This window comes from Chaetodon trifascialis, chromosome 14 (genome assembly GCF_039877785.1).
Source record: "Chaetodon trifascialis isolate fChaTrf1 chromosome 14, fChaTrf1.hap1, whole genome shotgun sequence".
NCBI classification, from domain to species: domain Eukaryota; kingdom Metazoa; phylum Chordata; class Actinopteri; order Chaetodontiformes; family Chaetodontidae; genus Chaetodon; species Chaetodon trifascialis.
The window spans coordinates 9,224,575-9,366,460 of NC_092069.1; the positions used below are offsets into that span (position 1 = coordinate 9,224,575).

General features: G+C 42.7%; 10 protein-coding genes across 11 annotated transcripts; 8 read left to right on the forward strand and 2 right to left on the reverse strand.

Moving 5' to 3' along the window:
• Positions 1-6,102: 6,102 nt before the first annotated feature.
• Positions 6,103-7,175, reverse strand: LOC139342435 (tropomyosin-like). The gene is made up of 3 exons (XM_070979527.1): positions 6,918-7,175; positions 6,459-6,677; positions 6,103-6,276 (listed from the first exon to the last, which is right to left on the reverse strand). The coding sequence occupies exons 1-3, from the start codon at positions 7,173-7,175 to the stop codon at positions 6,103-6,105; spliced, it is 651 nt and encodes a 216-aa protein (XP_070835628.1).
• Positions 7,176-17,141: 9,966 nt separating this feature from the next.
• LOC139342437 (semaphorin-4E-like) lies at positions 17,142-21,588 on the reverse strand. The gene is made up of 14 exons (XM_070979529.1): positions 21,492-21,588; positions 21,152-21,297; positions 20,572-20,634; positions 20,378-20,473; positions 19,733-19,832; positions 19,452-19,562; positions 19,223-19,371; positions 18,954-19,123; positions 18,656-18,806; positions 18,299-18,521; positions 18,102-18,220; positions 17,807-17,973; positions 17,670-17,719; positions 17,142-17,518 (listed from the first exon to the last, which is right to left on the reverse strand). The coding sequence occupies exons 1-14, from the start codon at positions 21,586-21,588 to the stop codon at positions 17,142-17,144; spliced, it is 2,019 nt and encodes a 672-aa protein (XP_070835630.1).
• Positions 21,589-23,705: 2,117 nt separating this feature from the next.
• Positions 23,706-44,325, forward strand: LOC139342644 (serine palmitoyltransferase 2-like). The gene is made up of 12 exons (XM_070979857.1): positions 23,706-24,059; positions 26,524-26,718; positions 27,898-28,052; positions 29,958-30,106; positions 31,304-31,428; positions 32,451-32,544; positions 33,199-33,304; positions 34,257-34,476; positions 35,330-35,456; positions 37,247-37,382; positions 37,654-37,783; positions 41,134-44,325. The coding sequence occupies exons 1-12, from the start codon at positions 23,904-23,906 to the stop codon at positions 41,251-41,253; spliced, it is 1,713 nt and encodes a 570-aa protein (XP_070835958.1). The 5' UTR covers positions 23,706-23,903; the 3' UTR covers positions 41,254-44,325.
• Positions 44,326-46,455: 2,130 nt separating this feature from the next.
• On the forward strand, positions 46,456-50,888 carry LOC139341939 (alcohol dehydrogenase 1). The gene is made up of 9 exons (XM_070978683.1): positions 46,456-46,539; positions 47,398-47,499; positions 48,092-48,233; positions 48,388-48,475; positions 48,781-49,000; positions 49,195-49,455; positions 49,639-49,771; positions 50,497-50,635; positions 50,751-50,888. Exons 1-9 carry the CDS (start codon positions 46,522-46,524, stop codon positions 50,782-50,784), a joined length of 1,137 nt encoding a protein of 378 aa, XP_070834784.1. The 5' UTR covers positions 46,456-46,521; the 3' UTR covers positions 50,785-50,888.
• On the forward strand, positions 46,479-94,755 carry LOC139341940 (alcohol dehydrogenase 1-like). The gene is made up of 10 exons (XM_070978684.1): positions 46,479-46,539; positions 63,795-63,896; positions 64,025-64,166; positions 64,649-64,736; positions 65,096-65,318; positions 65,562-65,822; positions 66,065-66,197; positions 66,310-66,448; positions 66,557-66,752; positions 94,744-94,755. Exons 1-9 carry the CDS (start codon positions 46,522-46,524, stop codon positions 66,585-66,587), a joined length of 1,137 nt encoding a protein of 378 aa, XP_070834785.1. The 5' UTR covers positions 46,479-46,521; the 3' UTR covers positions 66,588-66,752; positions 94,744-94,755.
• Positions 74,949-80,384, forward strand: LOC139342438 (alcohol dehydrogenase 1-like). Its single transcript, XM_070979530.1, has 8 exons — positions 74,949-75,131; positions 75,277-75,418; positions 78,716-78,797; positions 78,981-79,197; positions 79,395-79,655; positions 79,857-79,989; positions 80,104-80,242; positions 80,351-80,384. Exons 1-8 carry the CDS (start codon positions 74,949-74,951, stop codon positions 80,382-80,384), a joined length of 1,191 nt encoding a protein of 396 aa, XP_070835631.1.
• Positions 84,956-94,553, forward strand: LOC139341943 (alcohol dehydrogenase 1-like). The gene is made up of 9 exons (XM_070978687.1): positions 84,956-84,973; positions 85,784-85,885; positions 86,031-86,172; positions 92,810-92,891; positions 93,075-93,297; positions 93,560-93,820; positions 94,026-94,158; positions 94,273-94,411; positions 94,520-94,553. The coding sequence occupies exons 1-9, from the start codon at positions 84,956-84,958 to the stop codon at positions 94,551-94,553; spliced, it is 1,134 nt and encodes a 377-aa protein (XP_070834788.1).
• Positions 94,756-102,311: 7,556 nt separating the features above from the next.
• On the forward strand, positions 102,312-116,734 carry LOC139341941 (alcohol dehydrogenase 1-like). Of its 2 annotated transcripts, none has more exons than XM_070978686.1 (9): positions 102,312-102,341; positions 110,068-110,169; positions 110,313-110,454; positions 111,937-112,018; positions 112,140-112,365; positions 112,475-112,735; positions 116,218-116,350; positions 116,459-116,597; positions 116,701-116,734. In XM_070978686.1, the coding sequence occupies exons 1-9, from the start codon at positions 102,324-102,326 to the stop codon at positions 116,732-116,734; spliced, it is 1,137 nt and encodes a 378-aa protein (XP_070834787.1). In that variant the 5' UTR covers positions 102,312-102,323. The 2 variants fall into 2 exon arrangements, with proteins under 2 accessions (XP_070834787.1, XP_070834786.1); XM_070978685.1 differs by having other exon boundaries at positions 102,324-102,341; positions 112,146-112,365.
• A 3,989-nt stretch (positions 116,735-120,723) lies between these two features.
• LOC139342129 (alcohol dehydrogenase 1-like) lies at positions 120,724-127,189 on the forward strand. The gene is made up of 9 exons (XM_070979060.1): positions 120,724-120,747; positions 121,865-121,966; positions 122,108-122,249; positions 122,754-122,835; positions 124,225-124,444; positions 124,691-124,951; positions 126,642-126,774; positions 126,883-127,021; positions 127,125-127,189. The coding sequence occupies exons 1-9, from the start codon at positions 120,730-120,732 to the stop codon at positions 127,156-127,158; spliced, it is 1,131 nt and encodes a 376-aa protein (XP_070835161.1). The 5' UTR covers positions 120,724-120,729; the 3' UTR covers positions 127,159-127,189.
• A 5,948-nt stretch (positions 127,190-133,137) lies between these two features.
• LOC139342440 (alcohol dehydrogenase 1-like) lies at positions 133,138-136,327 on the forward strand. Its single transcript, XM_070979532.1, has 7 exons — positions 133,138-133,159; positions 133,416-133,497; positions 133,671-133,890; positions 134,143-134,403; positions 135,820-135,943; positions 136,052-136,190; positions 136,294-136,327. The coding sequence occupies exons 1-7, from the start codon at positions 133,138-133,140 to the stop codon at positions 136,325-136,327; spliced, it is 882 nt and encodes a 293-aa protein (XP_070835633.1).
• The last annotated feature ends 5,559 nt before the right edge of the window (positions 136,328-141,886 follow it).

The following is a 141,886-nucleotide window of genomic DNA, read 5'->3' on the forward strand; positions in this document are numbered from 1 at the left end:
GGGGAAGGACAAGGCGAAGAAGGGAAAAAATGAAATTAAGTAGACACAGATTGTAACAATGGATTCATTACCGTAATAATTAATGAACCACTTTTGAAGTTCAAGAGTGCTCTCATAAACACCTACACTCTGCGGCCAAAAGCATGTGGATAATCCAATTTTTCATCCATGTGTGATTGCTGAACATGTTATTCCAAAACCAGGAACATCAACAGGCTGCTAAAAGAGCCTCTCCAACGTGTTAGAACCTGGCTGCACAGATTTACAGCCATTCAGCCACCAGAGCATCAGTGAGGTCAGCCTCTGGACGATAAGGTGTTCCACTTCATCCACATGGACAGGGCTGAACTTTTCCTGGTTTCCTGGATCGAAAACACTTTTTCAGAAGCTAAAGCTGTATGAGGGATGACGTTATGGCCCATCTTTGTAGGGATCCAATCTTGTTGTTGACCTGGTGCTTGTTATAGATCGTTGCTGTTTTAACTGAACCACAGTGAGAAAAGCAGCTTGACAGCTTGTTTGAATAATGGTGTTTGCGCCCAAGTTGTGCTCAAGTTAGGGCAGATCCCGCAGGGGGAGTTCACTGCATTGTCTGTTCTGATTTTTACCTGAGTGATCTCCTCTCCACTTCCTTTACATGTAAACTGCAAGCTATGAACACAGATCAGCCAACAGTGCATTATTCTGCTTTGTTTGTGTACAACATTTTGGAAACAAAGAAAACTGCATCTGCTGAGTCAAGTGAAGATCAGAGGACAGACACAAAGCAGATGTGAGCATCATTTTCTTCAACAAATGGCTACAGTCAGGGAGAGAAACCAAACCATAATGCCGGCAGCCTTCACACTAAAGTTTCAAAAAGAACAAACAGAACAACAGCTCTGAGCTCTAAAAGCTCTAAAACTCAGTAAGAACACAATGTTTGGCAAAAGCTCCCTGTGACTCACCAGCCGGGAGTACAGAGAAGAGAACTGTATAACCACATTAACGAGTGTATTTGATGATTAAACAGGCTCAGTCATCATCTTAGAGGCTCCCGCTAGCACCAAATAATTCCAGCTGGTTCAGGACCTTGCTTCAGGACCTTGGACAGCTCCTGTGGTGCTGGCAGCAGCAGCAGGATCAAGGCCTCACTGTGAGCTGGAACACATGGTCCTGAGAGGAACCAGTGAAATAAAGCTTTTCATGTTAAAGGACACTGTAGGTTCACTATTAGCATGCCCATACAAGAGATACTAGTCCCCGCAATTGCTCTTCTTCTTCAGGCACTGCAGGAATATACATATTTCTGTCGAAACATACATGCAAATATCCATCCATCCATCCATTTTCTATGCCGCTGTCAATGGGCGGGAGGCAGGGTACACCCTGGACCGGTTGCCAGTCGATCACAGGGCAACATATACAGACATACAAACCATTCACACTCACACTCACACCTAGGGGCAATTTTCACCAATTAACCTAATGAGCAGGTTTTTGGTCTGTGGGAGGAAGCCGGAGCGCCCGGAGAGAACCCACGCATGCACGGGAAGAACACGCAGACTTCACACAGAAAGGCCTGACCCGGGAATCGAACCGGCGACCTCCTTGCTGTGAGGCATGCGCACTACCTGCTGCCGCCAAATATTGAATTCAATTAAATGCACAATTATGCAACTTTATTGTAGAACTCTGCCGCTCACTGTGCCCCCAAACAAGATACAAAATACACTTCATTTCACTCAGTGTGGCTTCAGTTTGGCCTCAGTGCTGTATGTTGGGTTACTTCAGGCTGTCCATGGTCATCTCATTTCAAAATATCCACTCTGTTTATCAGCTGCCTTGAATGAGACACTCATCCGGACACAGACACACAGTTGCCATAGGGAACAGTACAGGTAGACAGTGTTTGATATTCTGCCTGCCTCTCTCCCTCCTCCATTTTCTTCATAATCTCTCCTTCTAGCAATCATATCCCCCCTCCCCCCTCCCTGTCTGCCCTTCTCTCTCCCCCTTTTCTCCCCATTACTGTCACAGCCTCTTTCTTCCCCTGTCTCACATTTCCTGTCCCCCACTTAGCAAAGCGAAGAGCGACAACTCCTCTGCCTTGATATTCCCTCAGGGGCCCCTGCTGAAAAATAAAAACTGGTGTTGCCCTGATGCTGATCCCAGTGTAAGCGAGTTTCCTCTCAAAAATCAAATCTATCAGGTCGTACGGGTTACCAGCTGTGCTCATGATATAAAAAACACACAGTGAAAACAAAGCCTGTTCTGTTAATGTGCAGAAATTCACTTGCTGATACAAAGAACACGTGGCTGTATTCCTATCAAGTGACCCATTTTGATTTCACCTTGTGACTTTGTGATCTTCCCTGCTCTTGGACACACTTTGCAAAATTCCATAATATTTCAAAAGTCAATGACAAGTTGAAGCCCTGTTATTAATACTTAATAACGTGCCATAAAAATCAGCTTTTGCACATATCTATATCTAATTAATGTGCTACCCTGAGGGGTTTTGGAGAGGCCCAGGTGCCTGAGCATGGGTCACACCTGAATAAAACTGGTGTGCTATCAACCATATGCTTACATGAGCATAAAAAGACTGGCCTTGGCCATGCCCGATTAGAATTAGTTTAACATCCATAGTGATCATCTCAGGGGTCCCAGAAGCAAACAGAATCTGCACTTGGGACTTGCCTGACTTTGATTAGTGACCATAATGTTAATCGATGCAGGAGTAACACAGAAGCAACATGCTTGAATAAAACCGATCTCATATCCAAAGAGGGTCATTCTGAAGGGCTTGATTTCATGGAACATGCTTGCATGTCATGCCTGTAGGGAGGGCCATTCTGGGGGTTTTGCTGTGCAGAGGCCACCTATGGGATTTTACAAGGTTATAGTTAATGTATCATCCCTTATATGAGGCCCACAGTGGAGTAAGAGGGAAATAGGCATAGAAAAGGTCTTTATACTGTCTCCATATCCTTATATCTCCTCCCTCTCTTAAGGGGCCAATGGGCTGCTCTCTGGGGTGCTATAGGTGCAGAGATCAGCTTTTTAATATCAGTAAAGTTCAGACTGTTAAAATTGATTTAAGTTATCACTGTAATCTATCATTGATAGCGGGAGGACACCGTGGGCCTGCCCTCATTAGCAAGTAAAGAGGATTATGAGAGACAGGAAAGGAAGGAGAGAGGAGGAGGGCTGGACAGGAGAATGAGGAGGACAGGGTTAGAGAGGAGACAAGAGAGTCACACAACAGATGAACGGAAAGGGGTGAGAGACAGTGCTGTGTGGATTTACTGCAAGGGAGAGTATTGCATTTTTGCATTATTGAAGTATGCTTGATAAAGGTGGTTTGTGTGCTTTTCTGGGCTTTCACGTGCGTTTCTCTGTACTTGGCTTGAAATGACTGAAGTGAAGGGCACTCTGCATGATTCCTGTGGAGGCCCAATTTGACTTGAAATAAATCAATTAGTTTGGTGTGTAAAGCATTTTACACAGTGCAAGCATGCTAACATTCATGAAGTGCAGGAATCTGACTTGCAGCCGAATGATGTTTTTTTGTTTTTGTTTTTTTTTTTTTTACCTTAGATGCAGAACTACATATTTATCAGAAAAAACTGCATTTGAAATGCTGCTAGGGGTGAATACTAAGCAAACCTGTCATAAGTGCAGCAGACGTACTCTGTTTTAGAGACATAGTAAGACACCACAGCAAGTGCTCCTTCTGCAGGAATCAGGAATCAAAAGCACACTGAAGCAAGACAGAAGTGGAGAAATGTCACTGACATGCAGAAATGCAAGGAGTCTTTTTATAAGTTAGCAACCAACATAAATTCATTCACTTTCTCGAGGAAACCCCATGAAAAGTGTAAGCTGCTGGAGTGAACCGCAGTCTGATTCATATGCTGTTCAAATAGGGAACAAAATTAATCAATAAGACAAGGTACAGTCATTCCATTTTCATTTCAGGGGCACCATTAACGCCATCCTCATCAACAAAGGTGCAGTCTGACATAAACCTGGAGAATTATTATGCCATTATTTATTTTTGAGTTTTGCTGTTTGCTGTCTATAATTTTTTTACATACTGAACCAAAGCCCAAAAATTGGCCAATTTCTCAAAACAGTTGCCAGACATTACTGTGGAGTCCTGTATGGGTTTTTTCTTTTTCAGTCATTCCTCTTGCACCCACTGGTCGTCTCCACTGAGTGTTCCTTCTGTCCACATCACCTGATATGAATGCCCAGCTGCTTCCCAGCATCAGTCTGTGTGTTTAGAGAGAGCAGTTCACGTTCAAGCAATGTAAACAATTAAAACGGACGAGATTGTTCTTATTACAGATAAGCACAGATGTCCATAATAAAATGAATGATGGCCCAGATCCATGTAGTCTGTAGCCTCTGTTACGGGACATGGTATCGTGCATGTCGGCCTAATGTCACACTGTCTTGGCTGACTGGGGCACTTGAACAGCACAGACATATTCCTAATGTAATTACACCGGTGCTTTTCCTGCTGCCACAAGTCAAAATGTCTGCTATGAAAAAGGCCTCTAGTCGTGGGCGTCTTGGAAAAAAAGAAAGACAAATCATCCATTCATAACTGAGAGCAGAGTTTCATTACAATAAACTTCTAAACATGTTGTTGGGTGTTTGATATGATTCAGTCACAAGTCCAATAGTCTCAACTGAGATGACCTCTGGTGCAATTATTGAGCAGAATCCTGTCCACACTATAGACTTCTTTGCCATGGTCCCATTACAGCTTGTCTTTGGTTGTTAATGATTAGTTATACATGACTGCCATCTTGTGGCAGTATGTGACATCACCCTTAAAGATGACTGAATACATTCAACTGCGCATATCACCAGTAACTCGAAACAAAGCAGTATTCCTGCTTATTGCTTTACTGTGTTAAATATATTAAATAAAACTGAGGAATGTTATTATTAGATTGTGGTCTACAGGTTGTTGACTGTATTTCCCTCCACCCTCTCATCTGCTTTCACTCCTAACAGATGGCTATACATATCTAATCATCGTTACACTGGGTGCCAGTGAGAAGCCTTTATTCTTTTGTGATAGTCTATGAATACATATAAAGAGAAGCTGCTTCCAACAGGTTCGCTCTTAATATTTCGGTGTAGGTGTCTGCCTTCAAAGTCCTTATTGATTGAATCCTGCTCCCCAGCCTCTGGGCCAACACACCAACATAACAGCCTCTTTAGCACAGCACTGGATCAAACTGGTTAGTGCATACACGGCTGAGGTAAGATGTGATGTGCATGTCCAGCATGTGCCAATTAACTGCGTGGATTTTTGATGTGATTTCTAATGATCAACAATTTGTCTTTCCTTTTCATCTGTTATCACTTACTGTCCCCTCTGTAACTTTGACGTGCAAGCTGATTTTCCACAAAATCCTCCCAAAGGAACGAACACTTATTCCAGTCACATCTCTGCCTTAAACGCAGTGAGAGAGGAAGACAAGGAAATGGAATGGTGAAATGGAAGTTATCACTATATTGACGTGTGATTCCAGTGAGTAATTTCCAATGAGAAACTGGAGTGGCCCGTCTTATTGTGACCATTGTACGGAGCCTGAGCAGCTGTCTGTCCCAGCTGTGTGCATGCACACAAAAATCTGGCCTCGAACGCATCATGATGACACAAGAACGGACAACAGCCGCCAGCGTGTCGTGTTTGTAGAGACTGACAGTGTGTGTGAAGGAAGTTGAATCCTTCAACCAGCTTTGTGCTCTTGTCTCTCTGCTGTAACCACAAATGAAGCCGCTTGGCCTTAAACTCTTAAACCACCTTCATATCTCAATCAAACAAAGCTTTGAACATTACACCAATGTTTTACAATTAAAAATTCATCAACCGACTCACAAACAAACAAACAAACATTATTTCTGCTTATTTTGATTTGATTTTTATTCTTTTTATTTTATTTAATCCAATTTTTGTTACTTTTGTTGTATTTTTTGGTTATAGCCTGATTCAGTTTAGTAATTATTAGTGCAGCTGATTGTGCTGCTGCGGAAAGTGAAGACATTTCAGTCTCAGTCCTTCTGAGCTTCTGGAGCCTGCTGTTTGAAGATTCTCTACCACCACTTCTTCTTCTTCTTGGTGACCTGGCTCTCGAGCTTTTCCACTCGCAACCTCATGGAGCTCTCCATCAACTCCCACTGCTGCTCCTTGTCTTGCATCGTCTGCTTGAGGCCAGTGATGGTCTGAAGGAGGAATTCCTTCTCCTTCTTCCACACCTGTTGCACAGTCTGCAGAGCAGCCATGAGCCTATTATTCTCATGTTTCTGCGCATCCACTTGAGCCAGACAGGAAGTATTCTGCTGCTCTAGACGGTGGCGTTCAGCCTTCAGCAGATTCTTTGTGTTTTCCAGAGCTACTCTGATCTTTGTGGCCTCTTCTTTGATCTTTGATGGGAAGCCTGGCATCTCACCATGCTCTCCGTTGCCTTTTCGGTCTCTTTTTGTAGAGCTTTCTCCATGTTGCTCACTTTCCTCTGGAGCTTGTGAGCTTCAGCACTCTGAAATATCAGGTCTTTCTGCAACTGTTCTACTCTTAAGAGAGCCTCAAGCCGTGCAGCGTCTTTGTCTGAAAGCTGCGCCTTCAGACTCCGAGTGCTCGTCTCAAGTTTGTCTACAGCTGCTGCACAGGACTGCTTTTCAGCAAGGAGCTCCGCCTTCAAGACCTTGATCTGCTTTTCAAGGCTGGCGTTTGCTTCCCTCGTGCGCTTTTCGGCAAGGAGCTCCGCATTCAAGGCCTTGATCTGCTTTTCAAGGCTGGCGTTTGCTTCCCTCGTGCGCTTTTCGGCAAGGAGCTCCGCATTCAAGGCCTTGATCTGCTTTTCAAGGCTGGCGTTTGCTTCCTTTGTGTGCTTTTCAGCAAGGAGCTCCACCTTCGCTGCCTTAAGCTCGTTTTCAAGGCTGTCCTTCACTTCCTTTATGTGCTCCAGTTTGATTGAAATGGCCTTGGTCAGCTGATCGAGATCTTCAGCGTCAAGCTGTCCAATGTCTTTGTCTGAAAGCTGAGCCTTCAGACTTCGAGTGCTCCTCTCAAGTTTGTCTTCAGTAGCTGCATGGGACTGCTTTTCAGCAAGGAGCTCAACCTTCAATGCCTTGATCTCATTTTCAAGGCTGGTGTTGGCTTCCATCATGTTCTTCAGTTTGAATGAAAGGTCTCTGACGTTGCCACTCAGCTAATCGATATTTTCTTGATTTTCCGTTCCGATGCACTCTTTAAAATGTCCGTTTTCACTCGTTAGCATGATCGCGAGTTAGCATCTTTAAGCTAACTGAGTTGGAGTGAGTTGAGTGTATGACTGTTAGCCTTCATACTTCTTTCAGTGTACATGTGTATGCTACATGGTTAAAACCTAAAGCAGCATTCATGAATATTAAGTGATTGACAGTGAGATAAATGTGTTTGTTTGCTGTGAAGTGGTTGTTTAGCCTACTGTATTTACTTTAAAGCAGCACATAGTGGTAATTCCGTCCTTTATTTCTGTGATGTATTTGCAGAAACTGCATTATACCAGCATGCATCGCCGTACAGTTGTACAGTAAACAGCGTAAATTCCACTGATGTCTCGTGTGACTTCTGACCGAAGCCCTGCAGTGGTCAATTAGACTAAAATCAGCATCAGAGGTCATAATCCTCAACAAATGGGATGGTTTGTAAAATGACTGACAGCTATAAATAGAATTTGAAAATAAGCATATTTATGGATTGTGAATATCCAACAGAGTGAGGGAGTGGGGTTGGGACAGGCGTCAGGACGGAAGCTCAATTTGAGTGCAGGTGTGCAGCAGCACTGCCATGTGCTCCCATGGCGACAGGAGGTGCTGTAAACCTGCTGTGTTTGCAGTAAAGCAGGAGGGTATTAAGCAGCCAGAGATATCAATAGGTGGGGTAGGATGTCTGCTGAGGAGACCTCACATTTTCCTTAGATTTGAATGATGTCAGCAGTGATAGCGTACCGTAGATAAAGACAGACTTGATGCCACTTCTCTGCCCGTGTTTTTATCTTTCATCATCATTTGCCTTCAGTTTGGTTCTGATGCAACCAAATGATCTCAGAACAAGTTGATTCAGTCCCACACAGTGAAAGAAGCAAACTTAACACACAGTAAATTGGATTTCCAAACCCTGACCAAAGAGTTCCACTGACATGATATATGACAGAGAATATCATGACTGAGGGGTACATGGTACGAGTTACACGAGCATTTCTCCCTTCTACGTCTCATTCGTGATTTCCACAACCATTCCCACATAAATCAAGTTATGTGATTATGTAGGCCACTGCAAGGAATCACAGAGGGGTGTGTCACTTGACTCTGTTATAGAATAACTGCTGTGGCTTCCACTGAACTTTCCTCAGGGTGAACAATCTGCCGTTTAAGACGGCTCAGAAAAGAGTCAGCACCGTTTAAAGAAACAGATCATGTTGTGAAGTATGCTTATTCCCTTTTCTTGTCAAGAGTTGAATGAGAAAATTCTCTCATGTCTGTGTGGTAGCTCAGCATGCTAACTGATTGCAGCGGAAACCACTGGAATGGCTGTGTCCATGAGTAAGTACCTTCCAACATGTCTAAAGCTGATCAACACATTTTATCTGAAATGTCAAAACAAAAGGGTTGTGCTTGTTACAGGGAGTTGTGTGCAGTACTATTTCTTGGCCTGGCTGACTGTGTCCCTTTTTTCCAGTCTTCCAGTCAGCTAAATGGCTGCTGGATATTGATCTCATCATCTGACTCTCAGGGACAAAGTGAATATGTTTATTCCTCAGAATGTCGAACCATTCCTTTATGGCAGGGTTTCTCAACAGGGGCAGTACCGCCCCCCAGTGGGCATTCAGAGAACGTCGAGGGGCACTAGGAGCAAAGTAGCTGAGAGGGGGGTGTTTTGCTACAAATGGGGGGCGTTTCTGTAACAGTGGCAGTCATTCACCACCAGTATTTTTAATAGTCTTCCATGCTCTGTCTCACAATATCAGGCAGTGTTTACAAATTTACAGCAGGATTAGGCCCGGAACACGCGTGTGCGTACCTGTCGCTTTTTATTTCGCCACCCATGTTAACAGGTTCGAGCTGCCACACTGCCCGTCTTCATCTGTATTAGTAGTATTAGTATATTGTTTGCTTGAAAAATATGCAGTAAGTGTCCCCATAAAGCCCACCTTTCTATTTACAGGGAATTTTCAAGGTAAAGTTGCTGGATCAATCCAGAAAAAAGCAGGGTAGAAGTGAAATATAAATCTCTTATTAGAAGTTTTATTGTCACATTTTATGTCTTCAGTTGGTCATCATGTACAGTTAGTCCAAATCAGACATCTCACTTTTTATAATTGCATGTGTACTTTTCCTCAAAACTTTTGTAAATGTAACTCAGATTAAATCAGCAGATAAACTAAGTTTGTTTTATGTCTAAAATAGTTCATTTCCATTGCAGATCTTCTGCCTTTAAGCCTACCTGTTTAAAGCCCTCATGAAAGATATTAGACATAATATACGTAGACGCCTCATTGACTGACGCTTCCTATTGGAGCTGACGTTCAGCGCGGCCGCCATCTTGGATGGGTCTCCCATGCGTCCCCAGTGCATTCATTTCTACGGAGGAAGGTGTATAGCTATTACCATAATCGTCATATCTCCTCTAATTTTTACCCGATTTTCACACGGTTTGGTTTGTTACAAACGTCAGAGATGTAGTTATGATACAGGACGCTGTCACACATTAAAAACAAATGCTTTCATGCTGAAATACTTTGTCTTTGTTAAAGAGCATAATACAGACATATGGTATGGCATATTAATAAATGTATTAATGAATTAATTTTAGATTTTAATAAAGAAACAGTTTGATTGTTCATTTGATTTCTCTCTCTCTCTCTCTCTCTCTCTCTCTCTCTCTCACACACACACACACGCACACACACACACACACACACACACACACACACACACACACACACACACACACAATCATGGCCCTTCTGCACACACCAATAACACAAGAATTTCTTCATTTTTGTTTTTGTGCGCTTTTATTTAATGTAAAGTTAAGCACGGGCACATGCACGCGTGCGCGCGCACACAACACACGCACAAAAACCAGACATCTCGCATAACCTGTTGACATGCGTATTAAACTTGGAGTAAGTTTTTTACTCAGTTGTGTTGGAATAAAACTTCACCAAAACAAACTGTCGAAACGAGGAAGGTTTTTTTCTTTTTGGCCAACTCATCATGTGTGTCGGCCCACAGTCCACTGCTGCTTTCAAACACACACACACACACACACACACACACACACACACACACACACACACACACACACACACACACACACACACACACACACACCTTCTGGCCTGACGTGTCTAAATTTAAACAACTGTTCACAGCTTTAGGATGACAAAGATTCCATAATAGCCTGGACTGAAACTGCTGATATTTGTGATATACACTGATTTTAACACATACATACATACATACAAAGCTCCCACATATACCTGCTCAGTACATTTCTTTTTTTTTTTTAAAGGCCTGAAAAAGTTAGCTTTAAAAGTCCAGGTCATTCCAGCGTCTTACATTACCCTGTTAAGCTTGTAAGTGGGGTTGGGAAGCTAAATAAAATAAAATAAATAAATAAAATAGGGGCATTGTTGTTGCGCTCTTTACGTTGATTTCAGTTGGCTCTGGTGCTAGCATACATGGAAGACGAAGAATTCTGGTCAATGGAGCTTGAACAACCACTTGATTTCTATCTCAACTACCTGGAGGAACAGGTGAGGGTCCACCTGAAGGACAGCGAGGCAACCCTCATCCAAAGTCCTGAAGAAAACAGAGTCCTGATAGACGTTCGGGAGGACTTGCTGGATACCTTCCTCCATGACCTCCCAGGAAACGGAGTAGGCAACTGGAGACAGGAGAGAGAGCTCATGCAGCGGGAGATCAGCAGCCTGAAAGTCCAGCTTGCTGAGGCCACGGCTCCACGTGGCCACGCTGCACAGCAGAAAATCGAGAAGCTGAGAGGCATCGGAACGGAAAATCAAGAAAATATCGATCGGCTCAGTGGCAAAGTCAGAGACCTTTCATTACAACTGATGCACATGATGGAAGCCAACACCATGCTTGTAAATGAGATCAAGGCATTGAAGGTGCAGCTCCTTGCTGAAAAGCAGTCCCATGCAGCTACTGAAGACAAACTTGAGAGGAGCACTCGAAGTCTGAAGGCTCAGCTTTCAGACAAAGACATTGGACAGCTTGAGGCTGAAGATCTCGATCAGCTGACCAAGGCCATTTCAATCAAACTGGAGCACATGAAGGAAGTGAAGGACAGCCTTGAAAACGAGCTTAAGGCAGCGAAGGTAGAGCTCCTTGCTGAAAAGCACACAAAGGAAGCAAATGCCAGCCTTGAAAAGCAGATCAAGGCCTTGAATGTGGAGCTCCTTGCTGAAAAACACACAAAGGAAGCAAACGCCAACCTTGAAAAGCAGATCAAGGTCTTGAAGGCGGAGCTCCTTGCTGAAAAGCAGTCCTGTGCAGCAGCTGTAGACAAACTTGAGACGAGCACTCGGAGTCTGAAGGCGCAGCTTTCAGACAAAGACGCTGCACGGCTTGAGGCTCTCTTAAGAGTAGAACAGTTGCAGAAAGACCTGATATTTCAGAGTGCTGAAGCTCACAAGCTCCAGAGGAAAGTGAGCAACATGGAGAAAGCTCTACAAAAAGAGACCGAAAAGGCAACGGAGAGCATGGTGAGATGCCAGGCTTCCCATCAAGCACAGCTGGACAAACATAGGATGGAGGCCACAAAGATCAGAGCAGCTCTGGAAAACACAGAGAGTCTGCTGAAGGCTGAACGCCACCGTCTAGAGCAGCAGAATACTTCCTGTCTGGCTCAAGTGGATGCGCAGAAACATGAGAATAATAGGCTCATGGCTGCTCTGCAGACTGTGCAACAGGTGTGGAAGAAGGAGAAGGAATTCCTCCTTCAGACCATCACTGGCCTCAAGCAGACGATGCAAGACAAGGAGCAGCAGTGGGAGTTGATGGAGAGCTCCATGAGGTCGCGAGTGGAAAAGCTCGAGAGCCAGGTCACCAAGAAGAAGAAGAAGTGGTGGTAGAGAATCTTCAAACAGCAGGCTCCAGAAGCTCAGAAGGACTGAGACTGAAATGTCTTCACTTTCCGCAGCAGCACAATCAGCTGCACTAATAATTACTAAACTGAATCAGGCTATAACCAAAAAATACAACAAAAGTAACAAAAATTGGATTAAGTAAAATAAAAAGAATAAAAATCAAATCAAAATAAGCAGAAATAATGTTTGTTTGTTTGTTTGTTTGTTTGTTTGTTTGTTTGTTTGTGAATCGGTTGATGAATTTTTAATTGTAAAACATTGGTGTAATGTTCAAAGCTTTGTTTGATTGAGATATGAAGGTGGTTTAAGAGTTTAAGGCCAAACGGCTTCATTTGTGGTTACAGCAGAGACAAGAGCACAAAGCTGGTTGAAGGATTCAACTTCCTTCACACACACTGTCATCATGATGCGTTCGAGGCGGATGGTTGTGTGCATGCACACGGCTGGGACAGACAGCTGCTCAGGCTGCGTACGATGGTCACAATAAGAGGATTTACCATCTAAGGACCTCATATTTAGACATCAGAATCAGAATCAGAAATCCTTTATTTATCCCCAAGGGGAAATTGTTTTTGTTGCAGTGCTCCTTACAAGAATAGAATTAGAATAAAATTAGAAAAGAAAGAAAAAAGAGAGAACTATATATAGAGAGAGCAAATATAAAAACAAAATATTTATATTGAGAATATATTTATAAACAAAATATACCACAAAATATAGAACAGAATAAAACAATATATATATATATATACTGTACTGAGGAAAAATAAACAGTATATACAAAGGGGTGTGCAAAGTAATACAAACGGATGTTATGAGACATGAGTGACGTCAGTCTCCTCCTGGTAGAAGTTTGGGTGTCGGACACTTTTCTGTGCGGTCTCAGTCATCCTCGAAACTTGCCATGCGCCTCGCCAGTGGCGTTCTTAAAGGTGAGGCGAGGAGCTGCTGTGATTGGTGAAAATTTGACTCGGCTGTGTGAAACCAACTCCACGCCTTCTCCCCTCCCTCTTTCTGAGTTGCACCACTGGGTGGGACTGAGATGAGAAGGGGGAAGAGATGCGCCGGCGGCGCAGTGCACGAAAATACCAAAGTCTGCGCCGCCACGCCCCATCGGCGCAGCAGACCTGACTTTGCGCCTCGCCTGCACCGCGCCAGCAGCGGAGTCGTAAATAGAGCCCAATGCCTTCAGTCACAGCTGACACCAGCATGGAGGAATAAAAAGGGAGCACCAGCAGAGAGTAAGAGATTCATTCCTCAGAGAACTCATTACACCATGACCAAATGCATCCCATGATGCTAATTACTGTATTGTGGAGCGGATCTTAAAGGCTCATAGAAGTGACAGCATGTGGGAAAACCATCACTGTGTTTTTCATGTGAACAATGCACAAAACATGTAGACTCATACTCAACTTAATAATAACTATACGTCCCATAATTCTTAGCTATAAACAGATTACCCAGACCTCACTGTAGCTCTAGTCCCTGAGCATAATCTCATTTCAAACTGAAGACAATATTGCCCTCAGTCCTTGCTGGACATGTACTGTACTTCCCATTTATCATTTACAGTTCAATGCAGTGATTCACAGTCCAGCTAACACAATGTTACAGCATGCTGTCATAGTGAGTATATATGATCATTTTTCACCTTTTTCCATGTGGTTTTAAAGAAATTAAATTGTGTTCACCTCTGTCTTTGTGTGATGGATGAGTTACATGTTTTGCAGTGGCTGGTATTCTTCACCTGTCCAGCAGGTGTGTCTCTCATGCTCCACACACCTGCTGCAGTCTGTCTCATTAGCCCTGCTGGCCTCTTGTTTGCCTTCCCACCTGTTACCGATTGTCCCTAATTATGTTCTTGACCTGTGTTTAATATGTCCTGAAATCCTACATACCTGCAGTGTTTCCCAGACTGTATAATTAAACAGTTAATTAATTGCTTTGTATGCTACATTCGAGACACGGAGGTATTTTGAGGACACATCAGTGTTTGAGGTGAGTAGCATTACAGCATCCACTGAAGGTCACATTAGGTAACGTTAACATTATCTAAAAAACCTTACCTGTCAGTCTCCTCATTTCTGTTGGCTGACATATCCAGCTGGTCAGTAGTCAAACAGATTATTTAAAAGCTTTTGATCAGAAATGAAGTGGAGTAACAGTAGAATTTTAACATTACAGAAGAGACAGCAGAGGCGTCAAGAGACAGACTCAGTTGACTCTCAGAGAGGGGCAGCTGGGCAGGTGGTTTCCATATGGGGACCAAGAGAGACAGCATCCCCTGAGGGAGAGTGAGCAGGTGTGTTTGACAGTCGGTCAGAGTTGTTTCAGTAGTTGTTGGTGTGTAGGGGAAATATTTATTTTGTTTATGTCATTTAAGTGCAGGCAAACACTGGACATCAGGGTAGAATCCTCTACAGCTGCAACTGCCCCACTTTTAACACTGGCTTTGTGTTACTCCCCATTCTAAGTTTAACATTTGCATTTAGCAGTAGAGTGAATCTGAGCCCTTTTCCTGCCTGACGACTCAGATCCTTCAAATATGTGTATATATGTGATTGTATAGAAAATCTAGTGGACAGTGGAGAGGTGTCTGTGAGTCTGTGGTTAGGTCATCATGTCCATGTTTGGAGCAAGTCATTGAGTGACTTGTTTGTCTGATTATTGGTCACTGCCCAATCTGTTAATACACTGCGTAGGTCGAATCTATCGTCATCTTGGTGTTCATTGGCTATTACACTTGCCTCTTCCATTACTTCACCGTCTGAGTCAGGACATGCATCAATGTATCTTTCTTGATCCCTGTCATCATCAACTGCATTGATGTCCTCATGACCCTCATGCCACGTGCAGCATTTAGAAAACAAATACAGACACATGCTGCAAACATACAAAACGAAACCAATGACACAAATGTGCTGCAAATACATGGAATACAGCAAAATGCACAAGTGCAATGCAAATACTCCCAATACAACCAAATGCTGCAAATATTACACAACCAATTACACAAACACATGGCAAATACACAAAAGTACTGAACACAGCTTAGACACACTCTTTGTTGACTCATGATTTTCCTCCATTTATATTAATGTTGTGGATTTTTGACCTCTCCTGCTGCTCTGCTCAGCACATGTGCTGAAAGTGACCACTCACAGATTGAGTTCATTCATATGCAGAAATCTGTTTGTAGAGATTATGGCCTGCTGAGGCAATGAAACAGAGTCATTGTTATCTTCATTGTTGGTTTTATTAGCTCTGCTTTTTTCTACTCTTACAAGTCAAAATGAATCATGAAAAAAGGACCGAGATGCATATGTGACCCATATGGTTAGTACTACAGAAAAGATAAGTCACAACTAAGACTCTAATCCTGAATATTTGTCACTATAATCCAGTGGCGAACTGTGAGCACTACAGCTGGGCCTTCACCTCAGCCCTCACTGCCAAGAAAAGAAATCATCGCGGAAAAAAAGAAACAGTACGATGAATTGAAAGCGTTCAACAACTGCAATCCTTTAATTAACGATGACAAGAATGTAAACAAATAGACCATAACATCAATAATATTCTCCGCAACAAGAAACATTCTTAACAGTACCTTCATAAAACTGGAGGCTACATTAAATAAACATAAGCCAAAATCTGGAAATATAAAATGAGGTAACCCAGAACGTGACACTGCTGACACCGAGGCTTCATCACCATGGACAGCGCTATAAATCACGGCGCACAGCAAGCCATACACACATTGACAAATAAATTCACGAGCATCGTCAAACTATACATTTTCAAATGTACAATATAGAAAAAGTTACACAAAACTGGTAGCTGGAGTTTTTTTTAAAGTTGAATTCATGCGCAATTACGCACGGCGCAATGAATACTTATGTCAAAAGTCACAATTTTCATAGGTTCCACTACACCTCCTTAATTCTCGGAAAGGGACAGAAAGGGGGGAGCCTTGGGGGGGAATAAAAACCCTCTAAAAAACAAAAGTCCAACCACACACTTCTGATAAGTTTGATAAGTTTACATATTGAATTAAAGGCAAAGGAATTAAAGGCGCAAATTGCTGGATTTTTTTTACAGACAACCTCCGCAATAAATACAAATTACTGAATGTCCACTTGGCCTGAATTAATCACTTGAAATAATAATCAAGGTGGCTTGCAACATAGGCCTACCTTACATGAAAACGAAGTCCATTCGTCGGTCTTTCTTTGTGAAGTGGGTGATGGCAGCGCCATAAAGTTTGTCCTTTGACTTGAGCTCCAAAAGAAGCCCTTTTTCTATGGACATCAGTGCCAAAGCTCCCAGGCGATCCTGTCCAGTACTGTTTCTGGCGTGCGTCTTGATGCGCTTCAGAGCCGAGAAAGAGCGCTCCACAGAGGAAAGGCCGCCTTGAAAAATGCGATGCTAACAAGCTAGCCACAACTTCGTTCTCGTCTTCCGCCATTTAATTGTCTCTCACCGCTCTCACCACTCTGCCCGCCTTTCGGACTTCACGAAGGCCTATGATCTTTTGTTTTTGTCCCGCCCACTTAAAATCAAACCGTGATTGGTCAATTTTCCCATCACTCTCCAAACCAAAACACATAGCTTGGCCTTCCCCTGGATTCATGAAGTCCTAACCAATTAATGAGCCAGCTAACCGGGCTTTGATAGAGATGGAAGATTCTGATTGGATAATATGTTTCAGGACAGTAACCCTTTCATTGCTGATGTGAACTTGACAGTAAACTTCACTTTAGAACATAGATTAGAGAAAATGTATTAATGTATTGTATTAAATTAAATTAGATAGATTATATATAATAATTTAATACTTATATTTTTTGGTCCAGATTTTTTTAAGGCCTTCTCTGAAGGCCTAGAAGGCCCTGAAGGTTCCCCCCTGCTATAATCTGGTATAATGTGTTCCTCCAAGTCTGCAGTCTAAATGATCACGCGCCTTAGATATAAATCTCACTTTTTATATTTTGCCTTTAGGTGTGTGATCACGAGGGAGCATATCAGCAAGCCGACAAAAGCAGCCAAGGTGATTACAGCCACCGTCAGGTTCCTGGCAGCAGTGTTAGCATCCTGAACCTGGACGAGGTACTGGACCACAGTCTTCCGGTACACTTTAGTCTTCACTGTTTCCACTGTCTCACAGGTGTAAAGGCCAGAATCAGAGTATGAGGGTCTGATGATGAGGCCCTGGCTGAGTATGATGTGTTGGGGACCAGGAAGGAGGATGCTGTCCCACAAGCGCCAGCTTATTGGGAGGTTTGTCTCAGGGGAACATGGGAGGAACTGAGCTATCCTGATGGTGAGATGGATGATGGCAGGCTTCTCTTTCACTGGGGAAGAAATCAAGCACAAGCACGTTCAGACTGCTCGAATTTCATTTCAGAGTTTCTGTCAGTATATACAAAAATTCAATGTTATGTCAGGAGGCAGGTCATATGAATCATGGTAATGACTACTAGAATATGTGAATGTTTAACTTACACTTGGAGATCGGGCACATCCTGATGTCTCCATCAGTCAAACTCTGAATCCTTCAAGAGGAGAAATACCTCTTTCAGCATGAAGCTCATGCCACACAATTACTCATAAGAAAAACATGGAACTGAACAATGGCTTACATGGACTCAAGAAATGCACCAGCAACAGATGAGCATTGGCCTCTGATCTTGTCCCAGCCACAGTACGGGTCTCTGGCAAGAAGGCAGTCATCACATGATGTGTAGCGGCTGCAGTCCCTGACATTAACTTGAACAACAACGTTATTGGTGCCACTGTACAGCTGGCCCTACAGAAACAGTTTACAACAGAGTTTAGAGCTTGCCATCAAGTAGGACATTAAACTCAAGTGAGGGGATTGGGATATTTGACCATATTGGTTGTGAATTTGGGAAACAGTAGTGACTTTAGTCTTACTGTTTTGGAGGCGAGCTGGAGAAAGCTGACAGGCTGAGGAGCTTGAAACAGCTGCAGCTCCTCGATGATGCGGCCATCCTCGCCATCGAACATCACTGCCTTCTGCAGCCAGCCCGAGTCTGAGGGAGACGTTCATCTGTCAACACACCTCATGCGTGATTTATGTAATTAGTGTCAATGCATATCTGGTCACATACCTGTGCCAATTAGCATAACCTGATGACTTCGTCCATCCAGTGATGTGACTTGGTCGACAACAATTTTGGAAAATCGAGTCCCCGTGCAGACCAGCAGAGGCTTACCAGTCATCGGTGTGACTACCCCCTCCATCAGCGGGTGGTTCTTTACGAACAGCAGATTTTTGTCTGAGAAGTCAAGAGAGGTCATCACACCTTTGGCCCGCAGTTCATCGTTAATGCACTACACAGAACAAGAGCATAGCAGATGACATCTGACGTGAATGACAGCTAACTGTCATCTAAATGCTTCTTTTAATCAATACAATGACTCCTAATAATAATGTGCTCTTTAAATTGTTCTTGCTTGATACTTGCCGAACCAGGGTGAGGAAATGGCTCCTCTCCTGTGTATGTTTCCCAGCTCCGAGTGTCCCTCTCAGTCAAAAACCTCCCGCTGAACACCTTGCTGATGTCTGAAAGCTGATATGCGCAGACAGCAGACTGGCTGCAAGCATCTGAGGAGTCCCTGTGACGGATGATGCAGAATGTTTCTTGTTAACTTCTATTGCTACTCAATCAATAACTTCTTTACCCCTTCTGTTCTCATACTCATCAGCTACAGTACATACATTCCAAAGCAATGAGGCACTTACTGTGGACAGATGCAACTTACAAGTGGGTGGTGAATGTGGCATAGAAGATGCTACGCCTATTTTGGTCTCTCAGAAGGAAAACGTCCTGAATTAGGGATGGTGAGGCAGCATCACCAAGTGGACAGTCCAAACGGGCCTTCAAGAAAGAAGTCCACTTTCTCTGCAGGGTCCTTTTGCCCCCCAAGTCACTCTAACACAGCACACATATTGAGTAACATTAGCTTAGCTTACACTTACTGTGCAGCTAGAGTCTGATAAGCTTATGTATCAGATGATCTTAGAGACAGACCTTACACACACGGGCGATCCTTGACACCTGGATGTTGTCATGACATTCCTCTACAGCATTCTCGGTGAAGAACAGGAAGATGTTGTCGTCCTCGCCGTCCTCACTGTTTCTGCTTGCTTCAACGAGGCTCATGGCAGTGATGGACGGCTCTGAAACCAAGCCATTCAGAAGATAGTTTGATGATTCATGAAACAGTTCACTGCACCTTATGTATCTGAGAGCATCTTACCGTTGAACCAGGAGCGTTTCATTTCAGCCTTGAGAGGGTTCAAGCCGTGTCTCTGAAACACCAGCTCTGTGCCCAGGAAGTTAGAGGAAACGGCCGAGTACAAAGTGTTTCCTGCCAAGTGGGCGGGAAACTGCGTGTCATAATCGTTGTGACAACTACAAACCAGACTTAATGTTTTTTCTAATGTTGAACTTTTTACAGCCAGATATTTAACTGAGGAGAGTAGCCGTGATAAAACAGAAGGAAAGTGCTCAGAAACCTGTGAACGGGTTGGTACCCACCATCCATGAGGGAAGCAAAGCGTTGGTAGGGGTCAAAAGGAACTTTCCCCCTACCCATCTGCTTCTTTCCGTCCAGAGAGGCCTTTCCATTTGTGAAAGTCTGTTGAAGAGACATTCATGTTTATGTCTATCAGTCCCATTTTTGAATATAAATATTTTGGGCCATCATGTCTGTATAAGAAATATGGCACTAGAGCAGCAGATAGTTAGCTTAGCTTAGCACAAAGAGTGCAAACAGAGAGAGCTAGCCCAGCTCTGTCCAAGAATGACAAAATCAGCCCCCCAGCACCTCTAAAGCTCACTCAACAACTTATTTCTCACTTGTTTAATCCGTACAGAAACCAAAGTGTAAAATCTGTTTCCAGCCTTTGTGCTAAGATAAGCTAAGCTAACCACCTGTTGTCTTAAGCTACATATTTACCAGAGGATGTGAGTTAAAAAAAAACAACAAAACATTATTCTGTCCAACAATGTAGCACACACTGTACCTGCTTTCTGCAGCTATTCGTTGAAACTCGTTAACATTTGCATCAAGTGGAAGCTGACTGACACCCCATATTTCACCATGACAGCTTATTTAAACATATACAGCACAGTACACAGCAGGTGTTTTCAGAGATACAGTGTTTCTCTGGAGTTACTTACCATATAATCACAGGCAGGGCTGAAAGCGTTTGTCCCACACACCAGCATTTTACCGTCCTCTGTTGTGTGTAGAGTCCGGATGAAATTATCACATTCCTGTTCAAATGAATGAAACTTGACACTGCAAACTGTGTTGGATGGTACAAACTGCACTAACAGCTGATGAGTCACTAATAATTCACTTCTCACCATACCTGAGTGTCCTTGCCCTTCATTTGACACAGGACTTTGTCTGCTGAGCTGACCGTCCATTTGGCCTTGAAGAAAAGAAAATTAGCAATGATCAAAAAGCTGTTTATAGTGTCAGTGGAAACATAAAGTGGTTATAAAATGGTTCTGACAGATAATAATCTACTAGCTCTTACAGCTATTGATACAAAAAAAACTGCCTGCAATGCTACTTTCAATAACTTCTTTAAACCTTTGTATTTCAACAGGTTGTTTACTGGAATACCTTTCTTTGTTCTGTCTGCAATGCTCTGCTCTTTACTTCTTTCATGCCTTATTCACAAGGCCTTTTGTTCGGCTTGCTCTTGGAAAGTGCTATTTCAGTCAACTTGACTTACTTACATTTGAGGAACCACTCTGGCTCATTTATTCTAATATGCCACTTAAGAAAGCATAGCTTGTTTTTGAGTCATTGCTCTCTCTCAAAGGAACTGATGATGCTTTTTGTTGTGAAAACTCAAGAAAACTCCTGCACATTCAGAGGTGGTGATTTGGCTTCAGAGACAGAGACAGTGTGTTTGGGTACAGCAGCACAGTCAGTCTTACCTCACTGGTCTTTTTGGTGATGTCATCTAAGGCGAGGGTGAGCACTTTCCCTCTGGCGCCGACGACAAGCTGGCCGATGTCATGTCTTATCATCAGAGAACTCAAACCGCCAAAGCCGGACTCTTTGAACTGTTTCAAGTTCATGTCTGAACCATGGAGCAAAGCGCTGGAGGTTACTTTTCAAATTCATTGTTATTCCAATGGTAAAGGCTCTGTGCATTGACTGACAGTGCTGTGCACAATCTGCAGTCAATTTGCAATGTGCAGTAATGATACCATCCCATTTAAGGTGTAATGCTCCCTTCAGAGTGCCATGTGGAATCTACAATGGATGTCTCACCAGGGAAAGAAACAGTCCTGCGGGGTTTGTTGTTTGCTGCAAGGCCTCTGTTCATGATGAGGAGGAAATAAAAGAGCACCACGGGGGGCCTCTTCATGTGCTCTAAGAAAGGAGGGAAACACCAGTTTAGAGCAAATTCAGCTCCCATTTGTAAACCCTGCTGGCAGAAATTGGATCATCATCGTGCATATTGTTCAAGGATTTCTCCTAACGGTGGCTGAGTGTCTGTAGCTTATGGTCTGTCATGTTTTTGTATTTTCTTTCTTACCTGTTGGTGATGTGGTGTCCTGAGAAAAAAACAAGTGGTTTGTTGTAAAGCAGTCAATATTTGTCTTGTTCCCTGTCACTCACGGTAGCGCAGCAGGTTAGTGACAGTCACACCTGTTGTGTTTCAAATACAAGAGAATCTGGATGGAACTATCAAGGATTCCTCTTAGTACATATTTGGCTAATGGGATGGAATAATGACAGCTACACTGAATATAGCGACAGATGATGATGGTACAAGTTTGACAGTCGTTCAGATAATGATCCATTTTCACGTACAGGTAAGTTTGGAACATCGCACAGGAAAATTCAGTGTGCCAGACTGCTTTATTTGTTTTCAGTTTCTCTGAGAGAACAAGGGCAAATTTCTCACTCAGTAACCACAGATTCCATCATTGTGGACTGCAGAGATCATGCAGTGCGTGCAGTCAGTCATAGCTTAACACGCACGTTGTTGAAAACCAAACATGATCATCTATTTCTTTGGTTTTCTCCTCATACGATGATCATAAATGAAAAATACTCTTATAATATAATGTAATATTTCAGTATAAATATTGAAAAATGCTTTATTTGTATCACCTAATGACTGTAGACTTACATAAAACAAAACTGATTAAAACACCTGTAAACTGATCATGACAAAAGTTATTACTTAAGAAACATTTTGTATTACAAAAAGTATGATATTGTACCTATAATAAGCAATAAAACAGACTTGATGTTAGTGCTGAGAGGCTCTAGTATCGACAAACAGTTTTTATATCCAGCACTGATTGTGTTGTGGTGGTGTTAATTACAGAAAATTTTCAACTTGCTGACAAACAACAAATGTTTAATTCCAGGTCATATGTTGGGGATGTAGATAATTAGTTCTAGCATTCCCTTGTGGGTCTATAAATCAACTAAAACCAGCATCATTTAATCGCAGTTTGTCCCTTAGTCTTAGTGACAATATGCAGATGTTAGTGCGACTACAACATGAAACCACTAGAGGGAGCAGCTCAACTGTGCTCCACAAGAGATGACGACTTCTGCTCTGACGGTCAAAGCCATGACAGGGACAATGTTTTGTTTTGTTTTGTTTTGTTTTGTTTTGTTTTGTTTTGTTTTGTTTTGTTTTGTTCTGGTTTTTTTTTTCTTTTCATAAAGGTGTTTTGAACTTCAAGTTAACGTTCAGTACCACAGTTACGCTTATTTGATGTAAGTGTGTCTTGTCAGGCCGTGCACAGAGCTGAGTCTACACACAAAAACTTTCACCATGTGATGCTTTCAGAGCTATCGTTGCATTTTCCACATATAAATTACAATTTCACACAAATGACACCAAACGGCTTTGTTAAAATTCTAAATCTAATTGTAGCAGTAGCTGTATCCAGTGAAGTTTTGTCATCTGGACTTCAATGTCAAACCTTCATTTGACACAAATATTAAGCAAGTGAATATAAGTATCTTCTCATAAGTTTGCATCACCTCTTATATGTTTAATGATTTTAACACTGCATTTTGATTTTAAGCAAATAACAGCTGTGTATGTAAGCCAGAATGACATATTTCTGAGACAGTATGAAAATATAGAATCTACTGGCAAATCTTTATAAGACACATTTATACAGTATGCCCTTAAATATTCAAGGCCTATCTTAGTTCTTATAATTCATACATGTATTTGACTTAATTTAGTGGTACATATGCTAGCTATTTTAATTTTTAATTTAAAAAATAAGTCCGCTTGTAAGGAAAGGCCTGACGCAAATTACCGCCTCTCGGTGTCTTTTTTCCCGCCTTTCAGTGTATTTTTCCGGGTTGTGCCATAAATATTATTTGATGTTTCCCACTCAAGTGAATCAAGTTCATGCCCACCAAGCCCCGCCCCTTCGTACACGTGAACCACGTGGCCCCGCCCCCTCCCGCAGGCTCCGATATTATTTATGGGCGTTGATTTCCGGTATTTAGCGTCTGGATTTTCAGGTTCCACAGTGTGTCGTATGTGTGTGTGTTGAATGTGTGTGTGAGTGTGTGAGAGAGTTTGTGGTGTGGTTGTAACCGTCCCCAGCTCGGATACTGTCACCGCCTTGCACCGCAGGCAGGCACCGTGTTCCTACATGCAAGTTACCGTCGCGGCTCCACAATCGTTGGCCAGCAATGACCGAAAGCCCCACGACCAAGCAAGCCAACGGGGACGTGTGTCAGCGTGTCAAGAACGGACTGAAACCGGAGAAAAACGGCTTGCTGAAGAGCCTCCACCGCTGCCATGAGCGGCAGCCCAAGCACCACTGCCACCCCGAGGAGGGGGAGGAGGTGAGGCCCGGGATGGGACGGGGAGGAGAGGCTGTTGAAGCCCGGGGAAGCATCTAGCTGCTGTGTGGACCCGGAAACACCCGGATGATGCTGTCAGTGCCGTCACTTTCATTAATTCCTGTGTTATTGAGATATAACACTATAACAGCTACGATGTATTTACTGGGTGCTGACAGTTTGTTGTTCTCGAGCTCTGGTTCTCTCGATTTCTGTTGCACAGAGTTAACGCCGGACTCCATTAGAAATATTCAGATTTAAATAGTTTTCGCTCTGTCTCAATGTTACACCCTTCCTCGAAACATGAATCAAAAGCTCTTCCTGAATAACTCCGAGACGTCCTTTAATTCGGCGCAGTCATATTTGCAACAAACAGCATATGAGCTCATTAAAATCTCAACTTTATGAATGGGCTCATACTACGCTCCACCGCCCCCTCAGTCGATTTAGAGGAGAGGAGGTCGTTTAAAACAGCGATGTTACAACTCCTAAAGTTAACATTGCACTAAATTTTCAGTGTTTAGTGAAGAATATGCGTGCCGAATTTAAGAAGGGGTCCAGCTGTAGTCCCAGATTGTGAATTTGATGGGAGGCACAAACTAGGGATAGTATAAATCCTAACAAAACCTAAAAGATTCTGAATTGATGCATATACCATAGCCAGTCAAACAGCTTGGGACAGTTCACGTTTCTCATCTTGAGTGATAGCAATAAGTCTGCATCTTTATCTCATCAGTTGAGTGTGTGTTAATCTTAGAGGAAGTGGAGTGTGTTCTAGTGTATATTTGTTTACTAATCTATTGGACCCTCCTTTAGGTCTCAAATTGAACTATAAAATTCTCAGTGGTAAATGTCTGGTTGTAAAAGTTTGGAAAAATATGACTTTATTGAAGTGGGTAACTCCATTCTAACTAAGAAGCAGTGATGAGTCAGTGATGTGGGAGACACTGAACCAGAGCACCTGTTCAGTTAAAGCTGTCCGTTGAGACTGCATGCATGCTGTGAAGCAGCTTCATCCTCAGCGGCTAATGAAATTTCCACACTTGGGTGCACTCTCTGCAACTTGTCCCAATTAACAAGTCCCCTCTGACTATGTGATTAGATGCTGTCTCTCTCTCTCTCTCTCTCTCTCTCTCTCTCTCTCTCTCTCTCACTCTCACACACACACACATGCATGCATTTCATCTTGTGGATATTTTGAGTATTTTTGAATGAATTTGAGTTGGAAATTTTCACTGCTGATTAAAATGAAAAGGGATTTGTAGGAAAATAACGACAGGGAGCCACCGCTGACAGGTTAGTCTCATCACCGGACATTGTGGTGCCAGACAAACAGCCAGTTTCTCCTACTGATGTCTCAGTAAACTGGGTTGGGTTGGCTGAGAAACTGAGTGCCTGGTGACTGAACCTCAGCTGATTACGGTTCATACAGATGTCAGCGTGGCTGCTTTGTAAGGTATTTGAGAGAGAAAGAGGCATGACCGGTCACATGCGGTGCTAATAGCCATGAGCACAGAGTGGAGCATGATGGGAAGGAAAAATTGCATGGCATCTGGAGTTTCTGTCCATGCACTTATTGCTATAGAGAAAATTATTTGAATGGAATGTCCTTGATAGACGATCATACTTGTGTAAAGTTTATTATTGCATTATAGGTCACCATGCACAGATTTACAACAGCACAACCAGCCCATCCCTTGTTTGGCTTATTTGGCAGTCACGTCCTCCCTCCCTGGGCTGTGTCAATGTTTTCTTTCCTGTATAGTTACCGTGCAGCCGACCCGGAGCTTAATACTGTGTTGGCCTTTGTATCCTCCTCCAGCTTACAATTTGGCTGCACATAAGTCACCTTCAAGTGAGTTAGAAGAACCTCAGCCAAGGATAACAAACGACAAAGTGTGTGTTTTCTCATTAGGACTGAAGGAGAGGGAGTCACAGGAAGTCAGACTGTACATTTGTATGAAGTATTCCAAATGTGAAACCGTGTTCCAGCTCTGGTGTTAGCTGTGGAAAATTTTAGAAAGATAAATTGTAACTTTTTATAGGCTAGACTTGTATACATAAAGAGCATTAACATGTGTTTTTGTCCTGCTGTGTTTGCACTGAGTTCATTGCTCATGTGCTGTACTTCAGTACAGTTTTGAAGTACTTGTGTTTTAGTTGACTATTTCCATTTCATGATACTTTATATTTTTACTGCTCAACATTTTGGAGGCAAATATTGTACTCCACTACATTAACCAACTAACGTATAATGTTGATAATAAAGAGTGCTATTCTAGATTAAGCTACTCCACAGTATATAAAGTAGTAACAGTTAGCCCCACGCAGCAATAGCTTTAATTACCCTCTCTTAATTACCACATTTTATTGGACAATATTCATAGTGTTTTTGTTTTTTATGAGTGATTTCTATTGCGATGATCCATTACAGTACATTTTTTTGTTTTCCCCATTTGTTGCCCAGGTCCACGCGGCGTCACACCATGGCAGCCTGTACAGCCGGCGCTTCATCGAGTCTTTCGAGGAGACGCCCATGCTGGTGGCGGTGCTCACCTACATGGGCTACGGCATCCTCACCATCTTCGGCTACCTCCGCGACTTCCTCCGCCACTGGAAGATCGAGAGGTGCCACATTGCCAGGGAGAGGGAGGAGCAGAAGGTGAGCACACAACACGGCGCGATTTCTCAACGTCACCTGAGTTTGTCCAGTCAGCAACGCGATAAAAGCAGGAGTGAGTAGATGCAAGTCTGGAGCAGCTGTCACTCATATGAACACGTTTGGATTTGTCTGAACAAACCTGACTGTGATCCTGGTGCCGTATTTTTGGCACTCTGCTCTTGGAAACAGTTTCCCTATGGAGATGGCAGTTGAGCAACATGTTGTTATGATTTCCAGCAGCAGGCACATGCATTGTGCAGTCAGCGTGCCTATACCACAGTATAATGACTGGAATGTTGTGATTGTTGCACGGTGACGATGCAGTGAGCAAAGCTGCTGTCAAGGAAAAGGCGGCCAGATGAGTTTCAGGTGTCGAATGGAACTGATTTTCTAGACTGAGCTCTAGCTGCATGTTGCCTGGTGACTGCATGTCGCCTTGTTCGTGTAGAAACAAGAGTGTGTGTTGACGGAATAAGCTGGATCCATTAGTTCCTCTGCTAACCTGATTGAACCACAAGGCCTCCCTCCATCAGAAGCTATAGGCTCTCATATACCAGCCACATTTCAAGCAGTGTTGCTGCAGGAAGTGTGCCTTTGGTAAAGAAAACCTCAGGCCGTGTGATGAAACACTTGGCAGTTCAGCAAGAATTTGGCGTGGCTCATGAGTCAAATGCAGACTCACAGAGGCTAATGTAGCATTTCAGGTATTCTCCCAAAGGTGTCACAAGTCACTGCGTTGTGCTTTTAAGAGTGCATTTTTGTCAACGTGCAACTAGCAGTGGAATTATCAGCACATTGGGAACACGTCCTTGGCCGCTGACATTGTTTTCAACCTGTTGTGTAACATTTGATAGTGAAGCCATTGTTTTTAAGTATTTGGTTTAGTTAAGAAGAGGAAGCTAGTGTGACAGACGTGGGGAAGTCATTAAATCACCGCGAGGATATCCCCTGGATGTTTCCTCCAAGAACCAAGGAAAATGAACGCCCCGAGTCATGTGTTTAAATGTTAAAGATTATAATTCTAGACATTGAATTCCTCCCAGCTAAGCTTTTCCGGAGGTATGAACAGCACGTCGTTCTCTGAAGTAGTTTTCTGTTTTTCTATGAGTGAAATTTCTCCCCTCCCTCCTCCTCCTCCTCCTCCTCATCATCATGTTCTCTTTATTCATCCATGTGCAGGACTTTGTGCCACTGTACCAGGACTTTGAGAACTTTTACACCAGGAACCTCTACATGCGTATAAGAGACAACTGGAACAGGCCCATATGCAGCGTCCCCGGGGCAAAAGTGGACCTGATGGAGCGAGCATCCCATGACTACAACTGGACTTTTGAGTGAGACAGATCTTTCGTTGAAGACAGTTAACACTGTAATCTGTGGCCTGGATGGGAGAATAGCAAAGGGTGCTAATGCCCCCAGTCAAGGATTAGCACTAACTATGCTAACACTCTTATCTCCTCCTTAGCAAATACCAAGAAAAGTCACTAGTCTACAGTGACACTGAGCCTGTTAGCTGGAAGGAGTATAAGTACAAGTATAAGTTACTTTGTAATCTGTTGTGAAGTTTATGAAAGGAGAAACTGGAACGAAGTGAAAGCAACTCTTAAGCTTTGATTGTGCAATATAATGGCGCCTGCAGTCATTATTAGTCATCATTCATCATCTTTTAGAAATCTAGATAAGCAAAAATGAAGCAGGGCTGCCATGAACAATTATTCTCATTTTTGATTATTGTGATGATTATACTAATCCTGGTTAATTGGAGGATTATCTTGATGATAATCCTCCAATTAATCATTTACACAGTTTTGGTCAGCAGTTTGGTTAACAGTTCAGTAATGAAAATATTCATATTCGTAGAAGAAGACAAAGAAAACCAGACAGTATTTACACGTCTGGTCTGGAATCTGTTTATTGATATGTACAAAATGATGTAGAGGATCTCAGCTCAGGGTACCTGCTGATGCTCAGTACCCAATACCAGTGCTCTGTTTCGCAACAAGGAACTCCTGTGGCTCTAAAGTCTGAGGCAAAGTGTGACTGCGTGAATGTAACTGATAGCAGTGGCTCTGAATTTCATTATGACCTTGATGAAGAAACTGTGTTTAATTAGGCAACGTCAATCTGGCATATTAGTGTACCCTCAGATCCCTTATTTTTGTTTCATATAAACAGAATCATTTGTATATAAGTAGTGAAAAATCACATCTTCACGTCTCTTATTTTGTCAAACCAGTAATCCACAGTGATATAAAACATCCAATTATGAGCTGGAACTGGCAAACGTTTGGCATGTTTGTTTAAGCAATGACGTTCAGCACTAAGACCTTTCTAAATATCTTTTTATAATCAGACCATAAGAGTTAGACATAAAGTAACATCTGTGCAACACCCAACATGCACTCTGCTCCACCCTTGTCCTCTTATGCATGCGGGAAAATTTGGTAAACTTGTACAAATGTAATGCAATTCAACACAACACCAAACCCGTGACTTCAAACATGGTTGCAGAGTTTAAACAACACCCTCAGATACATTTTTCACAAAACTGCACACCATGCTTCTCAAATGTTGCTGTTAATGTAGGGCGAGTCTGCTGTGGTACATTAGAATATGTAGAATAGCTATCATTATCCTGTCGATCTTTATATCTGTATTGTATTTTAGGTGAGGCATGACAGCATTGCATGACCTGATATCATGCAAGTTGCAGTAAAGTTAGACACTGTTCAGAAAGACAGCACTTATGTTGTCTACAGTCTAAACAGAAAAAACACTTTTGTGACTGACATGGTAGAGTCATCACATCATGTTTAATTTAAAAGTTGTCGTCCTGCTTCTGTCACATGTAATTTAGAATTGTGATCCAAGCTGCATTCTGAGTTTTGTCAACACTCCAACCCAGCATGTGTGATCTTAACTCCACAGCTGCAGTGGAGGTGTTCAGTGGAGGGGCAGCGAGGGGCAGCGAGGTGTGTGAAGTCAGACATCCCACACTGCGACAAAGAGAGCAGAAAGCAACATCAGAGAACATGGAGAGTGCCAGTGAAGGGGGGGGGGGGGGGGGGGGGCAGCTGCATCAAATGAAAAAAACAGGCCTTCCATGCTGTCCACTTCAATCTCGATTTTAATTAGATGTACCAGTCATTGTTATTAAGTGCACCAATAAGCCTGCAACAACATAAGCTTCCTCTCATTGATTGTTTCCTCTGTCTGATTACCTCCTCTCTACCTTATAGGTACACAGGTCGGGTCGTGCAGGATGTGATTAACTTGGGCTCGTATAATTATCTCGGCTTCGCTGAGAACGTCGGGCCGTGTGCTGAGTCTGCAGCCGAGGTCACCGTCAAGTACGGCGTCGGAGTTGCTAGCACCAGGCAGGAGATTGGTACAAGCACGCGCCAAAACACGCACATGCACCATTACCTCTGCTGTCACTTAAGAGCGTGAATGTGCAGGGATGACTTCAGCACCGCAAACAACGCGTCACAGCTCAGTTTGTGCAGAAGCACAGTGGAAACTAACACAATAACGCAAATCTCACAAAGCTTTGTTCAATGTTTTAGCTTTATTTCTCACACATTGTAGATTTTGGTTCTTAAGGGCTGCACATTTGCACTCTTTTGTTTTGGTCTGAGATGCTGGTGCTCTAGTGTCACTGTAGAAGCAGTGAATGAACATAGACCCTTAGGAGCCTGCAGCTAGTTAGCCTAGCTAGCATAAAATCTGCAGCAATTTAGCATTTTCACACGTTTCTGGACAGATTAAACAAACAAGATACAGCAATTAGTGAGTTGTCCGGGTGCTCCTAGGTGCATTCTGTCCCTCTTGGACAGAGCCAGGCTCTCTGTTTCCCCCTGCATCCAGTATTTATGCTAAGTTAAGCTAACCAGCTACATATTTCGCATACAGACAAGAGAGTGGTATCAATCTCATTTTCTCATTTCACACAAAAAAGTCAGATTAAAACAAAATGGAAAATAAAACGGTCAAAGTAGCCGTATTTTAAAAAGTTGAAGCAAAACACATAAAAGGCAACATCATCCACAGATGACTCTCACGAAGTAGAAAAGTTACAAATGATGTTATCTTGATGTGTGTAAAACTTTGAGTTCAGTTGTAATTCATTCCAGGACTATGGGGAAAATATGAAAGCAGCGTGTCCAACACTCTGCACTTACTTGAAATATCTGTGTCTTAAGTCAGTCTGCAGAGCATGTGTGATAAGATCCAGATCACCCAGGGGGAAGTGAAACTCAACATATGGTTAGCAGATTTCAACTGATAAAGTAGAACTGCTGACACTTCTTCCTTAATCTAAGAAGTTGATGCATGCATATACTGCAGTATGTACACACCACCGAGCACTGAGAGGCAGACTGACTCCGTGAGTTTGTAGCTCATGGAAGTTTGATGATGTGAGAGTTGGATCAATCTTAATTCCCAGCCAGAAAGCGAATAAGCATATTTCTATAATGTCAGACAACAGTGCTGCTTTCATTTTTACAAAGCTCTGTATAAACACGGGTCTTTAAGGTTCTGATTGGTGTGTGTCTATGGTGATCGTCTGTCTGTTTGAACTCAGGTAACCTGGACAGACATGAGGAGATGGAGAAACTGGTGGCTAAGTTCCTGGGCGTGGAGGCAGCCATGGCGTTTGGGATGGGGTTTGCAACCAACTCCATGAACATCCCAGCACTGGCTGGCAAGGTAAGACCAGAGGCAGTACATGTTTCCAGGTAGAACTGTTTACTCTTGCAGCACACTTTTCCCAGCGTGCCATATCTCCGTGCGTTGGCTTGCTATTTTTATCCTGATTAGATTTCCTCCATGTTGTCACAGAACTTTCTTTCCTCTTTTTCACCTCTGTCTGTCTGTCCTCTGTCCCACAGTGACACACTCTGTATTATGTGAATGTTAAGTTCGCTTTAGTCTGTGTGCTCATGTGTATTCGCCTTTTGATGAAATACGTTTCCTACAAGGCACTTCTGTTTTCTCAGCGCAGAATACATTATCTTTGACAAAGCTGTTCCATAACATCACACTATCGCAGGCCACCAGTAGCCCCAAACACACAGAGACACAATACCACCGTCAAGCCTCATGTCAGGAGGGAGCACTTCCTGTTAGCATAGACAACTAGTGGCTCGACTGAGTGAAAAATAACAGAGTCCAGAGCAGTCTGCTTTGTCATGTCACTGCTGACGTTGTTTTTCATTTAGATATTTAAATTATTTTGTTCCTGTGAAATAATCAGTGGTGGAATGCAGAGTTTATTTAGCTTGAGAAGTGGGGAAATGTTCTCAACCCATGAAGGAGTATTTAGTCCTTCAGTTTATCAGAAAAATTCAAATTCAGAATCCCCAAATGTGGAGATACATGGTTTTCACTTGGCAGGAAGGATGTGAAATACTAAAATGTGAGTAGAAAGTGAGATGCAGTGGAGTCAAAATATATAAAGCTTGAAATACTCAAATACAAGTACCTTGAAAGTGTACTGATTTACATGCCACCACCTTAAATGATGCAAAAGTGTAGATTTTCAACTTGGAGTTGCTCAGTGGCTTTCCTCAAACAGCAAACAACGCAATCAATAAAGCAGCATCCTCAGTGTAATTAAACATAGAATGCTACCTGACAGACCTGTATGTGTAACACTGTCTCAGATGGACAAAAACATATCAGATCAACTTCGATATGAATAAACCAGTCATGCATCTGGTGTCCTGCAGGGCTGTCTGATTCTGAGTGATGAACTGAACCACGCCTCTCTGGTCCTGGGAGCCAGGCTCTCCGGGTCCACCATCAGAGTCTTCAAACACAACAGTGAGTCTGTGAATCTGTCCCCTATAAGTACTGTGTGTCCCCCACCTGCATTTGTACTGCACTTGCACCTGCATTTACCTGTTAGTCAGCTCAACACTTTACATGGTTTGCCCTTATCTCCATTCAGTGCTAGCAAGCTGCTAACAGTGGCTCATTCACTATAACAAGTATATTGAGTTTATCTTCAGGCTGTTACAGTAAGTACCTCTTGCTCTTGTAGAACATGGATACATGAATTATAAAGTGTAATCATTTGTGCATGTAATTAGTTGTAAAACTGATGAGCCACCAATAGTTTAATAGCTGTTTAGCTTTAGGCTTAATGCTAACTACTTATGCCTATGCAGGTACTGTAGCCGCTAATTGTAAACAACCAACCTTTTCACATCTAGCCACAAGCTAGCAGCTAACTAGCCAAAATTCCTCATCTTGCCACCTTATAGTCAGTTCACTATCACGTTAAATGGAGCTTGTCTTGATAGCTGCATCCACAAAGAAACCAAAAACCTGAAGTTATTTCCGAAGTAAATGTGGTTTGGTTTATTTTGAACGGGTGACTGGTTCTCATTTTTTGTGCCGGCTGAATTTCTGAGCGTTTGTCCACCACCGCTGTTGATATCACAACTTTGAACACTTCCTTGATTTTCCTGTCAGACATGCAGAGCCTTGAGAAACTGCTGAGAGAAGCCATAGTTCACGGGCAGCCCAGGACTCACAGACCATGGCAGAAGATCCTCATCGTGGTAGAGGGCATTTACAGGTATCTTATCTATCATCTGAAACATTTTAAGTTTTTTTCGATAGTATCTCTTCATTCTTTTGGTTGGTTTCTGAGCTTTGTGTGTCGAGGTTATTGTGCTGTCAAAGTGTTGGCGCAGAACACAACAGAAAGGGTGTTATCAGCACTGAGAGTGAGCCCATTGGCAGGAACATCAATGTTTGCAGAATTTCCAGATAACCGCGCTAAAAGTGTTAGTGTAGCCAAAAGCAGTGGAACAATAGGAGTTGCTCATTTTAAAATCCCCAGGATTTCCTTCCTGGTTTCAACATTAACGCTGCTGAACGTTGTTGCACAAGCAGTCGTTTCATCAGATCTTGTGGTCAATTGATTTTGGCTATAAGATCTATACTGAGCAAAAACACACTTTAGCTATTTTTATTTCAAATCTAACACTGAAATTCAGTGTAATTTCTTACCTTTTTAAGCCAGTCCTCTGTATTAGCTTTAAAATCAGGCAAAGCATGTACATCAGTGGGAGTCTTACACAAACACATGAAAAACAACAAGCTTCCAGAAGCAGCACTTGTCTTCTATTGATGGCTCTTGTGGTTCCATTAGGTTCAGCAGTATCAACACTCGTGGGACTGGATTGCTGGTTGACAGAGTGGATTCAATGCTTGGTTAGCTCTCACCGGTTCAACACTCAGTCACTGGGTGTTGCAAGAAGCTGCACTAACATAGTAATCTACAGCTGATGCAACCAAGAAGATGCAACCAAATCAGGCACCTTTTGGCTGCTCTCAGTTAACATACCTTTTATATGTTTACATCATATTTGAGACAGGTCCCAACTTAGACCTCGACTGGAGAACAGCCACTCCCTTGAGCTCACATATACTGGGCTGTCAGGAGAGAAATGAACATGAATACATCAGGATGTTTGTTTGACACTTGTTATAACACCTTGTACGTTCCCCTTTCCTTCCTGCAGCATGGAGGGCAGTGTAGTGCGCCTGCCAGAGGTGATCGCCCTGAAGAAGCGCTACCGGGCCTACCTTTACCTAGACGAGGCCCACAGCATCGGGGCCCTGGGACCGAAGGGGAGAGGCGTGGTCGATTACTTTGGGCTCGACCCCTGTGATGTGGATGTCATGATGGGCACTTTTACCAAGAGCTTTGGCGCTGCAGGGGGATACATTGCGGGGAAAAGGGTGAGGATGGAGGACTGTAGGGTTATTTTATTGCCATTGTGTTGTGTTTTATAAGGCAGAGCTGTAAAGTCACAGGACATGGAGAGATTCCAGTTCAGCAGTCTGGTCTTTACCAAACAAGGCTGAACAGCAGTCTTCCTAACAATGCTTCAGCTGTAAACAATCTGTGACGATCAGAAGTTACAGTGTCAAGTGACAAAGTCTTAAGTGTGACAAAAAGGACACCTGTCATCTCAGCAATGTGGATTTGCAGCGTTGCAGTGAGTGTATGGTGCATTCCTGACATATTAGGCCTGTCCTGTTCACTGTGATGGTGTCAGTTCGTCAAAACTAAAGGACAGGCTCACAGAAATCTGGACTTCATGAAGACAGTCGCTTTGTTTCCAAGTTTAAAATGGATGAAAATCTTCTTCCACCACCGTTATCGCATTCTCACAGTTTCTCACATTTCTAGAAATGTGCCATCAAGTTACAGGATGTAGCTCACAGGAAAGTGTCAGTGACCTGTGTGCAAAACAATAAGGATGAGTCATAGTCTTAAATGTTTTTTACATCATTTTTTTCATCAGTTTTGCTCAGAGATACAGTAATTTTTTAAGTTTTCTGCATACAAATGCAGTTTGCATTGAATGTCAGAATGAATATGTTGTCGCAATCTATGCAGAACAGTATGTGTAGATATAACAGTAATATTGTGCTTGATTTTGAAAAACAGGCTCATCTTCTCACAGTAAAGTAAGCCATGCCGAGCCATAGTCACAAAGAGTCCCGAGCTCTCCGTGTTAGCAGAGACTGTAGAGTGAAGCTCTTCATGCATATCTGCTTACATCTCCTGTGTATCTGCTGGGTTTAGGAGCTTATTGAGTACCTGCGCTCCCATTCCCACAGTGCAGTCTACGCCACCTCCATGTCTCCTCCTGTGGTGGAGCAAATCATCACTTCTATGAAGTGCATTATGGGAGAGGATGGCACAACGATCGGTGAGTGGTACACTGTGGAGTTTTTCTACATATGTGATGTGAGTCTGGACAGACATAGATGTAAGATGCAATGTGACTGGTTGGTGGAGGCATGAATGTAAACACATTTGTTGGACCTCACGGATACACACGATGCTTAACACTGAACATAAACAGAACAGAAGATCCCTGACTGAGATTCAGATGTAATGAAAGGTTTCCCCGCTGCATTTCACTTAATTCCTATACTGTCTTGTGAGTATGTTTTGTCTTTCAAACGTTATGAAATGGGCCCTGCTACCCTGTGCCTTTTTTTTTTAAACATGAAACAAGTGTTAATTTGTACACTAACTCTAAACTGGGATTCCTAAAGTTGATACAAATCACTTTATGTGTTAGCGTCTTAAAATATTAATTGTGACAAACGCGTCGTGAAGTCCTCATGTCCCTTGGTATCCACAGAAAGAAACTGCAAAACTGTTGTTCTTAGCAGGCCTGTTTTATATAAATAGCATCAAATGCTTCAAAGTAGCCTACCAGCTCAAACAAAATCATCAAGGGTTCGTTTATGACATTAGACGTGTTACTCTTCAGATGGATGAAGCAGCTGACACCATGAGACCCGTGATGAGTAACAATCAGCAGCTACTGTCATAGCAGAACATTTACAATGAAATGAGAGTGTCAACTGTCAGTCGTAGCCTCGCTGCTTTCGGTTTGACTGTTGGGATCTGATCTTAGCTGCTGTAATTGTCATCAGTGGCCACTAGGTGTCAGTGCACACTAATGAAATGTAGGATAGACATCACAGCAGCCTTCTCTGAAACCAGTTACTCCCCACAGAGTTCAAGCTGCACCACTTTGACATGTAGTAAATAGTCTCTCTGCCCTCCAGTGGATGGTTTTTGCATTTAACAAAATTAAACTACTGTGATTTTAATCATGTTGTAAATTTATCCTAAAGAATTACCAAAAATTTGAGCCCAGACTGTGAGCAAACCCTAACCTCAGTCATGCCTCGAAGTTAAATATATGTAATCTGAATAAAACCCTTTTGTCAGAGCTTGTGATGGACAGCACACAGCAGGGGAGGAAAAACTGCTTGAGCAGCTCAATGCAGAGAGTTAATTGGAGTTGATCATGTTCACCTGCTGCCCCAGGTGGCTGTGAAGCACAGCCTAGCATTTGATTGGCAGATCCTTGCATTTGGCTCTGCTATTACAAAGGCTGTCCAGATAAATCTTACTTAGTAAAACCTTTTTGTTGCTGGCATAGCCTCAATTATTTAGAAGGTCAGAAAAACACTTGGACCTCTGTGTCTTTGCAGCAATCTGTCAGGAATAGTTCTTTCTGACTAGTTGTGAACCAAATGTGTGAGCGAACTAACAAAGATCGCAGTCTTGTGTTTGATGCAAAACCAGCATTTCAAAGAAGTCAGTGAATCTCCTGATCTCATGTGGGAGAAAAACATTTCAGAGAAACTGAAAACCCGATCTCCCCATGGTGCCTGCATGCTGTAACAGTCAGATGTTTTCTCACGCTCGCTCATGAATGTGATTGTTTTCAGCCGCTTGTCAGCCTTCCTTTTTCATCTTTTCAAAGCATCATCAAGCTCCAAGTACTTTTTCTTTTTATATATATATATTCACAACCAGAAATATCAAATCTGGCAGAGAGAAAAACAAAGAGAGCAGTCTTTGTTTGACTTTAAAACTGTGTCTGTAGCACGTTCATATCTAAATGAGCTCATAAATAGTGGTCAGCACGTTGTGAATTGGTCAACTTTTCAACATGTTTCTTATCATCCCAAGGCTGTGACCGTGTGCGACAGCTGGCAGAGAACACAGTCTATTTCCGCAAGAGGCTTCGAGAAATGGGCTTCATCATCTACGGCAACGAGGACTCACCTGTTGTACCCATGATGCTCTACATGCCCGCCAAGATAGGGTGAGCCTGAGCTTTGACCAGCTGCTGTTAGACTTTAAGAACTAACTGACAGTTCAAACTTAAGATGCATCTGGAAAAAGATTTTAAGTGTTTGGTTGTTTATACATAGTATATATGTATTCAATCAACTGCCCATATTCATCCAATCAGAGCAGTGAAATCCTTTTATTCTCAACACTGAGGTCAACACTGAGCTGATGTGGCATGTTAAAGCCTGTGTGGAAACCATATGCATCACTGTTGCTGTGTCTCCTCATGTTTGTCCCACCAGAGCGTTTGGCAGGGAGATGCTGAAGAGGAACATCGGGGTGGTGGTCGTGGGATTTCCAGCGACACCCATCATCGAGTCCCGCGCACGCTTCTGCATCTCAGCCGCCCACACAAAGGACATGCTCGACAGGGTAACAAATCGCTTTCACTCCTGAGCGGCTTACTTTCAGACGGAGGAGAAACAAGATTAGTCATGGCATCTTAGTTTGGGAACATTATTAAAATATGGAAACAATGTTCGGACGAAACACTCAAAACATCCTTTTTAAAAACAATTTTTAAGAGACAGTATTAAACAGAGGTGTTCCAAACCCTATCCACAGTAAATTCCCAATCAACAGGGCAATTTGAACCTTTGCCATACAATATTATGAAAGCCTGCTAAATCATGGCCACTAAAAACCCTCTTCTGATTGGTGGGCAGGTGTTTGTTAGTCAGTCTGCAAAACCAGCTTCTCTTTTCTTTATTTTTAGACTGGAAGCGTATTGATGTGTTGACTATCCTCGCATATGGCTCTCTGCTTTGCCCACACAGGAGAAAGGTCTGGCTGAAGCCATAATCGCTCAGTGAAAAACACACTCTGGGTTGTTAGAATTAGTCGGAATTGTCAGTCCTGAGCCTTACTGAACTACACTCACGGGGATTTTAGCTAAATATAGTTCTGGGGAGGTATGACTAATTACAAGACTTGTGCACAAATTAAGTTTTTGTCAAGCTTGTAGCTTGTTAGCTCGATAATTGAGGTGTCCAGGAGGAGGAAAAGGGTGCAAATGCATAAAGGGTGCATGTTCTACCACTGGCAGGCTTGTCTCAGTAGCTTTTACAAGCTGAGGCTTCTCTTCACTCTTTAGAATAAGGGCCCTCCTGTTTCTAAGTTGGACTAATGACCTCCAAGTTGTTTGCAGCTCAGCCAAGAGGTAATGATGGCATTAAAGGGCAGAAGTCTAAGGGGAGGCAAGTGTGTAATTGGAAGCATGCAGGCGGGATCTCTTGTGACCCCAAATGTTTGCTTGTGGAGGTGTCTTTGAGTTGCTTCAGATGCTCAGAATCCCTCCCAGCTGTGCATCTGACATCCCTGTAGCAGACGCCTCTAAAAGACGAGTCTGCCGCTCTCATCAGGAGTATGAGGAAAAGTTCTCTCAAAGTTGCAAACCCGACAGTAAAGTGCTACTCTGCAGGTTCATGTGCGGTGTATTCACGGTGAATTCTCTGTGTTTACAGTTCAGACCTGCACTTTAACCGTCCTCTTCACTCATCGTATTGCTCTGCATAAATCCCGACTGTTCAGCTTTGATTGCTCTTGGCATCACATCAAAAATCCGCCCACTCTTTTCATTGAGGGCTCTTCCTCTGCTTTGCTGAGCTCACTGCAGACCTGCCTGCTCTGCAGCGTCTTAAACATCAGCCTTTCTCTTATTTTAACAGAAATATAGATAATTTCACACAGTGGGTGAACCTTCTCCTATCTAATTGTTGTGTCCTTGTGGCTCAGTTGGCTCAAACGCCTGCTCTGTCTCCAGGAAGCGCTGCTGTGTCAGGGGCTGTTGTTCCTACTCTTCTTCTACTCAAAGTGAAGACAGGGAGTGGGAGTGTCGTAATGCTGTAATGCTTTTATCTGTCCTGATGTTAAAATCTCTTTGTTAGCCTTTGCACTTTGATGTGTCATGTTGATTTGGGTGTCTTTTATCTGCTGGTGAGCTTTCACAGTTTTGCCTTCTTCAAATGCGCCCACGCATGTACACATGAACCGGAATGATTTTACTGTTGTCCTTCTGAAGACATTTCATTTCACTGTGGTCATTAATACCCGAACCCTGAAGCAAATGTTAAATCACACTAATGTGGGCTGACTTCTTGAAGGACAGCTCAGGAAGACTTTATTTGGGACATTCTGCACAGAGAGGTCTAGTAATACCATTCAGGTACATTGTGTGGCAACTAGGGGTGGTCCTAAAACAGTAAAAACAGTAACAGTATGCTCAAGGCAGTGAAGTTCGTTGTATCACCCCTTTCTGTTGCAGCTTTCTTGCACTTCTTACTTATTACCATGGTTTGATGGTTATCTGATCTTTTGTAACCAAACCACTTCCGCACTACTGAAATCGCTTCCCTTTTGGATCAGTGTTTATTTTGCTGTCAGCCATGTTTTTATTGCAGTGCATAATGGTACAGTACAAAGGCAATGGAAAAACAAAAGGAGGGATGATACAGAGTCCCTAGAAGTGCCACAAAAAGATGTAAAGACGCATAAGGTCAAAGCTGCACAAATATTTTTTAGATTTAAGAGTCAAAGGAGTATGTGTAATGAGAAAGCGGTCGCTCATCCAAAGTAACAAACCCACAGAGAGTGATCATGTGACTGTGGTTCCCCTCAGGTCTAAGGAGCCTTTTAGCATTTTAGCTTATTATTTTGGTTTACAGGCCCACAGCTTTACTGTTTTCGTGCACTTCTCTCATTAACATCATTCTGATGCAGCAGGCAGCTGTTTTCAGCAAAGATAAGTGCTGATAAACCAACTGCACACCACCTGCTCTGTACCAAACAGCACGCAGGCACAGTTAGCGACTAGCTGTGAGCATAGCAGAGCATGGAGCTGCTAAAGAGCTTAAACAAGATTTAGTATTTGTGAAGTGGCCAGAAACACAACTCCAAATGAACACTAATGTTGCTCCACCTCTGCCTAAACCTTTTGCTAACACACTTGCTATTGCAACTTTGAAGCTTGTTGCGCCACCCCCTAGTGGCCAAAATATGTATTCATGCAGCTTTAAGTCAAAACTGTTGGAAATATTGTTTCTGGAAATTTATGACACAATGCAAAATTTCCAGTTGCCAGAAACATCAAATTGCATCAAGAAATTTGAAAAACGTAATTAGTCTAAGCATGAGTCATTCCACATTAGTACACACATAAAACAGGTTTTTCTTTCCCCTTGTGTCATATCTGAAAAGCCCATAACGAGGCTACAATGCAACTGCAGTGTCCTCTGTTCAAATCCAGCCAGGGGTCATGTTACCCTCAGTAATATGCAACATTGCACCGAGTCATCCCCAAGTCATATTGTTGTTGTTGATCATTCAACTGCTTGAAATATAGAAAGCTAGAATTACATTACCCCAACCGTGCACTTTAAGACCCAATATCTTCAGTTTGGCTGGAGTTTCAGCCAGAATGAACACTTGCTGCTGTTTAGATGACACATCTGTCTGAAGTCATCGCCGTTTGTGCCCTAACAAGATGTCCCAGTGGTGACCTCACCTCACACCCGAGTAATAGGAATGAAAAATTGGAAAGATTGGGTCTATCTGTAGCATTAAAGTTAGTGCTGTTTTCTGTTTCAGCCCAAGTTTGTGATTTAACCTTAAAAGATGGATGTGTTTTTCCATAAAAAGTCTTGCTTTGTGCAGCTTTAAATTTCCTGGAGCCCCATATTGCCCTTCATGGTGACAGCTTTTTTATTGTATAAATGTCTCCACAGGCGCTGAGTGCCATCAGTGAGGTAGGAGATCTTCTTCAGCTCAAGTATTCCCGACACAGAATACAGCCGTCTTTGGCGCGGCCCTTTGATGATAATGTGTACGAGGACATTGACGACTGATAGACCCCTCCTCTCCTGAAGTGGCGTGAACCTGAATGGCCCCAGAAAATGAGATGCAGACCGGTTCAAGATGGTTCAAAAGTCTTCCACAAGGACTGAGATGTGCATAGGTGCCCCTTTTCACTAGCTTTCACTAGCTTGCCATAATGTAACCCCCCCCCCCCCCCCCCCCCCCCCCCCCGCACAACAAAAGGAAAAACTATCATCTGATTCAACTTTGCCTTACCCAAACATGCAGAACTTGTGGTGAACACACTAAAAAAACAGCATCTCTGCTTTTTTTTCCTGTGCACTTTTATTGCTTTTTGGATATTATTTTGTGTCTTAAGAATATTTTTATTTAGTTTCCTGTGTGTATGTCCGCGTGCTTGTGGTGTTCGTCATGTTAAGCCTTGTGGTTGGTGTATGTGAAGTGGACAAATGTCTCTGAAATTGTGAGCCTTCGTTTTCATAATACGGATCTAAGGTGAACTTTAATTTGGTAAAAAAAATAGATTACTTTTAAGTATCGGTTACAAGAAGATGTCTTGCTTGTCCATCCAGGATCATTCGGATCAGTGAAAGCAGAACGCACTGGATGATCACATTACGTTGTTGTCATTCCACCTTTGGTTCTTCTAGACTAGGCTAAAAACATACAGTAGAACAGCAGAGCTCAGTATGGCACCTCCATCAACAGGGGTGGTGATTGTAGCATGACAAAAAAAAAAGCTGCCAAACATCAGATCATGTTGAACAGCAGATCAGTGCCATGATCAATGTAAGGACAGATAGTTTAACATTTTGGGAGAGCTATGTTAATAGATCAGGACCATTCTCATGACTGAAAGGTAAATAATTCTGGAAAATCCATGAAGTAATTCTTCTTATTGTTGGTAAATATGAAGCTACTGCCAGCAGGTGCTTAGCTTAGCCCAAAGAGAAATACATCCAGTCGTAGCTCCCCGTTCCCAGTCTTTATGCTAAGCTAGGCTAATAACCTGCTTCCTCTAGCTTTCACACAGACATCAGATTGGTTTTGATCTTCTCACCAAAATTTAAAACAAAAACCAAAATGTCAAACTGTTCCTTTAAACGCGGCTCTAGCATTCGGGGCATTAGAAGCCATGAAGAACTGGTGAAAATAAAAAATCAGAAACTACAGCTTGAGGACTTAATTTGGCCAGCCTTCAGTGTAATTGTATGTTTTTTACTTAACCAGCTTGGTGTGCATTTGTTAAGCTTTTGTACCACAGACAACCTCAAAGATCAACAACTCTCAGATCACAAGGCCAAAGTTGTGACTGTCACATTAGTCTTTTTTTATTATTATACAAAGGCCAATATCTGCCTAACATAAAGGCCACTTTATTGGTATCAAAGCTCTAGTTAAAAGCTTCATTCTCAAGGGTCAGTTTAGTCACTTCAGAAAGTGTAAAGACTGAAATTTGAATGCTTCTATCTCTAGGCCAGACAGGAGGACATAAAATCTATGAAGACTAAAAGAGTCTGGATGTGATTCAGTGCTGTTTGTAAAACCCGTCATTTCCACCCTATCTCTTGGGTGCTTATCAGCAAGAAACCTCATTGCTTTGTGTCTGATAATGTTTAAATGCCTTGTACAACAAAGTGCTATCTCTGTGCTCTAACTCAAAAGTCATTATTAACTTTAATCAGCGTGACTGGGGATGGGCTTGTGTGCTCGCTTGCATGTTTTTGGGTATTAATGTGTATGTTCCTGCACTTTCACCTTGCTTTTCCTTCACATACACACCTGTCTATTAATCTCTTGGTTTATCTTTACACTGTGCTGCTGAACTTTGGGACAACAATGCTCCTGAGTGAAGGCAGCTGTGAAAATCCCACATGCATACATTCACACTTGCATGTATGCACACGGATAAGTATTGTATAACCACTCGTTCCTCATACTAATGCATGTACAGTAAGAATTAGTCATTGAAGCTGCTCTGCACCACATCCAGTGGTGCTCAATGGCATACACTGTTCTGCTAGATGTGACTTTTTTGAATGTTGTCATAAAATTCCACTTCATTCCAGAGAAAGTTAACATATCTGTCTGGGCTGTGGGGAGGTTCTTTTTTTTTTTTCATATTAATGTTTGTCTGTTACTGTAAATGGGAGATGTTTGTGTAGTTTAGTTTCCATACTGTAGAAAAGGTCTCAAAACCAGAATCTTGGAGTTACAAATGATTGTCTGTGAGCTAAAAGCTCAGTTACAATGTCACTCATCTAGATACAGAATGTCTTTTTATGTATTTTTAAGTTTGCCAGATGAGAGGCGTAGAATGATGCAAAAGAAAATGTCAAAATATAATTATGTAAAACCCCAAGACCTTATGGCCCGATGTGTAATGATGCTATTCTCAATATAAATGAACAATAACCAGATGCACTGTTGTGACACTTCAAGGAATACTACATTTGGTCTTTGTTAGGCCATCTGTGATAACTACAATATGTCTCCTTTACGATCTTAATCATTAAACCACTCTGGGTTTGAAAAAGAGATACACAAAGGCCGAAAAACCTTCAAGCCTTTGGGGTCTGTGAGCTTTGTTGGTGCGAGATGGAAGACGGTCCCACTATTTTGTACAAAGTTTATATTGTTTCACTGAAAAGGAGCTATTCAGAATATTTTGTTTACTATAGGGTAGCCCAAGAACCATGGTTATCACTATTACTGGCAGCTTTTGTTTAAAGTGCTAGAGTGTGCCATTAATAGAGGCAATCATTTCAGTGGTTCAGTGCAAGTTACCACCCATCAGAGATAATTATTTTCTGATATAGTGCCTTTTGAAGCAAATGATTTTCTAAGAATCCTCACTATATTAAGTGTCATAACTTGGATTGTTCATTTTTACAATCTTATTTGACTTGTTTTACTACTTTGTCTTCAGCGATACTTAAGATTAGCACTGGATGTGTTTTCTGCGTTAACTAATTTCCATGCATTTGTTCATAGAAAATACACTATTTGCAACATATCAGGAAGTTAATACGTATGTTAAGTGTCACCCATGTCAATGGTATCAGTAGGTCATTAAACAATACAAAGCTATTTTGAATTGCCTTCTTTTGTTAAGACTCAACGTTAACACACATCAGCTGATAAACTACCTTTATTATTTATTTATTTTTTGACGTGATGACATTGTTAATATTCATTCGTGGGACAGTTAAAAAAGTATAGGTTCTTTGAGTTTTGGGAATTAATGCAGTTTCTGCAGACTTCACTAAAATGGCACACTGTGCATCATCAGTTAGGTATGTTTAACTTACAAAGACTGTAATGTAATCATCTTTTTCCCACTGGGAACATGGAAAATAGCGAGTGACTACAGCCGCATATCAGAGGGCAACAGATTAACATGCCAGGGCCCCACCCTGAGGAAACAAACTTTAACAAGTCAGACGAGCTATCTTACAGCAATAACCCAGTGCTACTTTCAGGGCTTTGAGTTAGGGAACACTACCACTGGCTAACCACAGCAGTTAGTGATGTTATGAATTATGTTCAAGAATATTATAACCAGATCAAGTTGCTGTAGTGTAGTTAACATTAGCAGCTCTGTCCTGTCTGAATTTGACCCCAGTCAAATCTGTTGGAGATATTAACCAGGCTTTACAAAGCTGTTCATTAGTTCACACCCTGAAATCCAGTCCTTTTAGAAGGTTTCTGTTTAAAATACCAATGATAAATCCATGTCTTACTTGTCCAGGTGTGCGTGTTTTTTTGATTTTACATTTTTTCTAATAGGGCAAAATGAATGCTGGTTCTTTGTCTCCTAGATGGATCACCATCTCCTTATTGTATAGCAGCTTTTACCAAGTATCAAGTAGCTTCTATGATGTTCAGGCTGTGTTATAAAACAATTCATGTGTAAACATCAAAAACTCAGTGGCGTCTAATGGAATTAATGTTAGCTAGTGAGCTGTAGGCGATGCCTGCAACCGCTGACTATTGCCCTACACACAAGAAGGAAAAGCTTGTCAGGCAACAACAACAGTAACTTAGGCAAGCAGGTGAACCATCAGTTTGATTAAGAACATATTATTTAGGAATAGGCATGTATACAAAATATGGACAGAAATTATAGTCTTTAAAGCTCAGGTCCCTCTGCAGGGCCTCAACATTATATATAGGTAATGATGCAAGCACTGTCTCACCTTAAAGTCCTTATATTTAATTTCATATTTTCCGTTCGCAGTGCATCAGATCAGATGTGTTACCCAGCAGAGGCAGTGACACACTGGTTGTGTTTTAGCCATGCAGTAGACCTGTGACTGATTTGTGCATGGCATGTGGTGCATACAGAACGACCAGCAGCTTCAGCACATGCTCACAAGCCATGCACAGCGGCTGTGTTCACTGCTGCTGGTCGACATGAGCACCAGCATATAGCAGATGGCGTTCAGTGAGCGTCAAGCAGTGTGTTTTGAATGTTGAGGGGAAAACTTAGCTTTCCTGTAGCGTTTGAATGCATTTCATCACTGGTCATTACAAATACTCGGAGGGATGAATCTTTATATTTCATACATTGAGGGGGACACAACCCCCTGTCCTCTGTAGCGATCGCATGCTTGCATCACTGGCAGGTTTTTTCAGCTTTAGCAAGATAGCTTATGTTCCTTCAGTTATATAAATATGCTTTCTCTGACTTTTTAATGTTTCTAGCTGACTCATTTTCAAACAGCAGTCCTGTAATAAGGGTCTTAAATACGCACTTGATGGCTCCACAGCATTCTCACCACCTGATGAACCACATGCCATTAGAAGACATGGAAATAAACAAGAACTGCACTTCTATTTGAAGGAGCATCTGCTAGTATTATACACGTACAAAGAAATATCATGCTCTTGTTTCATGCCAACATAGCCATGTGTCAGCATGAAACAACACATAACCATACAGACTTGCTCTTTGTTAAGACACTATTTGCCCTTTAAAGTCACAAGAGGAAAGGCTTTGAGGTTTAGGACTAACCAATGTGTTTGGCAATCCTAAAGCTATGTGTTACCCCAGGTAACACCATCGTTATCACTTGGATTTCTAGGGCTGACATCTGCTTGAGAAAATAGCTACTACACAGTGGAAAGTAATAAAAACACTCCAATGCCCTGCCCACTTGATTGTTTACGTAACTGCTTTTACTTGCAGCAGTATTTAAACCTCAAGTCCAAGTTTTCTCTTCCTGCACTCTTCAGTCCTGCAGATCTTTCTTTTTCAACACACCTCTCTTATTTCTGACTCTCATCCTGCACAAATGACCACAACTGGTAAGGTAGGTACATAATTCCATATAGGGGTACCTTTATGAACAGCTGGGTTGTTTGGACGGGTGCTGATGCCTTCTGTGATGTTTTGATCTAATTCTCTTTGCATGGCTATTTTCCTCAAATCAACATTCAGTTATTATTTTGATTGCAATATAATATAATAAAATCAAAATAAAATAAGTCTCTCTTTGCATGTCCTGTTTTGACTTTGCATGCAGTTTGAAACCATCCAGACAGTTTTGCACAACTGTGGATATTGGCAAAGATGAAGGACTAGTAAGCCAAAAAAGATAAACCGTAGAAGCCCAAAAATTTGCTGTTGTTCCAGAGTGGAATGAAAAAAATCACTAAAGACTTCATTTCAAGTCAATTCATTTATCATGTTTGACAACAAGGGATTTACTCAGTGGTTTACTGTCCTCAGTGGTGCTAAACTTGCCAACCCTACATTAAATTACACTGTTCTAATAAAATGCATGTTTGTCAGATAGTGTGCTGATTTCAACTGTTGCTTTTCACATGGTGTTTGCTTTTCCAGGAGCAGCAGTTTCAGAGAAATGGAAGCCACTGTGCTCCATTGTTAATGTGCAGTGAAATTGTGCAGCCCATTTGTTTAATGTTTGCTATGATCAACATTTGCATGGTGGTATAAAATACAATCAACTCTCAACAAGGCACAGTAAAACACATACCTGAAGTCTTGCCAAGTTACTTTCAATGCAACTGAAATTACACTTGCTACTCTGCTTGCACTGGAAAGTTTTGAGAAACTGCCCAGCACCTTACCTGAACCCATCCTCATATAGTTTCAGTGTAGCGGCACACAATAACGTGACATTTCATGTGGTGTCACTGCCCTCCAGGTCATCAAGTGCAAGGCTGCAGTGGCCTGGGAGCCCAACAAGCCTCTGGTGATTGAGGAGATTGAGGTAGCCCCACCTCAGGCCAACGAGGTCCGCATCAAGGTGAGAGGCATCCACTTTCAAGACTTCCACACACAGAGATGTCTTACTGCACATTTGAGTAACGCCTCAGTGACTGGGTGTAGTTTGTAGTAGTGAGGAGTAGTAACTTGTTACAAAGAGTACTCTGATCTATTTTTGGTTGTAACAAGTAACATAATGGAAGTTTTGCAATTCAAGTAATCAGTTATTTAGTTACATTTTCAAATAAGGATCCATTACTGTTAAAATTGCACCATACTCCATACATATTCACACTGTTTCTGTTTCTGTCCTGAACCTCTTGGGCATAGGTGCTTATAAGTAGAAGTTGTACAGACTCAGCTCCACAACGCTCATGTACCCTCGGTTACTATTTACTTTAATGTCCATCAAATCAGCTATAGGATAAGAGGGCTAGTCCTCCACTGGTGTTCATACCTGACCCAAGTATGATGATAAATATGATTTTTTTTTTGGTCAAAAAAACCCCTAAAACTATATATCTATAAATAAACAGTCAATGTAAATTTGACAATTGCTCAGCTAACTGTCATTTCCAATGCAGCTTTAAAGAGAGCAATATACCCAATGTAAAATTGTGGTTGTTGTGCAGATTGTGGCAACTGGGGTGTGCCACACAGACCTGTATCATCTGTTTGAGGGCATGCATAAAGACGGCTTCCCAGCAGTCCTCGGCCATGAGGGAGCTGGCATCGTAGAGAGTGTCGGGCCTGGAGTCACAGAATTTCAGCCAGGCCAGTTAAAAATTTAATTTGTCTGAGAGCTTGTGTTTCTTTCCCTGTTAGATTTGTGTGTAGACCAAAGCATATTTGTGCCATTCAGCCAATAAATATTTTGTAACTTGGCCTAAAATTCCTTTGATGTGGAAACATTGTTTCTGAATTTCAGGAGACAAGGTGATTCCTCTGTTCATCTCCCAGTGCGGACAATGCCGCTTCTGTAAGAGTCCTAAGACCAACCAGTGTGAAAAAGGATGGTGAGCTCATCTTTTTCTTCTGTCTGTAAATTTCATTCATCCAGGACATGTTCATAAGGTTATAGACCCATTTGAATGTGCTTTCTATGCACTTTGCCTCTGCGTATGTCACAGTGTACACTAAGCATGCCAAGCAACTTGTGGTGGTGTCTGATGATGACACAGAACAGATTGCTTGGATCTTTGTTTTTCCTTTTATGACATACCCTTCATGTGATCAAATATTCATTCCTCCCTCGAATAGGGGGAGCAATGCAAAAGTTAAGTCTTAGTTGTATTTTCATTTTAGTAAATTCTCTGTTCAGGGCTGCTGATAATTATGGTGCGATGGCAACAGGAGAGTCCAGTTTTACCTGTAAGGGCAAGAAGGTGCTGCAGTTTATGGGAACTAGCACCTTCTCTGAGTACACTGTGATGAACCAGATAGCTGTGGCTAAGATTGACCCTGCTGCTCCTCTGGACAAAGTCTGTCTCCTGGGCTGTGGGGTCTGCACAGGGTATGGAGCTGCAGTTAATACTGCTAAGGTGTGTATGTTTGACTTTTGTGAATAGTTCAGTATGTATTGTTGAAGGCTAACACTTGCTTTGATATATTCCTTCTTCCAGCACCGTTGTGTTTAAGGTCAGACATCTGAAGTGAAACATTGTAACTGCCTGTGGCACTACAGTATTTATCCCAACTTTAGGTGTCATACTGACTAAAGTCTCTTGTACTTTAGGTGGAACCAGGCTCCACATGTGCTGTGTTTGGCCTGGGAGCTGTTGGCTTGGCTGCAGTCATGGGCTGCAAGGCTGCAGGAGCCAAGAAGATTATTGCTGTTGATATCAATCCAGACAAGTTTGAGAGGGCCAAGGTGTTTGGTGCGACTGACTTTGTGAACCCCAAGGATCACAATAAACCCATCAGCCAAGTGCTGTCTGAGATGACTGACGGAGGAGTGGACTTCTCCCTGGAATGTGTCGGGAATGTGGGAGTCATGGTAAGGCAGATGAAGAGGTTTGCATATGGATTTCATGGAATTTGACTCAAGGGGGTGCATTATTTTCAAGGTTCTTTCAAAAGTCGAAGTGTTATCTAAACTACTTAAGCACACATTTTCTCAGCTGCTCTCGGGATTTGAAAGCCTGTGGTTGTAAGCACTTTGTGCTCTTCCTCCATCTAGCGCAGTGCCTTGGAGTCTTGTGTGAAAGGCTGGGGTGTCAGCGTGCTAGTTGGCTGGACTGACATGTACGACTTTGCTGCCAGACCCATTCAGCTCATCACTGGACGCACATGGAAGGGCTCTCTGTTTGGAGGTGAGACCCCTGGCAGTCAAATACTGCATGACCATCCCACTAAGTAATAACACGACTTGAACTGTTGCAGGCAAAGGTTATCATTTGCCATTCTTGAATGATTGTCAATCTCAAGAGGGCATCATGCGGATGAATGCAACTTTTCAATAATAATGTGACGCACAATAACCCCCATCCCTTATTTTTGTTAGCTTCTCTCTTTTTGTTAAGATAAACAAGCCAGACAAACTCAGTGTACAGCTGTTAACACAAGCAGACCTGACTGAGCTGGCCCAGCCACACAATTAAGTGCACAACACCGCCAGAAACAAGTAGAGCAACAATGGAAAATGGGTCAATCTCAATCAATCTGTGTTTCAGATAAGGCCAACATCTTTTTTGTATTGACTGGCAAACAGCTGATATGGTTAATTAGCTTTAGTTTTAAATTAGCTATCCATTAACTCTGTGTTGAAAATGCATCACAGTTAAAAAGGGGTTAATCGTTCAGCTCAGGCACAGTAAAGCCTGCATAGGGCACTTCTTCTATGTGTGGCCCAATAAGGAGAGCTGGAGCAGCCAAAAGGCTTTGCCTAAAAGACCTAAAATCATTTTACCCGAACAATCTGTGCTGTGACAATAACTAAAGGGCTGTAGGCTAGACCTCTGCAATCATTCAACAGGTACTATTAAGAAAGGATTCTATTTGCTATTATTTCATTATGTGTGTTTTCTGTGGGACTCAGGATTTAAGAGTAAGGATGGCGTGCCTCAGATGGTCAAAGCTTACCTGAACAAGAAGGTAAAGCTAGATGAGTTCATCACTCACAACATGACCTTGGCCCAGGTCAATGATTCCATTGAACTGATGAAGCACGGAAAATGGTACAGTTACACTCCCATACTTTCTCCACCATTTCTTTCTCCACTGTTTACCAACTAGTGACACAGATAAATTAATAAGTGCAAGTCTTATAATTCTGTTGTTTTTGCTTCACAGCATCCGCACAGTCCTGAGTGTTTCTCCACAATAAAACCACCGTGTTGCTCTCAGTGACGTCAGAATCATTTAAGGACCTGCAGCGATGTTGTTCTGAGTCCCCACACAGTATTCATACACTCAATAAAGAGATTTATCAAAATATGTGCAAACTTTTTGCCTGACCTTGAACAATCAGCACTTTTCAATGAGTTATGGGGAGATTGTAAGAATTACCTGCAGTGTTCACATGAACAGATGGGTGTTCTGGTTTGCCTTTGTTCTTTAGGTCAGATTTACTGCCGCCAGTTTAACAGTAGTAGTTCAATGTTCAAATGTCAGTGTTTACTTAATTTGGCAGGCAGTGGTGCAGTCCAACTGAAATGAAATAGCATTGTCTGCTATAGCATATATATACAACATATATATCTGCTGTGCAAATCACTTGTCCAGAGTTCACCTTTGAGGACAAAATCAGAAACTAATTGTTGGTTTGATGATGGCGCCATCTAGCTCTGCGTTACTTCAACAGAACACAATAGGAGGTATCCATCTACCTACACCATATTTCAATAAAAGCAATCAAGTCTTGCATAAAGCAGTAATGTCACCATTCAGAGCAGGTGGTCACACTGAGCTGGACATCAACCTGCTGCACAAACACACTTTGAGTGCGCAGCATCCTCTTAGTATGACTTGGTCCAACGACGGTGATTGAATGACGTCATCAGTTCGCGACGTAGCCAGCAGCTCTGTGAAGGACGCCAGTGGGAAGTTTTGTATGTAAAAAAAGTAGTTTGAATGAAATAAGTCAAACATAAAGCAATAACAGCGCTCTACCAACGTTACCGGTGCCAGACTCAAAAGACAAAAACTCACCTCCCTGTGGTGGTACTGTGTTTCGACCTGCCTGAGCCTATAGTGGCCTCAGGTATGATGGCGGTGTGCGAGTCCTGCCTCCCCACCCTCTCAAAACTGAGGGAGAGCATCTCCGGTCTGCGGGCCGATCTCAGGGAGAAAGACAAAATCCTCCTGGATTTCTCCACTGTCGCCACGACATATCGCCTACCTGAGGCGATCCAGTGCTGGTGACCAGAACATGGTGGCCACAAATAACACCACCCTGCCGTGGACGGGCTCGATCACCACCGGTACTCCGGCACCAGCACAGGCCAAGTCCCGCTGGCACCGACAGGGAGCCAAGCCTAAAACATCGGCACCTTCCACTTCTTGCCCTCGCCCCGATGAGTTGCACTGCTTCACCGGGGAGGACAGGGTGAAGGGCCCGGTGAGCTCAACCCCACTCAGGCCGGGGGAGCCCTGGTCGGTGGTGAACCGGGGCGCTGGAGCTCGGCCATCTCCTCCTCCACCGCCTCCGGATCTGCCACTGGACAACAGGTTCGACATCCTAAGCCTGCAGGATTTCCCTCCCGTTGGTGCCTGGCCCAGCTCGCCTCCAGGACCTGTCCACCCAACTGGCCGTGGCGATCACCAGCCCAAGACCCGGGATCCGCCAGTCCAACATGGCCACTCCCCTCCAGCTCGGCCTGGAGCACTCGTTTCGCGATGCCAGCAGGCTCCACCTCGCCACCGCCGCACCCCCAGGGAGCCAGTGGTGCAGCGCACCTTCCCCTCGGTGCTGGTGGTGGGGACCTCCATGGTCAGGCACGTGGCAGTCCTCGGCGGCCGGACCTTCTGCCACCCTGGAGCCTGCGTCACGGAGGTTGCATCCGCCGCTCTCCAACTTTGCGGAACACAGCCCAGCCTCCACACTGGTCTTGGAGGCAGGCATCAATGACCTTAGAAATCAGCAGTCGGAGGTCCTAAAAAAGGATTTTGTGTCCCTGATCGACCGCCTGCTGGACACTGGGAAGCGACTAATTATCTCCGGCCCGCTTCCCCCACCACGTTATGGTGACGTCATCACCAGCCGACGAGAGACATCCCGTATGTGGACAATTTTCTAGCGTTTTTTTAACAGGCCTTGCCTTTTTAAACGGGACAACCTACACCCCAACCAGGAGGGTTCACAGCTTTTATCAGTCAACATTGACCTCACTGTCCAGTCCTGCACTTCAGCCACCTCCTGACTAACGGGTATGACTCATACACACAAGCCCTCTGCTCCACACTCGCCCTCACCCTCACCCACTACATGTTTCACCCACACCATGCACACCTTCCCGGCAGTAACCCCTTCTTCTCCACCGAAACCTCAGGACATTCATATCATTACATCAATCACTTCACACAGACATTCAGGACTGTTTTTAGACCCAGCACTGTTTTTACCATTCCTTTAAAACACCATGATGAGTGCATGTTCAGCACAGCTATCAAATTGGCTGTGCTGAATGTGCGCTCTCTTTTAAACAAATTTTTTATCATAAATGACTTAATTTTAGACAAAAACCTAGATGGTATTCTCCTCACAGAGACATGGTCGGCACTGATGCACCTGTTGTTCTCACTGAGGCTTCCCCACCAAAGAACTACAATGTCTGCAAATGCAGTTCCTTTTAACAGTTTTACATCATTTGAGCGCCATGCCTTTGTTTTTAGCAGTCCTCCTATTCTTTGCATAACGGTCTACAGACCACCCCAGTATTCATCCTCTTTTATCAGAGAATTCTCTGAGTTCTTATCAATCATTCACACCACCTACAACAGGATTTTAATAGCTGGTGATTTTAATCTACACATTGACAACAACTCGGACCCAGTATCCAGAGAATTTTTAAACCTCTTAAACTGTATGGATTTTAAACAGCGCGTTGCACAGCCGACCCACAGCAGGGGGCACACCCTGGACCCGATCATAACTTATGGCCTGTCTGTGGGGGTGTCCGTTGTGGATCTGGCTTTGTCCGATCACTCGTGTGTTTTTTAACATCGCCAGTTTTATTCAGCGGGAGGCACCAGTGAGAACAGTGAGGAAACGCTACCTAACTCCTGAAGTGGCTGCAAATTTTATCGAGATTTTACAGAGCACTCCTGCAGAGATTTTACCAGCACCCTGTGATTTTATTGTTGACAATTTTAACAGTAATCTGAAGTCAATGCTGGACTCAGTGGCTCCTCTTTTAACAAAAACAATTAGGAAAAAACCTCCGTGGAGAAATGAAGATATTAAGCATCTGAAAAGAAACTGCAGGAGTGCTGAGAGGAAATGGAGAAAATCAAAACTGAGAGTCCACTATGAAATTTTACGTCATCACCTCAAAACTTACAATAACACCATTAAACAGGCAAGAATTTCTCACTTCAAAAAGCTAATCTCTGACCATAAAAATAATCCCAAATTTCTCTTCTCCACAATTGATCTTTTAATAAACAGTAATTTTAATAGACCTCATAAGACAATAACAAATACCCTGTGTGAAGACTTTGCAGACCACTTCAGGCGCAAAATTGATAACATCAGATCCAGTCTTTTATCTCGACAGGTTTTAACTACCAATACGTCTGGATCACAGGTATTACCTGAGGAAACACTGGAGAGTTTTGCCCTGGTTGACGCAAGGACACTTGGTCGAGTTTTCTCCCAGGTAAACTCCACAACCTGCCTTTTAGACCCAATTCCCACACCATTTTTTAAAACGCTCTATGGGTTCTTTGAGGAACAGCTGCTATACATGGTGAATTGCTCTCTTCAGACGGGTGTCTTCCCTGCCTCCTTTAAAACGGCGATGGTGAAGCCCCTTCTGAAGAAGAGCAATTTAGACCCCGATATTCTTAATAACTACTGACCTGTATCCAACTTACCTTTTTTAAGTAAAATTTTAGAAAAACTGGTTTTTAACCAAGTAAATGATTTTTTAAACAAAAAGAACATTTTAGAAAGGTATCAGTCTGGTTTTAGGATGAACCACAGTACCGAGACAGCCCTATTAAAGATTTTAAATGATATCAGATGCAACTTAGATAAACACAAGCTCACAGTCTTGGTACTACTGGATCTAACTGCCGCCCTCGATACAGTAGACCATCACATTTTATTAAACAGACTGAGGCACCTGGTCGGCCTCTCAGGTACTGCTTTAAACTGGTTCGTCTCATACCTCACTGAACTGACCAACACTTCTTTGTAAGTTGGGATGCATGTTCCTCAGATACCCATGAGATCAAGTGTGGGGTTCCCCAGGGGTCAATTTTAGGTCCAACTCTTTTTAATCTGTACATGCTACCCCTCAGGGACGTCATCAGGAGGCACGGCATCAGCTTCCATAGTTATGCTGATGATACGCAACTGTACATTGCCGTGTCTCCTGATGACACAGGGCCTATTGATGCCCTTTTTAACTGTATTTTAGACATCAAGTCATGGATGGCAGAAAATTTCCTTCAGCTCAATCAGGACAAAACAGAGGTTTTAGTCATTGGTCCTGAAGGCCAGAGAGAGAAACTTTTACCAAAACTACAAGATCTGAAACCAACACATTCTGTAAAAAGTCTGGGCGTGATTTTTGACTCTGAGCTTACTTTTATTCCACACATCAAAAACATAACAAAGATAGGTTTTTACCATCTTAAGAATATAGCCAGAGCCCATCCGTTTCTCTCTCAGGTCAGCACGGAGGTGCTGATGCATGCTTTTATCTCTTGTCGCTTAGATTATTGTAATGCCCTGCTCTCTGGTCTTCCCAAAAAGAGTATCTCAAATTTTCAATTACTACAGAACTCAGCTGCTCGCGTGCTGACGAGGACCAGAGGGCGGGAGCACATTACACCAGTTTTAAAATCGCTGCATTGGCTCCCCGTGCGTTTCAGGATAGATTTTAAGGTTCTTTTATTAGTTTTCAAATGTCTTAATGGTCTCGGGCCTTCTTATTTATCTGACCTACTTTTACCATATCCTCCACACCATGTCCTCCACACTGAGAGATGTGTCTGATCTGTTGCAGGGGGCGCTGTCCTCGGGCCCTCTTGGCCTGGCTGGTTGGGGGACTCCCTACCTTGGTGTGGGGTCCACCGGTCTGTCGTGCTCGGGTGGGCCCGGGTGTGGGTGCCCCTTGTGCTCACAGTCCCTGATGTCTCTCAGTGTGGACGACCCCAAAGATGGCATTTTCCTCATTCATTAGTGCCCTGCCATGTCTCGTTACCCCTGCTATCGTCTGCAGTAAGAATGTGTGTGTGTGTGTGTGTGTGTGTGTGTGTGTGTGTGTGTGTGTGTGTGTGTGTGTGTGTATGTATGTGTGTATGTGCACGTGTATGTGCACGTGTGTGCACGCGTGTGTGTGTGTATGCATGTGTAGTTGAGGGTGGGTGTTTGTACATACGGAGGGTGGGAGGGATGGGTTTTTATTGTTGCTTTATTTTGATTTATATTGTTTTTAAATCCTGTGAAGCACTTTGTGTTGCATTTTAATATGCATGAAAAGTGCTATATAAATAAAGTTTGATTTGATTTGATTTGAGTGTCAACTAAGTTTATAAGCTATATTATGTAATGACTTTGATCTGTGGTCAGTGTGTTTGCCCATTTGGCATATTTACAGCCCTATGCTACCATAAATCAATTCCTAAATCACATGTTGTGAAATATTTCCACCACCATTTTGGAAGGATTTCTTGTATTTCTTCCTGAACAAAATATTTATACAAGTAATGGAGCCTGCACCTGCATTTCCCCCACTCACTCTCACAAATAGTAGCATCAGTCCTTAAATGGATTAATCATGTTACAGTGCTTGGTTTCATACAGTGGCCACAATATTCTGTGACATTGACAATGAGAATCCTAAAACAAGCATTCATCATCTAAAGAAAAAACTATAGCTATCATCACTAAAAAAAGAAAATGGCCCTCAACTTACAGTGTCCAGCTCTCACTTTCTCAACTTGAGTTCAGCTTTGTAACAAATCAATGAGTTGACTAAATGTCAAATCAATCATGCTGGTCAGAAAGTATTATATAGCAATAGTAAGATCACTAAGATTAATTTTTATTAGTAAAATTAGATTCCCCGGCATGGATTGTATTAGGCTTAGAATTATTCAACAAGCTTCCTTTTCATAGCTTGAAGACAGTTACATGATGGGCTTGCTATGTGTTGGGCCCAGTGGCCACCCCATACACTTTATAGAGGGATGGTCCACCTGGCTTGCTTGGGGGGCGCCAGTGGTAGGCTAGTAGTTGTATCAGAATGGCCATGGCCTCTTGGCCGCCTCTTTCAGTGTCAGTGTAACACCTGTCAGCCTCGTTTCTGATCTGTATGTCAAAGCTGGTAAAAGCAAAACTGTACCTCATGAGTGCCTTGAACTTAGACGAGTCAAGTTTCCATCTAAATGTAGTGCAAATTTTAACTGATGTCCAAACAATCAGAACAAGCAAATGCAAATGAATGCATATTTTCATCTAGTATGGTTAAATTAATATTAGGAGTTGGCTTCATCCAGACAAACAGTTGGTGGTGCTGATTCTCAAATCTTGTGCCATTAAATCACTGCAGATGAAGAGGGTGCAGCAAGATGGTGTAATTTAAAGAGTGCCAGTCAAACTGTAAAACCTTAAAAAAAAAAAACCATGATGGAAATAATGTATGTGTCAGTGTGAGAAATATTGCAGTCTCTTCATCAGTCCATACATTCTGATCTGATGTTTTGGTTTGCTGCTATTTTTCATCTCTTCAATGGAAATTTAAAGTTGTGATTGTCACAGGTGGTGAGTTGCAGATCTTGTGTTCAGTGATCTTTTGTATATAAACTGACGTACACATGTTTTTCGAGGAAGTGAGATCGGCAAGGGTCAAAAAAAGAAGGCAGTCCAACACAAGCAAACAAATCCAATAGGGAACAGGCAGGAATCCAAAGTCCAGTAAATCAGGCAAAGAGTCAAACACTGGTCAGACCCGCAAAAACAGCTTCCAGATTTGGTCTAATGGTTAATGATAAACAGAATATAAGAACAGAGGCCGAAGAGTCAAGACATAAAGCACACACTAACATCTGGGAGGTCTATTCATAACTTGGTTAAGTACTTATGCAAGGCCTGTGTCCTAGTCCAAGTTTTCAAGAATCTTTGCAGATTGTAATTTTCACTGATCCAAGTTCAGAGCAACAGAGACACAGAGCATCCCCCTAACCACAGTCACTCTCACTTCAAGCCAATATTGATCACACACCTGCTGACTCCTGAGGCCACATTGCTGCCTTGGGCCACTGCGAGCAACAGAATCAGGCAACTGGCCACAAACTTTAGGCAACAAAAATTTGGGGAGAATGACCTGAAGCTGACTTTCTGCATCAGAATTGGCCAGTGGATGCCTTGAATAACCTTGAGCCCTGTATGTGCAACTGAGCCCGCCCTACCTCATGCTTCTGTAAATCATTAGATCGTTGTGGGCATGCATTCCCCTCCCTCTTCAGGACAAGATTTTTCTCCAACTCAACACCTTACTTACCCAATTCAAAATGCCCACCCTTCTCTGTGAGCTGGTGGAGAGGAAAAGAAATCTCAGCAAAACCTTTCACCGACCTCCTGTAATAAGAGACTAGGCTGTTAAAACTCCTGAGTTTATTTGGGCACCGGCCACTTATGCACTGCCCTCCACTTGCCAGTAACCACCAGCTAAGTCTGAAGTTGAAAACCGATAGGCCTTACTCAGGTTGTTGAGGGCATCATCAGTTCATGGTAATGATTTGCATCGTTCTGGGTGAAATCGTTAAGCTTGTGATAATGAACACAGAAACAGAGGCTACCATCATGTTTACACATCAGAACCACTGCCACTGCCCAGGGACAGTGAGAGGACTAAATAATGTCATTCACTAACCTTTGTTTTAGATTACCTAAAAGCAATGGGGGTGGACACAACAGGGTGGCAACTTCATTGGTTTGGCATCCCTGTATCAATCTGGTGCAAAGTCTGAGTTCTCTGCAAGTCATTCTCAGTGGCAATAAGAACCACTACATGTTTTGTAACACACCACAGATGTCAGATGCCAATTTTCAACTGCCCTTTCCAAATATAAAGAAGAAATAACAAACACATATAAATATCAGAAACAATAGTACATACATAGTTTGTTTCCTATGATCACATACGGAAATGTCACACCTGAAACTGAAACCCAGTGACACCGAAAAGAAAAAAGAAAACAAAAAACAAAAAACAAAAAACAAAAACCCAACCCTTTCAAGACAGACGTCATGAAGAAAAAGAAAAAATAGGAATCATTTTCAGTGTTTGTCTTATTTTTAGTGGAACATTTTTCAGTGCCTTTTATTTTCTCAGTGAAAACTGTATTTTTAACGCTAACATTTACAGTCACTGTTCTATTGAGCTAACAAATAAAGAACAATAAACACTAGTCAAAGTGATCTGAAGTTACTGAATCTATCTATCTATCTATCTATCTATCTATCTATCTATCTATCTATCTATCTATCTATCTATCTATCTATCTATCTATCTATCTATCTATCTATCTATCATTACAGACCCATCCATCCATCCATCCATTATCTATACCGCCTATCCCTTTCGGGGTTGCGGGGGGCTGGAGCCTGTCCCAGCTACAATGGGCGAGAGGCGGGGTACACCCTGAGCCGGTCGCCAGCCGATTGCAGGGCCACATGCAAGGACAAACAACCATTCACACTCACACCTACGGACAATTTAGAGTCATCAATTAACCTAATGAGCATGTTTTTGGTCTGTGGGAGGAAGCCGGAGTACCCGGAGAGAACCCACGCATGCACGGGAAGAACATGCAAACTTCACACAGAAAGGCCCCGCCTGACCCGGGGATCGAGCCGGCAACCTTCGTGCTGTGAGGCACGCGCACTACCTGCTGCGCCACCGTGCAGCCCCATTACAGACCCGTGCTTGCATAATAATGTTCCACTTTTAAAGAGTAGCCATGCTATCTAGGCTTTTATTTTGACTTTTTACATTTCACTTCCGCTTCCTGTCTGTCCCAACTGAGAAATGAAAACGGGAAATTGCAGAAATCAATTTTATTTTTCGTTTGCAATCACGAATTGACCACATGACTTCGTTTTTCAGTTTAAACACGTGACTTCCGTCTTTGGTTTCAAATTAAATAAGGAGTTGACTGAGCGTACATGGACCTCTTCATCCTTCAACTGAAGAGGACCTTTGATAAAACGAACTGTTAAAAATCGAAAACTTTCATTTTAAAACACACAACAAATGAGTGTTTTCTCGTTTAACAGTGACAAATGACTGACGGACAGTCAGCTGATTCACTGCAGTAACTTGAGATCTAACTCAGCATGAATGTCAAAGTATCCCTTTAAGGCCTCTTCTCCAACTTCGTTGTTAGTAAGCGCACCAGTTTTGATGGCTACGGCTTAAAAAGAGATTTTCATTAAATTGTGGTGATTGCTGCCTTTATATTATACACTGGTTCACTGGGAGCTGATAACAAGTCCCTGCCCATGTGAAGGTTTGTCCTCAGTTCTTTTATGCTGCTATAACAGGCTGTAGCCTATATCCTCAAGTTCAGGACCACTTGCTGTGTCCCCCGTGTCATCTGTCTTAATTCTTCTCTCGCGTTTTCATTCTCACCTCTGCACCAACAATGGCGACAGCTGGAAAGGTAAGTCTCTCAACAAGTGGACACTCATGTTTATGTGTTCTTTTATACACACGCGCACTCGGAAAATAAGCGTACTGTACACTACACTGAAGTACCAAAAAGCAATGAAACTGTATCTCATGACTCAAAGGTTCATAACTATCCATTTAACGCGCTTCAGTGTGGGTTGCAGCTCACCGTTTAGTTCACGGAACATTATGTGAAGGGCGCTGGCAACGTTCCTGAACGTGTCATAACGCTCCGTGAACGTTGCCCGAACCGGAAATGTTTGGCTGGATTGCTCCTAATGACACAGTTTATACCAGCCCATGCCTTAAAATAGAAGAGCCATACAGCTTTGACAAATGGCCTCATCAGCTCAGCATTCATTCCTCGCCTTCATTCAGCTGCTGTCAATTGCGGTGTCAACAGCAGCGAGCGTCCCTTCCCGTCGGCGCTTCAGCTTTGCCTCGTTTTCCTCAGCTTCAGCGAGCAATCAACACCTCTGAACTACTGCTACAATCACCTTCACGTTGTTTTTCACTTATCAATTCATACTGAGAGCAAAACAGGCAAATAAACAGTATTGGTATGAAAGATTAAGTGATCTGAAGTTAATGAAATGATAATCTGATAGTGTCATAGTTTTCACACATTCTTATCACATCATTTCATATTTTATCATATCATTCATATCTTCCGGGATGATGTATTATTTTTGGCTGTTGTGTCAGTTTTCATCAGTTGCCATAACTGTCTATAAGGATTACAGTAACTTTATGTTTAATTTAAATTTAATTAATCTATCTTACATATCTCTCAACCACCAACAGGTTTTTGACCAAAAGATGTAAACTTGTGTCAGTGCTTAAGATTGTCCAAAAATGCTGGGTTGACACGTGATTATAGACAGGTTGTTAAAGACTCACTGAAGTGGAAGAGCACCTCACTACAGTCAAATGCATAATTTTCTCTTCTCTCTCTGAGGTTCCTTCTCATGGAACTGGTCCAAGCTGGCCTAAAGATGGAGCTCACACCAAAACAGGGACGTCACAGTTCCCCACAGCCACCTTGTGGTGAGCTAACATATCTTATCACATATAAACAAAGCATTATGATTAGACAACTTCTTTGTTCAGCTCCTGCGTCCTGTAGAAGCTACAGTCTGTGTTTACCCATATACATTAAAAAACCAGCAGCCGCAGAGCTTTCACTACATTTGTCTGATAGCCTTTGCGGAAGTGTGTCCCAGTTCCAAACAATATACTAACACTAAAATAAAAACTCTGATCTTGAGAGTGCACAGTTCATAAACAAGAAATGAATGTATTTGGTGTGTACAGGAAGTCTCTGGTAGCACATGACACAGGACCCGTCAGCCTGAACAGCCAGTCAGCATCAAAAGAGTCAACCTAGAAAGCTTGGAATCATTTTCTGAATGAGGTGCGTTGTGTGTCTCAACTTCTATCCTCACTGACTTTATGTCATGGTGGAGTCTCCTACAGAATCCAGGGCAGCATCGGTACATTTAAGGGATGACCCAGCATTCATTTTAACTAAATTAAACAGAGCAAAGCAAAATCAATCATTTGTGCAGAGACATGTGAAGCCAAGTGAAGTCTAGTGAAGTGATGTAAAGTCTTTTCCTCCAGCTGTTCTGTGGACACACAGGACAGGAAGTGCAGCATCTGCTCTGCCCACTGTTGCTCATGGTGGTCCAGCACTGTTTGTCAGGTCGTTATCTGTATATAGCAATAGTCATACTGCACCCAGTTTAACATGATGGTCTGTTTATCATTATGAAGTCAATGCATTGCAACAATATCATTAAATTAATAAAATCTGAAGAACAACACAATTTACATTTGCACAAAACCACAATGCATGTTGGTATATGTCCGTTAAAGAAGAGATGTGTGGTTATATGTAATTGTGCAATGACTTCAATCAGTTTTACATATTGAGATACAGTTGGGATATTGGGATACAGTTTTTGAATTGACTTAGAAAAAAAGCAGTTGTATTAGATTGGTACTCTGTATCAGCGAGAAAACTGACTTAAGTATTAGTGTCATAATGGGTGACATTGTAGGACCCAAAAGCACAATGGTGGACAGAGATCAGTGCAAACAGTTTATTAGTAAGAGCACAAATGTTCAGAAATTCAATTCAGTGGATCTTGATCTGGGCAGGGGATGAGGAATGACAGAAGGCAGATCAGAGAGATGAGGCAAGGAGAGTCTGGCTGATTTATTACAGGAAATCCAGGTGAAGAATGTCTTGGAGGTTTCTAGACAGCAGAGACAACACATAGATGCGAGGCCAGGAACACGGAGCAGATTCGCAAGAACAAAAAACAGGAGGGGAGACCAAGTACCACAATAGATAGCTGACAATCTGACAAAGACTGGAGTGAAGGACCAGTGTTTATATACTGTGAGCATTGATTTCTTGATACTGTAAGCGTAATGAATGTTGATGAACCTTGTAAATGAATGAAAATTAAAAAGTACAGGAAATAGAAGGGTGTCTGTTTTTACATCATTTATGCATTTTATGACATTATCATAATGTCATTTTTCAGTCAGTCCAGTACACTAGCTTGCTAAAATATAGAGAATCAGAATGTGATGTCATCAGTGGCAAATCTGCAATTTTTGGAGGATACCACCCGTCACTTGTACACTGGCATCTCACATCTAGCAAGGTTACTTACCCTGCATTAATGTTATAATGTAATAATCAGAAAAATGAGTTTCCGACTGGGAAAACTGATATGAACACCCCCTCAAGTTAGAAAAACAACTTGGCAAGTCAGCAAAAACTTAAGTATTCAACTTGCTGACTTTAACATCATATATGGAGAAACGTGGTAGACAAAAGTCAACGAGTGGTTGATTGTAAGACACCTTTTATTTATTCATGTATTACATGTCAACTTTGTCATGTGGTGCTGTCCAAATCTCTGATGGACTTCAATGGAGTTTTGTCAGATGAAGTCGACAGGGGATATCCACAACAATGTGCTGGAGGCGCCAACAAAACTGTACAGCGATAGTGCCTTGCACTCCTATGGCCCCACCTCCAACTAGCTAAAGCAAGCAGCAGACCGCCACTCCTGACACAGGAACACGCAAACTCCCTGTCCTCTGATCTGATCTGTCTTCATTGTGCGCAGCCCTAACCAGCCTCGGGCAACACCTTCCATCTCCTGGAGTGACCACAGCCACGCAATGCCTGGCTATCCCCTTTTGTAGTCCCAGAATCCCATCAGCCATGAAGTCAGTCTCACCTGATGTTAGTTAGTTCATTACTTCTCAGTCCAATGGTGACAAGGTCATCAGTCTACCACTCAAGATATCATATCCTGTTTTGACTTAGCGCATAGTTTGAAACTATCCAGTCAACTTGCCACTGCCTTTTGGAAACCCTTCCCAGTGTGTGTTCCCAGCCGTGGTCCCAGGTAGTATTTGTTGTACCTCATGCTGGGTAATTTCTTGTGGTGTCACTGCCATCCAGGTCATCAAGTGCAAGGCAGCAGTGGCCTGGGAGCCCAACAAGCCTTTGGTGATTGAGGAGATTGAGGTAGCCCCACCACAGGCCAAGGAGGTCCGCATCAAGGTATTGATAGTGTCAGAGTAATTTGGAAGTGTTGATACTACTGAGCCCACTGAGGGTGAAAACTTATAATAAGCCTTAACTTTAGTCATCTTTGTGCTTTCACTGTTTGGTTACTCTCTTCGGTGCAGATTGTGGCGACTGCAGTGTGCCATACCGACCTGTACCACCTTTTGGAGAATAAGCAAAAAGATGGCTTCCCAATAGTCCTTGGCCACGAGGCAGCTGGGATCGTAGAGAGCGTTGGTTCTGGAGTCACTGAAATTCAGCCAGGTCAGTCTTGGGTTGCACTTATTCAAGCAAATTACATGTTTGACTAAAAATTTATTAGTTTAAGCCTGACGCTTTGAAAAGTCACTGACCCAGTGCTAAAAACCTCTAAAGGTCACTGTTGACACATATTGAATTAATTTTGATGTTAACGGAAATATAAAAAAATGTTTTATGGAAGTGTATGAGGAAAGTAAAACAAGACCCATTTGTGCTATTTAGCCAATATTTTTTATGCCTCTGCACCAACAACGGCTGAGCTTGAGGCATTATGTTTTCGGGTTGTCTATCTGTACATCCCACTCTCATGAGTGTGATATCGCAGGAACATCTTGACTGATTTTGGCACCAACATTCACTTGGACTCAAGGATGAACTAATTAGATTTTCGTCATCGTAGGTCAAGGTCACTGGGACCTCAACTTGTGACTTGACAGGTTGGCAGAGGTACATAGCCGCAAGCAGTAATTCTATTTTTTTCCCAGGAGACAAAGTCATCCCTTTGTTCATTGGCCAGTGCAGAGAATGTCGCTTCTGTAAGAGCCCAAAGACCAACCAGTGTGTGGATGCATGGTAAGCTCAATAGGCACTCATCTCCTGCCATCCACTCCAGTTTTTCTTCATTCCCAAATTTAATTTAATTCCTCATAGATTTGTTATGTGTCCATTTGACAGAAACATTTTATCCAACATATCTCTATCAATATAGTAAATTTAGATGTTGTCTGGTGATACCAGAAGACAGATACTTCAGATCTTTGTACTTTATATGTATGTATGTATGTGTGTGTGTGTGTGTGTGTGTGTGTGTGCGTGCGTGCGTGCGTGCGTGCGTGCGCGTGCGTGCGTGTGTGCGTGCGTGCGTGCGTGTGTGCGTGCGTGCGCGTGCATGCGTGTGTGTGTCTGAACAAAATATTCATATTTTGTTTCAGGAAAGGCACTGGACATCATGATGTGATGGCACCGCCAGACTCCAGGTTAACATGTAGGGGCAAGACATTGTTGCAGCTTGCGGGAACCGGCACCTTTTCTGAGTACACTGTGGTTGGTGAGATTGCTGTGGCTAAGATCGACCCTGCTGCCCCTCTGGACAAAGTCTGTCTCCTGGGCTGTGGGGTCTGCACAGGTTATGGAGCAGCAGTTAATACTGCAAAGGTGTGTTTTTTTGACTCTTGCAAACAGCTTCATTATTCCTCATCATTATTATAAACTTGAAGCAACGGAATGAGACATTTTGTGTAAAATGGCAATTAATAAAATAAAATAAAAAATTACAAAAATTCGTAATGGAATGAGTAACCATCCAAGACATAAAAATTTTCCATTGATTATTATTGTATAGAGTATTATAAAGTCCAAACTAAAGTGCCACATTGACCAAGGTCTGTTGTACTTTAGGTAGAACCAGGCTCCACATGTGCTGTGTTTGGCCTGGGAGCTGTTGGCTTGGCCGCAGTCATGGGCTGCAAGGCTGCAGGAGCCAAGAGGATTATCGCTGTTGACATCAATCCAGACAAGTTTGAGAAGGCCAAGGTGTTTGGTGCGACTGACTTTGTGAACCCCAAGGATCACAATAAACCCATCAGCCAAGTGCTGTCTGAGATGACTGACGGAGGAGTGGACTTTTCCCTGGAATGCGTTGGGAATGTGGAAGTCATGGTAAGATGATTTGATTTCATCTGCTTCAAGAATATTGAAGATGTGTCACCTAACCATTACAGTGACAAACTTTATTCCAATCAGAGTCAACTGTGCTCGCTTGCTCTTTTTTCCAGTAGCAGTTATTGAAGAGCTGTCAATAATAAAGTTATCCAGCCCATATTTCCTCAACTGGTCCACAGATTGAAACCTGCGACTTTCTGGTTACAAGCCCACTGACTTTGTGCTGTTTCTCCATCTAGCGCTCTGCCTTGGAGTCTTGTGTGCAAGGTTGGGGTGTCAGTGTGATTGTTGGCTGGACAGAGTTGCAGAATATTTCTGTCCCACCCCTTCAGCTCATCGCTGGACGCACATGGAAGGGATCTGCATTTGGAGGTGAGACAAATGTGACCATAACTAAATGGCTGGAGGCTTGTGTTCTGTAATTTCTTAGCTATTTATATTCTGTAAGACTCTATGCTTTTATTCTGATTATTTTGTGACTAAGGCTTTAAGGGTAGAGATGAAGTGCCTCAGATGGTTAAAGCTTACCTGAACAAGAAGCTGAAGCTGGATGAGTTCATCACTCATAACATGACTTTGGACCAGGTCAATGATGCCATTGAACTGATGAAGCATGGAAAATGGTAGGTTTACTCTCCTAAATACTTTCTAAACCATTCATGAGTCAACAACAACACAGATAAATGAACAGGTTCAGGTCTGCTCACTTCTCAAATATTTTTGTTTCACAGCATCCGGACAGTCCTGAATGTTTCTTCATAATGACACCACTGTGATGCTGTCATTGACTCCAAAGTAATTCAGTAATTTACCACTCAGTTGAAAAAGGAGATCTAACAAATTATGCACAATGTATGTGTTTGATCTTGAGCAATCAACACTCTTCAGAATTATCTGCAGTGTTCACTAAAAGTTAAACACGGGAAAGTGTTCTTAGGGCAAAATAAATTGTCTGAACAGAAGGCCTCTCTGGTTTCCTTGTTTGTTTTGTGGTTTTATTGTGTTGTGTGTCATAGAAACAGCGTTTAAGTTCTAGGTTTAGTCCAAGAATTCCGTAAGTCGTAACTATTGTTCTGTGACAGAAAACCTTTTGAAAGGATATCACAATTGTTTGATACTGAGTCAAACCACAACTGAGATTTGACTTTGAAATCAATCTGGCACGTCCACAGTTTACATACTCTGTACACAAAGAGTTTGGAGGGTTATTTAATTTTCATTCATTTTCATTTTTCAAAGCCAAAAACATGAGCAGAAGTGTAGGAAATCCCCCTTACATTAGCTTTCCTGCATAACTAGCTTACAAACAAAAAAGAAGCAATAATCAGTAGTGTAGTGTGTGGTATACACAGGTATACAGCGTATGCCCACTTATGTTTCAGTCGGCATTGCGTATACCCATTTACAAATTCCCTCTGATGTGCACCATTTAGTAGTGTGCTGCAATTATTTTTTTCCTCTGATGGAAAAAGCATGACCCACCTTACTCTGCCTATGATTGGCCACTACTCGTTGTTGCCTTCGTTGATTGGTTGGTTGGGTAAGAATATCAGCGTAAGCCAATCAGAGTAGGAAAATAATTGTCGTCTGTGGTCTACCTGCTTGCCCTGTTGGGTAATAAAGTCAATAATTAAATTAATGATGGAAAGAAGGAAATGAAGGAAATATGAAGTGAACAACTCAAACAACAATCTGCTTTCAGAAGAAACAACGTCGCGATGCTATGTCGGTGCTATTCGCCAGCAGCTCAGCGAACGATGGTGATGCTCACATTACAGCTCACAATAGCTCAGTCCCCACTCCCCCTCATTGATGTGCTGCTGTTAAACGACAATGTGTAAATACCACTTGCACATTTTTGGGTGAACTATGCAATAGTAGTTTTATATGTCAACACGGGGCGTTTATCCTTTGCTGGATGGGTCGCTTTAAAACAAATGGGACATAAATTAAGAGTTTACCCACTTCTTCAAGCACCACTACACCACTGACTATAATCAGTACTTTTGTATTATGAATGGATCACATGATTACTTGTATATAAAAGGGATCATTAGTAGTAATGAACTACCAAGAATTACCAACCCAATTATTATTAACCCAACTTTGCAGTTCCTCTCAGCTCTATGGAGCATTTCGGGGCTTTTAGCTCACTGATAAGTGCAGCTTTTCTGTTTTCATTTACCCTCTTTTACCCGGAATTCTTGGACTAAACCCGTTCCACTTCTCTGGCTGCCAAACGCTGTCATCAAGTTGTAAACAGGCTTTCTTATAATCTTTATTTATTGATCTAATCAGAGTTGTTCATGGCTGTGATTGGACCCAGACTGCCTGACTCAGTGACAAGAAAGTTACATGCAGTAAACATTCAGGTTTACTCATTGTCAAAAAAGACGGAATGTCAAAGCCAGACGAAAAAAAATTAATAGAATAAACAATAAATCACTGTGAGTTGGCTGTAGTAAGTCTGCCTGTAAAAAGTCTGAAAAAATGATGAGTCATAACCAACCACCTTCCACTGTGGTCATTCCATGGTCAGATTCCAGGTTTCAGGTCCAAGGTTCATGTACTTTTCACTCTACCACACAGGGTTGCAAACTACTATTTGTACTATTTGAAGTGAAAATAATTAACCTGTCTCTGTCCAAAGGGAACCAAATCCACCAAACTGACACCTCTACAGTTATATAAAGTATATATGCAACAATTTGCCATTTTAATGAGTGTCCCTTCTGCACTCCTGTCCTGCAGCTACAGTCCTGATATAACTCCTCTCTCGCTTTTTTATTCTCATCTTTGCAGCAAACATGACCACAGCTGGTAAGGTAAGTATTAATCAATGCATGGGCACTCATATTTATATGATCTTTTTATGCTCACAGACTGAAAATTTGTGCCCTATCTATCTATCTATCTATCTATCTATCTATCTATCTATCTATCTATCTATCTATCTATCTATCTATCTATCTATCTATCTAAGATTTGCACACACAAGGCTTATTCAGTGGCTCGAGTGTGGATGGATGGAATACAACAGGCCTTTTTCCACTGTAAATCACCCATGATATAAGAACTACAGCAGTCCAAAGCATTTCTGATTTGTCTGTTACTGCACAGTTTATTCTGAATATCAATTTCTCCAATAATAATGAGAGCTCCTAATGTGCTAATAATGTTATTTTCTGTCAGATTACAATTGTTTAAAAACTGAAGAGAACCTTTGAGAACTGCAGCCAAATTAATAGTGTATTCTTTAGGTTTTACTGATACCTTCAACTCTTCAAGAAATTTGAATGTGACAGTAACAGACCTTTTGGTTTACCAATTGACCAACCAGCAAAACTCCAAACCATGAGCAATAAAACAGTGGTTCAAGTTACTCAACGTTTTGACAGGCATAACTCTGGGTATGAGCTGCAAAAACAAAAGAAGAAAAGTTTGTTTTTCCTCTGCCATGTAACACAATAACATCCAAACTTTGTATGGTTTGTTGTGGCAATATTTACTGAGGAATGGTGTAACCAATGGCATGTAAATAAAACCAAACTTAGCTAGTGTAGTGCCCTGCTAATTTTTGTTACATATAGTCTCTTTAAATATGTAACTTCTGTGATTGTGTGATTTTGGAAAAGTGTTGAAATATCCTATGGTTTGGGTAGACCTTGAACTTTTCAGGTCCTGTTTCTGTTGTAAATTGGTTAGTCAGATGGCACCATGTTGTTATAGCCAGTCAGTGCCAAGTCAGGATTATTTTGGTAACCTACCGGATTTTTGGAAGGGTGGGACTTAACACAGAATGCGCTGCAGACGTAAGTGCAGAGAAACAAGACAAACAGGAGGAAGAGAGAGATGTCGAGCACTGTTTGTAAGTTTCTTAAACTGTGTGAAATTGCTGTGTTTAGTCATAAAAGAGAGCTGGTTGTTTGTTAAATGAATGTAGCCTGTTGAGACGAGAGAATTAGCCGTGTTTTGAAAGAAATATACAGCCAATATCATAGCCACGTGTGGACTTTTGTTCGCTAGCTAGCTGTGGCCTAGCTGGATCATAGACATCATACGTAAACGCCTCATTGACTGCCGCTTCCTATTGGAGCTGACGTTCAGCGTGGCCGCCATCTTGGATGGGTCTCCCATGCGTCCCCAATGCATTTATTTATATGGAGGAAGGTGTATGTCAAGCTACAATTATCATCAGAACTCCTCTAATTTTTGCCCGATTTTCACATTGTTTGGTTTGTTACAAACGTCAGAGATGTAGTTATGATACAGGACGGTGTCATACATTAAAAACAAATGCTTTCATGCTGAAATACTTTGTCTTTGGTAAAGAGCATAATACAGACATATGGTATGGCCCATTAATAAATGTATAAATGAATTAATTTTAGATTTTAATAAAGAAACATTTTGATTGTTCATTTGATTCTCTCTCTCTCTCTCTCTCTCTCTCTCTCTCTCTCTCTCTCTCTCTCTCTCTCTCTCTCTCACACACACACACACACAATCATAATCATGGCCCTTCTGCACACACCAATAACACAAGAATTTCTTCATTTTTGTTTTTGTGCGCTGAGTTTATTTAATGTAAAGTTAAGCACAGGCACATGCACGCGTGCGCGCGCACACAACACACGCACAAAAAACAGACATCTCGCATAACCTGTTGACATGCGTATTAAACTTTGAGTAAGTTTTTATACTAATTTGTGTTGGAATAAAACTTCACCAAAACAAACTGTCGAAACGAGGAAGGTTTTTTCTTTTTGGCCAACTCATCATGTGTGTCGGCCCACAGTCCACTGCTGTTTTCAAACACACACACGTACACACACACGTACACACACACACACACGTACACACACACACACACGTACACACACACACACACACACACACACACACACACACACCCGTCTGAGGCCTGTACCATAAAGCTTGATTAACCTAGCCGGGCTTCCTCTTACTTATCGGGCTTCACTTAATCCGCCCTCCGGATTTTCGGTACCATAAAGCCGGCTATCAACTCACTAATTCAATTCAGGCTTGTCCAATCTAGATCTGTGCGCACTCACATAAAAAGGGCGGAGTTTGCTGCATGCGACCAATCGCAAACATGGAAAAATCAGCCCGCGCCGCATATTTCACTACGGAGGAGCAAACAATAATAATTAATAAATACAAGGAATACAAATCAATAATCCAGGCAAAAAGCAACACAGTTGCAGCTGCCAAACGGCGCAAGGATTGCTGGCAAAAAATCGCCGACTATGTCAATGCATAAGTTAGTGCCATTATAATATTACTTCCCCACTATGACTGCACTTGTATATCTGACCACAGTAACATTTGTGTGTTCCATAAATGTATGTGTGTATGAAAATTTTCGTTATGGCATGTGATTGTAGCCTTATTATTTCAGATGCAACCCAAGTGGAGCAAAGAGAACATGGGAGCAAATCAAACATAAGTATAAAAATATACTTCAAAGTGGTCAGTACGCTTGCTATATCTTATACATATAGCATATGTATATGTAGGCCTACATGTTGGAGGCTATATACAATACAATATACAATGGCAAACATCCCAGGGCTTAGTCTACATTATGGAAATTACACATCAACCTTGCTTACCTGCAGGAAGCCCTCTTTGATGCATTGCGTGGGCAGGTGGCCGGGAATCACCACGAATGCATCGACAAGCTCAGTCAGGGCCCCCGCGACTTTCTGAATAACTCTACATACTGTGTTTTTCCCGAGGTTTTCGGTATCGCCAACAGAATACATAAAAGTACCTATGAATGAATGAATCAATCCATGATTTACTTAAACAAATAATTGATTAATGGCATTTTATCTGTGGCTTGCTTGTAACCCATCCAACGAGGGATTTAAAGACATCATAATAATTACAAACATCACTAAGAAATATATTACCCGTGGCAAAAAACCTCAGTGCAATGCACACTGTCTGCGGGACTGTCAGCGCGTGGTTGCGGTGCATTACATTACTGATGTAAGGCTCCAGCAGCTGACAGATGTATTGTAACCCCTCTCCTGAAAACCTGTACCTTTCGTACAGTGATTGTTCAGACAATTCGAACAGATTACAGCGATCTCTAAATATTCTCTCGCGCCTGAGTGCTCTTCGCACAAGCTGTGCACCAAGATCCACCGGGTTCTCATAAAACGGACAGGCCATTTTCCAAGAGAACTGATTGGTCAGTAGGTGGGGCTTTTATACCTGCTGAGCTCTTATCCTGAACTTATCCTGCTCCGGAGCAGGTTAGGAGTTCAGCATAGGTTACCACGGCAACGTAGCCTGATAGAAAGTAAGCCACCTTTATGGTACCGAAAAGCCAGGGTTAAGCCTGAAGTTATCTCGCTAAGCCGTAATCCAGCTTTATGGTACAGGCCTCAGGCCTGACGTGTCTAAATTTAAACAACTGTTCACAGCTTTAGGATGACAAAGATTCCATAATAGCCTGGACTGAAACTGCTGATGTTTGTGATATACACTGATTTTAACACATACATACATACAAAGCTCCCACATATACCTGCTCAGTACATTTTTTCCTTCTTTCTTTTTTTTTAAGGCCTGGAAAAGTTAGCTTTAAAATTCCAGGTCATTCCAGCGTCTTACACTACCCTGTTAAGCTTGTATCTGGGGCTGGGAAGCTAAATAAAATGAAATAAATAAATAAAATGGGGGCATTGTTGCGCTCTTTACGTTGACTTCGGTTGGCTCTGGTACTAGCGGAGACCCACCCAATATGGCGGCGACGCTGGATTACGCTCCAGCACGTAATGAGACGTCTACGTATATTATGTCTATGTGCTGGATTGGGGGAGAACGAGACTGAAAGCCTGTGAGTCTGTCAGTCCACGGGACTGTGAGTACAGAGGTTTTCACATGAGCTCCAACCGCATGCCAACGGTTATGGTACCAATAGACTGAGTAACAAATCCCGGGTGTTATTTAAATTTGATTTAATTCATTTATTATCTTATTTGGGGTTTTAAAATAAATATTGCTATATTTTTGCGTAAAATTCTTGTGTGTGACAGTCTTTTATGTTTCAAAGTGATGTAATTCATAGGATGGTTATGTGATTTATGGTTAAAAATATAAGGTATGTGATGCATGGGAGTTTAAGCTCACACCACAGTATAGCTATTCAGTAAGCTAACCGGGCCTCTTAGCACTTTAGTGGAGGTCATTTCCCTTTAACTGTTACAGTACTGAAGATCCCAAATTGATTCGTTTTTTTTCCTAGCTCTCACCAATTCATCACCCATGCAAAAGGGCAATAAAGGTGTGTGTCATATAATCCTTTACTAATCAAAATAGAATTGAGTGAGGGGGCTACACTAGCTAGCTCACTGTCTCCTACTTTTTGTCCATATCTCTGTCTCCCTGTCCCCTCTGCATCACTGAAATGTATTGCAATAAATCAGAATCAGAAAGCCTTTATTAGTCCCCCGGAGGGGAAATTTCATTTCAGTTACATCCCGTCCAAGAAACATAAAAAAAAACAATGACACATAACATGGGGAGTACAGGAACAGGAGAACTGTGGGTCAGCATAATCCAGCGATCAGCGCCCCGTTTACTTAGATAAGAAAAAGGAGAACAAGAGGGATGAAGAGGCAAAAAAAGCAAATCCCAAACTAGACTCCTGTGTGTGTGTGTGTGTGTGTGTGTGTGTGTGTGTGTGTGTGTGTGTGTGTGTGTGTGTGTGTGTGTGTGTGTGTGTGTGTGTGTGTGTGTGTGTCGGGTGGGGGGGCAAAGTGTGGGATTAGGAAAAAAACACCTCAGCACACAAGCAACATAATAAGACATTACAACAAAACTCAAAGATTTGCACATGTGGGAGCGGGTGAGGGTTTTCGGGGGGTGGGAGGTTTCACAGTACAGACACAGAGGGGGCATGCATGCGGCCCATTACGGCGCCTCGCAGCAACCCTCCGTGATATACTACGGGGGGGTGTGTGTGTTATATGTCTCTTCGTGTGTGTGTATGAGTAAGCCCATGTACATCATCTCTGCTCAGTCCCAACCCATTGTCTCTTCCGTCTGATGACGAAGATACAGCCGTAGCCATGGAGATGACCTCGGAGAGTTCTGATCCAGAAACAAAGTTCACGGGAGTAGAGGATGTTTGGGGGAGGAGATAGGTCCAGAGCGTCCTGTCTGCATAACATCCAGGAGAGTGGAGAGATGCCGACCTTGTGAAGGCCAGTTATCTCAGGGAGCCAATGAAGATAGCAATTTGTTTGGGTTAGGCCAACACTGCAATTTTCGTCTGCCTTGAGTCTTTCTGAGTCTCCTGGTGGCTGTAATTCAAATATATCCAAATTCGGTGGTCAGTTTGATCCAAGCTGAGCTGACAGCTTCTCCAAGTTGGAATCCACCCTGTGAAGGAGTTCAGAATTCGCATCCAGCTAGCGATTTTGATCAAGAATCGCATCCAGTTTGCGACCGATCTCACTTATTGCATGAGTCTGAGTGTTGACAGCCCTGCACATTCCCTCAACCATGATGGGCAGCCTCTCGGTAGCCAAGTGTCCTGCCATCAACTTCCGAACTTTGCGATAAATCAGGAAGCTGCTAACTCCAGACAGCAGAAAGCCTGTTATCATAAATCCAAATGTGTAGACATCTTCAACATCCTCAACGGAAAGGATCGACAGGCACACGATCCTCCACCTCTCCCAGGAGTCTATCGTGTATCCGGCTGCAAACGTTCCGTCAGGGCAGGAGGGCTCACCTTGACCCAGTCTCTTTGTCGAGAAAATTTGGTCGATTGCATTGAGAGACCAGCTAATCAAATCCATGATTTTGGGTTTTTGGAGAGAATGCAGAGAGAGGCTCCAATAGATCAGACACAGACAGCACAAGACAAGAGTAGCAGCAGCAGGGCAGATAAGGGCAGGGAGGGAGCAAGAGAAAAAGCGTCCGCCTTCGTTGAGAGCCAGAAGAGATTTTTTTTCTCAAAGAGAAATTTGAGTCACAGAGTGAAGTTAAACAAATAAGGGTCAGACCAACAACAAAGCTCCCCTAGACGTGACCTAACTCAACTCCTTCCGAGCTTTTCTCCTGTCACATGCAAATAAAATGCACAAATGCACTGCACATCTGTACATACAAATTACAATATACTGTTTCGTAAACTTGCATGGTGTCACTGCCCGCCAGGTCATCAAGTGCAAGGCAGCAGTGGCCTGGGAGCCCAACAAGCCTTTGGTGATTGAGGAGATTGAGGTAGCCCCACCACAGGCCAACGAGGTCCGCATCAAGGTATTGATAATAACACAAAATAAAAGTTTCAAAGTAATGTGGAGGTGTTGATCCTTCTGAACCCACTGAGAGTCAACACTCAAAATAAGCCTGTCCCTTTAGTCATTTTTGTGCTTTCACTGTTTGGTTACTCTCTTTGGTGCAGATTGTGGCAACTGGAGTGTGCCATAGCGACCTGTACCAACTTTTGGAAAATAAGCAAAAAGATGGCTTCCCAAGAGTCCTTGGCCACGAGGCAGCTGGGATCGTAGAGAGCGTCGGGCCTGGAGTCACTGAAATTCAGCCAGGTCAGTATCTGTATACACATACATATAATGTATATATGTCTGTGTGCTTATTTTGTACGTATGTGCTTTCTTTCCAAAATTTAGATGACAAGACTGATATGTCTTATGTCTGTGTGTTGAGTATGGAGAAGCTGGGAGGTGATTAGCTTAACTAAACTTGGCATAAAGACAGGCAACTTTCATTCAAACATGGGACAAAATTTTGTATTCTTACAGTAATGTAATGTTCAGAATTTGGTCCATTCAAACACACCATTTGAAGTAGTAGTTTGTCCTTTGGCACTGCGACAGGCATTCTCAAAATCCACTATCAGTTTGCCCTGTTTACCTACTAGTAAACTCAACTAAAAATGAAAATAGAGGAGCAAGAGGGCGAGCAAAGCCATGCTGAAATTACCAGCAACAATAAGACATGGGATGGGTTGCATTCAAGCAGCAATCTCAGAGGCTGAAAAATGAAGTCAATGCAGAAGTGCCAAAAAGTGCAGTGCAGTTCCTCAAATGACCACTTGATGCAGGCTCCAAGAGAGAGAGAGAGAGACAGAGACAGACATGCAATCACAGTAACAGTGACAGTGGATGTAATAATAGCAGTAGCAGTTGCAGTGGATGTCAGGCAGGGCCAACGCAGGAGACGCAGCTGCAAACCACAATCCAGATTCAGCCACTGTGGAACCTGCAAGACGACCAAGCACAGAGACTTCGGGGAAGGAGCTAAGTTAGTAACACACCGTGGTAGGACATAAAAGCGTGCAGATGGAGAGAGACAGAAGGACAGAGGAGCTTGGTGTATCTTTGGAGGTCCCCCAACAGGGGCTGGTCCAGGACAAGCCTGATCCAGCCCTAACTATAAGCTTTATCAAAAAGGAAAGTTTTAAGCTTACTCTTAAATGTAGAGACAGTGTCTGCCTCCCGGACAAAGACTGGAAGATGGTTCCACAGGAGAGGAGCTTGATAGCTAAATGCTCTGACTCCTGTTCTACTTTTTGAGACTTTAGGAACCATAAGTAGGCCTGCATTCTGGGAACGCAGTGTTCGAGTAGGGCAATAAGGTACTATGAGCTCTTTAAGATAAGAAGGTGCCTGGCCATTTATGGCTTTGTAAGTAAGGAGGAGAATTTTAAACTCTATTCTAAACTTTACAGGGAGCCAGTGCAGAGTGGCGAGTATTGGAGAAATATGATCTCTCTTCCTGGTTTTTGTCAGAACACGTGCTGCAGCGTTCTGGAGCAACTAGAGAGTATTCAGCAATGAATTTGGGCAGCCTGATAGTAAGGAATTGCAATAATCCAGTCTGGAAGTTACGAATGCATGGACTAGTATTTCTGCATCATTTTGAGACAAAATATGCCTGATTTTTGCAATATTACATAGGTGAAAAAAGGCAGTCCTTGAAATTTGTTTTACATGGGAATGAAAGGACATGTCTTGGTCAAAGATGACTCCCAGATTCTTCACAGTGGTGCTGGAGGCCAGCGCAATGCCATCCATAGCTGCTATGTCATCAGAAAGTGACTTTCTAAGATGTTTCGGGCCTACTACTATAACTTCAGTTTTGTCACAAGTTTTTGTTCACAGAGGAGTCATCATTAATGCGTACAAACTGAGAGCGATCTGACAAGTAGGATGCCATGGTCAATGGTGTCAAATGCAGCACTAAGATCCAATAAGACTAGTACAGAGACAAATCCTTTATCAGATGCAATTAGATAAAGGTCATGTCTAATACTGAAGAGTCAATTAGAGGTAATACTTCTTTAAACAGCTTAGCCGGGATAGGATCTAAAATACAGGTTGATGATTTTGATGATGAAATTACTGAAATTAGTTGGTGAAGGTCGACAGAAGTAAAACAGTCTAAAACTGCAACAGACTGAGTAACAGTTTCTACGATTTCTGCGTTTGAAGACAAAACAGTACCTGTTGACGGCAGGAGCCGATGAATTCTGTCTCTAATAGTCAGAATTTAATCATTAAAGAAGCTCATGAAGTCATTACTGTTCAGAGCTAAAGGAATACATGGTTCAACAGAATTATGGCTCTCTGTCAGCCTGGCTACAGTGCTGAAGAGAAACCTGGGATTGTTCTTATTTTCCTCTATTAGTGCAGAGTAATAGGCTGCCCTGGCACTGCGGAGGGCTTTCCTGTATATCTTAAGACTGTCTTGCCAGGCAAACCAAAATTCTTCCAAATTTGTAGAACGCCATTTCCTTTCTATTTTCTGTGAAGTTTGCTTTAATTTGCGGGTTTGAGGAGTATACCATGGAGCTAACCTCCTCTGTTTAATTTTCTTCTTTTTTAGGGGAGCAACAGAGTCAAGTGTCATACGCAATGAACCTGTAGCACTATCAACCAGGTAGTCAATCTGGGAGGGACTAATGTTAGCATAGGAATCCTTTGTTGTATTGAGACATAGCATTGAATTAAATACTGGTGGGATCATATCCTTAATTTTAGCTACAGCACTATTAAACAGGAGTCCGGTATAAGAATTTTTGCCAACTGGCTGGTAGTCTGGTAATATGAATTCAAAAGTTATTAAATGATGGTCCGATAAAAAAGGATTCTGTGAGGAGACTATTAAGTCTTTGATTGCAATGCCATATGTCAGAACAAGGTTGAGGGTGTGGTTAAAACAGTGAGTTGGTTCATGTACATTCTGATGGAAGCCAACTGAGTCTAATACTGAGATAAACGCAGTGCTAAGGCTGTCATTATCAACGTCGACATGTACATTAAAGTCACCTACAATAATTACTTTATCTGCTTTAAGGACTAAACCTGATAGAGACTCCGAGAACTCAGCTATAAATTTGGAATAAGGACCAGGAGAGCGGTATACTATAACAAATAAAACTGGCTGCACTGTTTTCCATTTTTCATGAGAAACAAGGTGAGTGAGAACAAGGCTTTGTCTGCATGATCTCTGTTGGGAAGACCAACTGCCCCTTTCCACTGATCTCTCCTTGTCTGATGAAGGGAATGCTTGGTGGTTGGCTGCCTGAGGAGTTGTTTGCAGCCTCGCTACACCTCTCAAACAGCTCTGCCAGCTTTTGTTGTATGTTTTCCAGTTTCCGGTTGTGGAAAATGGAAGTTAACAATAACACAGCTATTGGCAAACCAACACTACTGTGTAGCATTCTCTTGTGCTTAAAAAAGACAAATTAGAAATGTTGATTTTCTGCAGGATGGGCATTTACCTGAGCGCAGGGTATCTTCTTGTATGTAATTTTGCACCAAAATTGGTCTAAATTTCACTTCTGACTGTCACATGGCATTATTGTTTTTGTCTTTCAGGAGACAAAGTTATCCCATTGCCCATGCCCCAGTGCAGAGAATGCCGCTTCTGTAAGAGCCCAAAGACCAACCAGTGTGCACAGTGAGCTCAATAAGTACTTGTCTCCTGCCATCTACTCTATTTTCTCTTCATTCCCAACTTTTCATTGTTCATTGTCACCTGATGATACCAGAGGACAGATACTTCAGATCTTTGTACTTAAATTGCAAGCACTCAGTGAACCTGCTAATAGGACTGAAGTACAGCACTCATATTTAGTTTCAGGGGGCCCACGAAAGACATGATGATACCACCAACCTCCAGGTTTACCTGTAAGGACAAGAATTTGGTCCCATTTTTGGGAGCTGGTACCTTCTCTGAGTACATTGTGATGAACCAGATATCTGTGGCTAAGATCGACCCTGCTGCTCCTCTGGACAAAGTCTGTCTCCTGGGCTGTGCAGTCTGCACAGGGTATGGAGCAGCAGTTAAAACTGCTAAGGTTTGTTTATTTGATTGTTGCAGATAGATTCACTTTTCTTCATTATTATTATTAAATTGAAGCAACGGAATGAGACATTTTGTGTAGAGTAACCATTCATTCCAAGACACAAAAATCTTTCCATTGATTGTTATTGTATAGAGCATTACAAAGTCCAAACTAAAGTGCCACATTGACCAAAGTCTGTTGTTCTTTAGGTAGAACCAGGCTCCACATGTGCTGTGTTTGGCCTGGGAGCTATTGGCTTGGCCGCAGTCATGGGCTGCAAGGCTGCAGGAGCCAAGAGGATTATCGCTATTGACATCAATCCAGACAAGTTTGAGAAAGCCAAGGTGTTTGGTGCGACTGACTTCATGAACCCCAAGGATCACAATAAACCCATCAGCCAAGTGCTGTCTGAGATGACTGATGGAGGAGTGGACTTTTCCCTGGAATGCGTTGGGAATGTAGAAGTCATGGTAAGATGATTTGATTTCATCTGCTTCAAGAATATCAAAGACGTGTCACCTAACCATTACAATGACAACCTTTATTCCAAGGTCAACTGAGCTTGCTTGTTCTTGTTCCAGCAGTAATTATTGAAGAGCTGAGTGTCGTTTATTTAAATCTGAATTTTTCTGGTTACAAGCCCACTGACTTTGTGCTGTTTCTCCATCTAGCGCAGTGCCTTGGAGTCTTGTGTGCAAGGCTGGGGTGTCAGTGTCGTTGTTGGCTTTACAGACTTGCAGGATATTTCTGTCCGACCAATTCAGCTCATCGCTGGACGTACATGGAAGGGCTCTGTATTTGGAGGTGGGACAAATATGACCATAACTAAATGGCTGGGGGCTTGTGTTCTGTGATTTCTTAGCGATTTGTATGCTGGAAAAGACTCTATGCTTTTATTCTGATTATTTTGTGATTAAGGCTTTAAGAGTAGAGATGAAGTGCCTCAGATGGTTAAAGCTTACCTGGACAAGAAGCTGAAGCTGGATGAGTTCATCACTCATAACATGACTTTGGACAAGGTCAATGATGCCATTGAACTGATGAAGCACGGCAAATGGTAGGTTTACTATACTATATACTTTCTAAACCATTCATGACTCAACAACAACACAGATAAATGAATAGGTTCACGTCTGCTCACTTCTCAGTTATGTTTGTTTCACAGCATCCGGACGGTCCTGAATGTTTCTCCACAATAAGACCACTGTGATGCTGTCAATGACCCCAAAGCATTAATTTACCACTCTCTCACAGTTATATTCATACAAATAATACAATGCACAGAATAAGGAGATCTATCAAATAATGTGTGTGTTCATAGGGCAAAATAAATTGTCTGAACAGAAGGCCTCTCTGGTTTCCTTGTTTGTGTTGTGGTTTTATTGTGTTGTGTGCCATAGAAACAGCATTTACACATTTGGCAGGAGAAAAAAAAACAAGAATAAGGTTCCAAACTCTTCAGTTGTCAAAGAATAAGGGTGGACTGGCTCTTCCATGCCTAAAAGATTACTATATATTGGCCCAGCTAAAGATCCTGTTCTGTTGGTGTGTCTCAGATTACAAAGCAAGATGGAAGGAAATTGAAGAAAACATATCTGGGACGATGCCAATTCAAGCAAGAATAGGGGATAAAAGACTAATTAAATGCCTGATGGAAACAGGAAATAAATGGATCAACTTATCTCTGAAAACATGGTTAAATATTATCACTAGAAATGATATGTTAGATGAGGTAAAGATCCTGAAATGGTGCTGCTACGATCTTGACTTTGCTCCAAATAAGATGGATGCCACAGGGAAACCAACAGCTGCCTTTCAGAAGATACCTGGATAAAATGCTGTGAATTTCAGTGGAGGATATCAAGCTCAAACTCATGGAGATCTTTCGGCTGGAAGTGCCTCATTAGGTATTTCATTACACCTGCTCAGCAGAGCTATCATACAGCATCTTTTAGCTGTTGGAGGTTGTGTCGTTCTCAGGAAGCCAATCACTACCATATGTTCTGGACCCATCCAAAAATAAATATTTTCTTGGGGCAAGGTTTATTCAGAACTAGTAACTATATTTGGAACCGACATTACATTTAAATGGGACGAACTTCTTTTTGGGCTTGTACACTCAGCTAATGTAAGTGTGAAAAATAAATATTTATTTGGAATACTGAGTCTAGCTGCTAGAAAAGCAATTACAAAGAAATGGCTCAAGCCAGACATCCCATCTATAGATGAATGGTATGATATTATTTACGATGTGTATGCAATGGAAAGAATCACTTTCTCAGTGAGGCTCCAGTAATCTAAATGACAATGACATATGGAAGTAATGGAAAATGTACATTTCCCTGAAACGCACTTCTTTTGTTTAAGTTTCTTCTCTATATCAAAATGTACTTGATTGGTAATTAATTTGCTTTAAAATTGTGTCAGAAAACACCCCATGTTCATGTTGTGTTACTTTATAAAATGCTTTGTAAAAGCAAAAACAAGAAATAAAAAAAAAAAAAAGAAACAGCATTTACATGTCTACAGCATTGTCTGTCATGTCTTTGAATGCTTAAACTGCATTCAAAGTGTCAGTCACATAATTTTAGCTCAGGTTTACTCAAATCTGCCTCATTATATCAATGTTTGCTTGACTTGGTACAAAGTGTAATTATTCTGTCTGAATGAGCTGCAGGTTCTGTCCCTGAGCAGTGCCTCTGTCTGGTTTTAATGAATATATATTGCAATTAAACAGCAGACACACTAGATAAAATTATATGAAACCATATAATTACGTAATCACAGCTAATGTTGAATGGAGAGCTCATGATTGCTCTGTTTTTTGGGTCCGCTTTTCCTAAAATCATTATCATTGTCTTGGGAAGAAAATAGCTGATTCAGAAGAATCCATGTTTGGATTTGCACACACTGGATTTACTGTGGTTACTTTTATTCAGCCTTTCACACTTACCAGTAGGCCAACCAGGCTCCCAAAAAGAATAACACAGGCTGTCGTAGCTATAGTATGACAATTGTACATGTCATCTCTTTCTACTTTGACAAAAGTAGCACCGCAACCTCACATTTTTAATTTCTACAGGTAAATTTGTCCACTGACAGAATCACAACTGTTTTTGCTGTAATCATGTATTCATCATCGAATTGAAATTGCATCTATAATAGTCGATAGATGGTCAATAACAATCCTTGAACACATTTTTTGAGTTCACACAACCCCTGTGATGTTTGTTCCTATTTTCTGCAGAACACTTGTGACTTGTTGCATGTGGAATCTCAAGTTTTGTCATTCTGTAAAACAACAGAACGTTTTCTTCTATGAATTGTTTTACTGTTATTTATAATTGCAGTCATTTTATTGTTTGAGTCATCGTGATTTTATATAAATCATGCACTATAGGCACAGAAAACTGCCCGCCTCTGGACTTTCAAAATGTGAATAAAATTGAAAAGGAGACAGGTGGTGGTGGTTTGGGAAAATTCTAGTATTTTTTTGTGTGCTGTGGAGAGGTGTGGGGCTTGGTTCCTGTTTGCCCTTTTTCGGCAGAGGCTGGGCGTGGTTCTCCAGGTGGCTTCGGAGCCGGCTCCCACACAGCTGAGACTCATCACAATCAAGCACAGCATAAAGACTGGACTGCAGAGGACTTGTTGCTAGACTGTTTCCGCTGCTTAGTGGCAGAGTTGGCTGCTTCATGAGTGTCACCTATGAGGAGAAGTTTATATTTAGTCCACAACCAGTGGACTGGTGCCTCTGCCACCACATGCCTTAAATGCTGTACTCACACCACCTGAGTTCTGTGCTCTCCAACTCAGTGCCCCACCTTCTATTACCAGGACTCTCAGCTACAAGTTTCCGGCGTGTCTGCAGTCTCCCTTCATTATCAATTCAGAAAATTCCTATTTTACCCCTGCCTCCCGTCTGTGTGTCTCTTATTGTGTCCAAAACCTGCCAAAACATAACAGTAGAGCCCAGACTCTCAGCCAAGCATGCTTGGCAGATTTGTGTCTGACTTGATCCTGACTTGCTGTATTGTCATGCACATGTGGGCAACATTAACCTCACCAGATCGAGGTAGCTCAATTGAGCTGTGTAATTGTAAAATTTACTACTAGTAAAGGCTATTAGTCTCATGTGCAATGAAGGTTTAATCTATTGACAAATGAATCTTGTGTGGTTGATAATAGTTATAATTGTAATGGTTATTTATTTAGCTCATCAAAATGAGAAATTGCAAAGCGCCGTTTGGCCCCTCCATGGTTTACATACTCCAAAAAGTTTGGAGGGTCATTTCATGATTTTTTAAAAAGCCAAAAACTTGAGCAGAAGTACAAGAAATACCCCTGACATTAGCTTGCCTGTGCAATGAGCTCACAAGCAATAAAATTGCTAAAATCAATACTTTTGTATTAGCAATGGATCACATGAAATAAAAGGGATCATTGGTAGTAACGAACCACTGAGAATTATGACCCAACTTTGCAGTTCCTCTCAGCTCGATGGACTGTTTCAGTGTCTTTTAGCTCACTGATTCGTGCAGGTCTCTGTTTTCATTTACTGCTACTCACTACTCTAACTAAAGTTGTTCTTTGCAGGGTTTGAAGACTGCCTGACTCAGTGGCAAGAAGGTTTTGTGCAGTAAAAGTTCTTGTTTGCTCATCAAAAAACCAGACAAGCAAACTGAATAAACAATGATTTGGCTGTAGTAAGTCTGCCTGTAATAAGACAGAGAAAAATGATGAGTCATAACCAACCACCTTCCACTGCAACATGGTCAGATTCCAAGTTTCATTTCAAAGTTCAAGGTTCATTTAGTTTTCACTCCACAACACAGGGTTGCACCACAGAATGCTAGTTGTACTCCCTGCATGCTACACAAGAAGGTCAAGGTCAAGGTGGAATGCACAGAATGATTTTAAGGGTCTCTCAAACTCAGCAAAGAAGCTGCTCTGTGGGTTCTAGTGGTAGGGCAGCGAATACTCCTGTATCGCTTGCCAGAGAGCAGCAGGGTGATCAGGTTATTGTCTTTTAGTATCCTTTGGGCACTAAACAGGCAACTCAGCTCACTGATGTCATTGATGCTCTGCAGGTGGGGAGTAATGTTGTTCTGGGTGGTTTTAGCTGAGGGGCAATCATGTCCTGGGCTGTACACAAGCCATGCAAATTTGTAATGTTTCTAGTCAGAATGCTTTTAAGTGGCCTCAGTGCACAAAATATTTTAAGTATTGCAGCATCCACCTCTAGCCACTATTATACAGGTCACTGTGCCAGCCTATGTCAAGGTTAATTTTCCTGTAAGTCTTGTTATGACATTTTCACTGTTATCATTGTTAAACTATGTTAAAGGAAGGGTTTTGGGAAATATGTTTATTCGCTTTCTTGCCTTAAGTTAGACACGAAGATCTATACCGCTCTCATGTCAATACAATTGAGCAAGAGCCAGCAGCAGGTTAGTTTAGGTCAGCATGAAGAGTGGATACAAGTGGAAGTAGCTAACCTGTCTTGTTTTGTCTGGAACAAAATCCACCTAACTGACACCTCTCAGTTTACTCATTCATAGGCTATATCTTGTTGCCTGTTGCCTAGATTTGAGTCACTGGGAATGGATCACAAGTCCCTGCCCATCTGAACACCTGCCAAATAAATCATCGTGCTCAAATATTTAAACTTCAAGTTCATGATCACTTGTTGTCCCTTCTGCACTTCTGTCCTGCAGCTACAATCCTTATATAACTCCTCTCTCACTTTTTTATTCTCATCTTTGCAGCAAACATGACCACAGCTGGTAAGGCAAGTATTAATCAATGTGTGGGCACTCATATTTATGTGATGTGTATTTATGTGATCTACGCTCAGCTGAAGTGTTATGTGATTTATCTTTTTGTGCTCACAGACTGAAAATTTGTGTCTTACAAATGATAATGAATGAATGAAACAGTATCTGTATTAATACAATTTACATGAATATTCAGTTAAGATTTGTGCATGCAAAGCTTATTCAGTGGCTCGAGTGTGGATGGATGTAATACAACAGGCCTTTTTCCACTGTAAATCACCCATGATATAAGAACTACAGCAATCCAAAGCATTTATGATTTGTCTGTTACTGCACAGTTTTTTCTGAATATCAATGTCTCTAATAATAATGAGTTACTAATGTGCTAATAACGTTAGTTTCTGGGGTGCCCCTATAGCTCAGCTGGTAGGATGTGCGTCCCACTCTGTGGTGGCCGCATGCTTGACTCCCATCATTTGCTGCATGTCTTCCCCTCTCTCCCCCTGTCATCCCTTCAGCAATGGCATGTAAATAAAACCAAACTTAGCTAGCTAGCTGACTGTCTCCTACTTTCTGTCCATATCTCTGTCTCTCTGTCCCCTCTGCATCACCAAAATATATTGCAATAAATTTGAGTCACAGAGTAAAGTTAAACAAATAAGGGTCAGACCAACAACAAAGCTCCCCTAGACCTGACCTAACTCAACTCCTCCCTAGCTTTTCTCCTGTCACATGTAAATAAAATGCATAAATACACTGCACATCTGTACATACAAATTACATTATACTGTTTCGTAAACTTGCATGGTGTCACTGCCCGCCAGGTCATCAAGTGCAAGGCAGCAGTGGCCTGGGAGCCCAACAAGCCTTTGGTGATTGAGGAAATTGAGGTAGCCCCACCACAGGCCAACGAGGTCCGCATCAAGGTATTGATAATAACACAAAATAAAAGTGTCAAAGTAATGTGGAGGTGTTGATCCTTCTGAGCCCACTGAGAGTCAACACTCAAAATAAGCCTGTCCCTTTAGTCATTTTTGTGCTTTCACTGTTTGGTTGCTCTCTTCGGTGCAGATTGTAGCAACTGGAGTGTGCCATACCGACCTGTACTACCTTTTGGAGAATAAGCAAAAAGATGGCTTCCCAATAGTCTTTGGCCACGAGGCAGCTGGGATCGTAGAGAGCGTCGGGCCTGGAGTCACTGAAATTCAGCCAGGTCAGTATCTGTATACACATACATATAATGTATATATGTCTGTGTGCTTATTTTGTACGTATGTGCTTTCTTTCCAACAATGAGATGACAAGACTGATATGTTTCATGTCTGTGTGGAGGTGAGTATAGAGGAACTGGGATGTGATTCGCTTAGCTTAACTTGGCATAAAGACAGGAAACTTTCACTCAAACATGGGACAAAATTTTGTATTCTTACAGTAATGACCTGTTCAGAATTTAGCCCATTCAAACACACCCTTTGAAGTAGTAGTTTGTCCTTTGGCACTGCAACAGGCATTCTCAAAATCCACGATTAGTTTGCCCTGTTTACCTAATAGTAAACTCAACTAAAAATGAAAATCCATTTAATTTATAAAGCACAATTTAAATAAACACAAAGTTTCCAAAGTGCTGCACAGTAAAATAAACACAATAAAACATAATAAATAAAAAGGTTTCAGAGATAAGAAGATAAAATGATAAAATATCTGTGCAAAATCAACAACCTAAGTGGTGTGAAAAGCCAAAGAAAAAAGGTACGTTTTAGGAAGAGTTTTAAAATTAGACAGCGAAGAGGCCTGTCTAATGTGCAGCAGCAGTTCGTTCCACAGTTTTGGAGCTGCAACAGAAAACGCTCGATCCCCTCTGAGCCTCAGCCTAGTTTTGGGAACCCTCAGGAGCACCTGGTCTCCTGACCTGAGAGATCAGCTGGGTGTGTAGGGGTGCAGAAGCTCAGAGAGGTACAATGGGGCAAGACCATTTAGAGATTTAAAAGCAAATAAAAGAATTTTACAATGAATTCTAAAATGGATGGGTAGCCAGTGGAGTGAAGCTACAATTAGTGAAATGTGATCAAACTTAAGACATGGGATGGGTTGCATTCAAGCAGCAGTGTCAGAGGCTGAAAAATGTAGTCAACGCAGAAGTGCCAAAAACTGCAGTGCAGCTGCTCAAATGACCACTTGATGCTGGCTCCAAGAGGGAGTCAATCCCCATAAAAGCCATGTAAGTATGTCCAATTTTACAGTAGAAATAAACAAGTTTACAGCCCTGGACGAAATCTGTTTTGCTCTCTGTGGCTAATATCCCTGTGCCTGACAACTGCACAGGGGTGAATTTTTATATAACTTTTTTATATAACTCACTTATTTCAATTATATTAAGGCTTAAAGTTATGCATGATTATGGGCATGACCACTTTGAGCGACACCACTTGTTTTTAGATGAGCAAGAAGTTTGGTGGAGTCAAGCACTACCAAGATAGTCACAGCCAGAGCAACTGACGCTGAGCTTCATAATGGATCTTCAGAAACTTATGGGTGATGTCACGGAGACTACGTTCATCTTATATACAGTCTGTGATTGCATTCAAAAGTATTCAAACGAATTACATTTTCGTCCTTAATGTCAATGTTATAGTTTTGTCTTTTAGTTTAGATATTTTCTGTTTTATGTTGAAAGACTTTCTGCTTGCTTCTGCTTGTGCTATATTTTATTTTATTTCCTGCCTTTGCAAATAAGTTTCAGCTCTCCCTCATTATTTTTCCCGCTCTTCTGTATTTAGTCAGTGGCTGTATTTGGAACCACTTATGACATACTACCAACAAACACAGTATGCAGTATGGACTATATACTCTATACTGCAATGTGTTGTACATGTTGTAAATGGTGTTCCAGCTGCTCAGCATTTTGCCTGCCGCACCACCTCCGGTGCACTGCAGGGTCAGCTGCAGGGTCATCAGCTGGTGCCACCTGTCACTGATGTTTCGCCCCCTAGCCAGTAAATCTCTGGGTTGGGGGCAGTGGCTGTTTAGGGACGGCTCCCTGCCACTCCCTGCAGCTGACCTTATTGGGGTGTCTGGCCCCATGAATTGTCCCTCCTCCATAGCCACAACCAGTCACTAGCTCTCTCTGCCTCCTCTGCTTGCTCCTTGATGGCCCTCTGCAGACTTGTGCCTGTCATTCCAGCAGCACGGGGAAGTCGGATCGCCGACCTTCCCACAAAGCCCCTGCACCCGACTTCCAGCCTGCCTCTCTGCACTCTGCAGCCAGATTTGTGTATTTCAGTCACTTGAACTCGTGCACAGCTGGTATGCCCTCCTCCAGTCATCTCAATGATGAGGCCCCTCTTGGCAGTTGTGGAGCACATCACGATGTCTGGTCTTGAATCTTAGAGAAAGTTGTCTACGCTCAGCTGAAGTGCTTTCTGGATGAACATGATAGTCTTGAGGTCTTCCAGTCTGGTTTTAAAACTCTACATAACACAGAATCAGTGTTGCTCAGGGTCTTCAATGACATCCTCCTGGCTAATGATTCAGGTGACTATGTGATCCTTGTCTTGCTGGACCTAACTGCTGCCTTCGACACAGTGGACTACAATATTTTAGTATCTCAGCTGCAGCATCTAGTGGGCATTTGTGGTAGTGCACTGGAATGGTTTAAGTCATATCTGGCAGACAGAACTATGTGTGGGAACATTGCTGGTTCTGAATCTTCCTCTGCTCCTCTACTATATGGGGTTCCACAGGGCTCAGTTTTAGGCCCCCTGCTCTTTTCATTGTATTTACTACCTCTGGGTTCCATTCTGAGAAAACATGGCATCGCTTTCCACTGTTATGCTGATGACAGTCAGATATATGTGCCACTGAAGAAAAAACATGCTTTCTCTATTAAACAACTTCTGTTATGTCTTGATGACATCAAAGCCTGGATCTCAAACCTGAGTTTTAAGATGGACGGTGATTTTAAATTGGACCGTCAGATAAGTGCAGTGGTCAAATCGAGCTTCTTCCATCTCAGGCAATTGGCAAAGGTGAAGCCTATTCTCCAAAGTCAGCACTTTGAAACTGTGATCCATGCCTTTGTTACTTCTCGGCTGGATTACTGTAATGCACTTTATTTTCGAGTCAGCCAGTCTTCCCTCTCACGTCTCCAGTTGGTCCAGAACGCTGCTGCTCGTCTCCTGACTGGAACACGTAAGAGGGAACACATAAGGCCCATCCTGGCCTCCCTCCACTGGCTGCCTGTGCATTTTAGAGTTCACTTTAAGATTCTTTTATTTGTTTTTAAATCTTTAAATGGTCTCGCCCCGCCTTACCTCTCTGAGCTGCTTCATCTTTACGCTCCTGCTCGGTGCCTCAGGTCAGCTGATCAGCTGCTCCTGGAGGTACCGAGGTCAAAGTTGAAGCTCAGAGGGGATCGTGCCTTTTCTGTCGCTGCCTCACGATTATGGAACGACCTACCTTTGTGCATTAGACAGGCCCCCTCATTGTCCATTTTTAAAACTCGTCTTAAAACACATTTTTATTCCTTGGCTTTCGACCAAGCTTGAGACCTTGCTTCTGTTTTATTTTGTCTATTGTTTTTATTGTTTGTCTTATATTTTAGGTTTATTTATTTTTAGTGCTGTCAGGCGATTAAAAAAATTAATCTAATGAATTACAGGATTTGTAATTAATTAATCTAATTAATCGCATTTTAATCTCATATCTGCTAAAGGTCCCCAAATAAAGAATTTGAATTCTAGGACATTACAGTTCACTGACATTCACATTACAGCTGGTGAATTCTTTTCATCACTGTAGTTCTCGACGGTAGCTGGAAATTAGAGTCAGATGACGCTATCTGAAACGCCTCTTTTAGGCCCTCGTCTTCCGCGATTGAAATCGGCCTGCAATCAGCAGCAACCCACTGTGCGATTGAGTTTGTCAGTTTTTCTGTCATGGCTTTGCTCATTCGTTTTCCTAACTCAGCAAGTGTGGGTTGGCGGAGTGAGCTCACGGTGCTACCGTGAGGCAGCTAGCGGCACTAGCAGCAACTACATGTTTAGCGTTTAAATGATAATTCAGGCTGGAGCTGCAACGGTGATAGGAAAATTCTTTTTTACACAAGGTACAAATCCCTGCGTTCTTGTTAATAGTCGCGTCTTTGTTCTTTTTATAAATAAACTTGCCGTTCAAAGGTCCAAGTAGGCTTGCCTCGCTCTCCGGTGTCGCATCCATGTCTGTTGTCACCCTGCTTTTGACCAGTGGCGCAGGTAAGATGCGACCTGCCACTGCAGCCTATGGGTCACTCAAAGGGCCAAATTTAAAATGCTTGCGCATTGACTTGCTACTCATGATTAATTGCGTTAATTTTTATAGCGCGTTAATTTGCAGCGTAATTAATTAATCTAATTAACGCGTTAAACTGACAGCCCTATTTATTTTATTTATTTATTTATGTTCCTATGTGCAGCACTTTGTCACAGCTGTGGTTGTTTTTTTAAAGTGCTTTATAGATAAAGTTGAGTTGAGTTGAGTTGAGTTGAGTTGAGTTGAGTTGAGTTGAGTTGAGTTGAGTTAGGGTTGTCTGCATGATCTCTGTTGGGAAGACCAACTGCCCCTTTCCACTGATCTCTCCTTGTCTGATGAAGGGAATGCTTGGTGGAGGTGTACAGGTCCTGAAAAGATGGGAGATTGCAGTAAGTCACGTTCTCTGCAGACCGAATGACACGCTGCAGTCTGCGCCCCTGCGCCCCTGCCCAGAACGACTTCACATGATGACAGGATGTGCTGGAGGCCTCCATAGCTTTTCCCACACAGGGGGCACCTGTCTTCGCTCCCGAACCACTGAGAGAGGTTTTGCAGACAAGGAAGGGTATCATGCACTGCACTCACTGGGAAGCTGAGCCATGCTTGCAGGGTTCGGCAAATGTCCCCCCAGGTTATGACCCTGTAGATAGTGTCCTCCGCTCAGGTCCACACTCCCTGTTTGCCGTGGGACATGGCCTTGATGAGCTGGCGCTCTTGCTTGTGAGACTTCCTCCATGACCATGGTCTTCCTTTGCTTCTTGGAGGCTTTGGACCAGAACTTGACTGGATCTCCCCAGTCGAGCCCAGCCCTGCCTGGCTTTCCTGGATTCCACCCGGGACCTCTTTGTGCTGCAGCTTGCAGATGGCTTGGTCCACCTCTGCCTGGGCCCTCCACTTATGCCCTGTGCGGACATCCACTGCTGCACTGCTTATTGACTGTTTCCTGGACCCCTTCAGCTCGAAGACATGACGCGCCTTCTCCTGTTTGTACCTGACATTTACAGACTTGAGTGGAAGCTGCAATGTGTTCTTGCCAAAGAGTCCTGTGTCTGAAAAACAGCAAAGGAGGCCTGACCACTTCGTGAATAAGGTGTTCGCGATGCCGTCCAATCAACAGGCCGCGGTTGACAGAATTTCAGGAAGCAAGCTGGCAATGCATACTGCATAGTGTTTTTCATAATAGTATGCAGAAACTATTAAATTTATCTATTTTGCTGTATGTTTTCCAGTTTCCGGTTGTGGAAAGTGGAAGTTCATAATAACACAGCTATTGGCAAACAACCACTACTGTGTAGCATCCTCTTGTGCTTAAAAAAGACAAATTAGAAATGACGATTTTCTGCAGGATGAACATTTACCTGAGTAAAGGGTATCTGACATTTGGAAAGATCCAAATTCAGTGGTGATTTGTTGTATTACTTCACAGCAAATGCAACACAAGTTTTAACTTGTCTTCCTAGTATTTCTGTTGCTTTGGAAGCATTACAATATCCTTGTTGTGCTTGCTTTAGTCAAACTGGGTTCCTTTTCAAAAACTTGATTGATGGTGTTTTTGTTCATGTTAATGTCCATGCTGGTTTGGTCATATTGTACTGTATGTATTGCAACATTCTCCCTTGGCAATAGCTGTATAAGTTCAATAAAATACTTATTGTCAGAATTGAAATTTAGTGACGAAATAGCATACAAAATTTGCACAAAAAAAATTTACCCTGCTGCCTTTTGAGAGCGCTACAGCATTTAGCATTGTGGGACACAGTAGGCTAGGATAGACAGGTCTGATGCACACTGGATATTTTTGCCGAATCAGTACGTCATCAGACTATTTTGGTATCCTGCAGATTTTGCTTCTGTTTGCACTCTGCATACTACATGCTACGTTTTAGCCAATTCAGTACATACTGCAAGTGTAGTAGCCAGTTTTGAATATAGCCAGTGTGTTTTCCCTCATTCATTTGTCAAGCCATCTGTGTTTTTTCCTTTGTCCTGCATTTGTTTACTACCTGTGTCTTATAATTTTTTTTATTTTGGTAATATTTGCCTGCTTGCTCCTGCAGTTTTTTCCTGCCTGTCTCGCTCATCTGGATTCAGCTTTAATTGTCAATGCTCACTTTTTGTTCTTCAACCTGCCTGGCTGTGTGCCTTGCATGTGGGTTCAAACCCTTGTTTCCCTGCATCCCTGCATACACAAGAGTGTGAAAGTTTAAACTTGAGTTTTTGACCCCAGTCACCCCCTCAACCCACACTTTGTGCTCTTCCCATCTGGTAACTGTAACAGGTCGGTGGCATGGAGGTGAGAGAAGTTCAGCCAGAGTTTTGTCCTCTCTGCAATAACAGAGCTGAACAGAGCATCCAGGCTGTAATGTGCCTGAGTGTGTGTGTGTGTGTGTGTGTGTGTGTGTGTGTGTGTGTGTGTGTGTGTGTGTGTGTGTGTGTGTGTGTAAAGTTTGAGAATGTGGTGGCAGTGGGTGTATGGTGTGGGATTCTTGTATATAATTTTGTGCCAAAATTGGTCTAAATTTCACTTCTGACTGTCACATGGCATTATTGTTTTTGTCTTTCAGGAGACAAAGTTATCCCATTGCCCATGCCCCAGTGCAGAGAATGCCGCTTCTGTAAGAGCCCAAAGACCAACCAGTGTGCACAGTGAGCTCAATAAATACTTGTCTCCTGCCATCTACTCTATTTTCTCTTCATTCCCAACTTTTCATTGTTCATTGTCACCTGATGATACCAGAGGACAGATACTTCAGATCTTTGTACTTAAATTGCAAGCACTCAGTGAACCTGCTAATAGGACTGAAGTACAGCACTCATATTTTGTTTCAGGGGGCCCACTATGCGGAAAGACATGATGATACCACCAATCACCAGGTTTACCTGTAAGGACAAGAGTTTGGTCCCATTTTTGGGAGCTGGTACCTTCTCTGAGTACATTGTGATGAACCAGATAGCTGTGGCTAAGATCGACCCTGCTGCTCCTCTGGACAAAGTCTGTCTCCTGGGCTGTGCAGTCTGCACAGGGTATGGAGCAGCAGTTAAAACTGCTAAGGTTTGTTTTTTTGATTGTTGCAGATAGATTCACTATTCTTCATCATTATTATTAAATTGAAGCAACGGAATGAGACATTTTGTGTAAAATGCCAATAAATTTGACACTTTTTATGACATTTAAGACCTGAACATTTTTTCCTTATCGGAAAGAGTAACCATTCATTCCAAGACACAAAAATCTTTCCATTGATTGTTATTGTATAGAGCATTACAAAGTCCAAACTAAAGTGCCACATTGACCAAAGTCTGTTGTTCTTTAGGTAGAACCAGGCTCCACATGTGCTGTGTTTGGCCTGGGAGCTGTTGGCTTGGCTGCAGTCATGGGCTGCAAGGCTGCAGGAGCCAAGAAGATTATCGCTATTGATATCAATCCAGACAAGTTTGAGAAAGCCAAGGTGTTTGGTGCGACTGACTTTGTGAATCCCAAGGATCACAATAAACCCATCAGCCAAGTGCTGTTTGAGATGACTGACGGAGGAGTGGACTTTTCCCTGGAATGCGTTGGGAATGTGGAAGTCATGGTAAGATGATTTGATTTCATCTGCTTCAAGAATATCAAAGATGTGTCACCTAACCATTACAATGACAACCTTTATTCCAATCAGAGTCAACTGAGCTTCCTTGCTCTTATTCCAGCACTAGTTATTGAAGAGCTGAGTGTCATTTATATAAATCTGAATTTTTCTGGTTACAAGCCCACCGACTTTGTGCTGTTTCTCCATCTAGCGCTCTGCCTTGGAGTCTTGTGTGCAAGGTTGGGGTGTCAGTGTCGTTGTTGGCTTTACAGACTTGCAGGATATTTCTGTCCGACCAATTCAGCTCATCGCTGGACGTACATGGAAGGGCTCTGTATTTGGAGGTGGGACAAATATGACCATAACTAAATGGCTAGGGGCTTGTGTTCTGTGATTTCTTAGCGATTTGTATGCTGGAAAAGACTCTCTGCTTTTATTCTGATTATTTTGTGACTAAGGCTTTAAGGGTAGAGATGAAGTGCCTCAGATGGTTAAAGCTTACCTGGACAAGAAGCTGAAGCTGGATGAGTTCATCACTCATAACATGACTTTGGACAAGGTCAATGATGCCATTGAACTGATGAAGCACGGCAAATGGTAGGTTTACTATACTATATACTTTCTAAACCATTCATGACTCAACAACAACACAGATAAATGAATAGGTTCATGTCTGCTCACTTCTCAGTTATGTTTGTTTCACAGCATCCGGACGGTCCTGTATGTTTCTCCACAATGAGACCACTGTGATGGTGTCAGTGACCCCAAAGCATTAATTTACCACTCTCTCACAGTTATATTCATACAAATAATACAATGCACAGAATAAGGAGATCTATCAAATAATATGTGTATACATGTTTGACTTTGAGCAATCAATACTCTTCAGAATCGTCTGCAGTGTTCACTAAAAGTTAAACACGGGAAAGTGTTCATAGGGCAAAATAAATTGTCTGAACAGATGGCCTCTCTGGTTTCCTTGTTTGTGTTTGTGTTTTATTGTGTTGTGTGTCATGGAAACAGCATTTACGTGTCTACAGCATTGTCTGTCATGTCTCTGAATGCTCCGTTAAACTGCATTCAAAGTGTCAGTCACATAATTTTAGCTCAGGTTTACTCAAACCTGCCTCATTTTATCAATGTTTGCTTTACTTGGTAGAAAGTGTAATTATTCTGTCTGAATGAGCTGCAGGTTCTGTCCCTGAGCAGTGCTTCTGTCTGGTTTTAATGAATATTAAATGAAATTATATGAAACCATATAACTACATTGTAGAACTTTCAAGCAGTTGAAAACATTGCTGTATGTTTATTTTTACAGTGGTGGAAAAAAAGTTTTTGGACACCCTTAAAATTTTACACAATCTCAAATATTATCATGAAATATTTGTGGAAAAATATTTCTTGTGTTTCAAAAGGTGTGGCTGCATTAGACAGACACAAACAAATACAAATGATATATATATTTTTTATTTATTGTTTACAAGAAAAATGAACACAACTAAATTCTTGACATTCTTGTTTCAATATGTCAGTTCTCAACAATGTCGGTATCAAAGTCAACAAATAACAGAGAATGTGTTCAAAACTGAACAAAAAATAAATAAACCATCACATCATCAAATTAATATTTAGTAGTCTTGCCATTAGCACGCAGTAGAGCTCTAATCCTGGCTGGCATGTTCCCCACGAGCCTTTCACCCTGCTGAAGGGTAATCTTGTCCCATTCTTCTTAAATTACTGCTTTTAATTCTTCTAAATTCTTTGGTTTACGCTTTGAAACAGACCTTTTGATAATCCACCACAGATTTTCAATGGGGCTCATGTCCGGGGATTGAGCTGGCCACTCTAAGACCTGGATACTGTGCTCCTGCATCCAAGTCCTACTGGCCCTGGATGTGTGACAAGGGGCATTATCTTGGTGAAACATCCAGTTTTAACTTTGATGGAACGGTACAAGTGCAGAAGGGAGCATGTGGGTTTCGAGAATGGCACAATACTTGGCAGAGTTCAATGTGCCATCACAGACAGTGAGATGACCAACACCAGCAGCACTCATGCATCCCCAAACCATGATACTGCCTCCACCATGCTTGACAGTAGTTACTGTACATGCTGGAGATAATGCTTCGCCTGGCCTTCTGCGTATCCTCACATTAGCAGGAGGAAGATAAAGCTGGAAACTGGACTCATCTGACCACAGAATTTTCTTCCAGTTCCTGGCTGTCCACTTCTTGTGTGCTTGGGCCCAATGACGCCGGGCTAACCTCTGTCTCTCATTGATCAGGGGCCTCTTGACAGCCTTGTAGGACCTTAAGCCATGATCTAAAAGTCGGCCACGTACAGTGCGAGTGGAACACTGGACACCAGTTTGGTTTGACCACTGCTGCTGAAGCTCCTGTGATGTCATTCGGCGGTTTTCCCTGCACATGCAGATCAGGATGCTGTCATTTCTTGCTGAAGAAACCCTTGGACGCCCAGATCTTGGTTTGTCTTCCAAGCTGTTGGTTTGTCTGTATTTCTGCAGAGTGTATACAACTGCTGAAGGACTGCATCTGCACTTCCTGGCTATCTGGCGGCAGCTGTACCCTTCCTGGCTGAGAATCTGTATCTTCAGGTGTGTTTCCTGTGTTAGGTTCCTTGTTTTAGCCATTTTTGTCTCTGAAGAACTTTCAAAGGTGCTGGCTTTATATAGACAAGAAGCATGGCAACAAAAATTGTGTCTTTTAATAAAAAGCACGACCTTCATTAGTGGATCACTGATACCAAAATGACCCAATACTCAAAATTTCTTTTGTATTTTTATGGAACCAATCAATTTTTAGTTTTTAATAGGGTTTTTTTAGGATTTGTTTAGTATTTTGGCTGTGACTGTACTAAAAGAAATTGCACTTGAAGACCGAAGAGTGATTCTTAATGCAATATTTCACAAATGCATGAGGTGTCTGAATACTTTTTTTCAACAATGTAGAGCATTCCTTAAGTAATCGGTATATTTTGTGTTTACATTTTATATATGTTAATCAAACCAGGTTACTGTAATGTTGATCACTGTCTTATTTCATCTTATTTCGAGGTTTGTTTGATTATAATGTCCTGATCTCCGGTCTGTGTGGGTGGAGCATGCACAGTTTATCAGTAAGCGCAGTTGACAAATGTTTTGTTTTGTTTTTCATTTGATTGATCTAGCTATCTAACTGTCAAATTAACTGGCCGATTAAGACAATAAAAAGAAAAAGACAATAGCTGATTCTGCAGAATCCATGTTTGGATTTGCACACACTGGATTTACTGTGGTTACTTTTATTCAGCCTTACACACTTACCAGTAGGCCAACCAGCCTCCCAAAAAGAATAACACAGGCTGTAGTAGTTATAGTATGACAACTGTACATCCATCCATCCATTTTCTATACCGCCTATCCCTTTTGGGGTTGCGGGGGGGCTGGAGCCTATCCCAGCTTCAACGGGCGAGAGGCGGGGTACACCCTGAACCAGTCATCAGCCGATTGCAGGGCAGCATACAAGACAAGCAACCATTCACGCTCACACTCAATCTCAAGTTTTGTCATTCGGTAAAACAACAGAACATTTTCTTCTATGAATTGTTTTACTGTTATTTATAACTGCAGTTATTTTATTGTTTGAGTCATTGTGATGTTATATAAATCATGCACTATAGGCACAGAAAACTGCCCACCTCTGGACTTTCGAAATGTGAATAAACTTAAAAAGGAGATGGTATCTTTATATGACAGCTTAAGATGTTTGGTGGTTTGGGAAAATTCTAGTATTTTTTTGTGTGCTGTGGAGAGGTGTGGGGCTTGGTTCCTGTGTGTCTTTTTTTCGGCAGAGGCTGGGCGTGGTTCTCCAGGTGGCTTGAGAGCTGACTGCAACACAGCTGAGACTCATCACAAACAAACACAGCATAAAGACTGGACTGCAGAGGACTCGTTGCCAGATTGTTTCTGCTGCTTAGTGGTAGAGTTGGCTGTTTCACAAGTGCCACCTATGAGGAGAAATTTATATTTAGTCCACAACCAGTCACCACGTAGTTTCATCTGTGCCTGCACCATCATGTGCCTTCAACGCTGTACTCACACCACTTGAGCTCTGTGCTCTCCACCTCAGTGCCCCACCTGCTATACCAGGACTCCCAGCTACGAGTTTCTAGCATGCCTGGAGTCTCCCTTCATTATCGATTGAGTAAATTCCTATTTTACCCCTCCCCCTTGTCTGTGTGTCTCCTATTGGGTCCAAATCCTGCCAAAACATAACGAGAGAGCCTGGACTCTCAGCCTATATAAACTGTCCTGGTGGGGTGAGTCCACAGCATTTTGAGAGAACAAAAATAGCCAATATGATTAGCTAGGACTGCTACAGGGCCTGAACCAACTCCTAACACACCCAATAATGTACAATATGATAATCAGTCCTCCCAAAGCCTTGTTTAAATCTCTACCCTGGGCACACTGCAAATCCACCAGTTCAGAAAATAGGCTTTTTGAGTCAATTGCTGCACCAAGCATGCTGGTCAGATTTATGTCTGACTTGATCCTGACTTGCTGTGTCGTCATGCACATGTGGGCAACATTAATCTCACCAGATTGAGGCAGCTGCACTTTTTGAGCCAGTGTCTCAATTGAGCAATAAAATATTTTCTGTGAAATTGAAAAATTTACTGCTAGATAGGCTATTAGTCTCATGTGCAATGAAGGTTTAACCTATTCACAAATGAATCTTGTGTGGTTGATAATAATTATAATTGTAAAGGTTATTTATTTAGCTCATCAAAATGAGAAATTGCAAAGTGCCTCCATGATTTACATATTCTGTACACAAAGAGTTTGGACGGTCATTTCATTATTTTTCAAAGCCAAAACTTGAGCAGGAGTATAAGAAATACCCCTGACATTATCTTGCCTGCGTAATGAGCTTACAAGCAATAGACCTGTTATAATTAATACTTTGTATTAGCAGTGGATCACATGGTAACTTGTATATAAAAGGGATCATTTGTAGTAATGAACAACAAAGAATTGTAACCCAACTTTGCAGTTCCTCTCAGCTCGATGGACTGTTTCAGTGTCTTTTAGCTCACTGATTCGTGCAGGTCTCTGTTTTCATTTACTGCTACTCACTGCTCTAAGCAGAGTTGTTCTTTGCAGGGTTTGAACACAGACTGCTTGACTCAGTGGCAAGAAGATTTGCAGTGCAGTAAAAGTTCATGTTTGATCATTGTCAAAAAAGACAGAATGTCAGAACCAGACAAGCAAACTGAATAGCGTAAACAATGATTTGGCTGTAGTAAGTCTGCCTGTAATGAGACAGAGAAAAATGATGAGTCATAACCAACCACCTTCCATTGCTGCATGGTCAGATTCCAAGTTTCATTTCAAAGTTCAAGGTTCATAAGGTTCATTTAGTTTTCACTCCACAACACAGGGTTACATCACAGAATGCTAGTTGTACTCCCTGCATGCTAAACAAAAAAAACTATTTGTCAAGGTGGAATGCCATCCATCCATCCATTGTCTTCCGCTTATCCGGGGCCGGGTTGCGGGGGGAGCAGTCTGAGCAGGGACGCCCAGACTTCCCTCTCCCCGGACACTTCCTCCAACTCTTCCGGGGGGATCCCGAGGCGTTCCCAGGCCAGCCGAGTGACGTAGTCACCCCAGCGTGTCCTGGGTCTTCCCCGGGGCCTCCTCCCGGTGGGACATGCCTGGAACACCTCCCTAGGGAGGCGTCCAGGGGGCATCCGATAGAGATGCCCGAGCCACCTCAGCTGACTCCTCTCGATGCGGAGGAGCAGCGACTCTACTCTGAGCTCCTCCCGGGTGACAGAGCTCCTCACCCTATCTCTAAGGGAGCGCCCCGCCACCCTGCGGAGGAAACTCATTTCAGCCGCTTGTATCCGGGACCTCGTTCTTTCGGTCATGACCCAAAGTTCATGACCATAGGTGAGGGTAGGAACGTAGATTGACCGGTAAATCGAGAGCTTCGCCTTTCGGCTCAGCTCCTTCTTTACCACGACAGACCGATACAGCGACCGCATTACTGCAGCCGCTGCACCGATCCACCTGTCAATCTCACGTTCCATCCTTCCCTCACTCGTGAACAGGATCCCAAGATACTTAAACTCCTCCACTTGAGGCAGGAACTCTCCCCCAACCTGAAGGGAGCAAGCCACCTTTTTCCGGTCGAGAACCATGGCCTCGGACTTGGAGGTGCTAACTCTCATCCCAGCTGCTTCACACTCAGCTGCGAACCGCCCCAGCGCATGCTAAAGTTCCTGGCTCGAGGTAGCCAACAAGACAACATCATCCGCGAAAAGCAGAGACGAAATCTGCCGGCCCCCGAACCGAACCCCCTCCGGCCCCTGGCTGCGCCTAGAAATCCTGTCCATAAAAATGATGAACAGAACCGGTGACAAAGGGCAGCCCAGCCGGAGTCCAACATGCACCGGGAACAGGTCCGACTTACTGCCGGCAATGCGGACCAAGCTCCTGCTCCGGTTGTACAGGGACTGTACAGCCCTCAACAGAGGGCCTCCAACCCCATACTCCTGGAGCACCTCCCACAGAATGACGCGAGGGACACGGTCAAATGCCTTCTCCAAGTCCACGAAGCACATGTGGACTGGTTGGGCAAACTCCCATGAACCCTCAAGCACCCTGTGGAGGGTATAGAGCTGGTCCAGTGTTCCACGGCCAGGACGAAAACCGCATTGTTCCTCTTGAATCCGGGGTTCGACTATCGGCCGGATTCTCCTCTCCAGTACCCTGGAATAGACTTTACCAGGGAGGCTGAGGAGTGTGATCCCCCGATAGTTGGAACACACCCTCCGGTCCCCCTTTTTAAAAAGAGGGACCACCACCCCAGTCTGCCAGTCCAGAGGCACTGTCCCCGTCTGCCACACGATGCTGCAGAGGCGTGTCAACCAAGACAGTCCTACAACATCCAGAGACTTGAGGTACTCAGGGCGGATCTCATCCACCCCCGGCGTTTTGCCACCGAGGAGCTTGCAAACTGCCTCAGTGACTTCAGCCCCGGTGATGAATGAATCAACCTCCAAGTCCCCAGTCTCTGCTTCCTCTACGGAAGACATGACAGAGGGATTGAGGAGATCCTCGAAGTATTCCTTCCACCGCCCGACAATATCCCCAGTTGAGGTCAACAGCTCCCCACCTCCACTGTAAACAGTGTTGACAGAAAGCTGCTTCCCCCTCCTGAGGCGCCCCCTCCTCCTCCCCGAACTCCTCCCAGACCTGAGTTTTTGCTTCTACAACCGCCCGAGCTGCCGCACGCTTGGTCTGCCGGTACCCATCAGCTGCCTCAGGAGTCCTATGAGCCAACCAGGCCCGATAGGACTCCTTCTTCAGCTTGACGGCATCCCTTACTTCCGGTGTCCACCACCGGGTTCGGGGGTTGCCGCCACGACAGGCACCGCCGACTTTACGGCCACAGCTATGGACGGCTGCATCAACAATGGAAGTGGAGAACATGGTCCATTCGGACTCAATGTCTCCAACCTCCCTCGGGATCTGGTTGAAGCTCTCCCGGAGGTGGGAGTTGAAAACTTCCCTGACAGCGGGTTCCGCCAGATGTTCCCAACAGACCCTCACGGTACGTTTGGGTCTGCCAAGTCTGTCCCGCTTCTTCCCCTGCCAGCGAATCCAACTCACCACCAGGTGGTGATCAGTTGACAGCTCAGCCCCTCTCTTTAGGGGCTCTTAAGGTGGAATGCACAGAATGATTTTAAGGGTCTCTCGAACTAGGCAAAGAAGCTGCTCTGTGGGTTCTAGTGGTAGGGCAGCAAATACTCCTGTATCGCTTGCCAGTGAGCAGCAGGGCGATCAGGTTATTATCTTTTAGTATCCTTTGGGCACTAAACAGGCAACTCAGCTCACTGATGTCATTGATGCTCTGCAGGTGGGGAGCAATGTTGTTCTGGATGGAGCACTCCTGGCCTGGGCTTTACACAAGCCATGCAAATTTGTAGTTTGTTCTAGTCAGAATGCTTTTAAGTGGCCTCAGTGCACAAAATATTTTAAGTATTGCAGTATCCACCTCTAGCCACTATTATACAATTTTGGGTCGCTGTGCCAGCCTGTGTAAAGTTTAACTTTCTTGTAAGTATTGTTATGACATTTTCACTGTCATCATATGTTTTTTCGCAAGAGCCAGCAGCTGGTTATTTGAGGTCAGCATGAAGAGTGGCTACAAGTGGAAGTAGCTAACCTGTCTTGTTTTGTTTGGAACAAAATCCACTGACACCTCTACGGTTTACTCATTCATAGGCTATATCTTGTTGCCTGTTGCCTAGATTTGAGTCACTGAGAATGGATCACAAGTCCCTGCCCATCTGAACGCCCACCAAAATGTATTATCGGGCTCAAATATATAAACCTCAAGTTCATGATCACTTCTTGTACCTTCTGCACTCCTGTCCTGCAGCTACAATCCTGATATAACTCCTCTCTCACTTTTTTATTCTCCTCTTTGCAGCAAACATGGCCGCAGCTGGTAAGGTAAGTATTAATCAATGTGTGGGCACTCATATTTATGTGATCTTTTATGCTCACAGACTGAGAATTAGTGTCTTACAAATGATAATGAAACAAAACAACTAAAAACAATGAAACAGTATCTCATTAATACAATTTGCATGAATATTAATTTGAATGTGCTTCTGCATTTGGTTCAGTTAAGATTTGTGCACACAAGGCTTATTCAGTGGCTCGAGTGTGGATGGATGTAATACAACAGGCCTTTTTCCACTGTAATCACTCGTGATATAAGAACTACAGCAGCCCAAAGCATTTCTGATTTGTCTGTTACTGCACAGTTTATTCTGAATATCAATCTCTCCAATAATAATGAGAGCTACTAATGTGCTAATAATGTTACTTTCTGTTAGATTACAATTGTTTAAAAACTGAAGAGAACCTGTGAGAATGCCATCCAAAATAGTAGTGTAATCTTTAGGTTTTACTGGTACCTTCAACTCCTCAAGAGATAGATAGATAGATAGATAGATAGATAGATAGATAGATAGATAGATAGATAGATAGATAGATAGATACTTCATTCATCCTTAAGGGAAATTCACAAGTTCCAGCATATTCCACAAAATTTAAGTAAAAGGCATGCAATAATAAAATAAAAGTTAAAGGTAAAAAAAATGTACAAATTTCCACATGTCCAGTGCAAATAGGACTAAAAGTACTAAAAGTACAGATGTCCAATGCAAACAGAATTAAAGTGTTTAAGTTAGTTTAAATGAGATGTCCAGAGTTTACATGTCCTGTGCAAACAGAATGCAAGTTAAGGTGCATGTTGAACAGAGTGTTGTCTAGATTCCATTCAGGACATGGAGGACTGTTGACATTAATGTTTAACGTTTCCCGTCTGAGTGTAGTTAAAGAGCCGCATGGCATGAGGGAGGAACGACTTCCTCAGTCTGTCAGTGGAGCAGGACAGTGACAGCAGCCTGTCACTGAAGCTGCTCCTCTGCCTGGAGATGACGCTGTGCAGCGGATGCAGTGGATTGTCCATGATTGACAGGAGCCTGCTCAGCACCTTTCGCTCTGCCACATATGTCAGGCTGTCCAGCTCTGTGCCCACAACAGAACCTGCTTTCCTCACCAGTTTGCCCAGATGTGTAGTGTCCCTCTTTTTGATGCTGCCTCCCCAGCACACTGCTGCGTAGAAGAGAGGCACTTGCTACCACATCTTTTTGCAGATGTTGAAGGACACCAGCCTTCTTAGTAAGTACAGTCGGCTCTGTCCTGCACAGAGCATCTGTGTTGGCAGTCCAGTCCATTTTGTCATCCAGCTGCACTCCCAGCTATTTGTAGGTCCATACAATCTCCACATAGTCCCCTTTGATGGTCACAGGCTCTGGATGAGGCCTGGGCCTCCTGAAGTCCACCACCATCTCCCTGGTCTTGGTGGTATTGAGATGCAGGTGGTTGGAGTTGCACCATGTGACAAAGTCCTGGATCAGTGTCCTGTATTCCTCCTCCTCTCCGTTCCTGATACAGCCCGTGATAGCAGTGTTGTCTGCAAACTTTTACACGTGGCAGGACTTGTATAGGAGTTGTATTGGAAGTCCAATGTGTACAGGGTGAACAGGACTGGAGAGAGCACGGTCCCCTGCGGTGCTCCTGTGCGGCAAACCACAATGTCAGACCTGCAGTCCCCCAGTCTCACATACTGAGGTCTGCCTGTCAGATAGTCTGTAATCAAGACCACCAGGTGTGAGCCTACTCCCATCTGTCACGACCCCTAGCTCGTGATGGAAAGAGGGAGGCAACATAAACCAGATGTTATTGGTTAAAGCAAAGTTATTTATTTTAAAGATAAGGAAAATGATAAGTACAAACAAAAACCAGAGACAACTCTAAAGGAAATGGGCATACGAGTGCTGATAAATCAAAAAACAATCAACACCAAAAGAGGACTATCTGGAACTACACTAATTTAACAAACAAACAACAACAACAAAAACAACACAGAAACAAAACTATCTCTACTTAACTCAAGTTTAACAAAAACAGCAGATCAGCACCCCTTCCTCCTAATGTGCTCTAAACAAAAATCTCCACTACCAGTGGTGCTATTAATCATCAGTTTTTAACCCTTTGATGCACAACATGGGTCTAAAGTGACCCGACTGAGTTTTTATTTGCTGTATCTTTGCAATTAATTAATTTCATTACTCAGCATTCCAGGTATTCCTCAATTAACTTGTTTTTGATCATAATTCATCCTTCTTGTATATTTTTCTTTTTTACATTTTGAATAAAAACACTTTTTATATCACTACCCCTCTAATGCGCAACATGGGTCTAAAATGACCCATATCCATTTCCCATGTTATTTCATGTATGGCTGAGTGTTTCTATGCTGAATGTTTATAATCTATGTTTTTCATCATTTATTAATCCAACTATTCAGTAAATTTTAATTGTTTTATTTAGCACAAATCATCATAATAAGTGTTCTGTTCTTCCTTTATGAATAAGCATAGCTTTTGTCAGTCTTCATGAAGTTTTCACACATGGGTCAGAAATGACCCACATTTGTGTAACATATTTACTGTAGCCCACTGTGGAGAACTATTTGAAGATCTGAAACATGTAAGTCTTATTTTGCAATAATTATAATCTTACCTGATAAGAAATTTGATGTGATAACTCTGCATAATTATTGATTATGTTTAAGGTAATTTGAAGACTAAGTAGCTCCATTTCTTGTCAGAAAGGGAAACATTTTCAATAGGCTTCTGTTAGTTAGCTAGCTAGCTACTGTAGCTAGCTAGCTGTTGACATTTGATGACTTGTGAAACATAAGTATATGATAATTGATAAGGGTTTAAGTTACCTTGAGAATTAGTCATACAGTCTATTAAATAAGTACATTAGACTACTTATCTCAGAAAAAAAAAATAACTAGCCTATTAGCTAGCTAGTTAGACTTGTCAAAGTAACTGCTGCTAGCTAGCTAGACTTGTGAAAGATAACTGTATAATAATTGATAAGGTTTAAGTTACCTTGAGAAAAAGTACATTACTTGTCAGAGAGGAAAATATATTCAATACTATTAGCTATATTGTATTATAACATATTATATTGTAGCTAGCAAGCTATCTTAGCTAGGACACCAAAATAAAGCTAAACTACTGTAGTGCGACAGTTGACAGATCCTGTCACTACAAATGCCTCAAGATCATAATAAACCCTGGCTGCCCCACTATCAAGCTTGCCTCTGTATACTGATGATAATATTTTGTGCATTTGCTTTTCTATATTCAGATCATGGCTGTTCGTCGATTCACTGCTGAAATGGTTGTGGAGATGCTGCAGAAGGGACTAGATCAGGAAGATGAAGATGGAATTGGTCCTGATTCTGAGTCTGAAATCTCTGATGATGATGATGATGATGACCCAGTCTATGTGCCTCAGGGTCAAGCTGGAGTTATGGGTGTGTCTCTCCTGAATGAAGAAGATTCTTCTGATGACAAAGAGGGCTCATCTGATGAGTCCTCTGAAGAGGAAATTCAGACCCAGTCTAATAGATTGAGTAAAAACGGGTCTTACTGGAATGAGAATCCCCCCACTCACAGCAGAATAAGAAGTCATAACATTCTGAGGAGCTGCCCAGGACCTACACCTGGATCAGCAGCTGTTTCTCCAAAGGATGCCTGGGATAAATTCATCAGTGACAACATCATTGAGGAGGTTCTAAGATGCACCAACTTAGAGGGACGCAGAGCAGCCGCAGCAAAAGGGAAAGAGTGGAAAAGCATTGACAAAGAAGAATTCCTGGCCTTTATTGGTTTGACCCTCCTTGCAGGGGGGGACAAGAGCTGGGATGTTGCCTTGCGGGAGCTGTTTCTCGACCCCCTGCAAAATCCAATTTACAAGGCCACCATGGGTCTCAGGAGATATGAGAATATCCGCCGCTTCATACGGTTTGACGACAGGAGGACCAGGGCTTTGCGACTGGAAACGGACCACATGACAGCATTCAGGTACGTGTGGGAGTGCTTCCTAGACAACTGCAGAAGACGGTTCATCCCTAGTGACTGTGTCACCATCGACGAGCAGCTGGTGCCGTTCCGGGGCAGGTGCAGGTTTCTACAATATATGCCCAGCAAGCCGGCTAAATATGGGCTAAAAATCTTCTGGATGTGCGATGCAAGGGTACCTTATGCAATAGACGGAACTGTCTACACAGGGAGGCAGCCAGGAGAGGAGATTAAGAAGAAGCTTGGGGAGACTGTTGTCCAACAATTGTGCAGTGGGATCAGAGGGACAGGTGAATGCAGATTATCAGTTCTATCCATGTTTATAGTCTTTCATACTGTGTAATTTTATTTTCTATGGTTTCTTTGTAAGCAAAATAGAATAGAATAAATAAGAATGAAAGAAAGAATAAATGTGAGGTCAGTGAATTTAATTTTTAATTCTATGTTGTATACTGATAAAGTGCAATCTTTTTTTTTCCTCCCATAGGCCGCAACATCACGATGGACAACTTTTTCACCAGTGTCCCTCTGGCTGAGAAGCTCCTTGAGAAGGACCTAACAATTGTAGGCACTCTCCGACAGAACAAGGCTGATATCCCACCTGTGATGAAGCCATCCAAACTGCGTGAGATCTACAGCTCAGAGTTTGGATTCAGAGGCAACATGACCATGGTGAGCTACGTCCAGAAAAAAGGAAAGTCTGTTATCCTTTTGAGTACAATGCACGACGACAAAGCAGTGGATGAGAGCAACCAAAAGAAGAAGCCAGATGTGATCCAGTTCTACAACAAAACAAAAGGAGGTGTAGACACAATGGATCAAATGGTTAGCACCTACACATGTAAGCGGAGAACAAGGAGGTGGCCAATGGTCCTCTGGTATAACATGCTGGATGTTGCGACCCTCAACGCATACACAAGCTTCACTTCACAACACCAGGGGTACATGAGTGGCATAAGCAACGCACGCCGCCTGTTCATCAAAGAGCTGGGCCAGGAGTTAGTCATGCCACACATGAAGAGGCGCATGGAGAGCACACCCGTACTCCAAAAGTCCATCCTTGAGGCTATGGGAAGATGCGGGATCAAAAAACAAAACCAAGGCACCACACAGTCACAGGAGGACATCAGGCAGGCCGGCCAAGGGAAGAGGAAGAGGTGTGCAATCTGCACAACTTCCAAGGACAGAAAAGCCAGCAGCTGGTGTTCCCAGTGCACCAGACCTGTGTGTAAGGAGCACAGACATGTCGTGGTCATTTGTGAGGGATGTAAGAATTGAAATGGCTGTTAGCAGTCTACTGTGATCAGATGTATTATGTTAGTTGGTCACAAATCGGATTACATTGTTAAATTATCAGTTCAATTTTATCTACTGCACTGTGATCAGTTGTGTTTTATTGTATTTGGTCACAAATAAGATTACAATTGTTAAACTATCTATTCAATGTACTGTGATCAGTTGTTATATTTTATTTGGTCACAAATCAGATGGTAAAATGGTTAAAATATCAACTGTTCAACTGTTATCAGAGGTATGTGTCTACAGAATGTCCATGTCTGTGTACGACAAATAAACACATTTCAAATATAAAATGTATGATTATTTGGCCCAAAGCATTGCTAAAGTGATTATATGAAGCAAATTATTGTTATAGTATGAAGTAATTTAATTCAAAATCACACTTGGCTAAATGGGTCATTTTTGATCCATGTGGTGTAGTAATCCAAAATCTATTTTTATTCCTAAAATAATAAACAGACAATGAAAGCATTGACCTTGTACTAATCAAAAACAAGATATTAAAATAATAATTGGGACATTTAATAATAAAATAAATTGATTTTAAAAAAAATACAGCAAAGAAACACTCACCCAGCCTGAAAACACATGGAAAATGAATGCGGGTCATTTTTGACCCATGTTGCGCATTAGAAGGGGTGTTCATATGTTGTGCATCAAAGGGTTAAAGCTGGCCCTGGTCCATGCCTCTCAGTCTCTCAAATGATAACGTCTGCACAAATTCACACGACTGGCGCGCTGCTCTTCAGCTGCCTGGAGTGCCGGTCGGCTCGAGCCTTTCAGCGTCCCGTCCTCGATTGGCGGCTGGTGATTGGTGAACGGCCCCGATACTGCACCAATCCAGGGAGCTGACAGCCGACGGTGGGAGGCGGGGGGAGATCACACCTCCAGGACGAGCCAATCCCGCGCTGAGATCTGCTCCGCCTGCTCTGCACACACACTCCTCAGAAGCACGACGTGTTAAGCACAAAAAAAGGGGGAGGAACATCGGTGGCCGTAACACATCTCTGACAATAGCGTCCTCCACTCCCACCTTCTCCTGGTAAGCAAACTGCAGAAGATCGAGGGCGTGGCACACCTGTGGCCTCAGGTGGTGTAGCAGCAGCTCCATGGTCTTCATCACATGTGATGTCAGGGCGACTGGCCTGAAGTCATTCAGCTCCTCAGGTTTTGGTCTCTTTGGGACTGGGATGATGCAGGATGTTTTCAGCTGAGGGACCCTCCCTTGCTCCAGTCTCAGGTTGAAGATGCGCGGTGGGGGGGTCTCCCAGCTCCAACGCACAGGCCTTCATCAGTCCAGGGGATACTCCATCTGGACCCACTGCCTTGCTGGGTTGAAGCCTCCTCAGCTCTCTGCACACCTGGGCTGCTGTGATCTTGGTGGTGGGGGTCTCCTCTGTGCTGGTGTCTAGAGGGAGAGAACAGAGGGTGGGGAAGGGGGTGCAAATGAGTTCGGGTGGTCAAACCTGTTGAAGAAGTTGTTCAGCTTGTTCCCTCTCTCCACATTCTCCTTCGCTTCAAGCTGCAGCCAGTGATGGTCTTCATCCCGTCCCACACCTCTCTCATGCTGTTGTTCTGCAACTTCTGCTCCAGTTTCCTTCTGGACTGCTCCTTCACCTCCCTGAGCTGGACTCCTCTGCACGTGATTAAGCTCCTGCTGATCACTGTCCTTGAAAGCCCTCTTCTTCTGGTTTGGAAGGCACTTGATGATCCAGGGCTTGTTGTTAGCATAGCAGCGCACATTCCTTGAAGGAACAACAAGGTCCATACAGAAGTTGATGATGATAGTGATGTTGATGTAGTAAGAGACCATTTGGTTTACCGATTGACCAACCAACAAAACTCCATAGTCAAACCATGAGCAATAAAACAATGATTCAAGTTAATTTTTATCTTGAATCACTGTTTCATTGCTCATGCTCAAATCATCATATCATCCAAACTTTTATAACTTTTTGATAGGCATACCTCTGGGTATGAGCTGCAAAAAAAAAAAAAAAAAAAAGAAAAGAAAAGAAAAAGAAAAGAAAAGATTGATTTTTGAACACAGTAACATCCGAACTTTGTATGTTTTGTTGTGGAAATATTTACTGAAGAATGGCATAACCAATGACATGACCCTGTGAATAAAACCAAACTTAGCTGGCTAGCCAGCTGTCTCCTACTTTCTGTGTCTATCTCTGTCACCTCTGCCTCACTGAAATATATTGTAAGAAATTTTACTCGCAGAGTGGAGTCGCATTTCAAACATACACAAATAAGGCCAGACCAACAACATAGCTCCACTAGCCGGGACCTAACTTAACTCCTTCCTAGCTTTACTCCTGTCCCCATGCAAATAAAATGCAACAAAACACTGCACATCTCTACATATGAATTACAATATACTGTATTGTAAACTTGCATGGTGTCACTGCCACCAGGTCATCAAATGCAAGGCAGCAGTGGCCTGGGAGCCCAACAAGCCTTTGGTGATTGAGGAGATTGAGGTAGCCCCACCACAGGCCAACGAGGTCCGCATCAAGGTATTGATAATAACACAAAATAAAAGTGTCAAAGTAATGTCAAAGTGTTGATACTTCTGAACCCACTGAGAGTGAACACTCATAATAAACTTGTCCCTTTAGTCATTTTGAGCTTTCACTGTTTGATTACTCTTTTGGTGCAGATTGTGGCAACTGCAGTGTGCCATTCGGACCTGTACCACCTTTTGGAGAGTATGCAAAAAGATGGCTTCCCAACAGTCCTTGGCCACGAGGCAGCAGGGATTGTTGAGAGTGTTGGGCCTGGAGTCACTGAAATTCAGCCAGGTTAGTATATGTAAACGCATACATATACTCAATATATGTATGTGTGCTTATTTTGTGCTTTCTTCCCAACAATGAGATGACAAGACTGATATGTCTGACTGATATAGACTGATATATGCTGTTATGTCTGTGTGTTGAGTATGAAGGAGCTGGGAGGTGATTAGCTTAGCTAAACTTGGCATAAAGACAGGAAACTTTCATTCAAACATGTGACAAAATTTAGTATTCTGACAGTAATGACCTGTTCAGAATTTGGTCCATTCAAATGCACAATTTGAAGTAGTAGTTTGCCTTGCACTGCAATGGGCATTCTCAAAATCCACTATCAGTTTGCCCTATTGACCAACGAAAAATGAAAATGGAGGAGCACGAGAGCAAGCAAAGCCATGCTGAAATTACCAACAACAAGAAGACATGGGATGGGTTGCATTCAAGCAGTAATCTCTGATGCTGAAAAATGAAGTCAAGACAGAAGTGCCCAAAAACTGCAGTTCCTAAAATGACCAGTTGAAGCTCCAAGAGGGAGTCAGTCCCCATAAACGCCAGATAAGGATGCCCAATTTTACAGCAGAAATAAACAAGTTTACAGCCCTAGACAAAAAACTTTATTGCTCTCTGTAGCTAATTTCTCGATGCATGACAACTGGACAGGGGTGAATTTTTATATAACTCGTTCATTTCAACTATATTAAGGATTAAAGTTATGTATAGTTATGGGCATGACCATGTTGAACAACCCCACTTGTTTTCGGATTAGCAAGGAGTTTGGTGGAGTCATGGCACTGCCAAGATGGTCACAGCCAGAGCAACTGACACTGAGTTTCACATTGGAAGCGTTTTTTGATTTTGTCCCTGCTTACTCCTGCAGTTTTTTGCCTGCCTGTCTTGTTCATCTGGATTCAGCTTAAATTATCAAAGCTCACTTGTTGTCCTTCAGCCTGCCTGGCTGTTTGCCTTGCATTTGGGTTCAACCCCTTGTTTTCCTGCATCACTGCATACACAACAGTGTGACTGTTTCAATGTTTTCAACCACATGGAAGAGAGAGAAGTTCAGCCAGAGTTTTGTCCTCTCTGCCATAACAGAGCTGAACAGAACATCCAAACTGTAATGTGCCTGAGTTTGTGTGTTTGTGTATGTAAAGTTTGAGAATATGGTGGTAGTGGGTTTGTGGTGTGGGATTCATGTATGTATCTGTCAAATTTGATGTTGTCTGTCCAGTTTGATATACTTGTGTACTTGTACGGAAGGTGGAAACAATTTTCCTTGCAGAAGGACAAATACATTTAAATCTAATCTAATCTAATCTAATCTCATCTAATCTAATCTAATCTAATCTAATCTAATCTAACAAAAAAGTAGCAGCCTCAGTCACCAAAACACATATAAACACTTAACACTGAAATCTAACAAGAAATCACAAAAAGTGTCGTGTATGAGGTAAATTAACTATTTACAATGGCATTATTGTTTTTGTCTTTCAGGAGACAAAGTTATCCCATTGCCCATACCCCAGTGCAGAGAATGCCGCTTCTGTAAGAGCCCGAAGAGCAACCAGTGTGCACAGTGAGCTCATTAAGTACTCATCTCCCGCCATCCACTCCATTTTCTCTTCATTCTCAACTTTTAATTGATGTCTGATGATACCAGAGGAGTAATAAGACTAAATTGTAGCTCTCATATTTAGTTTCAGGTGGCCCACTATGCGGAAAGACATGAAACCACCAGCCTCCAGATTAACCTGTAAGGACAAGAATTTGCAGCAATTTTTGGGAATTGGTGGCTTTTCTGAGTACACTGTGGTGAAACAGATAGCTGTTGCTAAGATCGACCCTGCTGCTCCTCTGGACAAAGTCTGTCTCCTGGGCTGTGGGGTCTGCACAGGTTATGGAGCAGCAGTTAATACTGCTAAGGTGTGTTTATTTAAACATTTATTAAAATCTTTCCATTGATTTTTACTGTAAACAGTATTACAAAGTCCAAACTTAGGTGTCACATTGACCAAGGTCTGTTGTACTTTAGGTGGAACCAGGCTCCACGTGTGCTGTGTTTGGCCTGGGAGCTATTGGCTTGGCCGCAGTCATGGGCTGCAAGGCTGCAAAAGCCGAGAAGATTATCGCTGTTGACATCAATCCAGACAAGTTTGAGAAGGCCAAGGTGTTTGGTGCGACTGACTTTGTGAACCCCAAGGATCACAATAAACCCATCAGCCAAGTGCTGTCTGAGATGACTGACGGAGGAGTGGACTTTTCCGTGGAATGTGTAGGGAATGTGGAAGTCATGGTAAGATGATTTGATTTGATCTGCTTCAAGAATATAATGAGGACGTTTACCTAACCATTACAACGACAACCTTTATTCCAATCAGACTCAACTGACTTCAATTATTGAAGAGATGAGTGGCATTTATTTAAGTCTACATGCTTTTGGTTACTCCTCCCTGAGCTGCCACCTTATTGTGGTGAAGGTGTTTGAGAGCCCTAGTAATGCTAGAAGCTACGTTGCTGGGTAGGATCTTCCAAGGCAACTTGGTCCTAGTTGAAGTGCCAGACGAAGAGCACTTAAAAAACCCATATGAAGACGACAAACAAGGACCAGTGTACCCTGCCCGAAGGCATACTGGGTCTCTGCCCTGGAGTAAGGCCTGGGGGTGGGGCCTGCCAGCGAGTGCCTGGTGACTGAGCCGTTGCCCTTGGGGCCAGGTCATGCCCAGCCCCAAACAGAGACATGGGTCTGTTCTCCAGTAGGCCCACCACCTACAGGAGGAGTCATAAGAGTCTGGTGCAGTATGGATCGGACAGCAGTCCAAGGTGGGGCCTTGGCAGTCCAACATGGAATGTCACCTCTCTGGTGGGGGAAGAGCTGGCGCTTGTGGAAGAGGTTGAACGGTACCAACTAAGATATAGTCTGGCTCACCTCGACTCAGCACTGGCTCTGGCACCCAAGTCCTTGAGAGGGGTTGGACTCTCTCTCATGCTCATGAGAGGTAGAGGGGTTAGGGTTAGGGGTGGGCTTTCTGATACCCCCAGACTCTCTGCCTACACGTTGGGGTTTACCCCGGGAGACAAATAGTTGCTTCCCTGTTCCTTCAGGTCGGGAAACGGGTCTTGACTGTTGTTTACGCTTTTGTGCCAAACAGTGGTGGTTCAGAGTACCCACCCTTTTTGGAGTCCTTGGTAAGTGTGTTGGATAATGCTGGGGTCTCCATTGTCCTGCTGGGGCACTTCAACGCTCACGTGGGCAATGACAGCATGACCTGGAAGGGCATGATTGGGAGGAATTGCCTGCCTGATCTGAACCCAAGTGGTGTTCAGTTGTTGGACTTCTGTGTCTGAACACCATGTTCAAACATAAGGATGCACTAGGCACCAGGACACCTTAAGTCGTAGGTCAATTATTGACTTTACAGTCATATCCAGAGGTGGATGAGATCCGCCCTGAGCATCTCAAGGCTGTGGATGTTGTGGGGCTGTCCTGATTGATACACATCTGCAACATTGCATGGTCATTGGGGGCGGTGCCACTGGATTGGCAAACCGGGGTCATGGGGTGCTTTTCATTACATAAATTGGTCTCCTCGTCTCCTCCACTCGCTTCCTCTCCTCGCGTCTTAGCTCCGCCCAGCGAGGACATGAAAGAGGGATGGGAGGAAGGGATGGGAGGAAGGGACGTGAGGAAACGAAACTCCGAAATGAAAAATCCTCGCTCCACAGCGTCAGTCCGAAGCGACATCAATTACTGATGACGTTTGCACAGCTGTAAAAGCTGTAAAACGTGATATTATGGTCAGATCTGCAGTCAGACTGTTCTACTCCTGATTGCTATTGATGAGGTTTCAATTATATGCCGTTAGAGGCATAACAGAGGACGGGTGTGTGGTAGATTAAACCAACAGCCTTGTAGCCTTGCTTTAAAAAACCGTAATATACCAAGAATTTTCATTAATTTCTTGGTGACAGATACAATTGTTAAAAGGACACAGTTGAAACAAGAATCAAGATTACATTTGTGAAGACCTGCTCCCGCCATGATTCAAATGTGTGCCACATACGACACGCCCCTTAAATAATAAAAGACTTCCGTGTAGGCTACACCGGTGTATCCTCACTCTGATCTCCTTCAGAAGTCTCCTCTCTCCTCGCTCCTCGTCTCCTTCAGGTGCATTTAAGCAATTGGAAGATCCTTCATCATGGCGGAGGGGAAACGACTTCTGGGTCGACGAAGGAGAGAGGACGCGAGGAGGCACAATTAAATGTAATGAAAAGCACCCACGGTCCCCATCTTTAAGAATGGGGACCAGAGGGTGTGTTCTAACTACAGAGGGATCACACTCCTCAGCCTCCCCAGCAAGGTCTATACCAGGGTACAGGAGAAAAGAATCCGATCGATAGTTGATCTGCAGATCAAGGAGGAGCAATGCGTTTTTGCCCCGGCTGTGGACCAGCTCTGTACCTTTGCTAGGGTGCCCGAGGGAGCGCGGGAGTTTGCCAAACCAGTCCACTTGTGTTTTCTAGATCTGGAGAATGTCTACGATCGTGTTTCCAGGGACATCCTGTGGGGGATGCTCTGGGAGGGAGGGATGCTCTAGGAGGGGGCCCAAGAGGGGCTAACAGCCAGCCATCTAGTCCCTGTACCGATGGAATATGAGTCTGGTCCACGTAGCTGGTAGTAAGTTGGACCTGTTCCCGGTGAGGGTTGGGCTCCTCCAAAGCTGCCCGTTGTCACTGGTCTCTCATTTCTAGACACAGCCGAGTGGTGGAAGGTGTCGGGTTTGGTGACCCGAGGAACTCGTCTCTGCATTTTACGGATGACGTGGTCCTCTTGGAGTCATCGAACCCTGACCTCCAGCTCTTTCTGGGGCAGTTTGCCGAGAGTTAAGAGGCTGGGATGAGAATCAGCACCTCCAAGTCTGAGGCCACAGTCCTCAGCCGGAAAAGGGTGGATTGCCTGCTCCAGGTCGAGGAGGATGTCCTCCCACAAGTGGAGTAATTTAAGTATCTCGGGGTCAAGGGAGGGTAGGAAGGAATGTGTGGTCAATAGGTGGATTGGGGCGGCGGCTGCAGTGATGCAGCTCTTCATCACAATGGACTGCACTGTGCTGAAGAGGGACCTAAGCCAGAAGGTGAAGCTCTCAATCACCTATGGTCATGAAGTTTGGGTAATGACCAAGAGAACTAGAATGTGAATACAGCTAGCCAAAATTTGTTTCCTTGGCAGGGTGTCTGGGCTCAGCCTTAGAGATGGAGGGGGAGGTCGGACATCTGGGAGGAGCTCAGAGTAGAGTCTCTGCTTCTCAACCCTGAGAGGAACCAGTTGAGGTGGTTCAGGTATTTGGTGAGGATGCCTCTCGGACGTCTCCCCAGGAAGATGTTCTGGGCATGTCCATGAGGGAGGAGACATCTGGGCTGACCCAGGATATGATGGAGGGATTATGTCTCTTGGCTTTTTTTTGTTTTTGTTTTCATATATTCTGTGTTTGTGTGTCTTTGTTGCATGGTGCATCTGACACAGCAATTTCCCTTTATGTAATAAAAATTTCTCCCCGGGGAGACCAATAGAGTTACTTTGACTTTGACTTTGACTTTGGCTGACTTGGAAACACCTTGGGATCCCCCAGCAGGAGCTGGTGGAAGAGGCTAGGTAGAGGGCTGTCTGGGCTTCCTTGCTGTAGCTGCTTCCTCCCCGTTACCCAGACCCAAATAAGCGGAAGATGACAAGTGCTTCTGGTTACAAGCCCACTGACCCTGTGCTGTTTGTCCATCTAGCGCAGTGCCTTGGAGTCTTGTGTGCAAGGTTGGGGTGTCAGTGTGATTGTTGGCTTGACACACTTGCACGACATTTCTGCCCAACCCATTCAGCTCATCGCTGGACGCACATGGAAGGGCTCTGTATTTGGAGGTGGGACAAATATGACCATAACCAAATGGCTAAATGTTCTGCTATTTCTAAGGTATATGTATTCTGGACAAGACTGTATGCTCTTATTCTGATTATGTTGTGATTAAGGCTTTAAGAGTAGAGATGCAGTGCCTCAGATGGTTAAAGCTTACCTGGACAAGAAGCTGAAGCTAGATGAGTTCATCACTCATAACATGACTTTGGACCAGATCAATGATGCCATTGAACTGATGAAGCACGGAAAATGGTAGGTTTACTCAACTATATACTTTCTAAACCATTCACGACTCAACAACAACACAGATAAATGAATAGGTGCAGGTCTGCTCACTTCTCACTTTGTTTCACAGCATCCGGACGGTCCTGAATGTTTCTCCACAATGAGACCACTGTGATGCTGTTGATGACCCCAAAGCAGTAATTTACCACTCTCTCACAGTTATATTCATGCAAATAATACAATGCACAGAATAAGGAGATCTATCACATTATGCACAATATATGTGTTTGACCTTGAGCAATCAATACTCTTCAGAATCATCTGCAGTGTTCACTAAAAGTTAAAAACAGGAAAATGTTTATATGGCAAAATAAATTGTCTGAACAGATGGCCTCTCTGGTTTCCTTGTTTGTGTTGTGCTTTTAGTGTGTTGTGTGTGATGGAAACAGCATTTACGTGTCTACAGCATTGTCTGTCATGTCTCTGAATGCTCCGTTAAACTGCATTCAAAGTGTCAGTCATATAATTTTAGCTCAGGTTTACTCAAACCTGCCTCATTTTATCAATGTTTGCTTTACTTGGTAGAAAGTGTAATTATTCTGCCTGAATGAGCTGCAGGTTTTGTCCCCGAGCAGTGCTTCTGTCTGGTTTTAATAAACACTTAATGAAATTATATGAAACCATATAACAACATAATCACAGCTAATGTTGAATGGAGAGCTCATAATTGCTCTGTTTTTTGGGTCCACTTTTTCTAAAATCCTTATCATTGTCTTGAAAAGACAATAGCTCATTCCGCAGAATCCATGTTTGGATTTGCACACACTGGATTTACTGTGGTTGCTTTTATTCAGCCTTGCACACTGAGTATCAGCCTCCCAAAAAGATTAACACAGGCTGTAGTCGCTATAGTATGACTATTGTACATGTCATCTCTTTCTACTTTGACAAAAGTAGCTCCGCAAACTTACATTTTTAATTTCTACAGGTAAATTTGACCACTCACAGAATTGCAACTGTGTTTTTTTCTGCTGTGATCATGTATTCATCATCAAATTGAAATTACATCTATAATAGTCGATAGATGGTCAATCGTCAAACAATCGTTGAACACATTTTTTGAGTTCACACAACCCCTGTGATGTTTGTTCCTATTTTCTGCAGAACACTTGTGACTTGTTGCATGTGGAATCTCAAGTTTTGTCATTCGGTAAAACAACAGAACATTTTTTTCTATGAATTGTTTTACTGTTATTTATAACTGCAGTTATTTTATTGTTTGAGTCATTGTGATTTTAAATATGTAACCCCCATAAATTTGACAAATGTTGAAGTGTTTAAATTCTCCAGTGAGTGTAATTGTTCTTCTTGGTAAGCACTAGCTAATGCTAGCTGAACATGTGTGTGAGCATTAAAAAAAAAAAAAAAAACAGTCGGAGAAATGTGTGTGACTGAGACAAAGGGCACTGTAAAGCATTTGTCAAGTAATGTAAATTACTGCTGCTGGTAGACAATTTTGCTCAGGGAATATTTTTTAATTATGGGCATTATTGTGTTGCATGTAATAAATCTGTTTTTTCTGTTCTAACTAAAGTGCATTTGTGTTTTGCTTACCATCCTCCTTATCGGGCCTATGTGTGAGATATTTATGTAGCTACTTATTAACCATTGGTTAATCATTTCTTCAAGTAGTGGTTACATACAAATCATGCACAGTTAGGCACAGAAAACTGCCTACCTTTGGACTTTCAAAATGTGAATAAACTTAAAAAGGAGACGGTATCTTTGTATGACAACTTAAGATGTGTGGTGGTTTGGGAAAATTCTAGTATTTTCTTGTGTGCTGTGGAGAGGTCTGGGGCTTGGTTCCTGTTTGCCCTTTTTCGGCAGAGGCTGTGCATGGTTCTCCAGGTGGCTTGGGAGCTGACTCCCACACAGCTGAGACTCATCACAATCAAACACAGCATTAAGACTGGACTGCAGAGGACTCGTTGCCAGACTGTTTCTGCTGCGTAGTGGTAGAGTTGGCCATTTCACGAGTGCCACCTATGAGTAGAAATTTATATCTAGTCCACAACCAGTCACCATGTAGTTTCATCTGTGCCTCCACCATCATGTGCCTTCAATGCTGTACTCACACCACTTGAGCTCTGTGCTCTCCACCTCAGTTATCCACCTACTATACCAGGACTCCCAGCTATGATTTTCCAGCGTGCCTGGAGTTTCCCTTCATTATCAACTCAGTAAATTCCTATTTTACCCCTCCCCCTTGTCTGTGTGTCTATTGGGTCCAAATCCTGCCTAAACATAACGAGAGAGCCTGGACTCTCAGCCTATAAACTGTCCTGGTGGGGTGAGTCCACAGCATTTCGGGAGAACAAAGATAGCCAATATGATTAGCTAGGACTGCTACAGGGCCTGAACCAACTCCCAACACACCCAATAATGTACAATATGATAATTAATCCTCCCAAAGCCTTGTTTAAATCTCTACACTGGGTGCACTACACAACCACCAGTTCGGAAAATAGGCTTTTTGAGACAATTGCTGCACCAAGCATGCTGGTCAGATTTATGTCTGACTTGATCCTGACTTGCTGTGTCGTCACGCACATGTGGGCAACATTAATCTCACCAGATCGAGGCAGCTGCACTTTTTGAACCAGCGTCTCAATTGAGCAATAAAATATTACAAAATAAATATAACAATAAAAGAGTTTGGACGGTCATTTCATTATTTTCCTGTAAGTCAAACTTGACTTGAGCAGGAGTATAAGAAATACCCCTGACATTAGCTTGCCTGCGTAATGAGCTTACAAGCAATAAAATTGTTAGAATCAATACTTTTGTATTAGCATTGGCTCAAATGATTACTTGTATATGAAAGGGATCATTAGTAGTAATGAACAACAAAGAATTATAAACCAACTTTGCAGTTCCTCTCAGCTCAATGAACTGTTTCAGTGTCTTTTAGCTCACTGATTCGTGCAGGTCTCTGTTTTCATTTACTGCTACTCACTGCTCTAGATTGCAGTAAAGATTTGCAGTGCAGTAAAAGTTCATGTTTGATCATTGTCAAAAAAGACAGAATGTCAGAACCAGACAAGCAAACTGGATTGGGTAAATAATAAACTACCAACCACCTTCCATTACAAAATTGTCAGATTCTAAGTTTCTTTTCAGATTTCAAGGTTCATTTAGTTTTCACTCCACAACACAGGGTTGCACCACGGAATGCTATTTGTACTCCCTGCATGCTACACAAGAAAAACTATTTGTCAAGGTGGAATGCACAGAATGATTTTAAGGGTCTCTCAAACTCAGCAAAGAAGCTGCTCTGTGGTTTCTAGTGGTAGGGCAGCAAATACTCCTGTATCGCTTGCCAGAGAGCAGCAGGGTGATCAGGTTATTGTCTTTTAGTATCCTTTGGGCACAAAACAGGCAACTCAGCTCACTGATGTCATTGATGCTCTGCAGGTGGGGAGTAATTTTGTTCTGGATGGTTTTAGCTGAGGAGCACTCCTGGCCTGGGCTGTACACAAGCCATGCAAATTTGTAATGTTTCTAGTCAGAATGTTTTTAAGTGGCCTCAGTGCACAAAAGATTTTAAGTATTGCAGTATCCACCTCTAGCCACTATTATACTATTTAAGGTCACTGTGCCAGCCTGCATCAAGTTTAAATTTCCTGTAAGTCTTGTTATGACATTTTCACCGTCATCATTGTGACTGTGTTACTGTGTTAAAGGAAGGGTTTATTTGCTTTCTTGCCTAAAGTTAGACACAAAGATCTATACCACTCTAATGTCAATACAATTGAGCAAGAGCCAGCAGCAGGCTAGTTTAGGTCAGCATGAAGAGTGGATACAAGTGGAAGTAGCTAACCTGTCTTGTTTTGTTTGGAACAAAATCCACCTAACTGACACCTCTCAGTTTACTGATTCAAAGGTTACATCTTGTTGCCTGTTGCCTAGATTTGAGTCACTGGGAATGGATCACAAGTCCCTGCCCATCTGAACGCCTACCAAAATGTATTATCGGGCTCAAATATATAAACCTCAAGTTCATGATCACTTGTTGTCCCTTCTACACTTCTGTCCTGCAGCTACAATCCTGATATAACTCCTCTCTCACTTTTTTAATCTTACCTTTGCAGCAAACATGGCCACAGCTGGTAAGGTAAGTATTAATCATTGTGTGGGCACTCATATTTATTTGATCTTTTAAGCTCACAGATTGAGAATTAGTGTCTTACAAATGATAGTGAAACAAAACAACTAAAAACAATGAAACAGTATCTCATTAATACAATTTGCATGAATATTAATTTGAATGTGCTTCTGCATTTGGTTCAGTTAAGATTTGTGCACACGAGGCTTATTCAGTGGCTCAAGTGTGGATGGATGTAATACAACAGGCCTTTTTCCAGTGTAAATCACTCGTGATATAAGAACTACAGCAGTCCAAAGCATTTCTGATTTGTCTGTTACTGCACAGTTTATTCTGATTATCAATCTCTCCGATAATAATGAGAGCTACTAATGTGCTAATAATGTTACTTTCTGTTAGATTACAATTGTTTTAAAACTGAAGAGAACCTTTGAGAACTACAGCCAAAATAATAGTTTAGGTTTTACTGGTACCTCCCTAAACAGACCATTTGGTTTGCCGATTGACCAACCAACAAAACTCCATTGTCAAACCATTAGCATTAAAACAGTGATTCAAGTTAATTTTTATCTTGAATCACAGTTTCATTGCTCATGCAAAAATCAAAATGTCATCCAAATTTTTATTACTTTTTGATAGGCATACCTCTGGGTATGAGCTGCAAAAACAAAAGGGAAAATAAAAGAAGAAAAGATTGATTTTTGATGAAAACTTGATGCTCTGTGGCCCCTGCCATGTAACAGAGTAACATCTGAACTTTGTATGTTTTGTTGTGGAAATATTTACTGAAGAATGGTATAACCAATGACATGACCCTGTGAATAAAACCAAACTTAGCTGGCTAGCTAGCTGTCTCCTACTTTCTGTCTTTATCTCCTTCTCTCTGTCACCTCTGCATCACTGAAATATATTGTAAGAAATTTGACTCGCAGAGTGGAGTCGCACTTCAGCGTTACACAAATAAGGCCAGACCAACAACAAAGCTCCACTAGCCAAGACCTAACTTAACGCCTTCCTAGCTTTACTCCTGTCCCCATGCAAATAAAATGCAACAAAACACTGCACATCTCTACATACGAATTACAATATACTGTATTGAAAACTTGCATGGTATCACTGCCACCAGGTCATCAAGTGCAAGGCAGCAGTGGCCTGGGAGCCCAACAAGCCTTTGGTGATTGAGGAGATTGAGGTAGCCCCACCACAGGCCAACGATGTCCGCATCAAGGTATTGATGACACAAAATAAAAGTGTCATTGTAATGTGGAAGTGCTGATACTACTAAGCCCACTGAGAGTTAACACTCATAATAAACTTGTCCCTTTAGTCATTTTGAGCTTTCACTGTTTGATTACTCTTTTCGGTGCAGATTGTGGCAACTGCAGTGTGCCATACCGACCTGTACTACCTTTTGGAGAGTATGCAAAAAGATGGCTTCCCAACAGTCCTTGGCCACGAGGCAGCTGGGATTGTTGAGAGTGTTGGGCCTGGAGTCACTGAAATTCAGCCAGGTTAGTATATATAAACACATACATATACTGTATATATGTCTGTGTGCTTATTTTCTTTTTTGAACTTTCATTCAAATATGGGACAAAACAGCACATCCAAACTGTAATGTGCCTGAGTTTGTGTGTTTGTGTATGTAAAGTTTCAGAATGTGGTGGCAGTGGGTGTATGGTGTGGGATTCATGTATGTATCTGTCAAATCTGATGTTGTCTGCCCGGTTTGATATACTAGTGGACTCTGAGGTTGTACGGAAGGTGGAAACAATTTTCCTTGCAGAAGGACAAATACATTTTAATGTAATCTAATCTAATCTAAAAAAAAAAAAAAAAGCAGCAGCCTCAGTCACCAAAACACACATAAACATTTAACACTGAAATGTAAAAAGAAATCACAAAAAAAGTGTCGTGTATGAGCTTCAACTTCCTTTTTTTTTTTTTTTTTTTACCAAAATTGACCTAAATTTCACTTCTGACTGTCACATGGCATTATTGTCTTTGTCTTTCAGGAGACAAAGTTATCCCATTATTCATGCCCCAGTGCAGAGAATGCCGCTTCTGTAAGAGCCCAAAGAGTAACCAGTGTGCATGGTGAGTTCATTAAGTACTCATCTCCTGCCATCCACTCCATTTTCTCTTCATTCTCAACTTTTCAGTGATGTCTGATCAGGGCCAGAGCAGGACTCATTTTCAGCCCTGGAGTTTCATGCTTCAGACCGGCCCACTTTAGATCACGACCTATTATTAAAATCATGTGTACATTTTAAGTCTACCATAGCGCACTGTTATATAAAGCCTTGTAATTCAGTATATTTTTCTAAAATATTTCCAATTCAGTGCAAGTAAGGGTTGCTTCACAATGTAGATTTATATCAACATGAGTGCACAACCTCAACATTATTCTTTACAACAGATCCTTTTCAACAATATCTGAATCTATCTTCTGTTCAAATCAGTGTTTGTTTGGGCATAGAAAGTGGTTACATTGGAACTAATGCTTGCTTGTTCATACACTCTGTTACAACAGCTCACCTGTTCCTTCCATACTGACAGGAGAAATCCCCTCATACTGGCTCCTGGCTCTGCTTCCGACACTAAATCACATTTTAAAAATGGTCATAATTCTCAGCACAAATCTCCCCTTTTTACAAAGCCTTCTGATCAGTTCAGGTCAGTTTCATTAATGTAGTGCTGAATCATCTAGCATCTCAGGGCACTTTTCATATAGAGAAGGTCTACACTATCCTCTTCATTCTATTAATTGTAATAATATTCACTAACCGAACAATCCTACCTGCCCACTCTGGATTTGTGGGCTCATGGCTGGTGCTTGGTGCTGGATCTTGCCTCTGACTCTGAGGGGCTACAAGACAAAGTTTCCCAGTTATGTGGCGGCGCATCATACTATAATTTAAATAATGTTATATTATATGCCACAATGCTACACAATTCATTGACATGATAATCAATTAACTTGAACAGTGGTTTGCAGGCAAAGTTCAACATCTTGCCGTGCCCGTTTCATTGTCCACATTTGTCGTTTCCAACCGCGAGCTCATTTTACTCAAAAAGTTGCCAATTTTAGCACATTTCGCTGCGTCTGTTTCCAGAGCTTTCCTCTTTTAATTCTTGCCTTCTGCGTGCCACCCTTGCTCTCCCTATTTTCCATCTTTCAAACACCACTGACCAAGTGCACGGACGTGTTACTTCAGGGTGCGTCTGCAAAAGAAAGAAAGAAAGAAAGAAAGAAAGAAAGAAAGAAAGAAGCGCTGCCAATGGAGGCGAAGGCGGCCCAGGGACAGCGGTAGCAGACTACATGATCAACCCAGTGCCATGACTGAACACCGGCTAAAAAAAAAAAACTGTTAACACCAGCCCACGGGAATTGTCCCGGTCCTCCCGATTAAGCTCTCCGGCCCTGTGTCTGATGATACCAGAGGACTAATAGGACTAAAGCGTAGCACTCATATTTTGTTTCAGGGGGCCCACTATGCAGACAAACATGAAACCACCAGCCTACAGGTTAACCTGTAAGGACAAGAATTTGCAGCAATGTTTGGGAGTTGGTGCCTTTTCTGAGTACACTGTGGTGAACCAGATAGCTGTGGCTAAGATTGACCCTGCTGCTCCTCTGGACAAAGTCTGTCTCCTGGGCTGTGGGGTCTGCACAGGTTATGGAGCAGCAGTTAATACTGCTAAGGTGTGTTTATTTGACTCTTGCAAATAGATTCACTTTTCACTTTTCTTCATTGTTATTATTAAATTGAAGCTACGGAATGAGACATTTTGTGTAAAATGCCAATAAATTTGACACTTTTTATGACATAAGACCTTAAAATAACCACCCATTCCAAGACACAATAATCTTTCCATTGATTTTTACTGTATAGAGCATTACAAAGTCCAAACTTAAGTGTCACATTGACTAAGGTCTGTTGTACTTTAGGTGGAACCAGGCTCCACATGTGCTGTGTTTGGCCTGGGAGCTATTGGCTTGGCCGCAGTCATGGGCTGCAAGGCTGCAGGAGCCGAGAAGATTATTGCTGTTGACATCAATCCAGACAAGTTTGAGAAGGCCAAGGTGTTTGGTGCGACTGACTTTGTGAACCCCAAGGATCACAATAAACCCATCAGCCAAGTGCTGTCTGAGATGACTGACGGAGGAGTGGACTTTTCCGTGGAATGTGTAGGGAATGTGGAACTGATGGTAAGATGATTTGATTTGATCTGCTTCAAGAATATAATGAAGACATTTACCTAAACATTATAACGACAACCTTTATTCCAATCAGACTCAACTGACTTCAATTATTGAAGAGATGAGTGGCATTTATTTAAGTCTGCATGCTTCTGGTTACTCCTCCCTGAGCTGCCACCTCATTGTGGTGAATGTGTTTGAAAGCCCTAGTAATGCTAGGAGCTGCATTGCTGGGTAGGGTCTCCCAAGGCAACTTGGTCCTAGTTGAAGTGCCAGACAAAGGGCGCTCAAAAGACCCATATGAAGACAACGAACAAGGACCAGTGTACCCTGCCCGAAGACATACTGGGTCTCTTCCCTGGAGCAAAGTCTGGGGATGGAGCCTGCCAGCCAGTGCCTGTTGATCGGGCCTTCGCCCTTGGGGCCAGGTTGTGCCCAGCCCCAAACAGAGACATGGGTCTGTCCTCCAGTAGGCCCACCACCTACAGGAGGAGCCATAAGGGTCTGTTGGACAGCAGTCCAAGGTGGGGGCCTTGGTGGTCCGATTCCTAGGCACAGAAGCTAGCTTTTGGGACATGGAATGTCACCTCTCTGGTGGGGGAAGAGCTGGCACTTGTGGAAGAGGTTGAGCGGTACCAACTAAGATATAATGTGGCTCACCTCGACTCAGCGCTGGCTCTGGCACCCAAGTCCTCGAGACAGGTTATACTCTCTCTCATGCTCATGAGAGGTGGAAGGCAGGGGTGGGCTTTCTGATACCCCCAGACTCTCTGCCTGCACGCTGGGGTTTACCCGGGGAGACAAAAGAGTTGCTTCCCTGTTCCTTTGGGTTGGGGAACGGGTCTTGATTGTTGTTTATGCTTTCACGCCAAACAGTGGTGGTTCAGAGTACCCGCCCTTTTTGGAGTCCTTGGGAAGAGTGTTGGATAATGCTGGGGTCTCCATTGTCCTGCCGGGGCACTTCAACGCTCACTTGGGCAATGACAGCATGACCTGGAAGGGCATGATTGGGAGGAATTGCCTGCCTGATCTGAAACCAAGTGGTGTTCAGTTGTTGGACTTCTGTGTCTGACCACCATGCTCAAACATAAGGATGCACTAGGCACCAGGACACCCTAGGTCATAGGTCAATGATTGACTTTATAATCATATTGTTGAACCTGCGGCTGCATGTTTTGGACACTCGGGTGAAGAGAGGAGCAGAGTTGTCAACTGATCGCCACCTGGTGAATTGGATCAGTTGGCAGGGGAGGACACTGAGCAGACCTGGTAGGCCCAAACGAGTAGTGAAGGTCTTCTGGGAACATCTGGCAGAAGATCCTGTTAAGTTGGAACTTTGACCTCGGGTGGGCAGAGGTGGATGAAATCCGCCCTGGGCATCTCAAGGCTGTGGATGTTGTGGGGCTGTCCTGGTTGACACACCTCTGCAACATTGCATGGTCATCGGAGGCGGTGCCACTGGAGTGGCAAAATTTCTCAAATTTCTCCCCAGGGAGACCAATAGAGTTACTTTGACTTTGACTGGCCTGGAAACACCTTGGGATCCCCCAGCAGGAGCTGGTGGAAGAGGCTCGGTACAGGGCTGTCTGGGCTTCCTTGCTGTTGCTGCTTCCCCCTTGTGACCCGGACCCAAATTACCAGAAGACGACGAGTGCTTCTGGTTACAAGCCCCCTGACCCTGTGCTGTTTGTCCATCTAGCGCAGTGCCCTGGAGTCTTGTGTGCAAGGTTGGGGTGTCAGTGTGATTGTTGGCTTGACACACTTGAACGACATTTCTGCCCCACCCATGCAGCTCATCGCTGGACGCACATGGAAGGGCTCTGCATTTGGAGGTGGGACAAATATGACCATAACCAAATGGCTAAATGTTCTGCTATTTCTAAGGTATTTGTATTCTGGACAAGACTGTATGCTCTTATTCTGATTATTTTGTGATTAAGGCTTTAAGGGTAGAGATGCAGTGCCTCAGATGGTTAAAGCTTACCTGGACAAGAAGCTGAAGCTAGATGAGTTCATTACTCATAACATGACTTTGGACCAGGTCAATGATGCCATTGAACTGATGAAGCACGGAAAATGGTAGGTTTACTCAACTATATACTTTCTAAACCATTCACGACTCAACAACAACACAGATAAATGAATAGGTGCAGGTCTGCTCACTTCTCACTTTGTTTCACAGCATCCGGACGGTCCTGAATGTTTCTCCACAATGAGACCACTGTGATGCTGTTGATGACCCCAAAGCAGTAATTTACCACTCTCTCACAGTTATATTCATACAAATAATAAAATGCACAGAATAAAGAGATCTATCAAATTCTACACAATATATGTGTTTGACCTTGAGCAATCAACACTCTTCAGAATCATCTGCAGTGTTCATTAAAAGTTAAACACAGGAAAGTGTTTATATGGCAAAATAAATTGTCTGAACAGATGGCCTCTCTGATTTCCTTGTTTGTGTTGTGCTTTTAGTGTCATGGAAACAGCATTTAAATGTCTCCAGTAGGGATGATGAGATTCACCGATTCATATTGGTGATCCGATACAAACGTTTGCAATGCGACTGCACCGGTAGATTCAAGGTACATCGGATATAATTTACGGGTGAATTTATGGTGCATCTCATCTAGCCTGTCTGCATCGGTAAATTCCATGGTTAAATTGATGTCGTACTATTCCCTGGCAAGACGTGTTTTTCGAGGCGGATTTTGGGTTTTTCAAGTGAGAAGGTAAACTGGACAAAACGCACAGAATCTGCAAACAATGCCGAGCAGCTATCAATTACGTCAGTTGCACAACAAACTATGCACATTGTTAATACTGTGCTTTCTGAAACTGTTAAACTGTGAAGTTTTATACGTTTTGTAAAATTGTAGAGACAGAGAACATGATTCAGAGCAAGGATTGCTTATTATAAATAAAATTTAATGCTCTGTCTATACATACTGAATTATGTCTTTTTTTAAAAAATAGGATTTATTGGTTTGCTCAGTAAAAACAAACCAAATATTACATGCATCTCTCAAATTGATACAGAGAGTACAGCAGAGTTTTGCTCTAAGAAATCTGATATGGGCACATTCTTGTACCACAACTGACTGTATCGAACTGGATACAATATGTGATATTGTAAGCAAGTCATATCATTATCAAATCATTTTTGAATCACATCGTATCGTGAACAGGAGCGAATCGCATCGACAGAGGCTTCAGTGTATTGTTAATGTATCCTATCGGTGCCTGCGTATCGAGATGCATATTGAATCAGCCTCAGTGGTGGAGATATACATCCGTAGTCTACAGCATTGTCTATCATGTCTCTGAATGCTCCGTTAAACTGCATTCAAAGTGTCAGTCACATAATTTTAGCTCAGGTTTACTCTAACCTGCCTCATTTTATCAATATTGCTTTACTTGGTAGAAAGTGTATTGATTCTGCCTGAATGAGCTGCAGGTTTTGTCCCTGAGCAGTGCTTCTGTCTGGTTTTAATAAACACTAAATGAAATTATATGAAACCATATAACTACATAATCACTGCTAATGTTGAATGCAGAGCTCACAATTGCTCTGTTTTGCCCATTGTTTTTTGGGTCCACTTTTTATAAAATCCTTATCATTGTCTTGGGAAGACAATAGCTGATTCAGCAGAATCCATGTTTGGATTTGCACACACTGGATTTACTGTGGTTACTTTTATTCAGCTTTGTGCACTTAGTACTGTCAGGGTGAAACGAGCTGCTTAGTTGTAGCCACTGTGGTTTGTGTGTATTTATTTTTGGTGTGTGTGTTTCGCTCCCCTTTTGATGTGTGGTTTTTTTTTTTTTTTTTTGGTGGAGGGGAAGCAGTTTATTTCATTGCATGGACTGCTGCTGCTGCCACTGTGATACTGTGATGAGCCAGATATCTCGATAAGTAAAGGAACGAAAACCCGCCTGATCTGTCAGGTTTGTGTGAGTGGGCTGCTAACTGCTGCGGTGCCCATCAGTAATTGTGACTGTTGATGATTGCAGCAATACGGATCGACGACGAGCGGAGAGACGAGAGCAGCGCAGGGACAAGAACAGCTGACAGCCTGCACGCTGACGCCGGACCACGCCCCCTGCCACTGAACCTTCACCACTAACCGGACTAAGTATAGAAAAACACTCTTGTTAGATTGGACAGGAACCTATGAGGCGTTTAAGGACTGCAGTACTTTTTTATCTTTTTAAATCTTTTCTTTAGTAACTAAACCCCTTGTTTTAAACCTCGTCTTTTTAAATAAATTGTTGAATTTGTACCTTCCTTTTGTGTCTGTGTTGGTGTGGCCCGGGGATATTAAAATACTATTTGTCACAGCCTTGTGACAGTACCAGCCTCCTAAAAAGAATAATACAGGCTGTAGTAGTTATAGTATCACAATTGTACATGTCAGCTCTTTCTACTTTGTTTGACAAAAGTAACACCGCAACCTCACATTTTTAATTTCTACAGGTAAATATGTCTACTCACAGAATCGCAACTGTGTTTGTTTCACTGTGATCATGTATTCATCATCAAATTAAAATTATATCTATAATAGTCGATAGATAGACTTGTTGCATGTAGAATCTCAAGTTTTGTCATTCAGTAAAGCAACAGAACATTTTCTTCTATGAATTGTTTTACTGTTATTTATAACCAGCAATTTTATTGTTTAAAATTCCCTGGAGTGATCACTATGACAGCCCTGTGCCCAGACATTGTGTTCTGGTCAACACCTGCCAGAGCAGTCATCATGGTGGAACTATCGTTGTTTTTGGCAGCCTGTTTTAACTTTAGTCTTAGTCTAGTCTTTGTGTCAAGCCGTCATTTTAGTTTTAATTAGTTTTACTCATGTTCATATTCTTTTTAGTCTAGTCAAGCTTCAGTCAACTAAAAGTCTAAGCATTTCAGTCTTATTTTAGTCAGAATTATCCGTGACTATTTTTGTCTAGTTTTAGTCGACAAAAATTGTATTTTAGTCTATTTTTAGTAATGCAATTCTATTTAATCCAGTCAATATAGTATAAGTACCTAGTAGTATAGACAAAACCAAAATTTTCTTTTAGTCAAACCCATTTCACAATTCAAACAAGGTTGTCTTATTTTTATATTATTGTTACCTTACACTCAAGAATACATCCATTCCAGGCATGAAGACGCTCTGATTTGAATTTACAACATATTTATTTTACCAAGCAAAGCCAGCTGGCTGGCCATTGGCCCCGTTCTCTGTGTCAGTTGTCTGTTATTAATGCTAACCTACTACAGCTGCATCTTCTAAATACTGCTGTGAGTGGGACCTAATGCCATGACGTCGCCTGCGAATGTACAGTGCAACCTGATGCAGCCCCTGAAGTGAGACACATGTGGCGGTACGAGGGCTAATACAAGATTATGGTAAGGATCTAAGTATATGACTTTGACAGGAAAACCGACAACGCCACCCTGGGAATTTCACCCAGGGAATTTTGAATGAATGGAAATTGTAGTAGACAAGGCACACAGGTAAGGAATATGAAGGAGGGCAGGAGATGTGGTTCAATGTAACCCAGGACACCACCACCACCGTCGGCTCCCAGCAACTAAAAGGAGAGGGGAGAACACAATTAGTCGCTGTACTGTTGGTTACTTTAATTAAAAGTCACAGAGGACAAAAAAAGAAATAACCAACAAACAAACAAAAAAAGGAAACAAAGAACCAGGTCTCTGGCCAGAGAAACAAAAAACAAATGTACATAATCCTTAATTTGAAATGAAAACTAAATAATGACAAACCAACCAATGGAGTCAAAATAATACTCTATAATCAAAAGAAACACGTAAAATCTTATTTCTTTCTTTATCTCTTTCTATTTCTTTTGTTGTTGTATTAGCTATACATTGAATCATTATTCATGTTGGGATGAAACTGTACCAGGATTATCATTTAATGTTGTCACCCAACCATAGGAAGTGTCTAATGCATGCTGTGAACAATGTTGAAATGTCATTGAAAATTTGTTATTGAAATTATATGTGATTGACCATAGTGAGAAGCAGATGAGCCCCTCGTGTGAGTCATTGATTAATTCAGCTCCTTGAGGCGATTGTGCGTCACAAACTGTCTCACATGTTTGACGGCCAGCCCATTAGACACGCCCCTGGAGCGAGATTTAAATGTCTGCAGCCGCAGCATGAATTTAGTGCGTGCGCTCGTTACTCACAGTGCGTGCGTTACTCACGGTGCGCGCGTTACTCAGAGTGCGCGTTACTCCATCTTGTCTTAAGTTATGTTGCGTTATGTTTAGTTTTGTCTCTTAGTTCTTTGTCTTAAGTTTTGCACAGTTGTTTTTGCTCTTTAAGTTTTTCCCGTCTTCAAGCTACTCAAAAGCCATACCGAGTAGCGTGATTTATTTTTCAGAAGACGTGCTTCTATAATTTGCCGCAAGTTTTCAAGTTAACCTTTTTGTTTAGCCAAACGTTTTGTTTTAACATCAGAAAATTTAGGCAAGTAATACTAATTTTGTAGCCTTTTTCGACCGACATCGAAGAGACTCTTAATTTGTACTATCAGTCCAAAATAATCCGTCACGGACTCAACCGAACCAAACCCTGCAGCCAGCTGTTGATCCTTGGTCCGACTAACGACCATCCGGAGCCGTCCCTCATCTGTAACCGACACCGAAGAACCAGTTCCAGAGACGTCACCGTCCAACATCAGCTCTCCACCTTGGTGCGCTTGGCTTCCACCAGACCACTGAGTAGATCGAGCCAAGGACAACCATCTGGGCATCTTCGAGTTAGTTCGGAGCAGAGCACAACGGGACGCCATCAGTCAAGTAGGCATGCTAAGTGGGTTTGAATAAGAGTTGGTCCGTGAGGTTAAGATACTGCTAATTTATCCAAATTCTCTCAACTACTCGTTAATTCCCTAACTTTACGTTTGCGTCCTTATTATCCCCTTACAACTACTTCTCACTATCGCTAATTTATTTACCATTATGTTGCCATAAGTTTCTTGTGTGTTTTGTCATATCATCTCCCATCTTCTGTCTTATTATTCACGATACATCACTCATTATCCATAATTCTGCTTAATAAATGATATTTTGATATAAGTCCTGGTTAGACGGTGTCCTTTTGAACTGAATATATACGATCCCTGTATCCAGAGTTTACACTTCAGATTATCAGACTGGTTTATCGTTAAGTTCATTCGTTAGTAATTTTATCAGCGTTATAGCAGTTGATTTCTGCAGTCCTTCTTAGCTGAGGAAGGTGGTGCCCCGTTATTTTATCAACGAATGCAACATCAAATTAAGGTAGTCCCCTAGTAACACTACAGTAAACTCAACTAAAAATGAAAATAGAGGAGCAAGAGAGCGAGCAAAGGAATGCTGAAGTCAACAACGATAAGACATGGGATGGGTTGCATTCAAGCAGCAATCTCTGAGGCTGAAAAATGAAGTCAACGCAGAAGTGCCAAAAAGTGCAGTGCAGTTCCTCAAATGACCACTTGATGCTGGCTCCAAGAGGGAGTCAGTCCCCATAAACGCCATATGGAGATGCCCAGTTGTACAGCATAAATAAACAAGTTTACAGCCAAAAAACTGTATTGCTCTCTGTAGCTAATTTCCCTGTGCATGACAACTGCACAGGGGTGAATTTTCACATTGGATCTTCAGAAACCTTTGGGTGATGTCACAGGGACTATGTTCATGTTACATACAGTATGTGGTTGCATTCAAATTTATTCAGACAAATTACATTGGGAAGACCAACTGTGACTTTCCAGGAGTAAGCAGTGAACTTGTTTGCCTGAGGCCAGCATCTGCTGGGTCTTGGTGATTGGTGTCCTCCTATCGGGTCCACACTCCCTGGGACACAGCCTTAATAAGGTAGTGCTCTTACTCCACTCATGAAACTTCCTACACAACCATGGTCTTCCTTTGTTTCTTCGAGGCTTTGCATATTTATATGATATTTTTGCTGAATCAGTACATCAGACTATTTTTGGTATCATGCAGATTTTGCTTCTGTTTGCATTCTGCATACTATATGCTACATTTTTTATTTAAATTTTTTCTGTTTATTTTTTCTGTTTCTTTTTACTGTTTATTGCCGATTAAGTACGTACTGCAAAAATTCAAAAATATAGCAGCTGGTTTTGAATGCGGTCAGTGTGTTCTCAAGCCAGAGTTTGAGAATGTGGTGGCAGTGGGCAAATGGTGTGGGATTCATGTATGTATCATTTTCCTCCAACAATTTTCCTTACAGAAAGACAAATACATTTAAATCTATTCTAATCTAATCTAAAACATAGCAGTGGCCAAAACACACATAAACACTGAAATGTAAAAAGACATCACAAAAACTGTAGTGTATGAGGTAAATAAACCATTTACAACTTCTATTTTCTTGTGCAAATACTGGCTGACATTTCACTTTTGACGGTCACATGGTATTATTGTTTTTGTCATTCAGGAGACAAAGTTATCCCATTGCTCATGCCCCAGTGTAGAGAATGCTGCTTCTGTAAGAGCCCAAAGAGTAACCAGTGTGCATGGTGAGCTCAATAAGTACTCATCTCCTGCCATCCACTCCTTTTTCTTTTCATTCTCAATTTTTCATTGTCTGATGATACCAGAGGACAGATACTTCAGATCTTTGTACTTAAATTGCAAGTCCTCAGTAAACCTGCTAACAGGACTAAAGTGCAGCACTCATATTTTGTTTCAGGGGGCCCACTATGCCGAAAGACATGACACCACCAGCCTACAGGTTAAACTGTAAGGACAAGAATTTGCAGCAATTTATGGGAGTTGGTACCTTCTCTGAGTACATTGTAATGAACCAGATAGCTGTGGCTAAGATCGACCCTGCTGCTCCTCTGGACAAAGTCTGTCTCCTGGGCTGTGGGGTCTGCACAGGATATGGAGCAGCAGTTAATACTGCTAAGGTGTGTTTATTTGACTGTTGCAAATAGATTCACTATTCCTCATCCTTACTATTAAATTGAAACAATGGAATGAGACATTTTGTGTAAAGTGGCAATAAATTTGGCACTTTTTATGACATAAAAGACTTTACTTATTGGAAAGAGTAACCATCCATTCCAAGACACAAAAATCTTTCCATTGATTTTTACTGTATAGAGTATTACAAAGTCCAAACTTAAGTGTCACATTGACCAAGGTCTGTTGTACTTTAGGTGGAACCAGGCTCCACATGTGCTGTGTTTGGCCTGGGAGCAGTTGTCTTGGCTGCAGTCATGGGCTGCAAGGCTGCAGGAGCCAAGAGGATTATCGCTGTTGACATCAATCCAGACAAGTTTGAGAAGGCCAAGGTGTTTGGTGCAACTGACTTCGTGAACCCCAAGGATCATAATAAACCCATCAGCCAAGTGCTGTCTGAGATGACTGATGGAGGAGTGGATTTTTCCATGGAATGTGTAGGGAATGTGGAAGTCATGGTAAGATGATTTGATTAGATCTGCTTCAAGAATATAATGAAGACGTGTTACCTAACCATTACAATGACAACCTTCATTCCAATCAGACTCAACTGAGGTCACTTGCTCAGCAATAATTATTGAAGAGCTGAGTGTCATTTAAATCTGCATGCTTTTGGTTACTCCTCCCTGAGCTGCCACCTTATTGTGGTGTAGTAGAGCTGTCAACTGATCACCACCTGGTAAGTAGGATCAGATGGCAGGGGAGGACACCGAGCAGACCTGGTAGGCCCAAATGAGTAGTGAGGGTCTGCTGGGAACCCCTGGCAGAAGAACCTGTTAAGTTGGAACTTTGACGTCGTTCCGGGGGCGGTTGGGGACATTGAGTTGAAATAGACCTTGTTACACTCCAGCATTGTTGAGGCGGCTGTCGCAAGCTGTGGCCTCAAGGATGCTGGGGCTAGTCAAGGTGGTAACCCCTGAACCCTCTGGTGGATACCAAGGGTGAGTAGAGCTGTCAGGCTGAAGAAGGAGGCCTATAAGGCGTGGTGGACCTGTGGGTCTCCAGAGGCAGCTGACTGCTACCAACAAGCCTGTCCTGGTTGACACACCTCCGCAACACTGCATGGTCATCCCAGGCAGTGCCACTGTAGTAGCAAACTAGGGTGGCGGTCCCATCTTAAAGAAAGGGGACCAGAGAGTGTGTTCCAACTACAGAGGGATGACACTCCTCAGCCTCCTCAGCAAGGGCTATGCCAGGGTACTGGAGAAGAGAGTCCAATCGATAGTTGAACTGCAGATCGAGGAGGAGCAATGCATTTTTGCCCTGGCCATGCTAAGGTACTGGAGGGAGCATGGGAGTTTGCCAAACCAGTCCACTTGTGTTTTGTAGATCTGGAGAATGCCTATGACCATGTTCCCAGGGGCACCCTGATGCAGGTGCTCAATCAGTCCATTGTGGTGAAGAGGGACCTAAGCCAGAAGACGAAGCTCTCAATCACCTATGGGCATGAACTTTGGGTAATGACCAAGAGAGCAAGAACGCGAATCCAGGGGGCCAATATTTGTTTCCTCGGTAAGGTGTCTGGGCTCAGCCTGAGAGATAGGGTGAGGAGCTTGGATATCCAGGTGGAGCTTGGAGTAGAGCCGCTGCTCTTCCATGCCGAGAGGAACCAGTTGAGGTGGTTCATGCATCTGGTGAGGATGCCATTTGGACGTGTCCGACCCAGGACATGCTGGAGGGATTATGTCTCTTGGCTGGCCTGGAAACACCTCTGGATTCCTCAGCAGGAGCTGGTGGAAGAAGCTGGGGAGAGGGCTGTCTGGGCTTCCTTGCTGTTGCTGCTCCCCCCCCCCACAACCCGGACCCAAATCAGCGTAAGACAACGAGTGCTTCTGGTTACAAGCCCCCTGACCCTGTGCTGTTTGTCCATCTAGCACAGTGCCTTGGAGTCTTGTGTGCAAGGTAGGGGTGTCAGTGTGATTGTTGACTTGCATGATATTTCTGCCCGACCCATGCAGCTCATCGCTGGACGCACATGGAAGGGCTCTGCATTTGGAGGTGGGACAAATATGACCATAACAAAATGGCTGCAGCCTATTGTTCTGCTTTTTCTTAGGTATTTGTATTCTGTAAGTCTGCTCTTATTCTGATTATTTTGTGATGAAGGCTTTAAGGGTAGAGATGCAGTGCCTCAGATGGTTAAAGCTTACCTGGACAAGAAGCTGAAGCTGGATGAGTTCATTACTTATAACATGACTTTGGACCAGGTCAATGATGCCATTGAACTGATGAAGCACAGAAAATGGTAGGTTCACTCTACTATATACTTTCTAAACCATTCATGACTCGACAACAACACAGATAAATGAATAGGTGCAGGTCTGCTCACTTCTCACTTTGTTTCACAGCATCCAGACGGTCCTGAATGTTTCTCCACAATGAGACAATTGTGATGCTGTTGATGACCCCAAAGCAGTAATTAACCACTCTCTCACAATCATATTCATACAAATAATAAAATGCACAGAATAAGGAGATCTATCAAATAATACACAACATACGTATTTGACCTTGAGCAATCAACACTCTTCAGAATCATCTGCAGTGTTCACTAGAATTTAAACAGGGGAAAGTGTTTATATGGCAAAATAAATTGTCTGAACAGATGGCCTCTCTGGTTGCCTTGTTTGTGTTGTGGTTTTATTGTGTTGTGTGTCATAGAAACAGCATTGACCTGTCTACAGCATTGTCTACATTGTCTAAACAGCAGACACACTAAATGAATTATGTGAAACCATATAACTACATAATCACAGCTAATGTTGAAAGGAGAGCTCATGATTACTCTGTTTTCCCCATTGTTTTTTGGGTCCACTTTTTCTGAATCATTATCATTGTCTTCAGCAATTTCTGATTCAGCAGAATCCTTGTTTGGACTTGAACACTTTTATTCAGTCTTGCACATTTAGTAACAGCCTCCAAGAAAGAATAACACAGGCTGTCGTAGCTATCGTACTGACTTGCTGTGAAGTCATGCACATGTGGGCAACACAAGAAGTGAAGTCATGCACATGTGGGCAACACAGCCACACTCTGTCTTGTGGTGTCCCACAGGGTTCTGTCCTGGGTCCAATACCATTTTCACTATATTTGTTGCCTCTGGGTCAGGTAATTAGCCGTAGCAGTGGGATGTCATATTGTTTGTATGCTGGTGATATTCAATTATATTACCCATTCAAACCCGACAAGAGCAACAAATGATCAATTTTAACTAACTTGCTTACGCACAAAACGGGGCTTGAAAGTTGCGTACGCAACTTCCTAGGCAAAGGTTGTGATTTCTAAAAATAAACTTAGCGTGAGAATGTGCACACCGGTACACCAACTTTGATGCTTGCGTACGAACATTTTGGAGACAGGGGTAACTGGCGGTGCAGGTGGTGAGGTGGTGAACTGAAGCCAGATTGATCTCATACATTTAATGTCATCACATATCAGACTTATAGACCCGCGTAATCATAAACACCCAAGTCTGCAGCGTTATAGATGTGTTCCTTTAGTAAGCCGTTAGGCCTACTGCTGTATGCACAATGTTCATATATCATACTTCCATCTTCAAATGATACAGAGCGGTGGATGGCACTGATGGATTAGTATTAATTATGACAAGATGTGTAACAATCATTCAGTTTGCTGAGTAAGCGTATAAATAGTGCGGTGACACTCGTGCGTAATGCTGCACAATGGATGCCCTGGCACTGCTGGAAGATCACAAAAATTGTAGGATCAGGATGGAGAGAAGTTTTAGGGACCACGGAGATTTCCTGGCCCATGATGATGACTGGCTAATAAGCCGATTTAGATTCCCTAGAGCGGTGCTCTTGGAGCTATGTGCTGAACTGGGCCCAGTGTTAGATAGACCCACCCGCCGGAACCGCACCATCCCGGTGCATATCCACGTGCTGACCACTCTGGGGTTTCTGACGACTGGCTCCTTTCAGCGAGAATTAGCCGACAGGTAAGGGTTTGATATGATTAATATTATATAATGTTACATTGTCTGTCTGAAGCCCCTTTTGGGTATGATATAATTCAGTTAAATTATGTCCTTAGGTCTGGGATGTGGCAGCCATCCCTCAACGCCATAATAGGCCATAAGGTGAACCCTGTTATCGTTTCATCTCGTTCCAACGTCTGCGAACTACACAATCTTTAGCTCATAAAAAAGAACGACTTCTGTTAAGTATACAACTAAAAGTTTGTTGCAAATAAACCTGCCGATTATTTACGGCGAGGCATTTCATGTCGAACTAGCTTCTTCAGAGCGTAGTAATATTTTGGTTCGCGAGTGGTGGCACGAGTCGTCACGTGATTGTGCTAGACCAATCGCGTAGCTCCATTATGACAACAGCCCGGAAACATGGGGACGTCCCTAGTTTCATTCAACGTTATCGATATAGAGGAATTCTACCTAAAGTCTTCTAAAGTGGGCCAAATGGATACTAAACAGTGCTTTATACATAACTGCCTCCAAGAAGAACAATGAGGCAAATAGACAATAAGGTGAAATTTTAATGTTCATGTCGTTTTGATCAATAAAAGGCAATAATTGTAGGTCAATGACAAGGACCATTCATTTATTCATTCCTTCATTTATTCGCTCATAACTAAATACAACTCTGATCAACCATAAAATAATCTGCATGGAAAACATATATACATATTTACAATATATACAACAGCATACAAAAATGAATGGTAATGTTACCAATGAAATCAATGCAATAGCCTACAATTCTCAGACAACTGCCTACATGCTAGTCCTCACTGTCAGTGTCAGGACAGTTGTCATCTTCCCTCTTCTCGATTTCCTTTGTGTTTGAACAGTTGCAACACCTGCATAAGTCTGTGCAACAGAGTCCTGCAGAGATGCATGAACATCTGCCTGTCTCACAGGCACTCTCTTTGCAACTGCAGTGTATCACATGCAAAACACTGTCAGGGGCTGGATTTCTTGTCATCCATGTGACTTGTAGGTTTCCATCTTCCAGGTGCCAACCGTATCCAGCGGGTGATGGAGCGCCTATCTTTTGCTTGACACAAGACCTCATGATTGCAGCCTGATAATTTGCCCTTTTGCAGTGCTGATGGAGGGCATCACTTGTAGGGGGAATAGATAATTCTGGCAAGGCCGATGATGCCATAAAGAAAGCGTTGTACCTGGCCTCACTGACATTTTCAGCAGCTGGCTGATCATACAGGTGGCATACATATTTGCAAAGTAGTGCAAAAGTTGAGTGGTCCAAGTTAAAGTCAGAACCCAGATTTTAAAAAGCCTTATGGTACTCATCTTTCACACATGCCACATAAAATGTCTTTCTTTTGCCTTTACCATAAAAGGCACTTGTGGAGTCACACCCAGTGAACGTATGTATCCCAATCAAGGATGAACACACACTGGGTCCGAGAGCTGATGACACCTTGGTAATGTCAATGATGCGTGTCCTGTTGCCCGTCCCTGTGAAAAAATATAAGCTGCATGGTAAATTTGTCTGCAGACTTACAGCAATGACTGCCACATCAGTGTCAGGGCTCTTAATGATGACAGTTGTATGCACCTGTGCAGCATGTTGTGCATGTAAAAACACCCTTGTGTCACATTCTTCATGATCACATTGCAGGTCTTCAACAGCACAAACAGGTTTTTGCCCACTCCTCTAAGGTCTGCATTTGTCCATGCAACATACAAGAATTCAACAAGTGCTTCTTTATTTGTTCCTTCAGATAGAAACTTTTTCCACTGGGTTGGGGTCCTCTGATCCGGGCCATAGATTTGCATGCACTGTGATCCTCCATCAGCTCTGCTTGACCGTTCTAAGTTTTTGATGCTTATCTGTGGGTATTGGTCAGTAACAAAGTCAATGCGTGTACACTTGTGCTGCAAAGCAAGTTGAACTATGTACTGCAGTATGGTCTCTGCAAGCTCTCCAAATGTACCTGGTCGGGATCGAATAAAGAATGGCATCATCTGCTGGAACACTGTCAACTAAGCAGTCTCCTCCTTTGCTCTCTAATAAATCCATTAGAGCTGATTTGTTTGTTTTAACAAGTGAACCATCAGCACTGGCTAAAGGATAAGAAACAGTCCCCAAGGAGTAAGACAGAATTTCCCTCATTCCTATCTTTCTGCTTTGACCTAGGATGAGGAGCCTGGAAAACAGCTTCTTGTCGGCACGCAAAATCACCTCCTTGCCTGCTTCAGATTTCTTTTTTGCCTTACCCTGGTCACTGAAGGTCTTCAGTTTTTGTGACTTTATGGGTGAAAATATGTCAACTGAATTAGTCAACAATCTCTGTTCCATAAACTCCTTCATAGCATGCTCACCCTTTTCTGATGCTCCAAGCAAATCTTTTGTGACGTCTTCTGCTGCTACTCTTCCAGAACTAGCACACACAATGCTCTCTTGGTATGTATCAAAAGGGTTCAGCATGGAATCAATGGTGGAAATGATTCTGCAGACAGCCTTTTCATCAGCATCAATCCGTGTTCTGTCAAGATCTTTTCGTGTGCGTACTTCAGGAGATATTCCTGCCATGGACTCACATTGTCTTGCTATAGCAGCCCTTTCATGTTGTGACAATATCCAGTGATACACGGCAGATCGATTCTGTGTTATGCCTGTCCAGCCACCTTTCGTCTTGGCATCTCTGTTGCAGGTTTGCTCAATAGCCTGGTCACAGGCAATGGAGGCAAATCCATGAGCACTTTGTCGCTGGACAGTCCACTGGCCTTTCACACTAATCTCTCTGTGGCAAGAGGGATGTGTAATTGGCAAATTCACCATTTCCAGCCAGTATGGAGGTAGGTACCGAGCATAATTGACACGATCATAGGCAAAAAACCATGGCATCATTAGCCGGACCGTTGAGAGGTGAAGCTGCCAGTTTGACTCACGTGTTGCACGCACAAACAGTAGGAGTAGCTGCATCATATCAATGTAGGAACTCCAGAAAGCAAAAGTTGGATTTTCTGAGCTTTTTCTCTTCACAAAGTCAGTGTATTTTGAACACATGCTACTAAACCTCTGATCTGCGTTCAAAACATTCATCAGCTGGTCTGGAAAAGCACGTTTCATCTCAGTCATGACATCCATGTACTCAGCTCTCTCTTGTGGTGGCAAGGAGTCCAGGAAGGTGATAAATCTGATACGCTGCAGACTCTCGTACAGAAGTTTGTGAGCCCTCATGCTGCGATTGTAGTGATGACCATTGATCACCCCATTGATGGATCCTGGGGCAACAACTTCAGATTCGATGAGAATATCTTGAAGCCCTGCATCTCCAAATCTTTTACCTAAAACACTCAGGTAGGACATGCATGTATGGAATTCACCGAGTCTAATCACCAAACGCTGTGTAAAGTCATCATTCTTCCAGTGGAATAGCTGTGTTTTGGCATATATAGCTTGGTCAAACACTAAAACTATGTGATCCAGTTCTAGCTGGTCAGCAATCTGGACACTTCGCTTCAGGATCGTGTTGACTGTTGACATCTCTGTTGGTGAGGCCTCAATGACTGGAAGATAATACAATGCTGACTTTTGCAGAGTGTTTTCACCTTGGAGCAGTGTATGGAACCCTGTCCAGCTTGGGATTGCACCTCCAATCCGCATATGTGGACTTCACGAAAACATACGCCAATGCAGCTTGTGCAGCAGAGTGGGTGTCCATTCTGCATGTCTCTGCCTCCATTGGTTGACACAAGTTGTGTGGGCCTTGCCTTTTGGACTGATGGTATGGCTCTATAGGGATCTGGGGGGGAGCTTTGAATGAGGAAACTCCTTTTCTCAGTGGCTGTCGGGTGGCTGTGGACATAGTCTCGTTGGCACAACTCTGGAGCATAATTCCGTTTGTATGATGAGTAGTTCCACGGCCTGATAGAGTCTCCTCGCTCCGGGGGGCTAGTGGTGAGTCGGGCCTCCATCAGGACCCCCCAACGTT

Excerpts from the sequence above, each read along its gene's own strand:
- LOC139342129 (XM_070979060.1), top strand. Across the intron at positions 124,445-124,690 it reads CAGCAGTTAATACTGCTAAG|GTGGAACCAGGCTCCACATG; the intron begins GTGTGTTTATTT and ends GTTGTACTTTAG. Across the intron at positions 127,022-127,124 it reads CTGATGAAGCACGGAAAATG|CATCCGGACGGTCCTGAATG; the intron begins GTAGGTTTACTC and ends TTTGTTTCACAG.
- LOC139341943 (XM_070978687.1), top strand. Across the intron at positions 93,298-93,559 it reads CAGCAGTTAAAACTGCTAAG|GTAGAACCAGGCTCCACATG; the intron begins GTTTGTTTTTTT and ends GTTGTTCTTTAG. Across the intron at positions 94,159-94,272 it reads GAAGGGCTCTGTATTTGGAG|GCTTTAAGGGTAGAGATGAA; the intron begins GTGGGACAAATA and ends TTTGTGACTAAG.
- LOC139342438 (XM_070979530.1), top strand. The coding sequence starts at position 74,949 with ATGCACAAATGCACTGCACATCTGTACATACAAATTACAATATACTGT. Across the intron at positions 75,132-75,276 it reads CCAACGAGGTCCGCATCAAG|ATTGTGGCAACTGGAGTGTG; the intron begins GTATTGATAATA and ends TCTTTGGTGCAG. Across the intron at positions 79,990-80,103 it reads GAAGGGCTCTGTATTTGGAG|GCTTTAAGAGTAGAGATGAA; the intron begins GTGGGACAAATA and ends TTTGTGATTAAG.
- LOC139342644 (XM_070979857.1), top strand. The coding sequence starts at position 23,904 with ATGACCGAAAGCCCCACGACCAAGCAAGCCAACGGGGACGTGTGTCAG. Across the intron at positions 30,107-31,303 it reads TAGCACCAGGCAGGAGATTG|GTAACCTGGACAGACATGAG; the intron begins GTACAAGCACGC and ends GTTTGAACTCAG. Across the intron at positions 32,545-33,198 it reads CAGAGTCTTCAAACACAACA|ACATGCAGAGCCTTGAGAAA; the intron begins GTGAGTCTGTGA and ends TTTTCCTGTCAG.
- LOC139341940 (XM_070978684.1), top strand. Across the intron at positions 65,823-66,064 it reads TTGGGAATGTGGAAGTCATG|CGCTCTGCCTTGGAGTCTTG; the intron begins GTAAGATGATTT and ends TTCTCCATCTAG. Across the intron at positions 66,198-66,309 it reads GAAGGGATCTGCATTTGGAG|GCTTTAAGGGTAGAGATGAA; the intron begins GTGAGACAAATG and ends TTTGTGACTAAG.
- LOC139341941 (XM_070978686.1), top strand. Across the intron at positions 112,019-112,139 it reads AAGAGCAACCAGTGTGCACA|TTTCAGGTGGCCCACTATGC; the intron begins GTGAGCTCATTA and ends TCTCATATTTAG. Across the intron at positions 112,736-116,217 it reads TAGGGAATGTGGAAGTCATG|CGCAGTGCCTTGGAGTCTTG; the intron begins GTAAGATGATTT and ends TTGTCCATCTAG.
- LOC139342440 (XM_070979532.1), top strand. The coding sequence starts at position 133,138 with ATGTGGTGGCAGTGGGCAAATG. Across the intron at positions 134,404-135,819 it reads TAGGGAATGTGGAAGTCATG|CACAGTGCCTTGGAGTCTTG; the intron begins GTAAGATGATTT and ends TTGTCCATCTAG. Across the intron at positions 135,944-136,051 it reads GAAGGGCTCTGCATTTGGAG|GCTTTAAGGGTAGAGATGCA; the intron begins GTGGGACAAATA and ends TTTGTGATGAAG.
- LOC139342437 (XM_070979529.1), bottom strand. The coding sequence starts at position 21,588 with ATGAAGAGGCCCCCCGTGGTGCTCTTTTATTTCCTCCTCATCATGAAC. Across the intron at positions 21,298-21,491 it reads CAGGACTGTTTCTTTCCCTG|ACATGAACTTGAAACAGTTC; the intron begins GTGAGACATCCA and ends TCCATGGTTCAG. Across the intron at positions 18,221-18,298 it reads GGTTATGCTAATTGGCACAG|ACTCGGGCTGGCTGCAGAAG; the intron begins GTATGTGACCAG and ends CGTCTCCCTCAG.
- LOC139342435 (XM_070979527.1), bottom strand. The coding sequence starts at position 7,175 with ATGATGGAAGCCAACACCAGCCTTGAAAATGAGATCAAGGCATTGAAG. Across the intron at positions 6,678-6,917 it reads ACGAGCTTAAGGCAGCGAAG|TCCTGTGCAGCAGCTGTAGA; the intron begins GTGGAGCTCCTT and ends GCTGAAAAGCAG. Across the intron at positions 6,277-6,458 it reads AAAAGGCAACGGAGAGCATG|ACTGTGCAACAGGTGTGGAA; the intron begins GTGAGATGCCAG and ends GCTGCTCTGCAG.
- LOC139341939 (XM_070978683.1), top strand. Across the intron at positions 49,456-49,638 it reads TCGGGAATGTGGGAGTCATG|CGCAGTGCCTTGGAGTCTTG; the intron begins GTAAGGCAGATG and ends TCCTCCATCTAG. Across the intron at positions 50,636-50,750 it reads CTGATGAAGCACGGAAAATG|CATCCGCACAGTCCTGAGTG; the intron begins GTACAGTTACAC and ends TTTGCTTCACAG.